We start from the raw sequence: 144,179 nt of genomic DNA on the forward strand, positions 1-144,179 counted from the left end.
TGAGTCACCCAGAAGAGGCTCTTGCCAGTGAAACATTTCAGAATCATTCAACCACATGCTGCTTAAAGCCAGCATTTCTGGGGAAGCTCACAGGTGACCAGCCTCCCAGCCAGAAGTGAAAGAGGAAGACAACAGGAGAGGCTTTTGTCTGAACAGGCAAAAACTATGTGCTGTCTTAAATACCCCGTGAAAGGTCCTGATACCCCAAAACTGGAATAGAGCTGTGGAAGTAAGTCCCAAGACCAAGTTTCCCTTGGACATAAAATAGTTTCCTCTGAAGCATTATTTTAACCCAGTACTTTGGTGCACAAAACTGAAGTGATAATATTAGAGGTACTACCTTTCAAATATTAAATACATTAGTCTGTAAATTCCCAAGAGGCAGATGCCTGCAAAAATGAGTTTTCTCTGTTTCTTAAGGGTTCAGCATAAGGTTTCACAATCACCCACACACAGATTTAATTCACCAGTCACTCTGTTCCTTTTACCTTCATTATCACTGATTACAGCGTTCAATTTTAGAACCAAGTCTGTCAGTTCTGCAGAGCTATTTCTACTTGATTCTGACCAGAGGAGTGCTGAAAGGGAGGAGATAAGGTAATAAATATTGTTATTCTCACTTAAAAGTGCATGCACAACAATCAAGTAAATTTACATTAACGTCACTGAGAACTGTTAATTTCCTAGGCCATTTCTAGAGCTGGTGTAAATTGAAGTTGCTCATTTGAAAGCAACTGAAACTACAGGGTAGGTTGCTCCTTTGAAATGGCAGTGATTTATTCCAGCTGAGAATCTGATATAAACTAGAATCTGAATAAATAAATAAATAAATCAGTTACCGCTAAAAAAGTTAGCTTATATATCACCTGCTCAATAAAATGCATTTGCCTTAAGACAACCACATTTCCAAGTGCTTGTTTACAGAAGTACATGCATGGAGCTAAGAAACATTCATTTCTGACGAATGATGATACACAGAGCTGGCTGCAGCCTTCTGCTTGTACTGTGAATTTCCTCCTCCGCAGTCACTTAGCATAGGAGCAGGTGTCCCCCCCTCCCTTGTCCAGCTCTAGGTCATTCTGCACCACCAGAATTTTATCTCAGGTGCACTGTGGCAATGCTGAAGAAGCCAGCTAAAAGCAAGCGGGATCACACTCACTGTTTACCACACCACAGGGCCTGATTTTTAGACAGGCTGGGCACTAGTTGCCCCAAGTAAACATAGCAGCCTCTTGTGTAACCAGATGTCAGTGTCTCTGAGCTTGTCCCCTTTTATTTTCAATGAAGTGCCTTGTTTTAAATTGTGGGGGAGCACAAAATGCTGCCCACATTTCCTGTTACAGATGCTCTGGTCCTCCCACAGCCACATTTTTCAGGCTCCTGCTTATGAAGAGACAGGCTGAGCAGAGAGGTTGGACTAGATAGTCTCAGAGGTCCTTCCCAATATGAACAATTCGGGGACATAACTCAGTGAGGACACATGTCACCACACAAACACAGCCCATGTACACTTACTCCTTGATCAGTAGACAGATCTGCTGTTGCTGGCATCCCCCCAGGGTCTCAGAAGGAAAATTTCCAACCCTGACCCAGCATTAATTGTGCTTTTCTGGGCAATTGTTGGTCTAGCATCTAATCAGTTATTTCCTCAATCACCTTGCCATGATTTTGTCTACTCATCATCTCCAGCAGCCTTATGTATCTGCTGTTAGTTTGGAAAAACTACATTAAAGGTCAACAGCTTCCTTTAGGGCTGTATCAATTCTTTACAGCTAACCAGTGAGTTTTGGAGGTGTTGCTATCAGGCTTTTGGGTTTTGAGGGAATGCTGAAAAGACTCCTTCACTCAGATCAGCTTCTCAAGTGTCAATCATCATCTGGAAGTTCAAGATTTGTATTTTTTTTCCACACTTCAACACAAATCTGTTCCTTACCATCTTGACCAAATGTGTACAAATGTGTGCAATACAAAACCGCATGCAATGGAAAGCATCACTGAGACAGATTGTGCTAACTACAAATTAAGTCACGGTCCAGTCAGCTGTATAGTGCTAGTGACATATCCCTCTGTTTTCAGGTCAATAACAAAAAACACAAAGACTCCATTATGCGACACAACAGGAAAAAAAAAAATCTGAAAAGAAACAGCATCTCTAAAGGTCACTTATTGCACCCATCAAAAGAACAGAGCCCAGTGGTTTGCCATCCTATTGTACTATCTCACAGAGAGCAAGAGACTAGGAAAAAAAAATAAGATTAAATTAAATTAATTTTTTTGAAAAAGCAATAATGGAAGAAATTGTGTGATAGGACATCACAAAGAGGGACAGTCACATTTTCCAAAACTGACTTTTCTTTTTCTAAAGAAAAAAGGGGTCAAATAAAGTGAATCAATACTTTAGGCCAGAAGTAATTTCTGATTTTTGGAGAACATTTCTGGAATAAGAGACTAATTTCTAATGAATAAACTTGATATTTTAGGGAACAAATATAAATATAGATCTATTTTATCTTATATTCATATAGTTACCATTTTGGGGAGGGGAAAAAATTAGAGGAAATGGTCAGCTTTCTGTCTTGACATGCTACAGCACTGCCATGGTTGAACAGGAAAATGCTACTTTTTCCTAGAAATATTGTAACTCTGTGTGCAATAAAACCCAGCAGGCTAGTGAGCAATAAACAAAAGTATTTGTTATTAACTTGTGTTCTTCCTTTTGTTGAGTCTCATGTTTCTTTGCCAAGAAGAATATTATTTGTTTTCTTCCTTTACCTCCCAAAGGTTTTCAAATCTCTATGAATATTTCTTTATTCCTCAATTACACTTTTATATGTTTATATAAAAAAGCATAATTATATATCTACATAGACATGCTCACACGGATTGAGACATTTTTTATATAAGATACATAATATATTAATAATTTATAACTAATGCATATTAATTACCCAACACTTTTTCTTCTTTCACTTCCAGTGCTATGAATAAGGAAAATCATAGTGATTTACCATTTAAAGCTTTCTTAAGAGGTCTCCAATTTAGAAACACTGTGCGAGTGCCAGAAGTTTTGTATAACAAATGACAAACCCTCCCAAGATTTGTAACCAACAAAGATTTCCTAGCCAGGAAAAGACTGAGTTTCTTAGAAATACATGCCCGAGCCTTGTGTTGGGTCAGCTCTTCATGATAATTTGGAAACCATTTGCCAATTTCAATCAACTTTGTCCTTGGAAGGCACATAAAGGCACATCTCCGTATAGAGTCCTGTAAAATGGGGGGGGGGATTGATCCCAAATGAGAATAATTACTGAAGAAAGGGAAGTGCCACTCGGTACAGACAGTCCAGTGAGCTCAGCTCACCGAGCACTTTTTCTGTTCAACAGTTACCTGTTATCTGCTCTTCTCTTTACCTGTTTATTTTTCTGCTGGTTCTCCTCACTTCTCTTTACAAACAAGGGTTTATACAGGAATTTTAAAGTTTCAGCCTCCAGATAAATGTGCTTTTTTCTCAGCACATAACTTGCATACATTTTTAATTTTACAAAATGCATATATTTGAAAAAATAACAGTGGGCTTTTTCATTGGATTTAGCTGACTTTATTAGCTGTGGGAAGCAGCAGAGTAGCTGCCTCTGGCAACACAGAAAGGAGCAGATGTTGCACCAAGGTAGGGAGGTTATTTTCCTTTTTATATTCGACATCTGCTTTAATCTTCTTTGACCTGTTCAATGATTAAGCTCCAGAGAGACTGTTTGCACTTAAATGTTCCTGAAGACTCCTCTCCCTGGGAAGGATTCTGCACCTATTAGGAAGGATTTGATGATCTACCTATTCAGTAGTAACATCCTGCAGATAATTCTGCCACTTCTTTATTTTAAAAATAGCATGTTCCTCCTCTGTCACCTGATCACTGCTGTGTGTGGAACGAGCAGCCCACTGCACTGAGCATTACCATGTTATTCCATTTTTTAGATCCTTTGCTTATAAATTTAAGTCAGTAAGAAAAGCAGTCATAAATACACAGCATAAAGTGTAAGACTGGAGTATGTGCCTGTTACTATTACACAGCAAGTTTTTCATCTTGAAAATACCAGCATGTGAACACTAATGGAAGACAAGTGACCCTTAGTGACCCCTTTTAGTTGCATCACTAAGTTTCATCTACAATGTCCTTCAAATGCAAATGCTGGGGTTGTGTTTGTAATGAGATGCTGGGTATCTAACTTGCATTAGACACCTGAGTTTCAAATGACAAGAAAGAGTGTTGAAACACAATTTAGCTTGAATATGCATCTGAACCCCAAGAGCATCATCACATGAGGGATTTTGTTCACCTTTGAAAATGTAGTAGACAGCCTTAGAGCTATCGCATGGTCAGAGTGATCATAAGGAAATTAGATCAGAGTAACTGGATTGCTATTAATTATCATACTCTCGCTAAATGTAAAATACATTTTTTCCAGTAAACAAGAGCTCTGAGTGAAAATACTTGGTTATGGAAAGCTGCTCCCTCTAATCAGCCCTTGCCATTACACTGTTGGAGAGGTATGAACACAGACATATATATATCAATGACCTTTCTAGAGGACTGCAAACGGAACTGCAAAAAGAAAATATAGAAGTGGTTACTCTAACACAATTTTATCCTAAAAATTAAGGTCTCAGAGAAAGGCATTTAGATGTATGATAAAAAAGATATATTCATGCAGAAGAAGTTGAGGAATAATTATTGATATATTTCCAGCAGGAAGAAACTAAAAAATCTGAAGACAGACTTCAGCAGCCAGTCAAAATGAGTTATTTCCAGTTACATGTAATCATTCACTACTTTTCAACCTAGGGAACTGGGACTGTCTTCACAAGAGAGTTTAGTAGTTGGACTGCCTCTCTCTAATGGATTTCTATTCTCCTGAGGAAAATACATTTTTATAAAGAGAGAAGTAAAACTTTGATAAATATTGTTCTCTCTCCATACTATTTTTTTTATGCTTCCTCACTTACAAATTTAAAGAAAATGTTGTAAATATAAACAAATATTTTCTAAATACTTGGTGTTCCAGTACTGAAACAGACTTCATGAGGAGGACTGTACCGGTGTGTCATACAGAAGACAGGCAAGATTACTGTTAATCTCAGCTACAGAGTTCAGAACTACAATTATAACCCTTTGAAAATACCACTGGGTAAAAGTTTTCTGGAGAACTTTCGATTTTAGCAGTTTCTAAGAACAGTTTTAGAACCTCTACCAAAGTTTGTTCCCACTGTGTCACAACCCTTAAAAATAACTTGCTTGTGGCTTTAGATCACACTGGTATCTCCCAACACGTCAATTATCTTTAGCACACATAAGAGAAAATTAATTTGAACACTGTCACGAACAAAATCCCCAAGTCCATGACCACTGTCCATACAGACAGCAAGCGTGGAAGCCCGCAAAACCTTTACAACCCACAGTGGCCAAGGGGATTCACACAACTGCCCCACTGACACAAGACTCATCCCTCCACCTCTGCTACGCCCACCTGTGAATCCGGTAGGCAGAATCTCCTCCAGCCCAAGAGACAAACAGGGGCAGCAACCTCCCTCTCAGATGAACAGTTTGAAACAAATGTGCAAAATAGGCAATAATTAAAAAAATAAAAAAATAAATTAAAAAAAAAAAACACACCTTGGTGAGATTTTTGTTTTCTTTGATTGCTTCCAAAAGGACAAGGTAGAGTTTGGCTGTAGAAAAGAAGCCGAAAAGCACAAACAATTTGTTACTGTGAAGGTAAGCTGAAAGCAAAATAAATTCTGTCATATACCATAAACTGGCCAAGTCCTCACCAGCACAAAAGCCTACAGCCTTCACCCTTGTCACAGAGGTGTGTAACAGTCATCTGCCAGCTTTTACTTCTTACAGCCTCGTAGAATAAGGCTTTATTTGCTCACATAGAATGCAAATTTAAAATTGAATTCAAACATTAAGAAAAATAGAGTCCACAGAGATGGGGAAGAAAGAGCATACCTCCAGAAAAGGGTGAGAAACTAAGTGCGCATGCTACAGTTTTAATTGCACAGTAATTATTTCCTTTTCTGTAACAACCAGGTCTGGACTAACAAACATCTGAGATTCTGATTATACTAAAAATACATTATTGATTTACATACATTAAGAGGTGCTCCCTCTTTGCTCATGATCTGGATTTTGAGCATGGCAGGACCAAAATCTAAGGTGTGCCACTCCTATAGTATACAGCTTTCACAGCCCTGTGCCACAGAGCCAAGTTCCCAGCAGCAAGCTCTTGGGGTCAGGCTAATGATGATGACCTCTTTGACTTGGAAACATAAAGCATGATCTCTACCAGATTTAGGTTACAGGCAGAAGCAGGATTTGAAATGCCTAGCTCGGATTTTTATTTTCTGAGGGTATAAATGCCCACCTTTTCTGAACACAGTATCTTATTTCCAATTTTTAAGTCCCTACACAACACACGAACAAATCTCCACTGTCGATATTTTCAGAACTCAATATTCATGTCTTGCTTTAAAATTTCATCTCATTCCCAAGACATCCTGCATAGGAAGGTATTCTATTACTGATTGCTACAGATTTGCAGTTCCTGTCCAGGTACAATTCCTTCCCATGACTGCAGCTGCTTCAGCAAAATACAGGTCCTGGGATGTAATAAAATCCTTTGTTATGCTGTACTGTGTCATTTTTCCTTCATCCACATAACTCTCATATAATCTTAACATTAAGGTCAGGTTATTTTTTCACCAAGCTAATGGGAAAGTAACTCCTTTATTCACATCATTATCATTACTAAAATTTACAAGGGCATGATTTGTACAGAAGAAAGTTTTCAGTACAAAGGCAACCTATGTGTACAAAGAGAACCCAGAAACTTTAACAGAAAGAGAAGAGAAACCTTGAACAAGTCTAACTTTTCATCAAGATACAATATTCTTACATACAATTATCTCCATGTCTTTCAAATAGAAAGGACTTTTTTTTTTTTTTTTTAAATAACACTCTAAATAGAGTAAGACATTAAATTCTTGGTAAATCACATCCTTCTAGCTTGAGCCTTTAATCAGAGTCCTATCACACCTACCAGCCAAAATTATTGCGTATATCATATCTATCTTCTAACTGCTGTCAGTAGCATCAGTGTAAATCCTTCAAAATCTCAGTAATTAATAAGCTGGTAAATTTTCCAAGACACAAATGAAAACTGATGCAGTGCATGAAATCTCTTGCTATACAATTATGTATAGCACAGAGGACATGTCTTAATGTTAACATCTTTAGCCATGCCTAATTTTAGCATCCAAAAACCAAATCTAGATAAAAATCAGATAACTTCAGGATTTTCAGAGTTTGTTACATAGATTTCTTTGAAACTCAAATGCCTTAAGCACAGGGAAAAAACTGTTTAAACCTTTAGGATTAATTATATTAATTGTGTTGATGGTACAGATCTCAAGGAGGTCTTTGAAGATTAAAAAATAAAATCAACTGCAGGTATTTGCATAGACTACTAAAAAAAAGTATAGTTGTGTTATTCTTCTTGTCCTTGGGGCCAAGTTCACCTGGGGCAGTGGTCCACAGGCACAGCAGCCATCTGTACAGCACTGCAGTCACAAATAAACTGGGGAGCACGATGCAACTTTCAAGGGCAAGGCATGGCACATTTCACATAAATAAATCAGGGATATGCACTTCTACTTTGAAGATGTCATTATGTGAGTGAGATGAATAAAATGAGTAATGTCTCATAACTTCAGAGATAATTTACATTTTTATTTTTTTGAGAGACCACTATCAATTTTGAAATGTTTGTTATTTGGTAAGTGAGCTTCCAGTCTGGGCAAAGGAACGTGCACTGCAGAAACCTGGGAAGGACCCAAGAAATGTGGCTGGTTTATTTTACAGTTCATTCTAAGTAGATATTTTTATAATTCATCATTCTAAAAGAATACAGAAAGCTATTATTTATATTGATACCAATAAAAATGTGTAATTCTGGTTAGGATTTAAAGTGTTTATTAAACTTTCCACTGAAGCTTGTTATTTCAAAGGGAAGTTGTGCATGACAACCATATAGACAGTAAAATTCCATTTTCCAGAGTGATGAGATTTTCCAGCCACAGGACTTTTATAGAAGAAGCTACCTGTCTTTGTATATTTAGAATTGTCTCAAGACTACCAGTTCTGTAGCTTGGATAACTGTGGATTTTGACTAAAAGAACCTTGTTTAGATTTTTCTGCCATGCCTTTCCCAGACTACTAGGTATCTACCACCATAACTCACGGAGAATGAGAAGTACAAGCTTGGGACAGGCAGCGCAAAGAGGGAGATGAAATACAGAAGTCTCCTGCTGCAAGTCTGCCTTGCCTGGTAACTAGAGACACTGTTCAAAGCAGGGTTTGTTGGATCCAGTTGCACACTATGCCCATTTACATTGGTTTCCCTCATTAAGATGCGTTAACATTCTGGAAGTCTAAAGAAAATTACTTGGATGTTCCAAATCTAATTTAATATACCGCCTCCACATGAAGCCAGCAGCGTGGGTGTACTGAGACATTGTCAGACTTCCCTTACCCATGCCTGTTTTATTGACACCACAATGTTGTCCTGCAGCTGTAAGTATTTTGTAGGTACCTGCTCTGTAGGCACAACCCTGAGGGAGAATTTTGGTGCACATCCTAATTAAATTGGCCAAGAAAACAGCGGAGAAACAGGAAGCCATCTTTAGTTTCAGATCTTGCTCTAAAAATCAAGCCAAGTTGTGCTGATAAATCAATTTCACTGAATGCAAGATGTTTTAAAAATTAGCCCCAGTGGGTTTACACACACTTTACTCTGGTTTGAGTGGGGACCCTACTCCCCAGGGAATGTGACCCTGTAACGCCTGTAAGAGGGAAGGCAATATGTGAGATGCAGCAGGTAAATATTTTGCTATTTATTTAAATCCAAGCAGATTTGTTTCGAGTAGGCTCCATATCACACAGAGGGTAGAGACTTCTTCTATTATAAAGCCATGTGCCAAAGAAGCTCATCTTACCCTGGTGCCATACTGACCTGATGCTCCTCTGCTCAGCTGCAGACAGGTCTTCTTGGCTCAGCTCTCAAGCTTTAGCTTGGAGCTTCCAGAGCTGCTGAAGTCAACCACATCCACTCACCACAGGTGTCGTGGACATACTCCAGAGTCCTTTTTCCAGTCTACAGGAGCTCCTTCTGTGGGACTCAAAGGGCACCCAGCTGTGGCCATGTACCTGGCTATAAAAACAGGCAGCTCAGTTAAGGTAGCTCTTTTGGTTAAGGTAACAAAATAGATCAACCTGGCAGCATGCTACCAACAGATTTATTTTCTCTGCTACACAAAACAAAGATCTCAAAACACAAAGTATCAGTAAACCGAAGAGCAAATTAATTGCCATACAGGAACATTTAGAAATAATAAAAGTACCAGGAATGCAGTATGATATTTTTTACTATACTCATAATTCACACAGTTGGTATTTAGGGGAACAGAAAAACTCTCCTTTCTTCTTTCTTTCAATACGTTCCTGGAAGGGGATGAAATATTATTCTGCTTTCCAAAATAAAGGAATTTGGTCAAGTACATTTGATACACGAAATGGTCTGATGACTTCTTTAGATTTTTTTTCCAATATTTCAAATACAAGCAATTCACCTAGAAGAGCCATAAAGCCTGATTTTATCCTAGATTAAATCACCTTCCTTGGCTTTGTCTGGGCAATTTGGTGTAAAAACACAACTTAGCCACTATGAATCAGGCATACATAGTACTTATTTAAAAACTATATTAATATTTGGTGTTGTTTAGGGTTGGTTTGTTTTTAATTAACACTGCCCACGGTTTCCCAAGAATTCTGAAAGATTTTCCCCATGAAATGAGTGCTGCAGTTATCACTGGAGGAACAATAGGAACAAATGCACAGATTTCTTGGGGAACTTAAAAGTGATTGATTTCAGGCAACTTGAATCATTAAGATCTTCCAGTACAGCCAGCCCTATAGCTTGTGATTATAGTGATTTTCTATGTATATAATGCTCACCCTGGCGGAGAAGAGAGATGGAAACCAAAACCCACACCTGTATTCAGTACCCTCAACCAGGTATATCACATGAGGATGAAATTTTGTCTGTCTACTCATCATATAAAGTCCTGAAAAATGTTAAGTACAAGAAGTCCATTTGGTATCACTATCACATATTGGCAATTACCCAAATGTCAGAGTGATTTGAAAAAGAAATAACAGAAGAAGCAGCCAACCATGAGGAGTTTTTTTCCTCAGTGACAAAGGACAATGAAAACAACAATAGCCCTAATAACTAGGAAATACAAAGTAATTCAGATAAGAATATCTTATTTTCCAGATCCAAACATTCAATATCAAAGATGCCAAAACTTAAATGATCTACATCATTTCCAGGTAGGCCTCCTGGGGACCATATTCATGTGTTTAAGTAACTTAATTCTCCTCTGGAAGTCTGCTTTATCTGGTGAAAAAAAATGAAGAAATTTTATTGAGAGCAGCAAGTGTGCTACATAAGGAGTTTGGCTGAAACTATACTGATGATATCTTTTTGCACAGATGGTATTTCTACCACAAGGTCTGCTGTGGAAGGTCTGCGTAAGAAAGGTTTGTCTGTAAGCAAAATAAGACAAAAATGCTTTATAGACAGTCTCGTTTATCTTCCAGAGAGCTAAATTCCTCTGAAAGAACATATTTAAGTCCAGACAAAATGAATAACCAACTCCACAAGTGGTTGTAAGTTTCTACAGGTGTTTGTAGGGAAAAAAAAAAAAAAAAAAAAAAGGAAAAAAGAAAGAAAACAACCTGAAGGACAGAGTAGTGATATTTTTCTTACCACAATTTCATCTCACTTGTTTTAAGTAAAAAATAAATTATTTCATTCTGTGAAATTCCCTGTACGTACAGCAATACTGATCACAGATCACATTCATATCTGGATCAGTACTGCTTCATACGAGTGATTAAAAGACTGTTACTAAAATCTCAAGGAGAATAAGACCTGATTAAAAAAAGTAAAAACCAATTCAGTTTAAGAAATACTTAAAAAAAAAAAAATGTTTTACAATCTGTAGCACTAATATTTTTGTTTCTAAAAGTAGGAAACTCAGGCATAGTGGTACACTTAGCACATGTAAAGCCAATACTTTAGCTGCAGAAAACAGGAAAACACATTAGCAAAGCCAGCATTTCAAACAACTAAAAGTACTATTTACTTAACCATTCCCTCCACATTCTAAAGGCAACAAATAGCAATTAGATATCATTTCTGCTAGTGTATGGAACCTGAAAAGGAATTTATGATTTTAAGACTCAGCTGCTGAAGCGCTATAAATCCAGATCCTTCTGAAAACAAGGAGACCAGTAACATAGTGAATACATGAAAGTGAAAAGGAAAAGCAGGGTATGCAGGAAAAACAGACAGGAAAAAAAATCTGATGACATCTAATCACATTACCTTATCATAAATTAATTCCTGGCAAAATGCAATTGCTTAATTCCTGGTATTTCAATCTTATCTATTTCTTTATATATATATATATCTATATCTATACATCTATATATAATATAGATATATATAATTTCTTTATATATATATATATAAATAAACAGAAAATATTGATATAGATATATATATATATATTTCCACAGCCATTAATTAAAACTTATGATTATGTGGTGTTTTGTTGTATGTGGGTGTACTTTATTATTATTATTGTTATTTTTCCCTTTAAGTACAATAGGATGAAAATCATGTTTCTTTTATAGCTTTCTCTGAGCATTCAGTAATGGAGAACAACCCTCTAAAATTAAAATAGATTTATCCTGTGCTGTGAGGTGCAGCGTTAACTCTTATTACTGTCTGGAGTGTGTCTTTAAAAACTTGCTTATCTAAACAGCAAAGTTGTCCAAGGATACCGTTTCAACGATATTTGGTCTATTAAGTGTTGTGTGCATGTCATAAAAGACAAGGCAGTAAATCAACAGTAAATCTTACATGGGCTTGCAGCATTTCAGTATTGCAATCCTTTGCATTTAAAGCTTCCAAATTTGTAACAGCATTCAATGCTGGCTTTATAAAAATCTCATTCTTTAGATAGTTTTATGTCTTTTTTTTTTTTTTTTTTTTTTTAAAGAAAGAAACATAATAAATCAATATAAATATATGCACTTCGTAGTTTTAACCAACAGGTCTTTACACCCATGGTATTGAAGAGAGCTCTGCAACATGTGCAGGCTGTGTCACTTTGCAGCAGTGGGGAGGAACCAGGCAGTGTGGGGGTGTTTTCTCCTGCTGCAGAGCCTCAGCTGTCTTCCAAAGCTGATGCATTACCAGGATCGGTCCCTCTGAGACTGTGAGTGCTCAGTGTTGTCATGGAGCCAGCATTAAAGCTACTCTAAACATGATGTATCTAAAGCCTGGAGAAACCTTTGACTCTACACTGCAGGGAGAGATGAAAGCTCAGTATGCTTTAGGAAAATATTATAGAAAGGAGATTTTATTTAGATCCTAACTAAAGGAAGACATGAGTAGAACATCCACATTGCTGTGCAAGAGGAGGCTGTACTAGGTCTGGCTGGAATGTTAACTTTCCCTGCAGCAGCCCATACAGTGCTGTGCTCTGCACTTGTAGCTAGAACAGCAGTGGTATCACACCAGTGTTGTGTCTGCTGCTGAGCAGTGCTGGCACAGCATCAGGACTCTTCCTAATCCTCCTAGGGGGTGGGCAAAAAGTGAGAAAGGAACATCACCAGGGCAGCTGACCTAAACCAGCCAAAGGGACATTCCATACCTTATGATGTCACACTCAGCAATAAAAGGTGGACACAGGAAGAAGAGGGGAGGGGTGGGCTCTTAATGTGAAAACGTCGGTCCTCCTCCTGAACACCGGCTACGTGCGTTGAGGTCCTGCTTCAAGGATGTGGTCAAGCATTGCTCATTTGTGGGAAGTAGAGAGTAATTTCTTTCCTCTGCACTTCCACATAGCCTTTATTTGTTTTGTTTGTTTGATTTCCTTTTTTTTCCCCTTCCCCCTCCCTTTTCCTTTTCCCTTTTTTTTTCTTTAGATTAATTGTTTAGTTAATAGTAATCTTTCCTTAATAATAATAATTATTATTATTATCGTTATTCCCTTTAATTAAATTATCCTTATCTCAACCCGTGAGTTGTTCTTTGCTTTACTTCTTCCCCTCCTCATAGGGGTAGTGAGAGTTGTCCACGTGTTCTCAGGTACTCCCAGAGAAAGGTAGGGCTCTAGCTGGATCCTGTTTATCTCCTGTTGTGCAGGTGTTGAGAGGATCATAACAACATTGTCTCCATCACTATAGCAAGCTGAAAACAAATTATCCATACTCTGCCCCCTCTTCTGCCCAAACAGCCCAAGAAGATGGCTTTAGGCACAGCTGCTGTACCTACCCCAGGCCTGTTAGATCTTCTGTATCTGACCACAATCACCAGGTTAAACTTTAGATGCCTTTAGGGACAAGTTTAATTGTAACTATTCTACTATACACAGAGACAAACCCTTGGATGATGTTTTCTGACCAAACTGAAAAAAAATGCTCAAAAGATTTTGACCAGATTAGCTTCCTCTAAAAATTAGAACATTTTTATTACATTTAATTTAATACATTTAATAATTTAAAATTAAAACATTTTAATTACATTTAAAGAACTAGTCATGTCAGAATTGACTATGTAATGGTGAAATTTTAAGAGTGATTAGTTTGATGGGTTAGAAAACTTATTTGAATGGAGGAGGGTGATTGTGAAGGCTGTATGATTTTTTTTCAAGATGTTGATATAGGAGGCTGGATAGCTGCCTTTACAGCCAAAATACGGACTTTGGTAAGCCAATATATGGACTTTCATAGAAGCTTTCAAAGTCTCTTCGTGATTCTCAGACAAAATATCATTTCTCTTTTACTCCAGATTCATTTTAGAGGAATGAAGGTTTCTTGTGGGGACAAAGCGTCTCAGAGGAACAAACGAGAGATTTATTCATCAATTGTCCAAGCAAGACTCAAGGCATTTTAAAAATATATATACACCTCTCCTTATCTTCTGCTTTCTGGCTCTTGTAAAAGGAGTCTGCCACTGTTCAGAGAACATGGACTATGCTCCTCTGCTAGCATGATCACAGTGCATTTCGTGGAAGCTCTATTGACTACTAGACTGTGAAGAATTTTGCATTTTAAGTCCCAAGATCGAAGAGAGGAGATCTGAATGCAATGGCTTTTCAGCCTTTCTCTTGCATCTTTGTTTTTTAGCACCAATAAAACAATTAGAAAAAAAAAAAAAGGACTATAACAATGCTGATGATGACCAAGATCGAAGAGCTTCAGGCAGTACACAACAACACAATATCCATTAGGATAAGGTGTAGCTGTCACAGGGTAAGGCAGAAATACTTCTGGCAATGAATGAACAAATCTATAAAGTCTCACCTACTTGAAGATGAACTCAAGCTTTCCTCACATATGAAATACAGTAAGGTGAGAGGATGGGAGAGCTCCCACAGCATGCTAAGGACAGAGGTTTTTTTTTTTTTTTTTTTTTTTTGGGGGGTGGGGGGAGAAAGGGGAGGTTAATATAATGCCAGAGTCATGCAGAAGTAGGGAGGGTTGGAAATGGGTAAAGTTTCCAATCACAGGTCCAGAGACAGCTACTCAACACTCACACAGAAGTGGATGCTTTCTATTTCCATTCCCAGTTCTCATCAGTGAACTCCTAAAGATGCTTGGCCCAGCCATCTCCAACACAGTGAATGCCTACCTAGAAAAGGGAAGATAGCAAAAGAAAATAAGACAGTGAGAAATCAAAAGAAAACAAGAAACCAAAAGAAAGGAAGCAAACAAAAGCAAGAAAGAAAGCAAGAAAGCAAAAGACAAAGACAACAGAAAAAAAAAGAACAGTGAGAATACAGCAGAAAACAAAAACAGAGAGAAGACAAAAGAAAGCAAGAGGACAAAAGAAAACAGAAATAAAGAAAATGAAAGAAAAAATAAAACAAGAAAACAGGAAAAAAGAGAAATAAAAAGCAAGAAAACAAAAGGAAAAAATAAAAAACAAACAAGACGGTAAACAAAAGTAAACAAAACAAAAGACAAAGAAAAGACAAAAGAAAACAAAAGCAAGCAAAAGAAAGCAAGCAAGAGAAAAAGAAAGAAAAAAGAAAGCAAGAAAAGAAAAAAACACCTTAGGTGGGAATTGAAAGTGCATTAAGCAATCAGTACCCAGCCCCTCTGCCCATGCTGCCACTCTGGTTTGACACACTAATGGCTCCTCTGTTGAATTTCACTGAAAAAATCAACTTTTCAAAGGGTTGTTGAAGAAAAGCTATTGCAGGCCACTGCCATTGGGCCTGCATTGGCGGGGGGGGAGGAGAGGGGATAGTCTTCATAAATAGTTTGGATATTTTTGTAGTCTTTTCAGAGGACAACTTCTTGAAGTCTTCCAGACCAGAAATAACCCTCAGGCTATAAGAATATCACTGCTCTTTTGCCAACTGTTTTGGCAGAAATCCATGGACCTTATATCCTAAGACCCTAAATCTGTGCAAAGCTCAGCAAAATATGTGCCAGGGAAAAACACCCTGAGACTCTAGAAATAGGAAGATTCTCCCAGCAAGCTTTTAATGCTCCTTGTTAGGTCTACAGATCTGTTTCAGGGTGATCCTTACATGGAAGAAAAAAAAAAATAAAGATGAAAAGGAAAAAAATTTCCCACTGAAATGAAGAATCTTGTCTCTTTTTCCACACTCATTTGGTTTCCAGTTTCACATTTAAAGGCAATTGAATTGTTTCTTCTAAATATTATAGGGCTTGCTTTATTTATCTAGTCAAATTTATGTTTTCTTCAAAAGGTTGTTCAAACATTAACTGACAAAACTGAAAACTCATGATGTTCTGAGCAATCATTTTTGTTTTCATAGCACTGAAAACTGTGAAGGTTTCACACAACCGAGCTATCACTGCTAGAGCTGGAGTCCAATCATTTCGGTATCAATAATACTTTCATTTTGCAGAAGCAAGACTATCCTTAAAGTTTCAGGGGTATGAAACACCTATATTCTGGTGTTTGGCTCCCACCACCTGGACCCTGCACACTTGAGTTTTCCTCAACCATGACACACTTGTTAGGCACAACTCCTCAAGGAAAATGTGCAGACACAATGTTGAATGGTTCATAACATTAAAGGTTAGACTAGATGATCTTAGAATTTTTTTCCAACCTGAACAATTCTATGATTCTACGATTTAGGAATCCGAGAAGATATATATAAACATATCATATATTGTGAGAAAAATATTCTGACTTAGTATATAGTGCTCAGTGGAGAATTCAACACCACAGAAGGGGACCAGAGAAAAACAGTTTGTAGGGTAAGAGCTGTAAATGAAGCAGTTCATACAAATCTAAATAAAATGTGTTATTCCACCTAAAATGGAAAAATTCTGGGGAAAAGTGTAGAAGACGAAGATACAGAGGGTGCAATCAACTTTTCCACGCTGCCCTCTTCAATGTCATCAAAGTCTGATTGTCAGTCTGACTACATCTCAGGCTGGAAAGGCTAGAGAAGGTTTAAAAAAAAATCCTAATTGCCACACAGTATTGAGTGGAAACTACAAGGGAGTTGCTTTGGGGCAGCAGGCTAGCTTTAAACAGGCTTGGAAGCCTGAGCAAGGCAAACTCCTGTCATTTGCAGAGTCAGGATTTCAGTCTCACCTGCATGTTCTTTACAAGCCATTAAAAAATATCACTGTGATTTTTCTTCCCCACAAGAATAATCCACCTCACTCCCAGCATTAGGTTGGTCCTTAAAAGTTGCAGTAACATCAGCTCTGTACCCTTAGCTTTAACCGTGACATTAGAGCAGAGAGCATTAATGCATGTGAACGTTAGATGGTACATTAGAGAGAACAGCATTTAAAAAAATAAGGCTGTGCCAGTGTTACTCTAAGGATTTTGCTGAAGCCTCCATCTCACTGCAAACTCAGAGGAAAAATAATCTGCAAAGCTGCACACAGATCTCCTATTTGAAATGGCTGCTCAGAAGGAAGCACTGGCCAAAGAAAAGCACAGCCAACAGCATTAAGCCTTTATAAATCCATCCCATTTGAGATGGCACTATTTATTGGTTATTTAAAAGCACAGTACATTCACGAAGCATGTAGCATGGTTCTTTGAAACAAATATTCGGATATTAAATGTCATAATTTTTAACTATTCAGGTGTGAAGAAATGCATTGCATATCTCTTTTCTTAGACATGGCTTTCACAAAGTGTGAACCTATAAAATACGCAAGAAATTCAGAGTTATATTTCTCTATAGCCTTGCTGCTCTGGCACTGCAACCATTTAAAAAGTTGTAGTCTTTTTCTGCACCAAGCCTTAAAGTTCCTAAGAGAATCTTGCACTCTTCCACCAGTGCCTGCATGATTCAGAGACCTGAATTCAGCTGTCCACACTCAGAAAACTATTTAGAAAGAGCAAGTAATAATCAAGAGGAAGAAAAAGATGGAAGGAAGTACTGTGAGCAGTCACTTGATCCCCAGTCACCCTCTTCTGTTAAATATTTTCACAGGAGGAGGAAAAATTGTTTATCAGCTGCAAGAGGAAATCACTGATCACAGCAAGATACAGGTTCCGTCTGCCCTTTCTCTTCAGCCTGCTGGCATTTTCTCCCCCTTGACAGAGAATTCAGAATCCATTTACTCATGGATAATAAATTAATAAAGATTCCTTTGTCCTTATCGGCTTTTCTGAATGATTGCAGAACCTGTAAACTCAGTAGTAACATAAAACTGCAGGAGTTGCAGATTTACCAAGGTATTTTATGGAATTTATTCCGAAACAAAAACCTATCAGCAGTTCCAGGATTTGTGTGAAAATAACTCAGCAAAAGTACCTGAGGAACTGCACATTTGTTGTACAAAATGAACACGGGGCATCTGGAACCAGCACAACTAACAGACCTACACAAATAATTCTGTATAGCAGCTTCCAATATAATTCAGGTCATGCATGGAAATGAAGACACCAAGGGGAAGTCATAACAAAAAACCCAAGTAGGGAGGCCTAAGCAGAAAGCCTCAGAATGACACGCGAGATGGCAACCACAAAGCATACAATGAAGGTAGAAAATAATCTCTGATATTGCTAAATTTTTACATAAAAGACAAATTATTCCTGCTTTTGTCACACCCCAGAGGTAGTTTCTGCTCAACAAATACTTGATTTGAAAGACATGTGGTGTGAAACAAGAACGGGTCACTGAGAAACGAAGGTTTGTGGTGGCCTTTGTGGCTCTTCTCTGGCACCTGTATGCATGGAGTCTGCACCCGAATCAGAGCTCAGTGTCTAGTTCTCTGTTCTTACAGTACCTCGTGCAGGAGGCAGGATCTGGTTTTCACTTGGATTGGGCTTTTTTGTACTCTGACAGAGCTCCATACTGCTGTTCTGCAATGGCAACGCTGAACGTGGGTGTCTGGTTCTCGGGAGGCCTGTAGGAAGTGACTCAGTAAGCACTGATGAAACAGGAGCTCTTCATCCCAGATAGAGGCTGAAAATACTTTAGATTTTATTTTTAAATATTTATTTTTCTGAAATGAGCAGAGCTGGAAAAGACCATCTAAGTAACAAGGAATGGTGACTGAAGTTTCACAACTCAGAAATTTAAGCTAAAAAAAAAAAAAAAAAAAAAAGGATTCTCAAGGAAAAAAGATAATCCAGTGTAGTAAAACTTTCATACAGCATCACCTTATTTATGGGATCTCCTGTCTGAAACATGAAACACATCGAGAAAGTGACTGAGTATACTTCATTCTATCACTTGTATTAATGTCCCTGTCTTTCTGAATGTCATGGGGTTATCCTTTCAGACACACAAGATGCTTCTCACATTTAAATGCAGCACCATACCAGTCCATGTCAGGCCAGGCTCCAAGCCCAGCATGTGCATTATATTCCCTTAATTCTTGGTGTTTCCTTGGGTGGCTTTGATTTAACCTCCGAAGGGTTGCAGAAGGCAATCATAAGGTAGGGACGGGCTGCTTCAGCCTTGCCAGCTCCTAGCAGGAGCAGGTAAGCAGGTGCAGACTCTGGCATGATGGCTGCTGCAAGGATGGGGCCACCCTCCTCACACAGGGGGTTGATTGGGGTTGTGTCTGAAGACAGTAATGAAACAGATTTGGCCTTATTAATAGACTTCTGAGTACTAAAGTTTTCTGAAATTCATCTCTCTGCTTCAGGTTCTGGCAGGGGAGATACCAGCTTGCTTGAAACAGTAAAATATTTACAGCAGCATGTACCTTAAAAAAAAAAATTTGGGCAAAAAATGCTGTTTGTTTCTCACTTTCAAGGCACGTTTAAGGTATTTTTTGTCTGTCAGGGAATACAACAAGCGTCTACTACTCTGAGAGGTCAACAATATATTTTATTTCTACAAAGAATCTGTTATTCCCTCTTTTCTACCTGATTTAAATACACATGCTCATAGATATAACCTATATATATATATATTTATTACTTTCAGACCTTTAGAGATTTTTTCTTATGTGTTACCCTTCCCATTTGGCCAACCTATGTGGCATACCATACAGATCAATGCAAAAAATTCTTCCCTCATTTCTTTTATTATATTTAATATATATAGTAAATATATATATATATATATATATAGAGAGAGAGAGAGAGAGAGAGAGAGAAAAGGAATTTTCCTATTTTCCTCTTGATTTTGTATCCAGATCATCTCCACTTGAAAAGACTATCCTTCTAAAGCTTGTAAGTGTAGACATAAACCCATGGAGCCATCCCTAAGCCTCATCTCACTCAGCCTTTTCTTAGTCAGATCACGTGGGCGACTTGGAGATCTTCTCCAGCAAAACTGATCACAATTAATCAGCACACAGAGCTATGCCAGGATGGATATTTTTACACATATACCATTATTAATATTGCAAGAAGCTTACCAGAAGCTCATATCAGTTACTGGAAGCAGCAAAGATAACATGGCAGTGGAGGTCCTACTTTACTGTTTCACGTATAGAAAGCTTTCTCCAATTCTTATTTGTGATATGGTCCAAACCTATACCTCTCTGGATACCTATATGAAACTGATTTCTCCTTAAAATATTCAGGTAACCTTTTCTATCCTTGAACGTAAAACTTCGTTCTCTAAAGAAGTGATCAGTGTGAGTGGAAGGTTTCCCTGCGAACAGACAGAGCTTGCCCTCCTGTGTGTCTAGCTGCTCTCTGTCACATTTGAAGGATCTCAGCACCTTTGATATGAATCAATTTACTTTAATATAAGCCACTCAGTGGTAGGGCTGCAGGCACACTAGGTCAGGAAAGGAAAAGGCCTTATAAGACCAAACAAGTAACAAGATCAACTTCGAAGTGTAGAAGTGAGATGCACCTGTCGTGGTTCCGCTCGAGTGGGCAGCCGAGCTCCACCACAGCCGCTCTCTCACTCCCCCTCCTCAAAGAGGAATGGGGAGAAAATATGTGAAAGGGGCTCAAGGATTGAGATAAGGACGAGAAAATCACGCAATAATTAGTGTAACGGGCAAACCAGACTCAGCATAAGAAGACAGATAGTAAGATTTATTGCTCATTACTAACAAGCTAGAGAAGTGAGAAACAAAGGAAAGAAACCAAAAGCGCCTCCCCCCCCATCCACCCTCTTCCACCTCCTCCCCCCGAGCGGCGCAGGGAAATGGGGGAATGGGGGTTATGGTCAGTCTACAGCACTTCTCTGCCGCTCCTTCTCGGTCACTCTCGTCCCCTGTGCTGTGGGGTCCCACCCACGGGATGCAGTCCTTGACGAACTGATCCGGCGTGGGCTTCCCACAGGCAGCATCTCTTCCAGAACTGCTCCAGATATGGGTCCGTACCACGGGGTCCATCCCTCAGGAGAAAACTGCTCCAACCTGGCTCCCCTACGGGCAGCAGCTCCTGCCAGGTCACCTGCTCCTGCGTGGTCTCCTCTCCACGGGCTACAGGTCCGGCCCGGAATCTGCTCCGGCAGGGGTCTTCCACAGGCGGCAGCCTCCGTCGGTGCAGGGCCACCTGCTCCACCGTGGTCTCCTCCACGGGCTGCAGCGTGAAACCCTGCTCCACCGTGGTACTCCGTGGGCTGCAGGGGGACATCCTGCTTCACCATGGTCCTCACCACAGGCCGCAGGGGACTTCTGCTCCGGCGCCTGGAGCACCTCTCCCCCTCCTTCTACACTGACCTTGGCACCTGCAAGGCTGTTTCTCACTCCCTTGACTCTCCCGGCTGCTGTGTGTCGCAGCGTTTTTTTCCCTGTCTTAAATATGCTCTCACAGAGGCGCAAAACAACATCGCTTATTGGCTCAGATCTGGAAAACAACGGGGCCCTTCCCAAACATGGGGCGGCTTCTAGATCTTTCTCACAGAAACCACCCCTATGGCCCCCTGCTACCAAACCTTGCCACGTAAACCCACTACAGCACCCCACCATGCTAATCCAGACTTCAACACCAGGGCTAAAGATTTGATGCCCACGGAGGAAAAAGGTTAAGTGCACAGTCAAATAACAGCTCAACTGGAGATGGTAATTTGCAGCTGGAAGAGTGAGGCCAGGGGGGCAGATGCCCTCTCGCCATCTGTTAGCTATCCCACCTGAGCCCAAAGCTCTGTGTCCAGCCACGACACCTAGAAAAAAAAAAAAAAAAGCTCACGAAAGCCAGATTTTCTGGATATGACAACAACAAAACTACAGGCTCAGTAATTGGTTTTTAACAGTGTAGATAAGTAACAGGGTAGGATGCACGCTTACACCAACTATGCAGAACAAGCATCACCAATGACAAAGTCACACAGCTACAAGACACTAGGAAAATTTGTTAAATTTACAGATTTTGTCAACTCTTTTGTCATTGTGGGTGAGACTGCAATAACCAGAGTGAAATTCTTTAATTTATCCTTACATATCTCATCCAACTCACACTAATGAACCTGCTGGCATGAGTAAGAAACAGATTTGTGATGAAAGCTTGTAAGCTTTCTAGACGCCATGGAGACGCAGGCAAGATACCTAAGGGAGTTGTTGAAGCTTAGGAAGCAGCGGAAATTACACAATTTTTAGACTAAAACACCAGGAGGTAACACCAATCAAGATTTTGAAATACAAAATTGGCCTATTCAAATCCATCCCAAAGGACAAAACGATTTCACCTTATACTAGAAAACAAAAATAGCACTCACCAGGTATAAAGGCAATACTGGTATAGAATATCCAGCATGTGGTCTTAGTGGAAAAACACTGAAAATGTTTACACCATGGCCTCTATTCTGCGCCAGCAGTAACTATCAAGAGGGTACATACTTAGCAGGAAAACCTTGCAGGAAGACCGAAACAATTCTATGGAGTTAAATTCAGCAATATCCACGTCCTTTGGAAAACAGACCCCTTTGCTGTGATTTCTCACTGCCAGAGTTTTGTCATCATTTTTGACAGAGCGGAATTTCCATTAATGCTTCATTACGTATGCTTGAACTAAACAAAAATCAAAATACAATATATATATAAATATATATATATAAATATATATATATTGGTAGCTGAATGGGGAAAAGAATGATATTTGTCAGAGAGCAACTCCAGTTCCAACAGCAGAATTGATAAAGGCTGCCTCCCCTCAAACCTCAAATAACTACATGTTCAAAATCTCTTAAATCTAGTCTGCCATCCCATGCACTAACCCTATTTAGTCTCTGTATTGCAGAGTCAATTTTAATGACTCAAATTAAAAAATAACAACAAAAATAATTAAAAAGGAGAAGTGGGATTTTCCATTACTTCTAAATTGCCCTATAGAGAGGGCAAGTCCATTTTTCATCAAGTTTTATTAATTTAAATAAATAAAGGCTAAGAGCAGCTGCCTCTGAAGGGAAAGGATAACTGCTTTTGAACAGCTGTATCTTAAAACATTCTTTTCATGTGGAACATCCCTGGCTAACTCCTAGAAATACCAGAGTGTAAGCAGGGATTTCTTCCCTGTGGCCATCCTCACCAAATCCTCATACAGGCTATAGCTCCCAATGGGCATCATCCCGCTGCCTCAGGACCAGGCAGTCCATCAGCCAGCCGTTACCCATAGAGCACAAACACGAAGGGTCAGGGGCACATAGACACGCAGAGACATATTTAAGACCTTGACCTCCCCTAACCCATTCCCAGCAGGGCATATTATTACTGAGTACAGCCCTGAGTACTGCAGATCATGACAAGGCATAGGCCCTTTGGGTAATAAGATGTGCAATGAGCCTGATAAATAAGCCAAGAGCTCATTAACTTCATTATGGAGTCTGACCTCACAGACACAGACTGACCACTCACGAGCATATTTCTGCAAGTTTTTGCTGTAAATGAATCTGATGAATTTGCAGGCAACTTCAGTAAAGCCCTGAGTGAGCAGTAACCTCAGCAGCTCATCTGATGATCTTATACGTTTGGCTTGTTAGTCCTCTTCAAAGTATGGCTCAAGTTGGAGGAGACTTCAAAATCACCTGGTTCCAACCCCACTGCCATGGGCAGGGATGCCACCCACTAGATCAGTTTACCCAGGGCCCCATCCAACCTGGTCTTGAACACCTCCAGGGATGGGGCATCCACAACTTTTCTGGCAGCCTGTGCCAGTCCAGTGCCTCACCACCCTCTGAGTGAAGAATTTTCTCCTAACCTCTAATCTAAACTCTTCTAGTTTAAAACCATTCCCCCTCATCCTGTCATTATCTGACTGATAATGAAAAAAAAAAGGTGCTCTCCATCTTTTTTATAAACTTTAGATGGTTGTAACCGAAATCTCCTTGAAGTCAAAGCAAAATGAGAATTACAGGCGTTGTCTTCTGTCATTTCATTGTTCTGCCCGTCTTTGAACAAAGGAGCAGGTTTCTTACACTTTACGTTTCTATTCTCACTTTAAAGTTTATCTGGAGATGAGACTAGTTTGGGGTTAGCTGATAGCTTTTAGGGATTCTTCCCTTAGGCAAGTCCCCAGGGTGTTAAACACAAGGTCAGGAGTTGCCAAAACATCACCCAGAGCCCTTCACCACGTCACACTCGTGTACCCACCACAGACTCACATCAGCATTTGTCAGGCAAAGCTTCTCTGCCGAGCAGAAGGTTGCAGGGGAGAAGGTTGGGTAGTTAAGTCATTCCCCTTGGAAATATGACAATAACATTTTAAAAATATATTTTCGAAATTACTTTTTTTTTCCCCTCCTATTTTTAGGAAAGGTTACGCAATTTGTGTTGTGGAGGTTATAGGTGATAATAAAAACCTCTTCTGCGAAATACATCATGCTGTTTGTCTAACAGCCTGGAACAAACTGAACAGAGATCTAAAGGGGAAGGAATTAATCTTGTGCTCATTCATCAGTAAAGAAAAATTATTATAATTAATTGTTATAACACAGCTATTTAACAAGGTACGCTGTTATCTTTTCATGTCCCATAGTGCAACTGAAAATTTCCTATCAGAAATCATTTTGATTGAAGGAACTGAAAGAGGCAATAGAAACCACTTGATTTAATGTCAGGAAGTTACTCTGATGGGAATGTATATTTGAATGAGCCACATTTATTTTGAGAAGTCACATTTACTGCTCATTCACCTTGGAATAAATATTTCCAGAAGTGATACAACTCATGCCAGCAATTATTCTGCTGATAACAGCTGAAACAGAGGTGTGATCAGCAAAATAGGGCTTAGCTGTCTGCTCTGTGACCTTTGGACTCCAGTAATTGTTCCAAAGCATCAATTTTACCACAGTATATACGCAAATGATGATGATGGTTTTAGGATACTAGTATGCATTCTATGTATTTTTAAAGGTTAAATGAGGAAAGACCTCTCCTGGACAACATAGTACTTTTATGAAGCCCCTGTGAACATCATCTACCAGCTTTCTACAATTCAAGGTGACATAAATGCAAAATTGATGATAATTTAGTTAAGAACTGCATTTTAGAATCATAGAATGGTTTGTGTTGGAAGAAACCTTAATGATCATCTAGTTCCAGTCCCCCGCCATGGGCAGGGACACCTCCCACCAGACCAGGCTGCCCAAAGCCCCATCCAGCCTGGCCTTGAGCACCTCCAGGGATGGGGCATCCACAGCTTCTCTGGGCAACACCTGGTCCAGTGCCTCACCACCCTCAGAGTAAAGAACTGCTTTCTCATATCTAATAAAAATATACTCTCTTTTAGTTTAATATCATCCCTCCTTTGTCCCTGACAAAGAGTCCCTCCCCAGCTTTCCTGTAGGCCCTCTTTGGGTACTAGAAGGCTGCCATAAGGTCTCCGTGGAGCCTTCTCTTCTCCAGGCTTAACAACCCCAACTCCCTCAGCCGATCTTCATAAGAGAGGTGCTCCAGCCCTCTGATCATCTCTGTGGCTCTCCTCTGGACCCACTTTAATAGGTCGATGCCCTTGTTGTGCTGGGGGCCTCAGAGCTGAACACAACAATCCAGGTGGGATCTCATTAAAGCAGAGCAGAGAGGGAGAATCACCTCTCTCAGCCTGCTGGCCACGCTGCTTTTGATGTGGCCCAGGATATGGTTGGCTTTCTGGGCTGCAAGCATATATTTCTGACTCTTGTGAAGCTTCTTATCAAGCAAAGCCTCAGGTTCTTCTCATCCTCTCATTCTTCTCATGCCCTCAATCCATTCCCCACTCAACCTGCATTTATGCTTGGGATTGCCTCAGACCAGATGCAGGACCTTGCACTTGGCCTTGTTGAACCTCATGAGGTTTGCACAGGCCCACCTCTCAAGCCTGTCCAGGTCCCTCTGGATGGCATCCCTTCCCTCCAGCACATCAACCTCACCACACAGCCTGGTGTCATCAGCAAACTTGCTGAGGGTGCACTCAACGTCACTGCCTATGTCACCGACGACAACAACAAAGATATTAAACAGTGACTGTCCCAATAGCGGCCCCTGAGGAATATCACTCGTTACTGGTCTCCACCTGGACATTGTGCCATTGACTGCAATTCTTTGAGTGTGACCATCCAGCCAACTCCTTACCCACCAAGTGGCCCATCCATCAAATCCATGTCTTTCCAATTTAGAGACGAGGATATCATAGCGGATAGTGACAAATGCTTTGCACAAGTCCAAGTAAATGATGTCAGTTGCTCCTCCCCTATTCATCAGTGCTATAACCCCACCATAGAAAGTTGACAGATTTAAAAAAGGAAAGGCCTGAATGGACTTTTATCTGCTATTGCTATGTGAGTAGGAAACAGTGAGTTATGGAAGACACCATGTGTCTGGCTGCTTTCACACCTCTCTAACAGTACAGAACGTACACAGCAGAAGCATCCAGCCATACCCTCAGTGATCTCCCAATTTCTTTCAGACCAGAGGACAGGTAGCAGATCTCTGGGGCAGCAGAACAGGAGGAACCAACAAGATATTCCTCCTGTGGAAAGTGCAAGAGTTTTAAACTGTCAAAGACATTTAATATGTAATTGCTTTGTTCTTCAATGTGTACGTGATGCTTTTTTTCTTCCTCCAGCATTTTCAAATGCTCACAGCAACTTATTCTGTAGGTATAACTCAATTGTTCCTCTCTCTTGGTTTTCCAAGCTTGAAATGGATCCTGCTGATCTGAACTATCATTTAAAAGAAACGCCATTGCATATTTTTCCTTTAAAAAGGGTTTGGTTTAGGCTTGTCATGTCACAGCCTGGTCCATAGTTTATCTTTACTGAAAAGCAGGCCTGAATAGGTGTCATCAATCTCTTTGGTAACAAAAACTGATATGAAGAAGTCTCACATGACAGAAAGCATTTATCTCATGGTGGTACCATTTTCCAGCATTTATCTCATGGTGGTACCATTTTCCAGCAGGCTTATTGCATACCAGTTCCTGCAGAAGCACATTTGGTTATTTTTTGTTCACCTCTGGCTTCATGCTCTTCAATTTTTCCCTTCATTTTTCCTTGTGTTGTTCAGGGACTAGAGTGCTACAGTGCTGTAATCTCAAACTCAGGCTTACATTTCCCAAAAGGGCTCTTCTTTAACAACATAGTTGAGAATCAGTATGTTGGCTTTACTGTGACCCCTCCTGTAAAGTTGTTAAGTTTAACTGCATTTTTAAAATTAACATCTAATAGCTAGAGTGGAGTTTATGAGCTGCAGTAAGTACTTCAAAAGCCCCTGTATCTGCAGCTAGAATACTTTCTAGTTCATGATTTTTACAGCAATAAAATCAAATGCACATAGTTTATGATGAGATCTTTTCCCTTGTAGTGATTTCTTTTGTATCATCAAAAGCAGAAAGATTACTCTTTAATACCTAAGATAAATCTCAGCTGTTGTACAGTAAAGCAGGACACAATAACTCCAGAGTTCCCAATTGCTATTCACTTTCAAGCCATCCCTCACCCACTCATCTCCACGTTTGGAACACCTATGGAGCAGTTTAAACCAATTTTAAACTCTGCTGGCAATTTTTTAAGAAATCTTTCTAAGGCTGGCTGAGACGTTTTCAAAAGAAAAACCGTTTACAAGCAAGCTTTCTAGACAGGCAGCCAACATAACAGCCAAACATCAAGCAGAATTGTCTCTTAAAAAGGGGAGAAACAAGGAATAATGAGATATGCTGGCTAGCTATCAGAGATCTGCAGAGCTCTCCAGTCATTTAATTTTGATTAACTAGCCCGGCAGCAGAATAGCAAAATTGCTTTGTATTTCTAATTCCTCTCAGAATGCTAACAGAAAAAATAATAAAAGCCTACTGAAATATTAGCTAATGGCAAGTTTCCTCACAAGATGTCCATGTATATGTAAGAGATGGTCACAAGTATAACTCCCTGTGGCTATGGCACTGCTGAACCCTGGACATTTCATTTAGTGTCTGAAAAGATTTCTTCTGTTCAGTTTCAAAATAAAGATTGAGAAAGCCATTGAGCTGGGCTTCCTTTAACTCAGATTTTTTTTTTTTTAGAATTACCTTTTAAATTATATTTATCTATAAAAATATTATCTTTCCAATGTAATATTTTATGAAAGTTGATCATAATCCAGAACATGCAGAGCTATTATTGGATTATTCAGATATGATATTGTTGCAATATTCATTATTCTCATTTCATTTGTAAAGCGATTAAAGGCACATATTTCATGTAAAATGGCACCTTGTCTTTTCTAAATTACGGCTTCTCTCTCTGCATTGCCACGCAACATTTCCAGGATGAAAATGATCCTCTCTCTGAAGCCGTTTTGCAGAAGCACTCACCTTGGAATTGGCAGGTTTATGTTCACATCCTCTTTGCAGTGGGTGGTACAGTTCCAGAAGAAGAGACATAGAGACTAATCGTGGAGTATTCACGAGTTTTGAAGCTGGCTCATTTCCCTAGGATGCAGATCTGATCTCAGTTCCTTGCTCAAAATCAAGTAGAGTGGAAAAAGATTTTCCTCCAGCCTAAGAAGCACCTTATCCACAGTTTTCAGGGATCTGATAGACACACACAAACAACCTTGTGATCCCAGAAAGTATGTGCTAGAATCACTTTTTATAAGGGGAAGAGAATATTTCCTCTTGCACCAGATAGGGCTCCACAAGCAAGGTCGCCCTGGTTTAACCATCATGTCAGCTTTCACTCAGCTGAGGTCTGCCCGACAGGCGTAGTACAAATGCAATAGCAGTGTCCGAACGTTGGCATCAGCCCCAGCTATTAAAATAACATCCATCAGGCTCCTCTTCGACTTCAACAGTGTTCACTAACAAGGTGTGCGTGAAGACAAATATATATATATATATATACACACACACACACACGCATTGGTGCTGTAAAACAAAGTCACAAACCTTTTCTCAGTTCCATAATGACTCCCTAAATAATTTAGACAGATAACAAAATAATATAGCAAGTAGGGTCCAGTCCTGGCAATTTAACATTCTGAACTTGTTAGAGAGGAGCTGTCATAGAAATTGTGTTACTGATGCCTTTTGACTGCTCCTCCATTTGCAGGGAAGATCCCCTGATGAGGAAAGGAGTCTCTCCCACGTACTGTATTGGGACATGCTAGAAGTGAAGTAGGGCCTGTGGGTGATACCATGGCAATAGTATTTACTAACTAAACTGGATGGTGCATTGCTTGAAATCTGCTGTTCCAAAACTTATCCTAGAAATACGTGAAGTTAAGTAGCATTTGTCATCAAGAAAGGTTTTATAGCTCTCAAGCAGAACATCCAGCTGCAGAACAGCAGCCTACTCACCTCCTGCAGGGAAGGCCCTCATGAAGAGAGCATTAGCCAGGGCTGCGAGAAACGGTCTTACATATCTGATCTAAAAGAAGTCTTTTAATCAGAAGACTTATGTCCCAAGCGATCTCTGGATTACTGGCTTCATCTTCTTCCTAAAGGGGAGGGTTCAGCCCTGAGAAGAATAAAAAAAAACTATTCAATTTTTTAAAAGTAGAGAAACTTTTCATGTAGCAAGAAAAACAGTGAGGTGGAATGGTGCATACTGGTGTGCATGGTGGGGAATAGTTGTAAAGTAAACAGAACATAGTAAGTATTTTAAATTATGGACACTGGAAACAATCTATGATGTGTAATAAAATTTAATATTTATGTAAATAGATTAAGATGATCCCAGTTGTGATTATAAACAGATACCTAGCTTATGAGATTCAGGAGAACAAGATAGTCTTAAACTTAGCCTGAAACTCTACTTAATACAAAATTAATTGTTTACCTCTAAACAAATTATCTTCTAAATCATTAAAGACTATTTTAAAAGCCTTTAAATAGTTTTTAGAGTGTAATTACTGCCGATTTCCAAGGAAAGTCATATTTCCAATACCTGAGCTGTTACAAAAGTATGTCATCCCGATTCATAAAACACCGAAGCTTTTTTGGAAACAACCTGTTTATCATAGCTAAAGTGTGTGCAATTAAGCGGATTGTGCTATTTGACTTTTCTTGTTCCAGAGCTGTCGCAATGTGAAGGGAAAATAGTCATGTTTCTATACAATGCATAGGCATTGCTGCTTCTTCTGGTAACAAAATAATGTTTATTTTGACAGAAGCTGCTGGGAAACTCGTGAATACGCTAATCTCACTGCCTACCCATTTGTCTGCTAAAGGGCTCAGTAAGTCTGACAGCCCCCAGAACATTGAGATGTTCTTAAAGCTCAGCAAAACCCTTTCCCCTCTGTTTATCCTGCTGTATATCTATTCCTCCTCCCCCTGAAGAAGAGATTGGAGGGGTGTGTGTGCATTTTAGGCAAAGGCTTCTTTGGGGATGGGATGTTAAGCAGTCAGCCAGAAAGCTACCCTAAGACAGACTGGTCCCTGCTTCTCTCCACGTAGGTCCTGGGGAACATGGCAGTAACCAAAGCAAGGTCCCCAACTCATGCCAACACCCTGACAGCCTGCTGGGGCACAGACGCATGTGGAGCAGCACAAACACATGAGCAAAGCACAGCCAGACCCTGCAGTGCCAAGGTGCACCCCCCTCAGAGGGATAGATTGCAAAGTACAAAGGACTACGGTACATCTCCAGCCACGGAGCCACAGCCCACCAGGGTGAGAGCCTTCGTTCCTTTTTAAGACATGATGCCGAGGATGCAAAATATCATCAAGGGCTACATGAGGCTGTGGCATGTGTGTATGCATCTCCCAAGAATGAAGGGTGGACCGCAGCCTTTATAAAATTTCTAAATTGCCTGCTGATAATTGTCCAGTCCCATTATTCTCAATTTCTCCACCAGCACTACCCTATCCAATCTCCCCTCCTCTGTGAGCTGGCGCTGCCTCATGAATAAACCACTACAATAAGCCCTTAATATCCTAAAACATCCTGAGCTTCTTGCCTAAATGAGCTGCTCCGGTTTCAGCCATAACAGCTGCGGTTTGCACTACTCAGCCCTTCAGGGTGGTTCAGCTCAGCAAAAGCTGCTCTGAAAATACGGCAAAAGATGTCTTCCTCACAAAGGATGTGAGTAAATGAGCAGAGGGAGAGCTGGCTGCCCTGCCTTGGCGAAGAGTCACACACTCCCAGCACCTCTCTAATAATTTATACAAATCTTAAGCCAGCAGTAACTGGAACTGAAACATTTTGCCTTCCACGTTACACCTCACCCCGCACATTTTTACAGATAGCTGATTTAAAACATCCACTCATTAGTCTGTGGTTGTGATATATGACTACTGAGCGCACAAAGATTCAAGGCTCTGCTGCACAGTGCCAATGATTTCAGTTCCTTTACGGTACCCAGAGGAGAGCTGCTAATCCACAGCCAAGCACTGCAAGGTCTGATTTTCTGATGACCTCCCCTTTTTACTGCCAGGAGACAGCAACAGCACAAACTGTGCAGAACTGGGGCTGGGGAAGGCATCTCACATCGTTCATTTTGCTGCCACACCAAACACGAGAGGTGTCAGGAACAAGAGGCTCTGTAACTCCACTCATAACGTTTTGGTGTAGCATTGCAGTATTTGAGGCATTCACATTGACGTTATGTAGCCTGAAATTATTGCATAATGAATTTTGGGGGGTTTTGAGCTCCACTGGACACTCATATGGCCTGGAAGGTTTCACCCAGAAGAAGAAACAAATAAAAATGCAAGGAAAGAGGCAAAACACTGAGACTGTGTTGTTCCCAGGAGTTACATCACAGAAGTACTAATTACAATAACTTGATGTTGCCCAGACAGTGGCATTCTGTCAAGTTAATGAATATTAGCATAGTGACAAATCATTTTGTTTCTAATTAGGCACTACAGTATTCTCCTTTTCAGTTAAATGATTTTAAAGTATTTCACCATGTTTGGTTGCTCTTGTTGTTTTTTCTTCATTTGAAGCATACAAATACTTTGAGAGAACTTTCCCAAATTTTCAGCTATTTAAAAGCACACACAGTTAATTTTTGTTAACCAGTCCTGCTGTTCACAATCATGCCTAAAGTACACAAATTACATCACTTTTTATACATTTATACATCATCTATAGCACCAGATTGTGCAAAATATTCTTATAAGAGTCAAGGAGGTACTCAGGCTTGAATGCATCGTTTCTGTACTTCCAGAGAGCAAAAGCATGCTGATGAATGAGCAACCTCACAGCTGTAGAAACAAATGGTATTTTCCCCCCCAGTTGCCTCCACTAGCATCCTCACAGATGACTTGGGCACCCTTTCTTCTGAATTACTGAAACACTCTGCCTGTAGAGCCATATGCATATTGATGTTGTGCTGTTACCAGATGCTTACACTACAGAAATTCTAATTACAGGATTGGACTCTGCCTAGATGATGGTAGTCTGTCAAATTAATAACTATTATAACTCAGTCAGTGCTGGCACCACAAAGCCCTGACGTTTTCTTATTTAAATGTTTTTGATTCAGAGCACAAGGAAGCTAATGACTTCCTCACAGAAACAAAAAGGAATATTACATCAGAATATGGACAAATTCATAATACATTCAAGGGCTAATAAAAATCATGCTGCTTCTTTTAGGCATCGTTCAAGCGTTTTCTCTTCCATGTTGTGCCTGCTTCAAGGAGAAGTAACCAAAATAAAATAATTCAAGACAGATGACTGTATGCCTCTCGGGACACAGATCCAAATCCTTAATTACAATCAGTTTGATCAAGATCCATAAGGTGCTGAGTGCTCCCTGTAGCAGGAGTGGAGGACTACTGGAAGACACCCAGGACTTTGCAGGACTAAACTCTGCTGGATGGTTTCCACTCCAAGCAGTGACTGGAGTAGAGTCGTGAAATCCTGGTGGCAGGATTCAGGGCCTCCCACCAACCTGACCTACACCACACCCCTTAGTGCCACATCTACACATCTCTTAAGTATCTCCAGGAATGGGGAGTCCACCACTTCCCTGGACAGCCTATTCCAATTCCTAACCACCTTTTCCATGAAGAAATTCTTCCTAATGTCCAATCTACTAATGTCTATCCACCATGGAGGCAACTCAAGACCTTAAGCTCTGCTGACAGCGAATGATCACAGACCCCTGCTGTCCTTATGAGAAATAAAACTAATACTGTTTAAATCCTAACCTACATGAAGTTCTTCACTTTTGTCTTTATTTTTTAAAGCAAACTTACACAGTTTGTATGAATCCTACCCCCACCTCCAGGAGCAAGGAGAAGATTAGTGGTTTGTTTTTTTTTTTTTTTTAATTTCACCTGATTTTTCCACTGTAGCTGATGAGTGCTTTTCATTAAAGTTATGAATTAATTACCTTGAAGGAAATAGTTGTATCATCACCTGTGTTTAATATTCGCAATTAAGGAAAAGGAAGTAAAAATATCTAATAATGCACACAGGACGGAAGGACTGGTCTTGTATTTAATGACTGTTAGCTCCTAGCTCATTAATTTTTAAGTCCAAATAAACCCCCCTCAGTTTCTGATATGACGATGATGGATCCATGTACCAGAACTCTAAGGACATTTGAACCCGAGTAAAGAGAAGCAGCACCAAGCCTGCAGGCTTGTAACTGCCCCATGCTGACAGCCTGAACTGATGGAGCCTGCTCCTCTGAGACCTGAAACTGGTGCAAGCTTTTAAACTTTCTGCTCCGTTTTTGTGCCTGTTACTTGGAGAAACACTTAGGACAATTATCCCTCTGCTGCTACTGATGCATCATTTGGGTGTGTAATTCCTTATCATGAACATACAGCAGAAGAATACAGTATATCCAGAAGCTTCAGTATCAAAGTCCATGCAATTCTACTGGTCCACTGTTTTATAAATAAATGAGTGCTTAGAACTACTGTAAATATTACAAATATTTACATTTACATATTGTTGACAGCCAGAAGAGACAAATTAAGGTGGGATTTCACACATTAACAGTAACCAGGTGACCTGACAAAACCGAAGAGATTCTTCCCAATATAACAATATTGTATCTTTGCAGAGAATGCCTGCTTATCTGGCATATGTCTAATGTGCTTTATTGCTGCAGCAGCCAGAGCATTTATTTAGAGCTTCACTGAGCTGCAGTACCACAGCCAGAGAAGTCACTGCACCATTCAGCCCTGGTTGCAGAACTGTGCTCTCAGACTTTGGCTTTTATTTAGGCCACTGATGCACCTACCCCAGAAATGCTCCTGGACATCACAGTGATGGAGAAAATAGTGCAAAGGTGGATTACTAAATGCCTTTGTTTTTTCCTAAAACAAGATCATCACCGTTCTTTTGTGGTTTTTGTTGTTGTTTGGTTGGTTTGTTTTGTTCTTTTTTGTTAATCACCTATGAAAGGTAGGTGGAAGATGCCAGTCATCATGCTTTTTAATTCCTGTAATACAAAATTAGACTTCTCTCTACATATTTAAGTTGCAGCATTGTCTTATTCTTGAGGATTCCTTTTTTTATATAAAAAAATAAGCAGTTCAAAAAGGTGTATGCAATATGTGTTTTCCTTCAGTGGCTATGACCTTTAAAAATATTCAAGCTGGTGTTTGATTTAACATTTCAACAGCAAATATATTTTAATGCACAGAGGACTATTCTCAAAGTTCACAAAACTGTTTGCATAGATGAAAGGAACAGCTAAAAGACTGTACTAGGAAATTATATATACATGTATATGCATGTAGATTGCTTCCAGGTATAGAGTAACCTGAAAACAGCAAGGTTGCTCATATACAGCCTGACACTGCACACTTCTGATCACCTTCAGCTCCAAACCAACGTTTATAAGCAGCTCTGTTCAAAGTTCACATACATAACCAGGAAAAGTTTCACTATTTCAGCAGAATTGGATCACATCCTTCCCGCTTGTTAGGCATTTTCCTGCAACCATCTTGCAAAGCAGAAACAGATTTTAGAGGAAGGACAGACCTCTCACAAGGAGAGCATGTGGAGACCCGAGAACACACACTGGAGAGGTTACACCATCACCATCTCTGGCTCCTGACCAGGGATCAAACCACAGTTCACTTGCTTAGCTGACTACACATTGCCAAAATGAAAGTGGGAAATGGCACAAGATGAGATGGTGCCTGGTGATCTATGTACCCACAGCTGAACATCACGATATTAGACTTATTTTCAGTGCTCATGGATCTTTCATAAAACAATCAGTGCCCTACTTTCTTTGTAATTTGTTAACCCCTCTAAAGATCATTTAAGTTACCTAAATTAGTTTCACACGTGGACCCAGTTACTTGTCCTTATGCAATCTAAATTGCATGTTCTGGCTTTTCTCAAGTGTCTGGGCTCACATTTTTCAAAGTTTCAGGATTTTTAAAAATCCTGAAATCAGTAATTCCAGTAGCTACTGAAGTTTGTTTAGACATCACATGCCCCCAAAGGACGGGGTGGGGGTGTGAGAAGGTCACTCATTTCAGCAGAAGCATCTGCTGCTCTTGTGCACATGCCTTATGGATATTTTAGCTTTTTTCACTGTTGCTTAGCAAGCATCTCCCATGTGCTGAACTCTGGCTTGACTCAGTCAGCCAAACCTCAGCACCTGGTGCCACCCAAGATGCCCTGGGGAGTCCTACACCCCAGCACTGGCTGACTTGTATGACTGGTACTCTCTATGGCATCTCAAATTGCTCTAGATACCCCTGTTCAGATAAATAACTCACATCTGTTGTGCTAGAGACCTTCCCCCTCACCTCCCTAGTGCATTTGTAACCATATGCCTCAGCCTTGCCTTGTCTCCTCAGCACCTGAGCCTCAGCTTCTACTCTTACACCAGGGCATTTGGCAAGGCTCTCAGCTAAATGTGGCCATGGAGACAACATGGTGAAAGGGGGCAGCTCTTGGAGGCCAGATCTTCTCTCCCCTGGGGCTGAAGACACAAAGTCCATGCCTATCCCTATGAGCTCAGCATCCCTCACCCCAGAAGGAAAGCAATGACAGCACCAAGCTCTTGCTGGCAGTGCCAAGTCCAGCCACTGGGAAACTAGAGGATGGGGAGGTGTGCCAGTCGAGGCATTTCTCCTCCCTCCCTGTGGGAGGCTCTGAATTTACACACTTGTTTTCTCTAAAATGGCATATTCCTCCTAGCCAGAGCCAGGCAGAATGGGCTTTCTTCTTTGCAGGCAGCAGCATTTTCAAGCCCATAATGTTCAGCAGGCATATAAATAGTCATTGAATATGGACTATGATTTAGAGGATTTTTCTTGCCTTTTTTTTTTGTTGTTGTTAATTTTTCAAGGGGGGGGTTGTATTTAAATTCCCAGAACATTATTGTCTTTTTAGAAATGCACCCAGTTCAAAGTGTTTTTTTCTGTTTCATTTTGTGTCTGTCCCATATTCCTCAGCACACACACCCCAGCCACAACCCCCTACCAATCTGAGGGGCTCTTGCTGCTACAAGCACTCATTTACTGTGCTGGTGGGCAAAACTCACAGCTGAAGCCATCAATTTAATCTTTATAAATAAAATCTGTGCTTGCAAGATGTTCATAAAGTGCAAAATCTTCTTAATGTGGAATTTGTTGGGTTTGTGTGTTGGACTCTGCCAAGCCTGTGGACACTCATTCCCATCACCCCACATCTCCCAGTCAGTTCAAGCTCAGGCAGAGCCCGGGAGCTGCTTGCTAATCTACATGCGATATGCCAACACTGCCCACATCTGTACCTCGAATGTCAGAAGGCTGCTCCTGCCTCTTTGGTGCTGCCAGAGCTGGGATCAGTTCAGAAAGCCTCCTGCAGACCTAGAGCTGATGATCTCCTTGTGGTCTGTCAGCAGCAGCATCCAAATGGAGGCTCTTTCAATTAGAGAAGAAAAAAAAAAGTTATGAAGAGAACAGTCTCTACTAAATAGTCTGTTTGGGGATTTGTTTTTCCCTTTGCCTAAAATAATGCATATACATTATTGAAAGAGCATGAGACCCCTCCTGTTCACCTCTACTTCTGAGAGAAAAAGTTTGTCTTTTTCTCTAGGTCTAGTGTCGTAACACTGCCTTAATCTCTCCAGCTGGGCAACTGCTGTTTTTTATGGATGATGTTTATCTTTTTCTGCTGTTACATTATTTAAACATTCTGTCACAGACAGTGGCACTCAGGCTAAATATTTTAAAAATCAGTGAAACAAAAGCCTTTCAAAATATTACTCGTGGGGGGACATTTTATCAGGACTGTACCGGGTGTCGGTTTTATAGCGGTCAACCTTGCTAATACTCCGTTTGTGCTCAACCTTACTAATACTCCATTTGTGCTTACAGACATTTGCAGATAAGAGTGAGCTTCAGGAAAAATGCTAATAAAATATTGGCAGTTACAGTGCAAACTATTCACTGAAGCAGATTTCTAATCTGCTTTGAAAATATTGTCCGGAAAATTCAGAAGCAACAGCACAGCATGCAAGGGAAACGAGACAGAATCCAACTCATCCTTGGACTGATGCTCCTTGATCCTGCTCTTTAAGACAGCAGACAGCTCAAGACCAGTTTTCACTGAAGGATCCAAAAAAGCTTTCCTTTACTTCTGTATATGAAACACTGTCTTTACTATTTGGGATTTCAACCACTGGTATCTCCCAAGACCTGAAAACCAAAGAACATATGTGCTTTTAAATGCATTCGTGGTTCTTCATAAGAACTGAGTCTATGATCCACTCAGCCGTGTTTTTACTCATTCCAGGAAGAAGATTTCACAGCTAGAAAGGAAAACACCTTTGAGTCTTTGCTTTCATCTTCACAAAAGGGCAGCAAGAGCAAGTGTGCAATTTCTTTCCAACTAAATGCTAACAGATCAAAGAGCAAAAATTGCTAGCTTGAATGCCTGTAGTGTTTTACACTCCAGGAAATCATTTTTGTCTCCCAGCCATACTCTCTGGGCTGTGTGAAGGCTCCATGTTGCTGTCTGTCCATACAGCATTGCTAACAGAAAGATGGCTCCAGGAGGGAAGCTAAAGGTCCGTGCTTACAGATCGCTGAAAATTCTGGAGAAAAACAAACCCAAACTCCCCCCACTGGCAATTTCTTCATGCAAGAGGTGGCTAGGCTGCAGGACTCGGTCACAGGACACCATAAATGTGAAGAGTTGAGCTCAAAAAGGGTGCTGGAAAATTTGTGCAAAACAAATTAAGCCTCAAGATTACTAGAGAAAGATTTTAGTGTAAACAAACAACCCATCCCCCTCAGGTTTCAGAAGCCCCTGAACTTTACTGGATGCCAGCAAAACACTTCAGGGGATTACAAAGCCTATCCTGCCCTCCCACTGCGTCTGCTATGCTGGGGCTGCCCACTCTCCTGTGCCAAACAAACTTCTGGCCTCAGCAAGTACAGACCTGCTCCCTGTGCCATGTACAACCTCCCTGTGCTCCCTGGTACTGCACTGGGAAGGCTACCCCGATATAGAAATAGTGTTATGGGAATAAAATGAGACACTAAGGGAGCCATAAAACCACACTTTATGCCATACCTTCTCCAAGCAGGTGAGCCTTACAATGGATCAAACTTCACTGACAAAAATCTTCGTTTCCCAGAGAACACAAAATGACATCTCTTGCAACATATTTTTCCAAGGTCTACTTCTGCCAGGAGCCCTTAGTTAAATAACACCCCAAATCATTCATAGTACACTCATCTTCCCACACCTACTTCTCCAAAGAAGGGGCTCAAAATATCATCCACAGAGCTATTCAGTGCTTTAGTAGTGAGTTACAAATATTTATTGATTTAGCTTTCCAAGAGGCTCAAGTGTTCAGCCTGTTATCTAGCTTGAAGGTATATATCCCCTTCTTAAGCCTTGCCAGAGAAGTAGAGGATTTCTGCCAAGCTAGTTTATTGTCCTTCTCTTTCCCCCATGGCTATCAATACCACAGAGTCCTGTATGTCTGCCTTCTGCTCAGGAATTGATTTTAGCCTCTAGTCTGCCACAAACATGGTGAGATTGGCTGGTGCCTTTCTGATGGAGATGCTTTTCCTCCGGGTTAATGCTAAGGAAGAAGTGCCCTGTTCACCCTAATCCAACTAAATTTATATAACCAGTATTCTTCCTGCAAACTGCATACTTACTGTTTAAAGTGCCAGAAGCAAGCATTATATAGGGAAGTACAATCCAGCGATGCCACCAGATCATTTCCCATACTATTCACTTACAAGTTTCTGCTGAATTCCTCCTGTGTTTGGTGCCAGAAGGCCCAGTAAGAAGAGACCATGAGAGCAAGCTTCACAAACACCTGCGCTACATGGCAAAAGCCAGACCTGAAGAGATCTCAATGGCACTTTTTCTTTCCCTGTGTAACAACAGGTCCAAGAAGAACAGATGGAACAGAAACAGGAAAACCTCCTTTGAAATGATTACAAACTCCCCAATATGATTTCAACATGCTTACAGTCCAATGCACCCCAGCAGACACTACACAGTGCACACATATAAAGCTATTATCAGTCAGATGGTTTACAACCCCTCAAGTTTTGCCCATATACATTTAACATAATGCTCATCGTCTGTGCCATAGGATTAGGGTTTTTAAATGATTCCAAAGAGCCCATAATTAAATCAGTCCAAGAAATTGCTATCGTTTTAGGTTTCATTCATCATACACGTGATTTTGGTGCTGTTATCCACAAAAAGACCCTGAAGATGCTTTGCTTGCTATTTAAGTAAAAGAACTGTGATCTGATCGTTACTGTATTTATTTCACCTTGCAGAGGTTTAACAACCACTGATGATGGATTATTGAACAGAGAAAGATAAAATCTCTTTAAATCTCCGTATTTTTTTAAATGTCAGTTTTATTAATATGCCTTTTCATCTTTTAAACAATTGGCAGCTGCTCGATCACAAACACACCTTTCATCATTTAAAAAGCCCACAAGTGCTTTTGTGCTGCCTCTTTCCTACCACAGAGATGAAGAGCAGCCCAGCAGGCATTTGTTAAACCTCTCCTTTGAAGTACGGTTGTTCTGATGTCAGGGACGTTTCTTCTAGCCTGACCTTATGAAAGAGATGATTCACTTTTCACTCTCTCTATTGCATGTAATTTAGAGTCCATGTAAAGCAAGGAAATAAGAAATTATGCTTTTGTAAACTTTGAAAAACACAGGGTTGGATTGTTGTCCCGCCTGTGACACCAGCTCCCCGCAGCTGCTCCTTGATCACAGCCCTCTGGGATGCTGGAGCTCAGTCTCCGAGCAGAGAAAAGCCAATGACTGCAGCTGCTCAGAGGGGATCTTACTTTATCGAAGCAGAGGCACTGAACCAGAGCCACAGGAAGGCACGGGCAGCACAAAGCCAACTCGTACACTGGCCCCAGGAATTTACTTTGCTTTAAATGAGAGAAAATTCCCATGCACATTGTGTGTCTGAGGGCAGATGGGCACACACAGTGGTGCCAGGTGAACCTCCTGAAGAAGCCCCACCACCTCCTGTTCCCCTTTGGTGAGCTGTTACTCAAGCAGGTAGGGATGTACTTGGCAAACACTGTCACCACACCTTCAGTGCCAGTTCACAGTCAGCGAGGCTTTATCTGAGGCTCACCCTTGGTCATGGCTCAAGGTGTAAAGCACCAACACACAACCAGCCACTGTTTTCTGCTTACACCATATCCAGAGCTTCTCCTAGGCATTTCTGCCACAAAACCACAAATTGGTTACAGATTCTTAAAGTATTTTGCCTCTACTCTTAATATTATTTTTATTTTTTATTTTTATTTTTTGCTATGCCCTCATTATTACAGCCTTTATTACAACGTCTCCTTTAACTAGTTTTATATCAACAAAATAGTTCTGTTCAATCTACTTCAGCCTCCATGGTTTTTGCTTAACTGTACGTATGAAGAACACGTGCCTTTTTTTTTTTTTTACATAACAGTCCATAGCTAGTGAGTGCAAAATATATCCTCTCAAGTGTTAGGAGTGGAAAAATTATATTGAGGGAACATTAGAGAGCTATGCTTTGGGGAACTGTAGCTTGAAGGTGTGTTTGAAGACAGAAATTAAAATATAGCAAAGGAGTTGTAACCTGTGTTATTGCTTTATATAAGATTTAACTCACATTGGCAAAGTATTGCACAAAGAGTGTAGAAAAATATTTTGCACAATAGTGTTTATGCAGATAACACAGTCCTTTCCATGCAGTTGAAGCTCATGGCAGTGTTCATATGCTAACCTACTTCATTCTAAATTCAGACTGCAAATCATTTATCAAAGTTTGTATGGATTATCTTTAATTTTTCCATTAAACATTTTTTTTTGTTTTCTTTTCTATTTAAAAGGTAGAAGAAGAGGGGAACAGGAAAAATAGATGGAGAAATAACTTGTTTGGCTAAACCAATGCTTCAAAATTTCAGGTGGCTTATTCATCATTCTTAATTTAATCAAGATGGGGATAAAGGAACAAAGCCCTATATTTTATTCTTTCATCCCACTAAACAAAATGCTTGTGAGCTGACCAAGTAAGAGCATGTGACAGCACCCTTTTCTGTCTGTATTTGAAGATGAGTACCAAAGCAGGAGTGATTCAAATCTCTACCACCTAGTATTTCCAGAGCATCTTTGAGATCTAAATGCTTTAGGCTGTTACTAGTTTTTACTTTAACTAATTCCATAGGAAAACCAGGCTTAAAAGGAAAAAAGTTTCATGAAAGAAAATTATGAAGCCTATCGCATTGGAAGGGATTGATGTTCTTACAAATAATTGATCAGCTCTTTTCTTCTTATTTCAGCCAACCTTCACAGAAAAAGAGCCGTAAGCTTTAGGATAACTATAACAAGTGATCTAAAAATATGAATACGCATTTCAAAAGCACTGGAAACCCAACAAATAACAAATCTCTTGAAATAAATATTGCCCTGTAATACAGATCATAGGGGAAAAAAACACTTCAGTGAAGAGCTGTAGGGAGCTTGTATTTATTTTTTTTAATAAAAACCTAGGTTTAAAAAAATAATAATAATGAAAAACAGTCCCTCAGTAACTAGCAGACTTACAGTTCATTATACATGGGGGGGACATGCAAATGAAGCCATCACTAAAGATACATGCATAGGATTCAGTTCTCCTTTTGACCCGGGCTCTTGCATGCAATTACCTGCCTTGTTTCAGATAGCTGTTTCTCAGCTGGTGAAAACCACCTGCTGTTTCCATAGTTGTTAATCTTTCTGTGGGCTAACAGGAGCTCTGCTCCAACAGCTCTTGCAGAAAATCTGAGGATTTAAGATGCTGTAAGACACCCATCTTCTTGGGCAGCCAGAGCCTATTGCCTTTCCAAAGCCTAGTGCAGATATACCCCCAGAAGGATGGGATAAGCCAGGCATGGCAAAGCCTGCAGAACACTGACAAAATCTTATCAACTCGGGTGATAAAATGATACAAATTCTTGAACCAAAAATGCAACTGCGAAGCTGAGATAATATAACCTGCAGAGTCAGTGTAAGGGCCCAAGGTCTCCCCCTTGACAGAGAAGCAGCATTTGGCAGCTGTGCCCTCTTCCATCTTCCCCATTGGGTTTGCCAAGATTCCCAGCAAGACTCAGGAGTTAAGCACTCCGGTCCTTCTGTTCAGGTCTGAATCACAGTCAGCCATAGATAGCACAGGGGAGAAGTTGCTGTTTCTCAGCCTGAAAGGTGAAAATATCTTGCAGAATTGCAATAACTTATATGAAAGATTTCTACTTACGGGTTATCATCAACTTGTAACCAGAAGGGCTGCAAAGCTGATGATTCTTCCCAAATGGGCCCAGCTGACAGCTATTCACAGGGAAAAGTATGCATCAACTAAAAGTTATCAGAATAGGATTTTTTCCCTCCTGATACTGAGATCCCCTCCCAAATCCGCATTTGTCACTGTCCATAAGTTCTGGCAATTCTGTTTATGCTATAGTGTATGTACCTAAAAGAGGTTGTGTAACAAATTACTGTCTTGAATGTAATCACATTTCTTTTGTCTGCTTCCCAGAACAAGAAAACAATATTGCATATACACAAGATATAATTATAAGTCAAAATGCTCAGCATTTAAACCACCAAGGCTCTGCAGCTAGTACAGCACATATGGGATGATGGGCCCTATTTCAGGCAAACAAGCAAGATGCTGTTAGAGTGCAGAGCGAAAAGGGCAACAGCCCCCATTGGGGTTGGGAGAAACTACTGTAATATAAATAATTTGCAAAAGGAGATCTCATTTAACATCCAAACTCAGAAGAGAAATAAAGATAGGCCATTGTGTTTAGGGCTGACATTTCAGATACCATTTAGGTCAAGAGAAGTTTCCTGATCCTCTCCATTTATGGCTGCTCCCCAAGAGTCAAATGCTTCACCCCATCCCCTCCAGTTCTTCTCCTAATTATAAAGCTGTTTTAGTCCAGTCAAGATATATAAGTGATAGATTGTGACTTACGTAATTAGACTTACGTAATTACAGCAGCTCATCAAGCTCAAATTTAACATCAGTTAATTACATAACTGCTACTAACAATAACACAGAAAGTAGCAAAACATAGTTCTGAATAGAAAGTTAAGTCAAATTAAAGAATAAAAAAAGCACTGATGGAATCACAGCCTGCACATAGGCATTTCTATGTACAAACTTCATCTCAAATCCAATAACTTCCGTAGCAATCCACTCAATACCACTTCTATCCAAGTGAATGAAATTTTACAGCAGAAACAATAAAGAACCACATTAAAAATCAAGACAATATTATATTAGCTCTTCTGTGTGCACAGGAGATATCTCCTATCCAGGTGTTAAGTGGATTAACTTCTATTGCCCTGTAAGACAAAATCAGGTTTGCCTGGCTGGATTTAATTTCTGTTCTACTTATTACACTTCAGAGTTCCCATTAACTCCAAAGCATTTAAGCTATTTAGGAACTTAGGTCAAAACAGAAAAATCAGCAAGCCTCAAAACAGTGGTTAGACTAATCACGTTGTGAATGCTACTGTTCAAATACCTCATCTGCCTAATTTCAGTTTGAAACCAGTTCTCTCTCTCCAGAAGGAAGCTGGGAGCACCAGCCTGGACTTCCTTAGACACTTCTCCATTTGCTTTGCTGCAACAGCTTCATTTCATATAGCTGAGATAGGTACAAATCTCTGCCTTCTGTGCCCAAAGCAGGTGCTCAGACTCCTCTGTCCCAGGATTTCATGCTCTGTATAAAGTAAAGAGTAATGCATCAGTACACGTCCACTTTCCAGCATCAGCTCCACTGTCCCCTTGGAGCTGGACATGGGCTAGAGGCTTCCAAAGATGGTGACTACAGTTTCAGACTGGGAACACCAGGTCATTCTCTTGGGGAGTCTCATGTTAGCATCATTAGTTCAACAGTTACTAATTATCTGCTTTTAAGGTAAACCTACTGGAGAATTGGTATGATACTCAGAGTAATTACCAATACCATAATACTTAAGCAATTTTGTTAAGATAAAATCACCAACAACTTGTGATCCGAACATGTTTTTCTAAAAAGACAATTTTATGCAACATTAACAATCAGCCCATTAAACTTTGGAAATATTTCAGTGCAGTTCAGCTCAGGAAAAGGACTGCAAAACCTCTTAATCAGATCTTGCTATGCAACCACATGCATGCAATAAAAATCCTGCATTTCAGGACAACACATTAACATACTGTTAAGTCTTGTGAACACAAGCAGGAGTTAACCTCTTCTTAGCTCCAAAACTAGGAGAAGAGTTCTTCATCTGCTCTGCTAGCAAAATTAGCAACACAAAAAAATAAATCCTACCCTTACATTCAATAACCTTGCAAAGCCTGACAAGTTTTTGTAGGATTATACTAGTCACTTTCATTAAGAGCACGGGTGGTTCTCATTGCAGTAGCAAGTCAAGAACTGAGTTACAGAAGCCTGGGTTTTGTCCTATCAGCCCATGTAGACTGAGCAGAATGGACAACTGAATTGGGGGAGGATGGACAGACAGGACCCAAAATACTGTTGCACAGCACTAATATTTACATGAAAAGGGTCAGCACTGACATCAAGGACCGATAATAAGTAAGGTAGCACCCAAATTATCTCAAATTTAAGGCTTATTTAATGCTACATATCTTCATTTTCCCTTTATTTCTTCAATTTCATATACATCAAATAAATTAAGAGACCACTGTGAAGACAATGATGAAACAAGCATAGCTGTGTGATGTTAACAGAATATAGTAGCAGTTACATCAGAAAAACAGAAACTATTCAAAGGAAAACAGCTTCCCGGGGAAAAAGCAACTCAGAGACAACGGAATTGACTTTTCTCTTCAAGAAGAAAACATTAGCATAGAAATGGAGTATTGCATTTCTAAATTATTCCTATGTCACTTAGGTAAGAAAGAAGTGAAGACTGACATATTTGGCCACATAATTCTTTGGATGCAAGAGAAAAACAAATTCAGGTAACAAAATCAGGGAAGAGTATCGTCATACTGCAGGGTGGTTCATTCTGTGTGGAAAAACAAATCCAAACAGCAGACTCAGTCACAAGATAACTGTGAAGTATCGCATTTACAAGAGCTGTTTTGCTCCTCTACAGAACAATAACAACAAAAATAAATAAATAAAATAAAAGCCACATGTATAAACATCTTAATTAAAGCTTCTTATTTTTTTAATTTAGATACAATACCAGTCTTCCCCAGAAAGCCACAAATCTGACCCAATGACAACAAATAGCATATCAGTTCAGTAATTAAATCTCTAGTTATCCACCAGCTCATTAGTTATGTGCGTGTTACTCAAGCACAAGATTTTTGTTTGTGTGAGAAGGTATTAATGCCATTACAGATAACACCCGTGCAGCCTATGTTTTACAAATGAGTTCCCTCTAACACAGATTGAAGTTCACATCAGAACTTCCTAGCACCTCTAATAGATCTGGTCTGCGGTGCACTTAATTGTGTGGGGTTTTGTTTGCTTTGCATTCTGACTCAAGGAAGAAAACAGACTGTGGTAAAATTAAGTCCCATTAGAGACAGAGGTTACCAGTGTTTCTCCCTAAACAGCTGTGGTTTCTCCCTAAATGACCTAGGGAGGTGCCTGGGGGAAGTTACTGCCATAGGAATGTAAGTAGCTGTAGGAAAATATTTGCAAGAGTAAATGACAATATCCTTGCCATAGCTTCAATGAACCTGGAAGACAGGTTTAGGGCCAGAGGAGTGGGTTTCTGGTCCAATCTTCCAGCAGGAAGAATAAGAGCAAGAAACAGCTGATACTAGGAGAAAGACACTTAATGCTGCAGCCTCTGAGAGCTGGCGACCAGAACCAAGTCAGGCATTTGCTGATCTTTCCTGAACCTTTCCTCCAGTCACGAGACAACTCTGTTTCCACAAATTCGAAGTTTCAAGCCTTTCATGGAAACTGGTTAAGCCCCCAGAAAAATACAGGGGGAAAACTGTTTTCTTTCTTTTCCCTGTTGTAACATCTTTGTGGGCACAAATGGGCAGTAGTCTGACTCCTGCAGCTCAGGAGAGCTTGCTGCAAGGATCTGCCCTTGGAAACCAGATCATGGAATCAGCCTTTAAAAGGGATGAAATCTCAAGTAATTCTTATGGTGTGAGCAACCTAGAGGTACAGCACAGCAGCACCAGTCCCTCACGGGGCCCCTGTGCATGTTGGCCTAATGCTCTGGTGAGCCTGGGGTTACCAGGCCGTGCCACACACTGCTCCTGGCACCTCTTCCAAAAGCTGGGCCCTTCCCATCAAAGCCTTGCTGTTCTGTATAAAACAGGGTCTCACGATGCTGCAGCCCAGAAGGGGGCTGCGCAACCGGTTAACTGGGGAACCTGCTCTCTCCACATGGCATAGCAACTATTTTCGTAACAAATTACATCAGAACACAAATTGGTTTTGGCCTCTTTGGCTTTTTATAAACCCTGTGCTGCTATTTAATCACCACTGTTGCATTTCCAAGCACTGGTTTAATTGTCTTGCTAGACAAGAGCTCCTGATAATACTGTAACCTTTATTTTTCCCTCCTTCACTGCAAAGTTGTGCTGAAAAAAGCACCATCTGCCTCCTACTCTGATCACTCCCTTACTACTTACCAGACGCTCATTTCCATTTTCCACCTCAAAGATGTTGGGAAAATGGCATGTGTTTTTGAAAAAAAAGTAATGTTTACAGCAAGCAAATTCCCAGACATTTAGAGAGGCTCTATGGTGACCCATCTGTAAAAGCCTAAAGCTTTCTATGGCAGTTACTGCATCCAAAATGCCGTAGCAAGGAGGTACCTCAAGTGAAGAGATGAGTTGCTACAGTCTGACAGCAGTTTCCAAAGGCTCAGAATGGTCAGCAAAAACATTTAGTGTTTGACATTTGGTCACCAGTGAGGAACCCCTTTAAATGTAAACCAGAAGTTGTTATACGTAATATTTTATGTATACAAGGAATCAGCTTAATTAAAGATCAATACCAGGAATTCAGCCAGCACAGTGGGGCCCAGGAAGGATATTTTTACTAACACATCCCAACCAGCCCATGCTGCCCCACATACAGGTAGATGATGCCCTCTCTGACCTGACACATGCTTCAGCCTACAGGTAGAAAGCCAGGACACTATTATCAAGTCCTGAGCAAGTCTCAGAAGTATCACTTCATGATGTATGGCTCTATTTCACTCCTGCCCCAGGCGCTTCAGATTGGAAATAGCTTGCCTGCCACTCCATAAAATGAGAAGTTTTATCTGCAATTTCTAACAGCTTCATATAATAGGAAAAATATAATCGAGATAAAAACAGCTCTAAAGGAAGAACAAACAACAATCACCCCTGGAAAAGCTGCATGGAGCTCCTTAGCCATAACTACAGCAGGAGGAAACATCACCTCTCCTGGCTTGCCTGCTGTTTATGCCTCAGGATGGGGAGCAGGTTTTCCTGCGGTCATACTGGAAGAAAGAAAAATGAAGCTGTACATCCAAGTACAGATAGAAGCAAATTGACAGCAATGAGGTATATTCAGAACAGGCTATGCAACCCCCTCTGCTTCTTCGCCAGCCTCCCAGAAAGCCCAAAGGTTAAGTGAAAATAGCAAGCAATTCTTCACCATTTTGGGAGTCTGCATTTGTATCAAGACACAGCATGGAACTGTGATAAGGTGCATTTAGGAGAACAGCAAAACTACTTATACACAGATGCTATAGTAGTGCCTCAGCATATATTCTCAAGGGATTTGGTTTGTTGTGTTTTTCCAAAGGTAAGCAAGATGCAATTTTGCCCATAGAAAGAAAAAAGCCATTGATATAAATTCTTTTTGCTTCTGTGAGACAGATCTAGAAGCCTCCCCATGTTTGGTAAAAGCCCCACTGCTGACCAGAGCCGAGCCAATAAGCAATGTTGTTTTGTGCCTCGGTGAGAGCAGATTTAAGACAGGGAGAAAAAAAAAACACTGTGCCACACAGCAGCTGGGAAAGTCAGAGGAGTGAGGAACAGCCTTGCAGGTGCCAAGGTCAGTGCAGAAGGAGGGGGAGAGGTGCTCCAGGCGCCGGAGCAGAAGTCCCCTGCGGCCTGTGGTGAGGACCATGGTGAAGCAGGATGTCCCCCTGCAGCCCATGGAGTACCACGGTGGAGCAGGTGGCCCTGCACTGATGGAGGCTGCCGCCTGTGGAAGACCCCTGCCGGAGCAGATTCTGGGCCGGACCTGTAGCCCGTGGAGAAGAGACCACACAGGAGCAGGTGACCTGGCAGGAGCTGCTGCCTGTGGGGGAGCCAGGTTGGAGCAGTTTGCTCCTGAGGGATGGACCCTGTGGTATGGAGCCATATTTGAAGCAGTTCTTCAAGACCTGCTGCCTGTAGGAAGCCTACACCAGATCAGTTCACCAAGGACTGCATCCCGTGGGTGGGACCCCACAGCACAGGGGACAAGAGTGACCGAGAAGGAGCGGCAGAGAAGAAGCGCTGTAGACTGACCATAACCCCTATTCCCCCGCAACGCTCAGGGGGAGGAGGTGGAAGAGGATGGATGAGGGGGAAGGTGCTTTTGGTTTCTTTCCTTTGTTTCTCACTTCTCTAGCTTGTTAGTAATAGTAAGATTTATTGCTTATCTCCTTACCCTGAGTCTGTTTTGCCTGTCACGATAATTACTGCACAATCTCCCTGTCCTTATCTCAACCCTTGAGCCCTTTTCCATTGTATTTTCTCCCCTTTCCTCTTTGTGGAGATGGAGTGAGAGAGTGGTTGTGGTAGAGCTTGGCCACCCACCTGAGTAAAACCACCACAAACGCATACTTCAGAATCATTTTCTGACATCTATTTCTCAAGCCATCTTGAAGCAGGAAGCAAAGAGAAATATATTTAAAAAAATCATTTCAAGTATCCTGTTTATTGTTTCTGATGATTTAGAACTACTCCATAGTACAAGCTGGCTTTTTTTTTTTTTTTAACTCAGGTCATAATTTGTTATATCTGAATACAACACTTAAATAGAAGAGTTAAAATTTAAATTACACCCTCTTGACACTGCAGCCTCACAGCCAGCAAGAGACGTGTTCCCATTGCTGTAGAAAAAGCATCTCCATCTTTTCAAAACGTACATTTAGAAACCCAACCAGCTTTACTAGGTTCTATCAAGTAAACTGCCAATTTAAAACACTTTTTGTTTTCTTGTTAGGTTAACAGAGGTTTTAAACAGAAAAAGTGCCTCATCCAAGGTGATGATTGAGCAGTCCTCACTCCTCAGAAACAAAGGGAGAGAGAATACTGATGGCAACTGATGAAGCACTGAAGATAGACCCAGTAAAGAGGACCATAGATAGAAGTTCTACTTAATAATCTCAAACACTCAATGAAGGTGGTGGGGTGTTTTATTTTTTTGTTTTGTTTTGTTTTTGCATAAAGCATTGGGCAGCTGGAAACTGAAGATGCATCTAGAAATGGAGTTCATATACAATTTTAAGGAGACAGTTACTGAGCATCTGCAGTTTAAATAAAAATAGCTGAGGAAAAAATGGTCTTTAATTACATGACCAAAAAGGCATCAAATAAAGGAGAAAATAACAGTCCTGTAACACTTCAGAACATGGAAGAAAGGAGCAGAAAGAAAAGGTAGAATGGCTAATAGCAATAAGAGACCCCAAGAAAGAGGATTATGTAAGCAAAAGGCAAGCCAGAGAAGACCAGAGGTTTGTCCCAGTACAAGAGACGCAGCTATACATGACTAAGGACTTTCTCATGCAATGAACCAGGTGATAGAAAATTCAGATTGTGTTGAGAGCAGGAACACAGGATGGAAAACAGAGGATGAAAAGGATTCTCAATGGTTTAATGGAATAATCCACTATTTATCCTCTACACTGAGTTGCACCAAAAGTCTCATAAAAAATGGCAGCCATACATGTTTAGGAAACAATAAAAAGGAAGATTCCAGCAAACTTCAGAGTTCCTTTCATCTCCAGAAATGGCACATAGACATAGCAGGACTAACAAGTTGTAACAAAGAAGTTAAACCACTTGGTCCCTACAAGGTGAACAAAGCCTTGCCCCAGCTCAGCTTTGACCCAAGCTACTTGGTATCTACTTGGACTAATAAATTCAAGGTAGGGAAAAGGAAGCTTCCATAAAAACAGAATCTAAGGATCTTCTAATGTATTCTTTAGTGGGAGTGCATCCCATTCCAGGTTTCTTAGAAGAAAGCTATTACAATACATATTAAATTAAGGATGATAACACTCGGCAAATTTAATGCCCATAAGTGTGAAAATGGGGAATTGATCTTGACATAAACAGGCTCTTAACATGATCCTGAGTCTTTCTTTTAGAAACAGTATCTTATGGAATTTGAGCTGGAATGTGTAAGGAAAAATAAATAAGATCCAAGACAGAGGATCCAAAAATAGTTCTGTCTTACCAGTAAGAAATATTTTTTTCTAAAACATTTCAATTTTTCTAGGTCTCATCCATCATCTGCTTGACACAATATCAAGATGTAATTAAATTGGGAAATACCGCCAATTCTAAAAAGAATTAGGATATAATACAGAAAAAAAGGGATGGCACTATGAACTGGAATACTAACAGACTCCACAATACTACAAGATGTAGAATTTTATGCACTTCATAATAACAATCTTCTCTATAAAAGGAATTCACCTATTTAAGACATCTAAGATGTATTTCAGTATCTTAATTATTAACTGATTATGATTATGCAAAGCTTTGTGATCACACATCCTACTGCTCCTCAGACTTCCTTACATAGCCTTACTCAGAACAACTATGATCTTTTTTGTAGATTTAAAATATTGAAGAAACCTTTAGAAATGTAAATTACCAAATGTGTTAATCTGTTCCGTAATTTTTCCACCAAGTGTTAAAACAACAGTTTAAAAAAAAGTGGTCTCATACCTATGCATCTGGATAGGACAGAAGCAGCTCAATTCAACTGCACTTGCTGGGGAAGCCAAATACAAAGTGATTCTTTCAGATTAATACTCCCCAAGAAAACCAAGAAAAAAAAAGTTGCAACACTGAAAAGGCTTAAAAGAAAAAAAAAAAAAAACATTTCTTAGAACTATTCTTCTACATGGTATTTATGTCAATTTTTTTTCACCTTTTTAATGACTAATGTTCTTTGCTCTACATTTGTACACATCTACAATCCAACTATTAGCTGTGATCCCCACAGTGGCAGGCTCATTATCTGAAGCTGTATTTTAGCCAACTGAACATGATAGAATAGGCTTGTTTTGCACCACTTTCTTTTCATTTAAATTATCTAAAGAACAATGACCTTCAAGTCTGCAACTTGATTACATTCTCCTACCACAAAAGGATCTGACACCATGGTAGTTCTGGAATTTCTGAATCAATAGGTTATAACTGTCGTTGCCACAATCAGCTACCTGTTGTTTTTTGTTGTTTTTTTTTTTGCCCATTTTATGGCTGAGCCAGATGCATGTGGCCTTATTAAAGTAGCTTATGACTGCATTCAAAAAGATATTTAATTTTTAAGCTTTGTCTCTACATAGAATCCAGACAAGGCATACTAAGAGCCTTGAAAAAAAAATCATATCATGAATATGCACAGAAAGACACCAAGATGACTCATGAAAATGTAATTGTTCTTTGCTGCAGATTTAGTTTTCTTACAGACACAAGTTGTGCACTTCTGGGAAAATCTGTGATATTATCAGACTGAAAAAGAAAAAATATGTTCCTACTGCCAACATTTATATAAAGAGCTTTTAAAAAAGGAGTTGTTTCCTCCAATAAAAAGTAGGTTCTTAAGGCACAGAAATTTTCTTGGGTAAAACCAAACAGAAACAGAAAGAAGACACAGCATAACAGTTAGACATTATTCCTTTTCTGTTATTATGCTCCTTACTGTGGAGTAACCTAGCTTTAAAGTAGCAGTAAGGCCCAGGGGCAGGTCATGAAAAATATTCTTAAATACATTAACTGTTTTTTAGCACATTTTTCATGTTTAGCTGCTCCTTCAGCAGAAATTAAAGCTTTTGGATAGAGATGAGTCAAGAGAACAACTTCAGACCCTTTGTAATTTACTGGGCTAAAACTTGCATGGAAAATTCACTGAAAAAAGAATATTTTCCCAGCAGGTCCGAGTAGTACAAACTGAAAAACTTAATTTGTTCATGCACAAAGATATTTTTACCATTCTGATAAGCTATTAAAGAGGTTCAGTGCAGCAGGGTCCATCTAGGGCCCAGGCAGTCTACCTCCTGCTCAGCCCTTGTTTGGTTCAGTGTGGGAAAGCAGCGCACACTGGCCACGACCAAGACCTGGTTTCTTCTTCATCCAACTGCAGGCTTGTAGGAACCGTAAAAATGTACTAAGCATATCATAAAAGCATTTTCTTAGCTTACTTCCAGAAGGCAGTACTGTTCTTCCTCATGCTTCCTTTCTATCTCTTCTGCTTTGATTTATGACAGGTTTAAATTCCTTTTATGATTGCTGTGTACTGCAAATTCACTCATTTATTTCCACTTAAGATTTCAGACCCGGAGACCAAAAGTTTAGAGAAAGTCATTTAAGCAAATGTATCATGAAAAGCAAAAGAAACCGCAAATGAAGAATATTTAAAGTCTGCTTATAAAGATTTCAGAGATACAGTTACTTTCATTATAGGAAAATTAAACTCCTGGAATCAAAGTGAGAGTGCAAACAAATTTAGGAAAAAAGAGTATTCATAAACAGATGTATTACCCTAATTCAGAGGAAGGTAATTTTAACTCTTTGCTTTAAGAGCAAGGTAGTCACCTGGTCTGTGACAGATGACTTCCAGTAATCTCTAAACCTTCGAGTCACCAGAGCAATAGAAGGAAGCTGCTGGCACACATTTCTCTTCCCAACACCAAGCTCTACCCATGCTGTCATCACAGGGCCCTGAAGTGTTCAATCTGCCACCATGGCATCTGCCCATATTCCACATGCCAGGTTTTGGGAGAATGTGACTGAGCAACCTAAGAGAGCAAACAGGTGAGCAGTAAAAATAGTGCTCAGTATTAAGAGCTACAGCTAATCAGAACTTTTCAGACTATAAACTGACATAGCAGAAAGTTTTATGAATTAGTTGAGATTCAGTGAATGTTTTTGGTCAAGTCCCCCCAATTTCCACATTTAAAAGCTACAGAACAGCTCCACCACAACCGCTCTCTCACTCCCACTCCTCAAATGGAAAGGGGGAGAAAATACAATGGCTAAAGGGAAAGGGGGAGAAAATACAATGGAAAGGGCTCAAGGGTTGAGATTAGGACAGGGAGGTAACTCAGCAATTATCATCACAGGCAAAATGACTTACCATAGGGAGATTAATGTAGTTTATTGCCTATCATTAGCAGACAAGAGCAGTGAGGAAACTAAAAGCAAAGTAAAGCCCTCCGGGGTGGGCTCCTCTCCACGGGCTGCAGCTCCGGCCTGGGGTCTGCTCCTGTGGGGGCTCTCCATAGGCCGCAGCCCCCTCCAGGCCACATCCACCTGCTCCACCAGGGGCTCCTCCATGGGGGGGGCTGCAGCGTGGAGATCTGCTCCATGTGGGACCCACGGGCTGCAGGGGGACAGCCTGCTCCACCAGGCCTCTCCACAGGCCACAGGGGAACTGCTGCTGCCTGCCTGGAGCACCTCCTGCCCTCCTGCTGCACTCACCTGCGGGGCTGCAGCAGAGCTGCTTCTCGCTCCTCTCTCTCCCAGCTGTTGTTGCACAGCAGTCTTCCCCCCCCCATCCTTAAACCTGCTCTCCCCAAGGCCCAACCAGCATCTCTCCCTGGCTCAGCTCTGGCTAGCAGCAGGTAACTTTTGGAGCCAGCTCTGATCTGACATGGGGCAGCTGCTGGGCTCTGCTCAAAGGTCACTTCTCCAGGCCTCTACTACCAAACCCTTGCTGTGTATACTCAGTACAACAGTAGACAAGCATAGTATTTAGATGTTTGTGAACAACCCCACTGAAACCGAAGTTTCCTACCAAACAGTTCTTCTGTACTCTTTAGACAAGAAAACACCAAAGACTTCTGGTTTTGCAGACCTGGATATACCTCCCCCTTAGTGCTCCATCACCCTGGGCCCAACATTACAGCTGTAAGCATAGGACCAACCTTTTACAGCATCTTCAAAGTTAGTCTTCAGCCATACTTACACCAACAAGCAGGGTGACCCAAGAGTCTGATTTGTAAAGCAGTACCAATTGCCTTAAGCCAGTCTTCACTCCGCATGCATTTCAAAGGGCTTTATTTCAAACAAATTCTTACCTGGTGCCGTGGACTGAACTCTTGTCAAGTAACCAAGGTACGTGATGTGCATCCTGCAGCTGAATCAAAGAATTTGTGTACCAACAGTAATGTGTGGTGCAAATCCAAGCATGAAATCAGGGAGGACTGATTTACTTCAAGACCATGCAACTGACCCAAGACACAAATGGCTGTGTCTGTATGCATGCATCCTTACGCTGCCAACAGCTTCCCAGGTCACCAGCATCTCTCATCACTGTGGGAACATTCACCATCAAGGTAAGATCCACCTAGATAACCCTCACTCTTACTCAAATCAATTCATATCCATTCAAGCCTTGTTATCCTATTCTTATGATAACCACAATATCAATGCCTACTTCATACATGCATAAGTAAGCAGTCATGAATTTACATAATCTAATTTTAATCCATGAAATCACAAATTGTCATCCATAAACCCACTCTCTCTCCTTTGCAACAGTGGTCAAACTTTAGTTGCGTACAATGAAAACCCAAAAAGCCAAAGAAGTTTCCCCAGTTTGTTTTTTGCTTGACAAAATATCCTAAGCTTTCTCGGAGACTTGCACCACACATGAAATTAGTCACATTCTCTCATCACTTTCCCTTCTAAAAAGTGAAGCACAAGAATATGCTTGGTGTTGCAAGCGCCTGTAGCCATGCTCACGTGTGTGCAACAAAGCTTTTCATATGCCAAATCCTATATAATACTTAATCCATTGATGCTTACAGGTGATATCAGGTGCTATAAAATACAGAAAAACGTGATAGCCAAGTAACTTGAGTTAATGTAATAAGAATACAATGGATTTTAGAATGACACCAAAACCACGGCATTTACAAGTATCTTTAATAATCAACAGAAACACTCTATTAAGTTCTGAGTTCATGTATTACTGCACTTGTTATTAAAATGAAAAATCATTTGATCTTTGATCTGCAATTTTAACACTGCTATTATTCAACTCCACTAATAACCTTAAGTATCACTTCTCATTAGAGGAGTCTTCTCCCTGCCCTCCCACCTTGCCCCCTTCTTGTGTACCAGTTTTAAAATAGACTCGAAAGAGAGAAGTCTTCCACCCAAAACTGCCCCCATACATTTCTTTTATTTACAGTATTAACATTGTTTTGAGAGTTGGTATGTATTCCAGTACTGATAGTCAACAGTTCTCAGGCACTGCCTACAGAACACCAAGTCAAAGCTTTATTAATTTCTCTGGGGATACACAAGTGGATTTCTCTTTGCTTTTCCTGTTAAGTGACAAGACTGATAACCCACTAAGAAAACAAAACCTTTTTTCTAGGTTGTGACATGGAATGAAAATCCTTTAGTAGCATTCTTTATTATTAGAATAAATACATAAAACAAATGCAATATATTAGCCACATTTTTTTCAGGTACATTCAGAATATAACAGGAAGAGATAATAGGCATATTTGTCAGAACTAGCTGAACAAATTTTTACTAAGCCAAAAAACACTGGAGGAAAGTTGGAAAGCTTATGCACTAGTAGCAGGCAAAGACAATGAGATTTGTTTCCTTGGACAATTAATTTAACAATTAAAAGACGAACATATTTTAGTTAGAAGGAGGAAGTCAATGCACTGATGGAAGTGTTTAGCTCCGTGCAGTGGCCGTTTGAGGTTGTTCTGACTGCAACTGCTTTCCAAGGTATTCCCTGAAATACAAAAGAAAAACAGACTGAGAAACATTCTGGAGAACGGGGAGGTGGATGGTGGTGGGAATTAGAAAGAGAAAGAGGGAAAAGATTTTTACATTTAGAGCTGTTCCTTCAAATAGAGTCTACTATCATTTGACAGTCACTGGAGCTCCTATGACAGTACCCAAGCTTTAGGTATCCAACATCTAATCTTATGAATTGAACATCAGCAAAACTCTCTGGAAAAACAAAGAGCCCTCCTGTAACATTCACGAGTCCTGCTAACTTGTACAGAACACCCATGAAGTCCACAGAATTTTCTTCCTGAATATACTTTTTAAATAATTTGCCACAGTCTCTAATGTGTATCTCCTTCATGTGTTCACACAGACGTTTTACAAGTAATACTTTGTCAGTTTAACCCATAAATTGTCATTTTAACCCATACGCTAGCAAAGTCTTCCTACAGCCGAAGAGGCACTTAGGAAATTTAATTTCACGTTGGAAGAAATAAAAGGTATTAAAAGTCAACACTGCTGTATATGAACGGGTCCTTTGAATTTTTTTCCTACTTGTTCTGAAGTCTATCTACGCAGTTATTTTGTATCTGTCCTCTCAACAATCAAACAAACACCAAAGTTTCTTAGCATTTGCCTTAGCAACAATATCAAAATTCTAAGGAAAACTGCACAATTCTGAGTCTTCTCATCTTTTGCTGTCTCCAATAAAAGCAGCTTAACGCTTCACAGAAGCACAAGGAAGTTAGAAGAGGTCTTTAACAGTAGGTGGGTTGAAATTCATTTTCTATAATAAGCATTAGTAATTGCACTGCTATACCAGTTGAAAGAGAGGTCTCAAAATCTGTGGAATCTAGGCGTTTTTCCATTTGCCAATCACACACTTTGAACCACAGTTTTCCTCACTACACAGCTGTTTCAACCTATACAAGTTAAGCATTAGAAGCAAAGGAATGATGTTCAGAATTGCGTTTAGAAAATAATTAACTCAGGAGTATGCACTTCTGCTTTAAAAAAAATCCTTCTCCAAAAGAAAAAAAAAAATCAGTTCTTATTGCCCATTACAAAAAATTGCTTTTCAGTTTAGTGTCTTGTTGATCTGCAGTTCCCTATGCATAACAATTTCTATTGCAGAATAAAGTTTAGCACCACACCTGTATCACCCAAGAGCATTTCTGTTTTAAAGCTAAAAACAGCTAGAAAAGCAAAATTCCTATAAAATACAATACCAGCTTCACACTCTACAAGCAATAATAGTAACATTTGCATGCTGAGCCACACTTTATGTTTTAGCACCTTACTTCACAGCTTTATCAGGTGTCCCTGCAGAATTGCTGTATTTTAAGGCTAGCACTCAATAGAAATACTTTTGATCGCAATAAATAGGTTATCAACCTCTAAGCAGATGCTCTTGATGGCAAAGAAGGAAACAAACTGCTCTCTTATGGTTTGGCAGGACCGAAAATTATACCACCAAAATACATTTGACAGCCATCCAAAACCACAGCCAGCAAGTATGGAATGGCTTCCAAAATCATCAAATCTCCTTCTGCTTTCTTTCATTCATGCCTACATGCATGTACTAGTTTTATTTCTTCTCACATCCAAGCCTTGAAAGCAACTAATGCTTGCATGTAGATCTGCTCGCAGCACCACAAGCCTGCCAAGTTTTTTATTCTTAAAGCACACGTGAACCACTTTGAACATGAATTTCCAAGGTAATTATTTAGAAGTAGGTATTTAGAAGTAGGAAAATCAATCAAGCTAACAATCCTTAGCAGTACAAATTGCAAGGCTTACACCAGTTCAGAAGCATACTCAATACATAGTAAAATCCAGCCACAGTGCACTGTACTCAGCAAAAATGGCTTTTGAGAAGGCAGAGCAGGAGAATGTTTTATGAGCACTGACATAATCAACCTCCACCTGCTGTTGTTAGAAGTACCAGTTAATCTTCAGTTTATCGTTTCCAAATTATGTTTTATTGCTTAACCTAGGACCTTTCATCACCTCCCACACATCTTCCACTAAAACTCAAGCTTCAGCAGCCCCCTGTTCTCCCTCCGTTAAAATAGATACTGAAATACATGAAGATTTAAGTGTGTGCATGTATATTTTTTTCCCACACATGGGTATTTCATCACATAAGATTAAGCATCACTGTAAGCTTCAGTCTTCACACAAGCTGGGCACAAGTGTCCATCATTATGCTCTTACAGATCAAATGTTTAAGATTTGACTTATCCTGCACTTATCCTCAGTTAAATTCTAAAATATAAAATGCGATTTTAGAGCTACTGTTCACACCACAGAATTAGAGTTACCTTTAAGAATGCAAGCATTTCGAACACTGCACTCGAAGATCACAGAGATGAAAGATGAATAGACCTTGTCAGCAAGGTAACTTCACAAAATATTTAAAGAAGCATCTGACATAGATTAGGGGTGCACACTACAGTGGAAAGTTACAAGGAATTAAAGTGATTTTTGAAATAAGAGATATAGCCATGAATTGGACCACTTCTCCCTATCTTAAACATACTGTTATTCCTTCCTTTCCTTCACAGCTGCAGGAAAAGGCCAACTTTATTATTTTTTTTTTTTAAAGCATCAGTCTTTTGCAAGCACATCAAGTTTCTAAGATGGTTATGCTCAGAAGCAAAAGTATGACAGATGAACACGACAACTACTGGTATAGGTTCGTGCCTGCCTGATCAGCTTGTTCTATAAGCTACGTACATGTAGTCCTACTAACATCTGAGATCACCAGCTTTTGGGACCCATATACCCACGGTCTTGCATTGCTTGAGTCTTACAACTTACTGTATGTTTCCCTTCTAATCAGGTCAAGCAGATCTTTCTTAAAGAACACACATTGAGTGATTTGCTGAAGATACACAAAATTCAAAGAACAAAGCTGTGGAAAAAAGAGTAAAAACACTGCCAAAATACAAATTCAGTCAATAGTTCTTCCCACTGGAGGGCTGCCTTTTGTCTCAGGTAAGCATTGCATTGTAGTATAAAAACACTACACACCAGTCGGAATAGTAAACATTTTCACAATACACACATGATTTTTCTTTTGAATCATTTAAGGAGATAAAGGGAAATTAAATTCTGCACCCTGGTAATCCAGTAGTACTGAACATGTTTACGTATCATGCTTTATTCCTTAACTGTTGTCCAGAAAATGAAGGAAAGTTCCTGCACACTTAATGGTGCTTCAAGTACCTGGGAAGTTCTGCCCTTTTCCACACGAAGCAGACTTACCAGTAAGCACATCACTTTAGTACACTCCCCACGCTGGGGCTGCCGAGTATCTACAGAGTTCGCTTCTCATGTATTGAGGGTGCCTTGCAGCAGTTCCTCTGAACTAACTCTGAATCAGCACTAGAAACCACCCAACAGAACAAGCAGGCAATTCATCCTCCAGCCAGCATTAATAACCAAGATGTAAAATTAATTGAGCAAAAAGGCCCAAGCACCTTGGAGATTTAAATTTGCAAGTGTAGCATTTTGGAACAAGTTCTCTTTTTCAGTTTTCATCATACTGGAGCAGAAAGACCTTTATAAAGCATACAAAGCCAATCTAGACAACCTTGCAGTTACAGATAACTGCATTCAAACATGAAACAATCAATTCAACTTACAAGAGCACAAAATATTACCTCTGCACTGTAGAAGCGTTTCCAAACATGCAAGTTAAGTATATCACTTTGTAGTGACTCAAAAGTCCTCAATAACTCAACTAAAGCTCAGACCAACAAAAACTGAAACTCCACATTTACCCCTCTTTGCAGTGAGGTGTAAGTCATATTCCACATTAATCCTTTAATTCACACCAAGTCCTTATACATTAGTAATTTCCCCTTTTTCAGACCTCATCTTTAAACACAGGTTTTCTAAGGTATCCTAAATGTTTTTTCCAACATCAAAAGGAAAACAGGAGTATACAAGAATTTCTTGAATCTCAAACACTTGTTCTAATTTGTTTCTTAATTCAGTTATGCTCATTTAATTGGTTCTGTTTGCATACAAGAGACACCAACACTCTGGAGCTGAGATATACTTAAACGTTACAGCAATTGCAACAAATGCTGAAAGGTCATTTGGGAAAAGGCACAAGGAACTGAGCCAACTAGTAAACCAGTAAATCCACCAAGTATGGGGTAAGGAGATAACAGGCATAAGAACCAGGCACAAGACCCTACCTGAGAATTTTATACTAATTCTCAGATTCAGCAAAACCATTGTCAACAACAAATAATTTATGATAGGAAACTTTTAAGACACAGACCAGATTTCCAGAGGTCACGTGCCAAAAGGAACAAGCTTTGCAGTTTAAGTAGTATTCCTTCTAAGGTTATATTCCAATTTCCAGTCCAGTTTAGTCTTTAAAGGAACACTAATCAGAAACAAAACCACCAGAAAATTACTTCTTTGGTGCCATCTTTCCCTATTATTCAGCATAGCACTTGAAATTATTTCTTTGAAAAATAAAAAGCAAACTGAGCAGGCTGGTCGATGTTTGCAAAATATTTTCAGAGTTTCTACTGATGTAGAACAAATATCAAAGTGTGTTTTATAAATGGTGCAAATCTCACGAGAGGAGATATAATCATAAACTGCAAGATCCTGGAGAGCACATGCACAATACAAACCACAGTCTCTAACTATACTGAATGAACCTTTACAAAGACACATTTACATCCAAATGAAAAGATGGAGCACTCATGCTAAATATAAAGTATGCCTATAATTAATTGGATTTTTGCTTAATTTGTCTCACTCTACCTGGCAACCATGCTCTTCAAAAATTATTAATCTTTAATCAGAGAATCTTCTCAATAATAGTTAACTACCTGAAAAATTTGAGAAGAAATACCATTGATAATGAAGGCCAAAGAAGATAAATATGTTTTGGATTTAAGTCTACTGTGTTAAGCATTATATGTCTCAGTGCTTGGAGAAACAACAAGAGGCAAACTTCATGGCTGCCAGTTAACTATCACCACATGCTGCACTTGCTACCAGGAGCAAGTAAGGTACAGAAGCTATCTCAGGGGTTGCACTGGCTTTGGGGAACAAAATTTATGCCTAAGAGAAGAATAATGACATGCTGCGCGTTCAGCGCAGGCTCTAGAACAACAGCTTCTAAATATACCATACTGCAAATTCTAGGCAGTTTCAGACTTTTTTTTATTACTGTCTCTCTGCACACCTAGTCATTTTAAAAGATGAGAAGCAAGTAATTTTGTCTGGGATGTGCACTCTGAAAATAGCACATGAATCTGTTGCATATTCAAAGCTTACCTGAATGTGTTGCTTCCTTCAGTACGCCATTTGTTAATTTTATTTCCAATACCATACTTGATTGTGCAGAGTATGAGAACAGAGGATGCTGAACAATGGGAGTTCGGATGTGTCACTGATGCACATTGATGCCTATTCATTGAATCACATTTTATTTGAAAAGCCTTTTCATTTGAAAGAGGTTTCTAGCTCAGAGCCCACGCAGGTAAAAGGTCCCTGGGTAGACCAGGCATCACACCTGAGCCCAGAGATGCAATCCCTCACTAGCAGCAGCTCACTTCTAAGGCATGAGTAGAAAGGTGCAGCACAGTTCAGTGCTTTATTCAATGGGAGCGATTGCCGAAGATGCTACCAGTTCAGCCATTACCTTGACTTAGCCAGAGGAAAAACAAGCTTGCAGCCAGATTCACCATGATTTTAGCACTTGTATGAAAACTGAAGAAAATTTCACCTCTAGGGGTTAAGCTACCACACTTTACTTCAAACTTGCATGAACAAAGAGCACAAGTGGCACATCTCAGCTAACTGACAATAGGCCAGTTCCTCCCTTGTCATAACAAGTACACCCAGGCAACCTCCACTTGTCAGCCCTCCACCCTCCTTTTTACAACAGTAGAGCACTCAGCACACAATCTGTAAAGTTGGAAAAACAAATCATCTAGGTTGGAAGAAACTTTCAGGATCATCAAGTGTTATGCTGTGAGGGACATGGTTCATATGTAGATATGGATATGTAAGTCCTGTCACTTTAGAATTTGATACTTTTTTTTATTCTGCATCATAAAAACATCACTCCAGCAATAGATTTCACAAACCAGTTCCTATTACTAAAATGGTCAAGTTGGGCATTGCCTCTGAACACCATCAAGAACAAAGATGCTCCTCACACACAGAGAAGGCATACATGGAACAGGACAGCAGAAAAACCCACACTGTTATTCCCATTCCAAACTCCCTCATCTGCCAATAACAGGCTTTTATCATCAGCAGTGCCAGGACTACGCACACAGTTAAGTGAAATTAAAGCACAGAACAAGTAATCATTTAAAAATATTTAGCAGTGCTAAAGAAACCTTCACTACCTGCTTCCTCAAATGCATGACCATTTAACATGCAAATGTAACCAGAATATTTCACCTGAATTTACCTCATCAGAAAAACTGACAGCAGTTGCTACCTTTGCCAAGGAAGTTTTGCCATTAAACAGAATGCCTGACAGGCTGATTTCTTCCCCATTTATCCCTGACTTAAAATCCCCTACGGAAAAGCCAGCTGAGCAGCCTGTAATGAACTACTCAAATTACTTAGAAGTTAATTGTCTCCAAGTTGAGGTATTAGCAGCCTAATGATACAGCTGTGTTCTAAGCAAGATGCCACTTCAGCTGCTTCATGACACTCCCACACTCAGGTCCAAGAAGTTTGAGGCTTGGTGCAAGCCTCAATTTTCTTGTCCCTCTCCATTAGGCTCCAGATCTAGGAAGAAGCCCACTGCTGCTGTCATGCATACATCACAAACAGTAAGGCAGGGCTGTATTGAAGAAATTAAATTCAAGGAAAAACAATTGCCTCAAGTGAAATAACTGGAACTCCAAAACATATGGAAGCAAGGTGAAAAACACTAAATAAGTGTTTTTCCCCACCTCTGAAGAGCAAGGTAAGCAAAATTTTGACACTGCTAGTTAATCCATATTACGCCAAAACGAATCTAAACAAGCAGGCACTCCAATTGCACTATGCAGCATTTAAACACTTCAGAACTGAGTTCTCTCCCCTCCCCAAACAAGCTATAAAACTGAAGAGATCCCAATTCATATCAAAAGCCAAACCTATACCAAGACAAATTTATCTTCCTACATCCAAACAATGCGTCATTTCTCTAGCACAAACTAATATAATTGCCAAAGTGTTCTCCTTATAATGGATGAGCCAAGGACAAATCACTCCCAGAGACTCTTTCCAACAAGCATTAAAAAATTCCCTTGAGAGGTGACAATACAAATCTGAAAATGGTTCTAACAAATTTCCTATTGACACCTCTGGAGATCTGAAATGAGATTTAACTGCAATCCCTCATTCTCAAGTCTAAAGGTTCACAAGCTGGGAAAGAAAAATCAAGGGAGGGAAGTATTCACACCATAAAAGAGCCAAGACTAATCCAGAATAGCAGATTTTATATATTCAAAATTAGTACACGAGTTGAAATTGAGAAAAGCCAGGCTAGGCATCCAGAAAAACTTCCATTGTCAATGAGATACATGCTGGAGAAAGACCAAAGATTAATATTTTTATTACCAGATTTTCAAGGCATCAGAACACACAGCAATTAAGACCCTGTAGAAGACAAATTCAGTAACCAGCCCTTCCATGTTGTGATCTCTATATAGCAGTGTAGAATTTATGATACTAGGAATGTTTCAAATATGTCAAAGCAGCATGAAGTTAGGAAAAAATACTGCTAAAAACAGCTACGCACGGTAGAGTGCAATACATTGCACTGCCCCCAGATTAGGTTGCACAACACCACACCTCATCCCCATCTCCACACACTTGGAAATTGAACGTTATTTACCAAAGTCATGCTTACAGGCAGAGAACATTCACTCTGGATTTGTTGTAGTACATGATTTAAATGTTAAAGTGTTTCTCTGTTACAGGAGGCTGCCCATAGTATGAAAGGAAGAAGCAGGACAACGTGAATTTTATAATATGTATGAGTTAGAAAACCAAACACTTCAAAAAATGGAGGAAACTAGCACTTTTATAGAAGATATTTTGCAGGTAAAGGGGTCAGGAGGCTTCTGTCATCCTTGATAGCCTGTCTTCTACAGAAAGTAGGTCACAATGAACCTTACAGAATATTCTTGGGAAAATTCTGTCCCCTTACCACTTTGACACTGTGTTATCATCACTAATCAGCATTTAAAAAAACACAAGAACATCCAATAGAATTAACAGGTAATTCCAACAACCAGTCTTTTAGAATTAAAATGGTTAAGTTCAAAATTAAAATGGATGTATCTATCTTCACATCTGTGTTCTAATGTATGCTGCACTTCACATCTGTGTTCTAATCCTTCCACACAAAACAGGACCTTTATAGGTGAGGCACTTGAGAGGTGGTGTGACCCACCAGCAAGTTCTGTGGCAGAACACTCCAAGACTTGAAGATTTGTGGAGCTTTATTAGGAAACTAGTTGACAAACAATGAAATGAAAAGCCTCACTTCAAATGCTATTCTAGGCAAATGATTAAAGAGAAACTGCTGAGTGGTTTTCAACTTCAACTAACCAGCCAGCCCAAAAGCCTTTGTATGCCGTGGGCTCAAGAAAAACTGCACTTACGTCCCTTAAAATGGAAACAGAAAAATACCAGTGTAAAGAGGCAGAAGAGATCAGAGCAAAGAACAACAGTGCAAGAGAACAGTCAAGCATGCACTTTGCAAAACAACTGTTTCTGAAATATTTGAAATACCAATTTTTATAACCGCATCAGCCAAGACTAGTAAGTTCGTCAGGATACCTATGGACATTCTTATCATTTTCAAGACTTTATAGTTTTGCAAGCCTGAATTGCAGCTCATATTAAGCATTAAGCAGTTCAACTAAGCCCAGAATTTCACTAAACCAAATTACTTATTACTTCGGTCCCATAAGGTCAAGCTACAACATTCAATGGCAGTAAAAACATACTGAGAATGTAGCTAAGATCCTACACATCAGCATCACAGACGAGGATTATTGAGTCTGACTCCATATAGGACCACCCAAAAATCAAACCAGATGTCATGGACTGTTGTCTAAATGCTTCCTGAACTTCAGCAGGCTTGGTGCCTTGACCACTTCCCTGGGGAGCCTGTTCCAGTGCCCAACCACCCTTCTTGGTGAAGAACCTTTTCCTAACTATTCACATCACTATCATTTAACAAGTGTAGTTTCATCATATTGAAGTGTTATTCCCACTCACCACCCTTAATGAAATTGGTTTTCATTTCTCTTTATAGCCCAACATCTGTTGGCAGTATATTAAACAAGCCTCACATACCAGTTGTGAACCATCAGCTTCTGCACAGCCAGCAGCGCATTGTAACGAACTTGTTGGTCCTCGTGATGCATGTGGTTCATTACTAGCTGTTTACCACCAAGTTGTTCAATTACTCTGAAAGACAGAAGAGCAAGTTTTTTCACATTACTTCAGCTTCTGGGTAGCAATGCTATTCAACATTTTCATGTTCAGGGCATTAAAACTTGAAGTAACATACTATTATTTTATTGCAAGTATTTACTTCCTAACATATACATCTTATTTGACATGTTACCAATGCAGATCTCTCATACTACCTACTGAAAATATTTTTTGGAGAATCCACAACATCAGAACAGGAGTTTGCTACCCACTACCATAAATTTTGTAATAAAGCAATCAAGCAGGGAGCCCTTTTCACAGGAAGGGTGAAAACTTTACGCAGCTTGCTAAAGAACTCAATATTGCCTTGAGAAGGTTGGCAGAGTACAGCTCTATCAAGTATTATTTAGGGGAAGGTAGCATCCTCTATTAATTGATGACATCCAGGTGATCCCCTTTGTTTAATAATAAATCTCTAATCCAGTCCAGCGCTGCTTACTGTGCTAGGTATATCAATACTTAAAGATCAAGCCTAATCTTCATGGCAGTTATCAACAAACTGGTACTGCTCACAGGGCTTTTTGCCAATCAAGCAATACTGTATCAACCCACACTTATTCTTGTACAAGATACAGAACTGGCTGCTAACAGTTACAACTGCCAAGAAAAAAAATAGTTTAAGCTGCATCTCTTACCACAGATTTCATACTAGTCAGCCAGACCTTAATATTTATGCCAAATCCCATACAAAAAGTTGATGAAGCCTTGTGTCATGTCATGAATAAATTGCTTCATAAATAAATTGGATGGCAACATACTTAATCCTATAAAAAGTTTAAAAAGGTTTAATCCTAAAAAAGGTTTAGGTAATATCCAGATGATATTACACGCAGCATTCTAGTCTTTCATAATAGTTTGGAGAAAATTTGCAAGGAATGTGTGAACTGATTACTCACTAAGCTGTACAGTGTTGTTTTGTTTTTTAAAAAAATGGTTCTCCTACTTATCACTGAGTAGTTAAATATGATTCTCTGTTAAGAGGCTATCAACAGCATTACTCAACTCAATGCTACCCTGATATTCTAATCTTGCATTAGCTGCCTATTTTTATTTTTTTTGCAAATTAACACATTACTGCTGCATAACACACCATGTTTTTGTAAACTGCAAACAAGTATAAAGACAAAGCGGAGATGAAAAAATCTTATTTCATAACTCAGACAAGAGCCATCCTGGAAACCCCAGGGAATATTATTTCCCAAAAGCATTAAAACACAAGGATGTTTCATACAAAAGGCACGGATTGAGAAAAGTGCAGTTGCTTTAAGCCAAAAAATCCTCACCAAGAATTCTCTAAGTTATTAGTAACAAGATGAATTCATCAAACCTTTACTCCTGACTTTGGGTTTATCACATTTCTATCAAGTTAAATCTAAAACCACTGTACACAAATACAAGACTATGAAATAAAATGAAGACCCTTTTCCTCATTACAAGACTGACTTGAACACTGAATTTCCAGAAAGTTAAAGGAGGTAAAAGGGGCACAAAACTCAAAGCCTTCCTTTTGCAAGGAGCATGCAAGAATCAAATGGAAAGGTCAAATTTGACCTACAATCAAATTGAAGTATTTTAGATGACAGGACAACCCCTGACTTTATGGCTGAGAACATGAAGAGACCAAGAATGGTGTCACTGCCCTTACACAACACTTCCTAATTGTACAAATCACTTCCCAGCTACATGTTTTAGTCTGAAAGGTAAGCAACTAATGAGGAAGGTTCATAGTAAAGCATATTGCTTCAATTGCTTCAAGTTCCAAAGCTGCTTAACACTTTTTTTTTTTTACCTGCTCAAAAACTTTAAGTTCTTTTCCCTCCCCTCAATTTCTAGCCATTTTAAAGTAAAATACAGCTCATTTGGCCAGTTACAATCTTTGTACATCTTCTGCAGACTCTTCCCAATAACAGTGCAGTACAACAAGACAGGGGCAATTCAAACAAGTTTTCTGGATGCTGAAGAGTGATTTTAATATAGCATATTAAAGGGAGAAGGGGAAAAGAGATAATGAGAAGAGATTAGACTATTAAAACAAAATATATTAATTTGAAACATACAGTACATATCTAAAAGCAGACTAAAGTGAAAAATGGAAAGCAACCAACCTGTCTCTGAACCACGAGCTAAGGAAAGGAAAAACTTGAGGTGACAATCTTGGACATTAAAAGAAATTTTGGAGTTGAGGTGATTGTAAACAAGCCATATGCGAACTGTAGAGGAGACTGATGTTTGATCTGTGCTTATTTTAATGACAAACACCAGTTACATACTTTATTTCTGCTGTTATATTCTCAGGAAATGCAGATTACTGACTTATCAGAAGCCTCCAGTGCTTAGTGGCCTTAAGAATCTGCACTATGATGAACAATTTTAAAGGCAAGTTAAAATTATGTAAGCTGACATCATTAGAGAACAGTCATACAAAAAATGTAGCATTTGACTTAAAAGATATTTTCTTTTGTCAGACAAAGAGGAAGGTCGGTGACCTTTTAACTCCTGAGTCTCTGCTGCACATAGCTGGTAAACTCAAGAAGTTTCAGGATTTAATCAACCACTTCAACATTCAAAGGCTTAAAGAGGATCCATTTAGAAGACAGGGATAAACACTTACAAGAAAAATTTACTTAAGATATTTGAATTCCCTCTCCTAAACCATTGAAGAGCATCCATTCTCCCAGTGAGTCACACAATGAAAGTGTGAAATGTCAACCAAGCACGGAAGCAGTAAATAGCTATATACCAGATACCACTGTGCTAAGGAATGGACTTTTCAATGAGAACTGACACACAGTCCTTTGGTATTTTAAGCTTATAGCCCTAGAATTGTTTAACTGGAACTCGTTGGATTCCGATGAAATTCCTTAAAAGAAACAGGTATTTTAGTTTGCCCTTCAGAACACAAACCCAAATAATCCAGGTCTGCAGGTAGAAAACAACTGAAGTATTATAACATGATAAAAGAACATGGGTTAGAATGGTAGTAAGGACACTTGTCATTTCCAGTGTTCACTCCTTTTGAAGGAGGGTACAGTTGTGAATAGGTTTACCAGCCTGGGAGGAAGGTAGTATAGCAGCTGAGCAGAGCTGAGGTCCCACCAGAAGTACATTTTCCCAACCAGAAGCAGAGAAATACAGGTCCTGTTCATCCACTCATTTGACTTCATAGCTTCAGTCCAGCAACTGTACAGCTGTACTAGACCAAGCATTACACTACACTTCAGTATGCATACAAGCTGCTTAAGGATTATGCAGCTATCTAATAAAATTATTTCAGACAAAGGACAGCTTGAAACAGGAATATTCAGTACTAATCCTTCAGCTTTGCCTCCTCGCAGGCAGCAGTATGTTTCCACCTTAGAAGATATACTGCCTCCACTCCAACACCACTTGTCATAAATCTCTTCTGAAAGACACAGGAGCTAATCAGCAAATACACAGCACTTCTCAGTGTAAGTGGAATACTGAACACCTGATTTTTCTTAGTTGACACAGTTAACTTGTTCCAATAATCTAAAAATACCTTCAGTTCAAATTGCTTATACAAAGTCTGCAAGTACTTGAGCAAGTCTTTCTAGCATATGGCATCAAGTTGCAGTCTGGTGTTCATGATCCTGCTAATGTCAAGATAGTCTATACAAGAAACGTTCATGCCGTTTCCAACAAGCCCAGAAAACCACACCATCCTCCCTGTCAAACCCTATGCAGAAACCAAAACCTGACAGCTTCATTGCTAGAGAAATTAAGTCACACATCACCTTGGTGACTGATGAGCATGATTTCTGCAAAACTGAAAGGCCCCTTTCTGTTTCAGCAGTCTCTCTTCATTACAGATGCAATTATTCAGCAAGTAATTTCTTAGCTCAGAGTTAAGCAAAGCAAACACAGTAGTGTCTGTATATTTTGACTAGAATTCAGGTTACAATAAATTAACATTTTCAATTAAAATTTATACTTATATAGCCACAAGATGACACAGTAAAAATAACGTGAAAACTGAGTCTGTGCTAACGCCACGGAAGTTACAATGCCAATTGTTTGTGACAAAAATCTTCCTGATGGTTTTAAGTCACAAAATAGACTTAATCCTTGCGGAAATAACCCATCACTATTCTAAGTCCAATATCTATAGTCTAATAGTTACTAAGGGCAAAAGCAACATGGTAATTAAATAGCTGTTCTAATTTCTTCCCATGCACATCTGCTGCTTTAAAGCAATCTTGAGTAAGTTTTTCAGACTAGACATAGGAAAACACAAACTAGGTCTTTGACTTCATATATTCTATCATCCCTTAACAGTGGAGGAAACTCATCTGTAGCACCTTCCCAATGAATAACCTTAGTCATCACCTGCAATCCCTATGTAGCATATTTTAGTATAAATTAGAAAAAACAGGTAAAGTATATAGTAGCCAAGTGTTAAGCATATTGGCCTTTTTCTTACCGTTTCCCACGGGGATAGTGTCGTACATACTCTCCCACATCATGAGCAGCCACAGCCAGTACTTGTGGATCATCAGAAACCTCCAGAAGTTTTGTCAGGATTCTAGGAAACAAACAAGTCCCAGTTTTTGGTTTTATTTTTTGTGGCTTTTGTTGTGTTGTTTTTTTTTCCTCCCCTCAAACTGATAAACTGAAATAATAAAGCTGGCAAACAAAAACAACACTACAAGTCACGCAAACTGTAAAGCAGAACTTTTTTCAAATACGTCATTGCATTTAAAACAATAGAGATCTGGCTTTCATTAACAGATAAAAAGTATTTACTAAATTCCAAACAAGTCCAGCATCACTCGCTTAAGAAGTCAGTCATAGTCAAAGGCAGAAAGAACAGTGAGTTCAACAGTAAGTTGAAGTATATTAGAGTTAGAAAAAGAGTAAGATGGTAGATAAAGGAAAATAAAGCGACGGGGCTTGAAGCGAAAAGAGAATTGTTTGTCAAATGCCTTACAACATAAGAGAAATTCTTAGATACAAGAATCTCTCCACATTTTTGTTTTTGCTGTTGTGTTGTGGTTTTTTTTTTTTTGAAGGAACTATTGTAGATCACTGTCTTCGTGTTAGTACAAGCACGATACATCTAGCTAAACTGTCCCAAAATCTGGAGAGAAGAACAGAGCAAAGTATTTCCTGTAGTAACTGCAATACTAAATCTCAACATTATATTCATGTTGCAGTTGGCAGCAGCTATTTTATTTTTTTTGTCTGCAATACTAAATATTTAAGAACATGCCCTCAAAGTGACTTATCAGACTGGGCTTGATGAAGTCTCAGTGCAGACTGAAATGCACCTAAATTTCAGAATCAGTACATTCACTGTCTTCCAATATCATGCATATTTCACTTGACCTCCTGCCTGCTGTTAGGTCTTGCACTCATTAGTGAACACCAAACAGAAAGATCGCCACATACTATCAGTTAATGACAACAAAATTAGACAACTAACAGCTCCCACAGAAGTTTAAAACCCAGACACCTTTTGAGTACATGCTTCCAGAAGTCAGCAAATAAGTCCTTGACCCCCCATAAGAACAATAAACTTCAGCTTCACTTCATCTAATAAACTTACAAACTCTGTCCCAAGGAAAAATAAACTGGATATATCTCAGTAACTTTGATTTTCCATGAAATAGTACCACTACTTTCAACCCCTAACTACTCAAGAGAAAAGTTCGTTGCTCATATCAATGACAAGACACAACAAAGATTAACATAATTAAAAGTGTTTTTAACATGTCTATTAGTATAGCTGTTTTTCAAGTGCAGGCATTAGAAGATTCAACTGTACACATCTGCAGCTAAGTTAAGCTAGAGATATTCCCTCTATCACCAATAGATTTTGACCAGTAGAAGCAAATAATTCAGCTTTTGAAAAAGAAAATAAAAAATAAAGAAGTACTAAGTAAGGACCATCCATTCTAACAACAGAAAGATGCTCTGACTTGTATCTCATTCTACATGTTCGCACAAATAAAGCATTAAATACGGGCTCGGTTCAATATTTACAATATTGAAGAATGATACGATTCAATACTTGAAAACCTACTTGAGTAGTTCATAGTTCTTCTCATTTAATCTCACAGCGTTCTCCCGCCAAAACTTCTCAGACTTGTGCACAGGACTCCACTCCAGCCTTCCCGACTTGAGCTCGGAACTGTACTCATCGAAGGAGCTGCAGAACAGAAGACCTGAATGAAATACTGGCTGTTTTCCACAAATGGAGTCTGAACCATACACCAAAGCCTGTGCCTAGCAAGACAGTTGGAGAACAATTTGTTATAACGCATTTAACACAGTTGGAAGACCACTATCAACAGTGCATGAGAACTGCTCCCTGTCTCAGAGTTCAGGTGAAAAATACAAAAAGGCATGAAAAGAGAAAAATGTCTTCAAAACAATCCCTCCATCCAGTACAAAACAGGAATCCTGAAGAAAAAACACATTACACTACGCTTTTGGGAATTTGTCAGCTGTTTTGCTTGGTTTCTATTTTAACTTCCCTAATCAAGGATCCTGGTCCTTATCTTTCATAGAATCAAACTTTTGATAGCAACTACAACACAGTTCAATTTACACACAAAACAAGAATTAGGTAAGCACTAGCAAAAACTTGAGTTAACCTGGACAGCAAGATGTATGCTAATTAGTTTTTAGCTTAGATTAGAACTCCTATAAACCCCTTCTGAAGTTGTTTTCATGTAATTATCAGTTAAGAAGATTATAGAAAATAAATTTTCACTTCTGGTTATATTCAGCCAACATATACTCATTTTGAATAGGAAACTTTTATAGATGGAGAATGTACGGAGATTCTTGTTATCAGCTACCATTTAAGTGTCATAATTCCATATATTAAACAGATTTAAAGAAAAAAGGTTTTTACCAACATTCATATAATTACACTTTTTGAGAAGTTCATACTTAAACCATACCTAAGGTCTTGTACGCTCTCACCAAGCTTGTCCAGTAGAAACTTGATATCTTCACTTATGTCTTCGTCATCGTATTTCTGCTGATCCAAATTCTCTAGCTGCTTTAAGACTTTACACTGAATCATGGCAAGAGCATACTCTTGGCGAGTTTCTCTCTCAGTTGATTTCTCCAGCAAATTCTAGAAAAAAAAAGATTTTTTGTTTTTAAGGACAGACTGTTTTGACCGACTAGTACCATTGAGAAATTCTTATTGGAACAATTTATTTTAATAAGTGACCATTAGGCAGAATTGAGCAATTCCTGAAATAATGTCTCCCAAGAAGTACGATTTTACCAAACAATAGCTGCTTTACACCTACATTTAGCGGTGTCACCTAGGGCAGACATTGCTACACAGGAGTATTCACGTGTGTCACTCTAGCAGACCAAGAGGAATTTTAAACAAAAAAATTGGGCTCTAGCTTGCAAGAGCAAAGTAATGCAACCATGCAAGATGAAAAGCACAAATACCACTGCATTCAAGTTTGGGTTACTCAGACTCTTTTCCTCCTAGATGGTATGCTACCTTAAACATAAGAAAGTATTAATTCACCTTTTTTTTTTTTTCGTTTTCCATGATAAATATGGCTGACTAGAAAGACTATTCAAAGAAAAAGGGCACACTTAAATGCCCCAAATCCCAGAACCTCTGCCATGAACAATTGATTTTATCTGGAATTACCGTTTTAGGTTTGGGTGTAACATCGGTACAGAGCATGAAAGCCTTTTTTTTAAAAAAAGTCTTCTTTCTATCTAAAAAGATAGCATCTGGATTAGATCAGCTTCTTTTGAAATTGGGAACATTCTGACTAGGTATTTTTATTCAAAGAGATGCTTACTGGTAAGACTGGAATTAGAAGCACAGAATGTAATAGCCAAGTTCCAGTGTCATTTATTCATTACATTTCTACTCAATCAGCTTCAAATTACGTTGTTCAGAGCTAGCCACCTACATTTTCCATGAGATAAATTCCACGTAAAAGATGCTGTCCTTAGCAAACAGAATGTGTGTCCATATAAATAAGCCTTAACACATACCAGAAATAAGCTATGCAATCACACAGAAGGAATTAGACTGTATCACTCGTTATATCACAGAACCCCTATACTTAAGTTATTAGTAAGGTAGAACACTGCAAAGAACTACTAAAATTTGCCTATTGAAAGTAAGTCATATTACTGCTTTTAAAGTTAATTGTATGTGGCCATTAATGTGTGGAAAAAGATGCATTTCTATTTCAGCAAGAGAAGGTAATTTACACAAAGTAATGCAAAATTACCTACTTAGAGTTGTAAGTGCTAACAAAAGAACAAATCATGGATCTTGAACTTAAATTTTGTCTTTTAAGGAGCAGGTATATAAAGTTTCCAAAGAGATATATAGACAGCTACTCCAAATACTATTACATAACTCACACCAAAGAGCAGTATTCAAGCTTTTTATAGTGAAAGGATGTATTAGGAAAATACAAACATATGACTAAGTAGAATGGATCACTGAGCTATTCACTGATAAGTTTCACAGTAGAAAATGAGTCACAGCTACGAGAGGGGCATAAAATGCAATGAAATCAAAGAAATACAGAAAACAAGGAAAAAATTTTAATAGGTAAACAGAGAAACTAAATGATATAACGTAGACAGTTGCTTTACAGATAAAAATATAATTATGTACTTCATATAACTAACTTACCAAAGAGGTAAACCAGAACAAATTAGAAGTCAGACAGTAAAGAAAATGTACTCAAGTCATTAAGCCTCATGCCAAGCCTTTGGCAGGACAGCAGGCATGATTTGGAGAATTCTCAAGCCTACTTCTTTATACAGATCACACCCACGACCCCCAAAACTAATACTGCAACCTCTCACACAGAAAAAGCTCTATTTTGCCTCCACTACCTGTTTTAACTTTGCTTCAGAATTCACAGCTCAGAGGTCTAATTCCTAATCTATATTTCCTGGCTGCCAGTTTAAAACCTCATTCTCATGCTACCACTTATCTTCAGTGTTGGGAAAAAGAAAACAGCCAATTTTCCCTGAAGCCTGTAACAGAACCATCTTATTCTTTCTCAGCCTTTATTTATTAAAAAGGCTTCTCCTGATTTTTAGCTTGTCTTGCAAAACATACTAACCCTAAGAACTAGAAGTTTTTTCTCCTGTTTATAACTTCAAGAATTGGAAGAAGTTGAAAATGAACTGCTGAGCTTTTTTTTTTTTTTTGGTAGTTGTCTTGCTGTAGCTCCCTGCCTAATCCTAGCGTCAAGGCCCTAAAGCACTCTAGAACATCTAAAGAGATGAATACAGTAAGAATAGTCCAACTGGATACCTCACATCACTGACCTCCTTAGATTATAAGAACACGATTTTTATCTGCCTTATCCAGTTTTTCAAAGCAACAGATGCTTTTGGTTAGAGAGACCATTTAAATCACAGATTGAGCATCTTCACACAGGTGGTTACAGCTGATCAGCAAGTCAGTAAGCAACAACTACCCTCTCCTCATCCAAATTTGTCTTCAACAAATCCTTATCCACCTTGACAGAGTAACCAAGACAAGATTTTTGGACTAGGAGACAAAATTCAAGTCAAAGAGATACCTGATTAAAATATATAAAAGAATTTTAATTAATTTTAATTGCTTCATAAGGCAGAAAAGTATCAGATATTAATAAACTCCAGTCTTTTTGACTAGGATCAGCAGAAAAAAGTATCTTGAACTCAAGTAGCATGCACTAAGAAAATTTTTATCAACCTCATTTTAAGAGACTGAACAACAGACATTACTACCCGCAGCAGCATGTCTATTACTCGTGGCAAAACTCAGCTCACACAAAAAAGGACAATTAAGCTTTCATTCCAGGATACCTAATACCTAACTGAAACATGTGTGCATCAGCAGCATCTAACATCTGCTCACCTGAGAGAAGACTGCAGTCAAAAGACACTTACCCGAAATGCTGCAAGGATGATTCTAGTCACTTTCTCTTTGACTGACTCCTGAAGAATATCCGACAGCACTGGAACAATATTATACCGGCGGAGATATTCACACATTTGAGGGCTAAACGCCAACAGCCACACGCAGAAAATCATCTGATACTGGAGCTGGAAGCCACATTTGTTGCTCAAGACTCCCATGATACTGAAAAATTAACAGAAGTGTAATTTGATTTTAAATTAACTGCATACGTTGTATTGTTCTGCACAGAAACATGAAAATAAATGTCTGACAGGAACTTATTGGAAAGAGCTGCTGAGATGAGTATGCAACCCACTTCACAGCATCCTGCACCAGTATTTATCATTGCATGAGCAGCTTGTTCAGAAAGCCATCTTTAAAAAATATGTTTATTTCCTCCTCAGCTATAAAGAAGCTTTTCCAATTTGAACTACGGTGGTAGTGTATCCACCTTCAAGTTTACTGAGATTCTTTTTCCTGTGCGAAGTTTAGAGCATTATATGTCATTCCAGGAGAAACGGAGCTGCTTTTTCAGTTTAGAAAGAAGAGTAAAAAGGCAGAACAAAACCTACAAGGATTGAATTTATTCCTGTAATTGTATTTCTCCATCTAACATCTGAATTGAGCTGAAGTAATCATTAGTTAACGTGTAAGTTCTCAGAAAAAAAGGTTATAGGTGTAACAGGACAAATATAGAGTATAACCGGAGAAGAAATGGTATCACGAGACCTCTGAGGAAAAGAATTATACAGAAGCTTTGTTCAGCTCAACTTTTGAAAACTTAAAAAGCAGTTTACAAATGCATTCTAAATAAACGCTAACCCAATTAAAAATTACTTTCAAAACTTCTCAAAAGTGAAACAAGGTTGAAATGTAGACTTACTGTAACACTTCAATAGTTTATTGTATCAGCTTCCTTAGTGAAAAATTTTGTTTCAGTAGCATCATCTTGACTCATCTATTGACCTTTCATTTTAAAATCAGAATAGTTCAGTTGAAAGGGACCTACAAAAATCATTTAGTTCATCTGCCTGACCTCTTCAGACATAACCAAAAGTTAAAGCATATCATTAAGGGCAGTAACCAAATGCCTCTTGAACACTGACAAACACAGGGCATCAACCTCCTCACCAGGAAGCCTGTTCCAGTGTTTGACCACCCTCATGATAAAGCCATTTTTTCCTAGCATCCAGTCTGACCCTCCCCTGGTGCAGCTCTGTGCCATTCCCAATCATCCTGTCTTCAGTTCCCAGGGAGCAGAGGCCAGCACCTCCCTCTGCTTCCCCTGCTCAAGAAGCTGCAGGGAGCAGTGGGGTGACCTCTAGTCCTCCTTTTCTCTGGACAGGACAATCCAAGCATCCCCAGCCTCTCCACACAGGACGTGCCCTTTACCATCCCTTTTACCAGCTTTGTTGCTCACCTCTGGATGCTTCAAGTACCTGAACATCCCTTTATATTCTGGAGCCCAGAACTGCACAGAATATTCAAGGTGAGGCCACATCAACACTAAACATAGTGGGAGAACAGCTTTTTTGACCAGATTGCCATTCTGTACTTAATGCATCCCAAAATTATTCTTGTCTTCTTGGCTGCCAAAGCATGCTGCTGGCTCACGTTGAGCCTGTTGTTGACCAGTACCCCAGGTCCCCCTCCACAGGGCTGCTCCCCAGCCACATTTCCCATCCTGCAGCTGTGTCAGGCATCACAGGTGCAGAACCCAGCTTTTAACCCTTGCCAAATTTCTTACCACCAATGACTGCCCAAAATAATTTTACAGAACACTTTGACTTTTCTCCAGCTCAGAGTACAGTGCCATTTTTTCTTAAAATGAAAACTGTATAGCCACTGTCCCCAACAGACATACATGATAGAAAAGTTATTTACAATTTTTAAAGATGAGCGATACCATCCTAGCCTCATGCAAAGATACTTGTGCAGTGAATTTGAACTAAGATCTATTTGAAGCCATATGTAAAATAAATTAAAAGACAGGATCTTAGCTCTAGAACCTGTTTCTTAGTTTCACTAACATACTGAAATTAAATAATTCAAAACTAAAAGACAATGATAATTAGCAGAAATTTATTTCTTCAGTTTTTGTTGTAACAAGTAAAAAAAAAATCAAAGTATCTTCAGCTGAAGGCAGACAGAAGGTCTGCCTTCAGATATTTATGGCCCTTCAGATATTTATGTATACTCCATGAAGAGTAAAGCAGCATTAAGGCCTCACATCGGTACCCACATCTGCAGTTTTATTTGTCTGGCTGTATGAATTTTTTAAAACAAATACGTTTTGTACTCCAACAGAGAAGCTGTCTTTTGCAAGAGAATTCTATTCCGAAAGAAGTCATTGGGGAAAATGTTATTGTAAGGTCAAGTATATCCAAATAAAGTTTAAAAAAAAAAAAGCTCACCAGTTTACCCCATCTGCTTCTACCCACGCAAAGCGATATTCGTTGACCCTTAGCATCAGCTGTAGGCATCCAGCAACGCACTGCACGTACTGGGAGCTCTGGGTGGAAAGAAGAACACATCACTTTTAACAAGAGTTAGGTGGCAAAGGCTAAAGCTCAGTTTTCCAGGCTAGGCTCTACTGGCATACTTCAGTACACATTTCTTCAGCAATGCTTGTGAGTTAAAAAAAAGGCTCACCCATATAATACTTTCCAAGCCTCTATTTAAATTTAAAAAAAAAGGACAAGAAAAGGAAAGGCGGGAAGCAAAGTACAAACAGAAGCATTTTGAATAGGAAAGAAGTGTTATGCAAGCAATGCCATTTTACCATGCCAGCAGTAGATTATGGATAGCTCATTTGAACGTGCCTTCTTTTAGCACATATGAAGGCTACCTTCTGTTTGATTATAGTGCCAGAGCCATTTGATCAACTGAATCAATTACTACTCTGTAGAGCATAGCAGAAAAATAAATCAGCCAACTTTTACAGAGCCTGGTTAAGTGTGCTGGAGGCCTTTGTAGTCAAAGGAACTGAGCTCGGTTTCTTCCCATTTCCATTCTCAACTCAGAGCAGCAGCGATGCCATTACAGCTTTATGTTTTCCTATACATGTGCCACAGAGGACCACGCTCACCATAACGAGATGTGTATTTACACAAAAAAGATAACATTAGGAAGATGAGTACACAAAACCATCCTCAAACTTTAGCCCTGCATTTTAATTTTTTCTGTATTCATTGAAGTCTTAGCACATAACACTGTGCCAAGAAAAGAAAAATGAGTAAAATTTTCACATCAGAAAAATGCTGTGAGATGCATCGCTGAATTCCATTTTCATCCAGATTCCTTTACGAACTGTCACAGACTTAATCATTAAACAGCTTTCTAACTCTAAATGTACGTATTTTTCATGTAGTAACAAGATCAGCTGAAATTCAAAAATGCTTTTTTGGTCATTAAAAAGAAAGATCTCAAGGTATTACAGAAGTGGCATTTTATTCTCCCTTCGTGCTCAGATTCTGGTATTATCTGCACTAACACTCAGACACCCTGCAGATAAAATATTTTTTCCTATAAGCCTTTTTCTTTATTAAGTGTCTTGGAAGTCTCATGGTAGATCAGTCATATAACTCAAGGTCAAACCTTTCAAACATCCACTGGAGGAAATAAATTAGGCCAGCCCATATGAAAATAAGATAAAAGAAACAGAACAATATCTGGTGAGGGTCACAGAATGAATTCATCCTTATTTTTAAGACCTTTTTGTAAAAAGTGAGTCCAAACACCTAGACCCAAATCAAACAACATGTATTTCACTGGGTAGCTATTTGCTCTCATACTTTCATGCAAATTAAATAAACACAAACACTTCTGCCACAATGTATTAACTTATCTGCATCACCAACCTGTGTACTACTGAACTTCTTAAGGCATTCTCTTACAACCCTATTACAACTGAAATTTCTGAAGTCCCAGACATCATTTCCAATCTAAAATGTTACAATTGCATCACCAATTTACTCTGATATAAGTTAGTTAGGACCTGGTTGGAAACCCAACCCAAGCAAGATCTGAAATCAGAAACAAAATCAACACCAAACTTGCCCAACTTAGTTATCCTGGAACGTATTTGTACCATCAGTTCTGCTGCTTTGGGACCCTGCAGTGGTACATCCATGCAGTGCTACAGCACAATGAACACACATTTCTAACCAAACAGCTCTGTAACAAGTGGTATGGCGTGCAATAGAACTATTTACTGTCATATGGCCATATAACAGAGCCTAACACAACCTAACAGTATGGGACATTGAACTACACACAAACTACTGAAATACTTCAGCTACCACTCTCAGGTTATAATTTCCCCCCTACCTATGGCCATACATAGCAGTCTTTCATCTTTACTATTTTAAATCCCGGTCAGGTGGTAATTTAAGAGGCTTTTCTCTACAGGAAGCTAATGCTTTAAAGCTATGACTGCTTTTAAAAAGGAAACAAATTCCAGGCTCATATTTAAGTCTTCTGAAAGACTACAAACACTTTCAGGTTACAAGAGGAACAAAACCCACACAATCCCGCTCTACATTCAAACGGCAAAATAAACTGCCTCGCTGCGCCACAACAAAGATGAAAATCAAGTGTTATCATCACTTGCATTTGCTATACTGCCTAAATTCATCTTGGAGCCTAATACCCATTATAGCCACAAGAAATGTAATGTAAATGAATACTGATGAGAAAAGAACAATCCGCTTTCCCCTGAATTCAGGCTATTCAAATATGAACAGTTTATAGCTTCAAAAGCACTCCTGCAATTTCATGCTACAGAAGTTTCCAGGGCAATGTTTGCTTTAACAGCTGATGTGCTGTAAATTCTGCACATTACAAGACCCAGAAACTTCATACCTTGTCTCATATTAGTCAGACAGTTTGGTGCTAAACAGTATCGTTCAAATATTAAATGAATTTGCCCACTATTCCTTCAAGTTTTATCAATAAGGATACCAGATACATCTACAGTTTTCACAACCCAATCCAACTTTGGAAATACATACTTCTACTGCCAGCATTTTCTGTGAAACTGGTGATTTTAAAAATACTTTTGTTTCTTGGCGCCATCACCTGGCACTCTGTTGTTGTACAGTTCCATTTGAAGCATTTTCTTTATTATGGATATCAGAACACCTCTGCACCTTAATCCAAGGAGTGGTTATCACCTGCCTTATACAGCAGATTGACAAGCTCGAAAGAAACACTCACATCACTTGTGGAGACTGCTCCTGCTTCCACAGAACCACGTAACTTCTAGGAAAAAAAAAGCGTAAAATCAGAGCTGTCCTTCACACATACAGAAAGGCTGTTCCCAACACCGCTTCAATTTTCCCATCACTCTAGTCATATGATGTTAAGAATTTATTAGATATTTTTTCTGGTTAATATATTATGATAATATATTGTATTTCTTTCAAACACACCATCATGTCTAGAGGAATATGCTTATCATGGCATGCCACAATTTCATTTTTTTTTTTCCTTTTTAGCTTAAGCATAAATTTAAGACTTTTATCCACCATTATCTTTGGATTCAAAAGCTCTTCTCTTGAATCTTTCTGTAAGAAATTCTAAGATTCTTTCAGAGAAAAACAGAATTCTTAATAAAACTACAATTAGGAAACCTATGCAAAAATACACTGTTACTAAACATACTGAATTATGTTTCTCTGTAATCTACTTCTGTTTTGGCACCACCTTAGAGAATGATGAATCACTAGGTTTTGATAAGGACTGAGGTGAAGAAACAGGTAAACCTCAAAACAGGAGGCAAAGGAGGAAGATTCATATCTGAAGGACATGCCAGCAGGAAGCAGGAGGTAATGCCATACAAGTTCTGTCCAAATAAATCAGGATTTATTTAGTTTCAAGGGGCAACTACAAAAAGACTTATAGTATAGTAAACTGGAAAAAAGTTTCCACATTCAATTCCTGTTGCCATGGGATTTTTCCTTCCTAGAAACAAGCTAGGAGAAGCAAAACAATGAAGTGAGACAGAAAACCCTCATGGTTCCTCACTGCCCAGTATACAACGTACAGTAACCAACAGAAAAATCAAGTCTTATTTTTTAATTTTAATTCAAACTTTTAAATGTAGAGTCCTTGTAAAGCTTAAACAGAAGTAGCTTTTTACCTGTGAACTTAGCTGAGTTTTAATCCAGTTGAAATAGTAATTCAAGTCACTGCCCTCCATAAGTTCTCTACCCCAAGCAGCCAGTTTGGCAATAATTCTTGCAGCCTGAAAGAGAATGGAATTAACAGATTTTCACATCCAACAGAAGAATTTAAGAATGAAGTTGAGACATAAAAATGGTGCCAGACTAAGAGTTTTCATTAAGTCTACAGCATAAGACTACACAACAAATCAGAGGAGTGCATTTCTATGCCAGCCTTCTCAAATTATTTTTAAAGTAACTATGTGCTACAGCCTGTAGCATATACGCAGAAATATCTGAGCTAACTAATACATAAAGAAACACTCTAAAAAAATTACTGAAGCAGATGTTAGTTTGCCTCCATACAAATCCATGATGCAGCGGGAAGACTATTGCAAACACCTTGCCACTGTACTGCAGTGGACTTAATTTTCTTCATAGCAGCCCACATGGTGCCCTGTTTTAGGCTGGTGACCAAAACAGTGCTGCTAAAACACCAGTGTTTTAGGCGTTGCTGAACAGTGCTTGCACAACACCAAGGCTGCCTCTGTTTCTCACTTGGCATTCCCAGCAAGTAGGCTGGGCAAAGGGGCAAGAGACACAGCGAGGACAGCTGACCTGAACTCAAACAGCTATGTTCTGAGTTAAGTGTTCAAGGCCAGGCTGGATGGGGCTTTCAGCAACCTGGTCTAGTGGAAAGTGTCCCTGCCTGTGGCAGGGGGTTGGAACTGGGTGATCTTTAAGGTCCCTTCCAACCCAAACCATTCTATGATTCTATATAACATCACACTCAGTAAGAAAGCTGGTAGGGAAGTTTCCAAAGTAGCTCAGTGACTGGCTGAACATCAGTCTGCTGGTGGTGAGGGACTGCTTTTCCATCATTTGTTGTTCTGTTTTTTGGGGCCTTTTTGCCCCATTTCTGTTTGTTGTCACCCCACCACCACCACCCCCAAGCCTCCTTCACTTACTTAACTGCCTACTCTCAAATCATGAGTTTTCTCACTTTCACCATTCCAATGCTCTCCCATCCCACTGTGGGGGACCGGACAAGCAACGGGGCGGGGCCTTTTTTTCAGCCATCCAGGGCAAACCCACTACAACAGCAGCTGCTGTTTCCTCCCTAGTATGCTTACAAACCATTTTAAGAAGACTTCAAGCAGCATTATAATAATTTGACAAAGTAATGTTCAGCAAGATTTGTCACAGGATTAGAACTTAAATTCTAATGTTCACATAGGATGAGGAGCATAGACTGGTAGCTGTTACAGAATTTACTTCTCTAGTTACGCCTTACTGTGCCTAATTCTAAAATCCTTTCTTTTCTGAATCCTTAAAATCTACTCTAGTCTCCCCGAAAATCCAAACATCAGCAAACAATACAGCTTTTCCTTCTGAAGAGTGGTTAAATCCAGCTTATATTAAGAATGACTCCAACTAGAAAACTTTGAAGTCCAGGAAGTAGATTATGTTTCAAACTCCAAAAGGAAAATAAAGCCAGCATTTGTCTTCATCTTCAGAGATGGATTCATTTGAAGCTTACCATATGCACAGTGAAAAGATCTTGTCGATTCAACATCGGCAGGAAGTAGGACCATGCAGTGTTTTTACCACGTTTTGCATAATCAAAGAAGATACAAACACGCTGATGATTTTCCTGTAAAAAATAAGGAAAGGGCAGATCATAGACTTGTAAGAGCATTCAACAAGAGACAGGTACTTTTGCTCATCATTATATGTTAATACACTTTATCAGAGCGTATCCAGGATTGTAATAGTGCCTGGAAATTTTTCAGTTCGACAGTTACTTGCAGATACAGTCCTTTTCAGCACAATATTGAAGTTGGAGATCTGAGGAAACTGGAATTAAGCTTTGAAACCCTAATTGCATCTCAGTGTTCCAACGCCTGTTACAGTAAAAATTGATATATCCTTCTGATCAACCACAACGAGAGACTAGTTAAGTGATGCCATTTGTCATTATGCTTGAATAAAATCCTGGAAGTCTTTCACATACTGTCACTTCCACACTACTCCCCTTTGTTGAGCCTGGCTGTGTATTCTATGAACAAAACCACAAGCACAACCTAGCCCTGCCTCTCAACTCCCCTCAATGGGAAGCAAGCTCTTCCAAAGCTGCAGCTAGTTCACCTTGGGCAGCCTGAGACGACAGAACCGCCACAAGTCTGTTCTGCAGGGCTGCTACACTGAACCCCAGGATATCACAAGCGCCTGAACTCGAGCACTATGCACAGCTACTTCTAGCATTTAATGCAATAACCAGTGCGCAAAGCAGCTTTAACCTTAAAGCAGAGCAGAAAAGAAGCCACACAAACCTGAAGAAGAAAGAGCAGCTCTAAGAGCCTGAAATATATTCTTAGAGAAAATAAAGTACATGAAGTCGTGTTTTTCCTCAGTACTTCCACACATTACCTAGCCTGGTGGATAGTAAGCTTTTATTATAAAGAGATATCTTCCCTTTGAAGTCAAGCTACTTCAAACAAACACACAATTTCTATCAAGGAAGACAAAATTGTTCAAGACACTGTAATTAGGAAACTTGCACAATAACAGTATCTCAGCCTCCACTATTGCACGAATTTTTCAAATCCCACTAACTGAAGAGCTTTCCACCACACATACAGCACACGATTAACAACATCTGGATGAAAAAATCAGCTGGGCAAGTCCACTTATTCGACTACCTTCCATTAAACATGAAATCTGAACATATCCAAGATCCAAATACTGGCATTTTACCAAGTATCAGAGTTGCAGCCAACCCTTTCTTTACAGTTTCAAAGTTACTGCACCAACTGGGCTGCAAATTTCTGCTCTGCCTACTTTCTGGGGAGGATCAGATGTCGCTAATTATCTGATCCTCATAACTCTTCCAGAAATTCACCATTCAAGCATTTAATACTCTGAGACATATGAAAAAGGTCAAAAACTCAATTTCTGTTGTTCAAACTATGGAATGAAAAACAAAAAAAGACTTAAGATCTCAGGAACACCATGTCTTCACAGAGAGCCTCAGATCTGCGATAACTAGTTTAAAGAAAAATGACAGCTTGATCAAATCAAGTCACTGTTAGCATCTATACTTGTGCTACACAAAGTCTAGCTAAAAACAGCAAAAATAAGGTCAATGAATACAGTTTGCAGCATAGCTGCAAAGGAGACAGGTCTGGAAGCAGGAAAGCTGAAATAACTTCAACATGCTGTCAATCAGAAAATCAGTCTGGTGTTTGCTGTTAAGGTGAAGCACAGTGACAGGAGAAAGGACTGGAGAACAGCTGATGGCCCTGAAATACGTAGTGCTGCACCTTTCTAGGCAGCTGACTAGATCAATAAAGAGGAAATCCTAAACATCCAGATCAACAGTTGATTATTTATCCTTTTTCAGAAATGCCAGATGTTAAATGAAGCTCACTTGGGTGGTACTGCTCCCTCCACTAACTACTCTGCAGGTTCTTAAAGATTTCACAATTAACAGACTGTGAAGTGCGATGGGGTCACTAATTCAGAGAAATTGTTCCAAGCATTTAGCACATGATTAGAGAAATTAATGTTTTCTTGGGGATCCAGGACGCAAACACTCTCCATCTTCATAAACAGAATGGTGATGTTCTCAGAAGGCAATTTCCACATCAGCCTCCGAAAGAAATCTTCCTTAGAACGACAACCAAACCCCTAAGTAGAACTGCTGGAACGATCCTAGACAGCCAGCTGGGCTTCTAGCACACTCAAAGCACAGTTGACATGATTTTTACAACCTCACAAAAAAGTATTGAAAGAAAATAGACACAGATTGTCATTATCACAGAGAAAAGCTGGATATTATTAATTATTATAGCTTCTAGAAGTTTCAGCTATCAAAGATAACTTTCAATTATTGTTCCTTCATCTCATGAACATACAGCAGGGATCCTTGTTCAAAACAATTTCACTGAGAGAATCAGTGGCACCACGAACAACTTGTTGCTTAAAATCTTGGATGTACTGAATTAAGTCCGCTAAGGCAAAAAAAAGGAGACATCATTTCCACTATTGTGGATTCTTCCATGCTTGCCAGTTGCAGAGCCCTGCACTAAATTCACCCACAGAATTAGTGGCCAATAAATATCCTGCTCTCCAACAAGAATCTTGCACCTTGGAAGTGCGCAACAGAAGGTCCATAAGGTATCGTCAGCATTTTTACTATCTGAAAAAGATCAAAACAAAGTAGAAGCCCTGTTTCAGCTTTGTCTAGCAGAAGCATGAAGGGCTAGGTAGCTCTGGGGGGATGTGATGCAGATACCTGCACACAAAACCTCTTTGCCAGCAGCAAGATATCTCTGAATAATGAAGTGTCACAGAGCATTGCAAGACAGCACAGCCTTTCAGAAACTGAAGCAGAATTTCTGAAATGAAAAAGACATCCCAATTCAAACAAAAGCAAATATACATAGAGAAACTTGCACTGACACCTCTTTTCTGCTCTATCACCATAAAGCCTGAACAACTTTAAATCATTTAACTTTAAGAAGTTCACACTGCTGTAACATGGTAAGGCCCTGAATTCAGAAACATCAGTTCATGACCATAAAGTCAAGAAAGCATCTGCATCTAGTTGAACATGACAGAATCAAGTAAATGGTTATTTCCAGCTACTTTCTGTAACCAGCTAGAACTAACGCAGCTGTTTGAGTGGGCCAGAGCGAGCCTTTACCTATGGGGTAAAGCACAGCACAGGAGAGGATATCACCTATTGCATGCTGTAGCTACAGGGGATGTACTAATGTCAAGGCCCATAAGCACAAGACCCACTAGCATTCACTAGACTTGAACTTGACCAAGTAAACATACCAACATTCCTTTAAAGACTTAAAAATAAGAGAGGTTATTGACCTACTTGCAGCATATCATCAACCATAGTCAGAATGTACTGAACCGTCTGCTCCTTCGAGATGTGAGTCATCAAGTTTATAAATGTTTTAGCACACTAGAAAATAAAAGACATTAAAATTAATATTAACAATTGTGTTCATTCCTTTTGATAATACAAAACAGAACCTCATTAATTCACAGTTAAGTCTTACACATTAAGCATCCCAACATTTTATTCAATTGCAATAAGAGATGAATACATTTGGCATTACACGACAAAGAAAAGTTTTCTGTCATTGATTATTACCCTTTACAAGTTGTTTTATGGCTTTCAAATGAGATAAATACTCCCCAGCAAAACTCAGCAAGCTGCTTTCTTGAAAGACTGATTAGGAAAATCTCCATCCTATATTTAGCAAAAAGTAATTTTTTATACAAGCTTTATACTTCTTCCACAACATCTTAACTGTATCATCAATATTAAAATAAAGTTGGTATGAAAATTTCCTTCCATTCTCCCTCCCTGAAAAGGTATCATTAAAAAGAAAGGAAAATTACTTGGTTGCCTTCAGTTTGCAACAGCTCTTGTTTCTCTTCTGGATTTCTTTTCTGTTCAAATCTTTGAATAAATTCACAGTCTTCACCTGAAATCATCTGCCCTCTGAAAAGCAAAGTGTGAAACCATTAGCAACACACAAACAATAAATTATTAAAAACCTTACTTTCTTCAACCTGGTATCTCAGCACAATCATTTTCACCAGTCCTATATCCCACAGCAGAACATAAAGAGCTCCTTTCTGCAGATAGTCTCACGTGAAGAGTTTAAAACTAGTAACAGAACAATCGCTCTGAATCCTTCCCTGTGCAGTGCTTCTGTTCAACAGCATTCTCTAAATCATTCTTAAGCTTCCAGAGGCTGAACACGATGGTCAGTAATTGAAAGAACTGAAATACACACAACTAGCACTTTATGCCATAATTACTCATAATAGTCTAATCCAACCTGAAATAAGTGGTGAAAAATAGAATTATTTTAAGTTTGCCATAAGCATTGAAGGGAATTTTCAGAAGTATACAGAGGTTGATTTCTAATACATTTTTAGCTTTCATAAATTAACATTTCAGCTTTTCCTGATAATTTACAAGCTGATATGCCCCTGAGCTCATCCAAACACATACCAAGAAGACCTGAGACAGTAAACTGCTGTGGGACAATTACAAGCTAACAGATATCCATTTGGTCTTTTCCTTAACTAAAACAAATAGCAACATTCAAGGGGTTACTGCCACCATCAGAGCTATTTCAGAAAGCCGTTGACTCAGCTGAGGAGCTGGCAGAATATCCTTGGGGTTTGTTTATTTTTGTTACAGTGCAAAACTTACCATCACACCACACAATGAACAAATCAAAGTAGTGTAAGTCAGGTAGTCTTAGGATAAGAAAACTAATTTTAAATCAGGTAGTCCTGAAAATCCAAGACTAATAGGTGCCCAGCTTTACTAATTAATATCAGGAATGCTGCAGGAACGAAGAAAACTGTGCACAGCATCAAAATCAAATCACAGAGGATGAAAATATTAGACATTGCCCTGTTTAAGTGTTTCCAAGATTCACCTCCTCTTAATATTTCCACTGAGTCAACTGCCTCCTCCACTTTTCAAAGCTATGTAGCATGATTCTTTTAAACCATCTTTTCCATGTCCTGGGTCAGTTTCTGGATGTTCTGTGAATAAAGGTTCCATTAAAATCCTTGTAAACCCAAATAAAAGTGCAAGTTTCCTGTAATTGTCTCACCCAAACTCATGAACTACAGAAACATAAGATGTACAACATGTTCTCATTTCTATTCTTCCTTAAACAGTTATATCTCAGGATAGCCTTATTAGAGGCATCTTTTTTCACACTTACTTTTCAAGCAAAAACATAAGCAATCCGTACATTGTGTGCCATTCTTGAATTCTAGCTGTCTGTTTTTTTAAGAAATATCTTCATATGTGCTGAGAAAAGGCTATTAAGACTGACTACACAGAAGATTCATGCAATCCGTGGTAGTCTTTGACAGTAGTTTCTACTAAAATGGAATTATAGAGAAAAAATAATTAGCCAACTGTGACCATGCTGCTACCACATGCCTTTTAAATTGAGTAGTCTTCTTTCTCACCTATTAAAAACAAGGTTTGAGTAGTTGATGAAAAAAGAGGACAATTCATTTGCTAACAATATTGGCCATAATGATGCATGACTAGCAGCCACTCTTTTTTCAGTCAATGCTGACCAAGTCAGGAACACCTGGATGACAGCAATAAACACGTGTTTATAAGAATACTGCCACTTCGGAAGCACTTCAAAGACGACTTAAGGTGAACCCTTAATTTTCAGCTTTAATGGTAGAGAAAAGCCTCAACCCGAGAAGTGCAATGCTTGTTTACAGGCAGGCTATTAGAAAACATTTGCTGATTTTCAAGGAAAAGTGGGATTTCCCAACCCCTTTAAGCAAACAAGGTAACCAAAGCTTCCCTCTATCCCTATTCTTAACAACCATTCAATTTCATTGCTTTTATTTTCTAGGACATGTCTACACAGTCTTTTGTCAATACATAACATTCTGACTGAACTTCAGCTGTCTGGATATAACAGGGTTACAGAACCCTTGGTCCGAACCTGATTATCAAAGCTCTGTGTTTGAAACAAAGTCCTGCCTTTGAGGGCACTAGCTACAGGACTGTAAACTGATTTTTAAAAGCATGAATGTGAGATCACCACTTTTTAAACCTCTTGGTCTCTCACAATGATTCAGAAACTTGTGATTTATTTTTGCTATTATACATTTTCTCCAACTGCTGTTCCTCCTTTTCTTTGTCTGAATGACTTAATTAAAATTATGGACTTCCCTCCCCTTAAAAAAAACACTAAGTACCATCTGCTACAAGTGTGAAGTTCGCATTTAGGGCTACCTACCACGATGTCAAGGCATGATTTCTTTTAAGCAATTACCTATAGTACTTTACAAAAAAAAAGTTAAAACCTACAAGTTAGGAAACTTCTCTAAGACAAGATTTGCTTTTTTAAGTCTGAGGTAACACTTGAACTGCTTTAGAAAGTTCCCACCCCCAGGAAACTAAAACAGGTATTTTAAAATCAGAATTTGCAACCATTTGTGAATTACTTGAAGACACATGGGAAGCCAAATACAAGTCAGCCACCAGACACCTCACCTGATTAAACAGGGAGTACTGTCAAATGCTGTATACCTAGAAAACCTGCAGTGCAGTAAGATGTAATCTCTGAAACAAGTTCACTTCTCCAAAAAATCACTTACTACCTTTAGAAAACAAAAAGGAAGTTTCCTTCCTTTGGGATAAGGTACCCTACAAAGGCATTCTGACACCTTGAGGCAAATGCTGACAGCAACCCCACAGAACAAAACAGCAGCATATCCTATTTTCCACTGACAGCAAGCACCAACATCTCTAAATTACTAGGAGTTTCAAGATCCAAAGGCAGGAAAGTCTGTACAGAATAAATGGCCTCAATGATATTTAGTTTCCAAAAGAAAACAAGATCCCCTGCAGTTTTAAGGTTTGCTAGTTTTTTCTCCCCCAGAAACATCTGTTCTGTGTTGAATTCTAGCTGTAAGTTTCACTATCAAAGAAACAAAGTTTCCACAGCCTAATTTTGGAATGGTGAACACTGGAAAATGCAGGTGGCATGTCCAGTTGTCGCACCTAAATATTTCATTTTTTTATGCCAATAACATACATAGAAAATATCAAAGTCATCAGTTGAGTTAGTTTGACGTTTAGTTTACAGTTACAACCTTCAGAGATGAAATAAACAATATGCCAGTTAATCTTTAGCTTGAGTTAACTCTACAGAAGTCAGGCTGCTGCAGCCTGACCACCTGCTCATAAGCTATTTTATTTTTCCACTGAGGAACAGGGAGAGCAGAAAGGAACTTCAGAAGTCCTTCCTCTGTGACCCAGACCTCCTACAGTGCTGTGAATGGTGCAGTCTTCAAACCGTCTTTATACAACCGTCACAGCCAGATTAAAAAGAAATAAATAAATCAGGATTTCTTGGGAAGTTTTCTTTTTTTTAAACTCTAAGTACAGAAACGCTACCTAATCCTTAAGGAACACAAATTATGTCATGCCTGAGTTGGTGTGTTAATTTAAGAAAGCCAGACAAAATTCCTTCCTCTAATGTAAAGATGTCTGAAGACTTCAGTAAGTCTCCATCAGTGGAGCTTTACGTGGAAGTTCACCTCACAAACTGCACAGACTGCCAGAACAGCAGCACAGAAGAGAACAAAGAAGTGTCCTTCAAAATCATCAGTACACCAGCTGCCTTCTACTCTATAGGACAGAACAAACCACTCTGACCTGCCCCAAACAGGTCACCAGAAGCCAGCAGTTTCCAGTCAGTAGTACAGCATGCCTCATTCTAGAAATGCCAGCCAATATAGCTGCACTAGCTGACTTTTCAATAAATCCCTTAAAGCACTAGCCTCAAAGACATTATCATGACCAAATTTGGCTGTTGTAGAAAGGACACATTCAAAAAACAGAAATAATCTTTTCCTCTTTAGAAATCCCAGAAGTTCTGCTTATATTTTCCAGTAAGTAACGATAAGCAAGCTCATCAGCCAAGGAGGCACAGTTCACAATGTTCTGCAATCCCTCTGGCACCACTCGAGTTCATCCTTGGAGCCACCTTAGTCAGACAGCCTGTTATCAGTAAATACAAAACACAGGGATTATGTTTATTTCAGAGCAATAATAAACAGGACACGCTGTCATTGACATATAGAGGGCACCCAGAACTGAGCAGTCACACAGTATGGTGACAATCATTAGTCAGATGCACTACAATAGCCTCCAAAACCTGACTAATCCAAAGAGAGGAAATAACTGACACATTCTTCTTTCACAGACTGCGTATCAGAACAAAGTCAGATCCGAAGATCTGAATAAGTACCATCAAGTCTGCCTACTTGTCAGAAGTTATATGGGAAGTTGGTGACGAAAACAAAGCTGCCCAATCCTCATCGATCACCAGAGAGAGAACCCCAAGAATGAAGGTGAGTTATAAATGGTAGACCACATGAAACACATTCAAGTAATTAATACTACATTATATATTCAAAATATAGTCTTCTGCCGAACATATATAGTCTTCGTCCTCTAAATAAGTAAAATATAGTCTTCATCCACTACAATAGCAACAGCTCACCCTTACCAGCCCAGTAGCTGGAACCACTAAAGACTCAGAGAAGACTTCTGCATACTCAACAGATCAGCAGTGAACAGCTGTACTTCCACCATCCAGTTACTGCCAAATAGAACAGCACTGAAACAGCCACACAGGCTTCCCCAGAACACATTTTCTATCAGGTGGATAACAATGCATACAGTAACAGCAAAAGCCACATAGAGACGTGTCAACAAATGCTTGGTAGCTGCCACTCTCAAGTTACCACACCAACCTTGCTCTTTTGCACTGCCACTGTAATGCCATCACACTACTAACTGAACCAGGAATCACCTGAAAAATAACCCAGAAAAAGGATGTTTCTTCAACAAATCAGTTCTTTAATCCAGTTTACCATGAAGAGGGGGAAAAATAATTACAACTGAACAAATGAAATAGGTAGGACTGAGCTCCATAGCACAGTGCTCTGTAGTAGGTTGTCATTCATGAGCTTCTGCTGTGAACGCATTTCTCAGCTTCCCTGTGTACAGTTTTGCAATCTTTTTTATTTTACTGTCTAGCAAATATTTACATATACATCACAGCCATCTGGAAAAACAATCACCTTTTGTGAAGTGGTGCAATGATAAACACAAAGCACTATCAGCATGGTATGTACCTCTTTAATCATCTAGGTATCTACCACTGCAATTACAGAGCAACTAACACTGAAATAATTTGCTGCCACGGGGGGACATTCGAGAAACAATGCCAGTTCACACTTTGCTGCTATTCTTCATAGGTACTGGTCAGGAGTGCAGGGATCCAAGTGTTCCACATTTTACTTCAGATTACAGAGTGAAGAACACTAGCAAAGGTCTGTCATTTTCCTTTTTCCCTACCTCATACACAAATTTATTTTCCTCAGCTTGTCCCTATACCCTCTTTAGACGATATTTCTCCCACCAGTTCCAGTGCTATTACTTCTAAAGCAAATTTTGCTCTTACCTAACATCACAGCTCTCCCCAGACCGAAGTATCAGCTACATTAATAAAATTAATAAAAAGCATTTACCTGCTTCAGCTGCTGTCCAGGACAATTTGTCCTTTATTTAAGGCACGGTTTGTTTTCCCAGACCAGTTTTGCTAGCACAACTTGTGTTTACACAAAAGACACTTTACCAGTAGAGAAACTCTACCTACACCTAAGACAACTCTTACTGTAAATCAGATTTATTTCAGTACCTGTCTGATTAAGCTAAAATTGAGAAAGGTTTTTCACTGGTAAAGAGAAAAACAGACTCTTTAACCATGCAGTGACACAAAGTTACATTTGTTATTACTGTTTTCAGTTCACATAAGTAGAGTTCCTTCTTGTAATAAGAAAAAATTCCCCAACTACTTGCATTTAATATAAACTTTTTCCAACCCTTCACATGACACCGAGACAGATTGTTCCACATTATAACAATATTCCAGTGCAACCCAAAAGCCCAAGAAGCCTAAAAAGAAAACAAAAAAGATTTGTGGCAATATTTTACTTACTGGAGATAAGACTGCCAATTTACTTTGTTTGCCCGAACTTCAGCAGCTTTGGCAGCAATGATATTCGTTGGGACAGCAGCATCTACAGCACCTCGGATATCCATCTTCACTGATATTTAAAATGCACCTGGAAATACAAGTCAGATTTGAAACCTTTTGTTAAAGTACTAAGAGCAGAATATTTGCCAATAATTTAGAAAAAAAATAAGACTTCTTTTCAGTAGTCCCATTTGCAAAAACTATTTTAGTACTTTCTGAGAAATTAAAGTTTTATAAAGCATCTAAAGTGTGAGTTCCCTACAGCAGACAAGGGCATGCTATACTTGCACACTAAACTCTAAGCAATCATAAGTTTCCTAAAATAGGAGATATAAACCTTTATTAAATAACTTTCCATCTTATCAGTTCTCAATTAATTAAGTTAAATTGTTTCAGTGGACGCTACACTTCTAGAATGTTCAAGGAGCCCTACAGACAGTAGAAACTATTTTCCTTTCAAATCAGGACTGATGATACGACTCCAAATCCCGTGCACACATGCAGCTGCCTCCTAACCATACCTCAGGACTGATTTAGTTATTTGTCTATTAACGTAGAGGATAAATAAAAGAAGCCTACAAACACACGAACTACAGTTTCAGAAAGAAAGAAATCCAGCAGTTACACAGAATAAGAGCCATGCTACACAGACCAGGAGAGTGACCTTCACCACTTCTGCTTTCTCCTTCCCTCATGATTTAATCCCCAGCTGACTGATGCCCCAACAAGGCTCTGCTGGCAGGGCCGGCCGCAGCAGCGGTTCCCGACGCCCTGAACCGGCTGCAGCCTCCTGGCCCGGCCTGCTTCTGGCCCCTCCTGCCTTCCCTTTACAACAGGGACCCGGAGCAAACCGGTACCCGCTGCCCCACCCCCAACAGACACAGCCACCCTGCGTTACTGACCAAAAACACGATTTAACCAAAACAGAAATAATAAACGAAGGAAAAAAAGAAACAAAAACACAGAAAACGACCTCCCCTTGAGCCCCCACCGCCGGCAGACACCCACCCCGCGCCCCGAAGCTCCCCCCCCCAGCTCCCTCACCCGTCGGGAGGGCGGCCGGGGGCCGAGGCCCGTGAAGGCGGCGGGAGGCCGGGCAACCCCGTCCCGCCCCGCCCCGCCCCGCTCCCCGCCGGCCGCAGCTCCCCCGCGCCGCTGCCGCCGCCACCGCCGCTGCCGCTCGACTGGCGCCGCCGTCACGTGACGCCGCCCTCACGTGAGTCGCGACGGCGGCCGCCGAGGCCCAAGCCGCGCAGAAGGCGGGGCGCCCCCGGGAGGGCTGGGGGCGGGGCCTGAGGGGCTGAGGTGGCGCCTTTAGGGGATGCCCTGGTGGGGGGAGCCATGAGTGTAACTGAGAGTCATTAGGGTTGGAAAAACCCTCCAAAATCACCTGCTCCAGCCACCCCCTACCACCAGTGCCACCCACAAACCATGTTCCCAAGCACCACGTCCAGCCCCTCCCTGAACACCCCCAGGGACGGTGCCTCCACCACCTCCCTGGGCAACCCGTCCCAGTGCCTGACTGCTCCTTCTGACAGAAATGTCTCCTCATTCCCACCCTGACCGTCCCCTGGCACAACTTGAGGCCATTCCCTCTAGTCCTATCACTAGTTACCTGTGAGAAGAGGCCATCCCCCAGCTCCCCACACCTTCCTTTCAGGGGATGTGCAATGCCCCCTTGGGCTTGCAGTGATCAGTAGGAGTCATCTCCTTGACCCAACATCCATCCCACTCACCGAATATGTAGTCACTGCAGCCGTTTCTTTTCCTTTTTTTTATTTTAATACCCATCATTTTCTCACTTTCTAACCCTGACACTGCAATAGGGCAAGGTTAGAGAGAGCAGAGAGACAGAATTAGGCCTTACTTCAACCAGTTCCTGTTTTATGAGTATTTGTCACTTCTGCCTCGTGGCATTCTGCATTTCCTTCTTCTCCACTGCCTTTTTATGCTGTGTTTAATTCTGCTCTTCTTTCTGGTTCCGGCATCAGGCACCCGGAATGAACATAGAATCATAGAATCATAGAATATCCTGAGTTGGAAGGGACCCTTAAGGATCATCAAGTCCAACTCTTGACACCGCACAGGTCTACCCAAGTTCAGACCATGTGACTAAGTGCACAGTCCAATCTCTTCTTAAATTCAGTCGGGCTCGGTGCAGTGACCACTTCCCTGGGGAGCCTGTTCCAGTGTGCAACCACTCTCTCTGTGAAGAACCCCCTCCTGATGTCAAGCCTAAACTTCCCCTGCCTCAGCTTAACTCCGTTCCCGTGGGTCTTGTCGCTGGTGTTAATGGAGAAAAGGTCTCCTGCCTCTCGACACCCCCTTACGAGGAAGTTGTAGACTGCGATGAGGTCTCCCCTCAGCCTCCTCTTCTCCAGGCTGAACAGGCCCAGTGCCCTCAGCCGTTCCTCGTACGTCTTCCCCTCCAGGCCTTTCACCATCTTCGTAGCCCTCCTCTGGACACTCTCCAACAGTTTCATGTCCTTTTTATACTGTGGTGCCCAGAACTGCACACAGTACTCGAGGTGAGGCCGCACCAGCGCAGAGTAGAGCGGGACAATCACCTCCCTCGACCTACTAGCGATGCCGTGCTTGATGCACCCCAGGACACGGTTGGCCCTCCTGGCTGCCAGGGCACACTGCCGGCTCATATTCAACTTGCTGTCTACCACGACCCCCAGATCCCTCTCTTCTAGGCTGCTCTCCAGCGTCTCATCGCCCAGTCTGTACGTGCAGCCAGGGTTTCCCCGTCCCAGGTGCAGGACCCGGCACTTGCTCTTATTGAACTTCATGCGGTTGGTGATCGCCCAGCTCTCCAGCCTATCCAGATCCCTCTGCAAGGCCTTTCCACCCTCATTCGAGTCCACAACTCCTCCAAGTTTGGTGTCATCAGCAAACTTGCTCAAAATACCTTCTATTCCTACATCCAGATCGTTTATAAAAATATTGAAAAGTACCGGCCCTAAAATGGAGCCTTGAGGGACCCCACTAGTGACCGCCCGCCAGCCTGACGCAGCACCATTCACCATAACCCTTTGGGCCCTACCCGTTAGCCAATTGCTCACCCATCGTATGATGTTTTTATTTAGCTGTATGGTGGACATTTTGTCCAGTAGGATCCTATGGGAAACCGTGTCAAAAGCCTTGCTGAAGTCCAAAAAAATCACATCAGCTCACCTTTTCCACAGTCATTTCAAGTCCCATTACCAGTGATGATAAATATGGCTCTGCTCATTTTATAAACAAAAAAGCCAACACACAAAGGATTTACAAGACAATCTGAACAAGCCTTGAGGCTTTTAAAACGGGACTTGCAGAATGAAGGCATCGAAAAACTATACGGTGACCCTACACACTACCATTCAGCCCTCAACTAACCTGGAGGCACTTCAGGCTTTCCTTCCTTGAAAATTCCTCAGTCATCCAAAATAATATTTCTGTTCAAACCCCAGATTTCCCAGCACCTCCTGAGCACACTTCTGGCTTAACCTATATACAGTAACCAAGTACTCTGGTTGAACTGGAGTACAAGTATACATAGGACTGATTCTTAGTTCTAGTCCCTAATAACAATATTGTTTTGTAATATACAGTGTTCACGTAAGAAAAATAAAATTATTTCAATTTGGTGCCCAATGTGATCTCTTATTTGGACAGTACATTAGGTCGTCATTGGTCCTTTTCAGAGCAGACAATTTTTCTATTAATTGCACCATCTACAAGAATCTAGCACCATCCAATCAGTCTGGCTAAAAGAAAAGAATTTGCTATTTGCAGTCAAAGTTTTGATATTACAGCAACAGGGTCATTTTCCTACAGAAAAGCACTTTGAAAGGATATGATTTGTCATGTTGATTTTGTCATAAATGGCAGATTCTAGCTTTATAGCTTTTCTCTAACCTTGGAGAAAGGTGTAATGGCTGAATGTATCTACTGAATTATCAGAAAGAGAAATGCAAAGAGAGGAGAATTGTAATAGTAATTAATCACATTAATGTTGTAACAGGTGTTCCAGGGGACATTTACAGAAATAACAAACAGTCCCATCGTATGTTATGCAGATGAGTCATCCTCAGAGGAAGACTACACACAGCTGGATCATGAGAGTATTTTCCTGTTCCCTTTTTATTTCTTGTAATAAGGACTATGTGTCATTGTCTCTCATATACTCTGCAAATTACAGCAGTGTTTTGCACACTTGCCATTTAACCTTTAGGTATTTACTACATCAATTGGCTGTCTCTTGCATGCCTACACAACTTTTTAGCACATATAGAAGTAGCTTAGGAGGCTTATCCAATTGAAACATAAGAGTGAATACATTTCTTTAATCCATAAAATATTCTTGACAAATAATAAGAAAAAATTACAAAAATTGTAAAGAAGGACATTTATAAAGTGGTACCTGTACACTAGAAAAGGACAGAGAACAGCCTCACCTTTAAAGTGTTTCATTCCTAAAACAAGCACCTCATTTTACCTTAGGATGATTCATCCAGGGCTTCAGACCATGTCTTCTGAGTGCTCACGCTTCCATTTTTCCAAGGCTTAAAACTCATCCTTGCAGGGCAAAGTGGAAAGGAACAGCAGATACACTGCTTGACAAGGGAGGGATGAGAGCCATAAGCATGGGCTTCTTTCAGCATGATAGGATAAATAGAAGCAATTATTTTAACGTTTTAAATAATATCCAGATAATATGCTTTATATTTTCATTTATTTATTTATTTATAATTTTAAATGTGTTATAGGGATACATTTCAGCTACAGATTAGTCAAAGACCAAGTCACTTTGTACTTTCAAATGGACTTCTACAATTCTGGTTTGTCCCTATTTATATCTCACAGTTTTCCCACTCAATCCATCTCTCCCAGCAGATTTTGTGTTTGCCTCACATTAAGATGCCATTGTCACAGGCATCAGGGAGGATCTTGGGGATAGGGGATTTTAATTTGTTGGTTATTTTCTTTTCTCTCTTTTTTTTTAATTGTTATTATCTCACTTTCTTATTACCTCATTTTCTTTTCTCTCCTGTCTAAAAGAGGAGGGTTGTCACAGAAGAATCTTCCCTTTCACATGCACAGAAGCTATTTTTCAGTGTGAGGTGCTTCACTGAGCCTTTCTCCTGAGTAATTGCAGAAAGATTGGCTCACACATTTGTTTGTTTTACTGCTTCAGCTGTCTTGGTCTCCTCCTCTTATTTTATCTCACTTTAGTGTCTGTGTCATTATGGGAGATCATTATTCTGTGAACACTTTTTAAACAAGAGTAAACCCTGCTTCCTGAAATCAATGCAGAATGCTCTGGCTTCAATGTCACAGCACTTGGATCATTTCTATTTTTAATTAATCAGATCCTGGCCTAAGGGATCCGGTAAAGCTAATACACCACAATTTAGCAAATTTCTTACCAGGCAGCCTTCTGTTTGTTCCACTACCTCTTTGAAATTATTTTTTGCATTCTCATTTAGGGTGCCACACATATCTTATCCTCAGTAAGAACTACATTTTCCAAAGAAAAATAAACTACAATTGTGTTGTAATGAATACATCTTCAATCTCCCCCCTCCCCCTAGTAGAATGGAATAATGCTAAATTGCCCAAAAATTGAAAGTGAGGTACTGGGCAGAAACAGGAACAGAAAGGCCAGAGCAAAACTATTTTCAGTCCTGAGAAATAAATGCAGCTGTAGTTAAAATAGACGGCTACGTTATTTTAGAGAGTGGGGAGAGAGTGGGGAGATGTGTCTCTCAGTCTCATGAACATGCAATTCTGTGTTGAAAGCTTGAGGATCTCAGACTCTTCAGCCCCTCTTTACAGACTACAGCATCTCTCCTCAGTCTCCACTGCAGTCTCATTTGCTTCATGCTGGTGGCACTTGTCTGCACAAGCGGTTGGCTCCTGAAAGTGTAGAAGGAGCACACTTCTCTGGGAATTTGCTGCAGCACCAGGTGAAATGAAGCCCACCTCTGGGGTAAAAGGATAATAATTTAATAAAAATAAAATTAAAAAAATAGATCTTCTAACTTCATCCCCTCTCACAAAAAAAAAAAAGGCTAGGTCAGATCAGTAGCTTGTTGGAGGAAGAAGGAAATGCTGAGCTGCCCAGTACTGTTGATGATAAGTCTGGCCAGAGGACAGAAATGAAGGTGGTTACCTAAACCTCAGCAGTAACTCTGCCAAAGTCGGGCTTATTACCAGGGCTTATACAACAGCTTTCTTACCGTGCAGTGATTTCTGGTGCAATTCAGCTTGTTAAGCCAAATGTTGGGAACAGTGTTCTCTCGTTGTTCTGTATTTTTCTCCTCAGCACTTACTGGATTTTTCTGAAGAAAGGCAGAAGCGTGAATGAGCCACTTGTCACAAGAGGCACTATAAGGGCAGGTGGCGTTATACCCACCTTATAGATCTAGTGCTGAATTGTCAAAACTTTTGACTCTTGGCAGAAAGAAAAAAAAAAAAAGAAGAAAAATAAAGTTTCTTTAGACATTTTTCAACTTGAAAAGGATGTAAGCTTTCAAAATAGATGGAATATCCCATCCTACACTTTCAAAATAGAAACTCTTTGGGTTCATCATTTATAGTAAATTATCATTTCGAATAGTTTCAGCTAATTTTAATAACAACACTAATATAAAATATAAAATTATTGACACTGGACGTATTTTCAAATGGTGAACAAACTAAAAAGACTGATGATTTTCAGTGCACACTAACATGTATGATTTTTACTTTCTTCTCTCTCCAGGAAAATATATTTTTTTTAAGGATCCTGAATATTTTGCCACAGAAGAAACACTATAACTTGCTCAACTCTCATTAAAGCAGATTTGTAAGCAGTGTTGCAATTAATATTTGAATGATAAGTTCACCATAGCTCAATATTCCTCTTACTTTTTCTATGTTTCTCCCATCTGTATTTCAAATACTGAGCGAATGTTGACAAACAGGAGTCAGTCCTCTACAAGGCTAAGAGAAATAAACTATTAATAATCTACCTGGAGTCTGAGCCTTTATATTTAGTTTGTCTCTATCCGCAGACGTGGCTGCTGCTAATGTGGTGTTTTCCTCCGGGCTGGAAGGATTACCACTAGGCCATCTGTTCAGTCGCTTAGAAAAAAACGTGATTGACAAGTGCCACTGACCTAAGGCAGACGTCTCCATTTGGTGCTGTCTGCAGAGTATAACTATGCAGTGGGTTGCAACTTGCTTTCTTATAGAAAGTGCTTCATGGTTGATACTGCCTATTTCTCTTATATATATTCCACCACTATACACCCTTCTTCCTCCTTTTCAACTAGCTAAAACCTACAAAGCAGTAAATCTAATCTTTAAGCTGGCATGATGCTCAGGGGATGAGGCACCACAGACATCTGAGGGCAGATAATCCTGTTTGTCTCCAGAACGGTGGAGACCACAGGAGGCTCTGGCAAGCTGCAAGAGTCCCTGACATTTGCCCATCGGCATAAGGACGAGTGACCTCTATGTTGTTGTCATTCAGCCCAATGTCTGGGATTTGGTTTTGTTTCATTGTTAAATAAAACCGGTGCTTTTACAAGAAAGGTCACTTCAAGATTGGATTCAGGAAGAGCCTTTTATTTCCAGATGTGGAGGCAATTTTTGCTGTACTTCAGGACTCACAGCTACCGTGCAGACAACTCTCAAGAAAAGGACACCCTGCAAAGTGAAAATGAAGAGGATATTAAAACAGTACAGCAGCTTTTCAAGGTAAGGCCTTTCTCAAGGTTACATCCAGGGGAGGGCAACAAAGGTGGTAAAAGGGCCGGGAGGCAAGTCCTATGAGGAGAGCCTGAGGACACTTGGGTTAATTTGGAGAGAAGGAGGCTGAGAGGAGACCTCACTGCTCCCTGAAGCTCCCTGAGGAGGGGAAGCAGAGGGAGGTGCCATCCTCTGCTGCCTGGGAACTGATGATAAGACACATAGGAATGGCACGAAGTTATGCCAGGGAAGGGTCAGACTGGACATGAGGAAAAATGGCTTTATCGTTGTCGTGGTTCCGCTCGAGTGGGCAGCTGAGCTCCACCACAGCTGCTCTCTCACTCCCCCTCCTCAAAGAGGAACGGGGAGAAAATACGATGGAAAGGCCTCAAAGGTTGAGATAAGAACAAGAAGATCATGCAGTAATTATTGTAACGGGCAAAACAGACTCGGCATAGGGAGATAGTAAGATTTATTGCTTATTACTAACAAGCTAGAGAAGTGAGAAACAAAGGAAAGAAACCAAAAGCACCTTCCCCCCCATCCACCCTCTTCCACCTCCTCCCCCCGAGCAGCGCAGGGGAACGGGGGAATGGGGTTTATGGTCAGTCTACAGCGCTTCTTCTCTGCCGCTCCTTCTCGGTCACTCTCGTCCCCTGTGCTGTGGGGTCCCACCCATGGGATGCAGTCCTTGATGAACTGATCCGGCGTGGGCTTTCCACAGGCAGCAGCTCTTTCAGAACTGCTCCAGATATGGATCCATACCACAGGGTCCATCCCTCAGGAGAAAACTGCTCCAACCTGGCTCCCCCACGGGCAGCAGCTCCTGTCAGACCCCCAGCTCCTGCGTGGGCTCCTCTCCACGGGCTACAGGTCCGGCCCGGAATCTGCTCCGGCAGGGGTCTTCCACAGGTGGCAGCCTCCATCGGTGCAGGGCCACCTGCTCCACCGTGGTCTCCTCCACGGGCTGCAGCGTGGAGCCCTGCTCCACCGTGGTACTCCATGGGATGCAGGGGGACATCCTGCTTCACCATGGTCCTCACCACAGGCTGCAGGGGACTTCTCCGGCGCCTGGAGCACCTCTTCCCCTCCTTATACATGGACCTTGGTGCTGTTCCTCACTCCTCTCACTCTCCCAGCTGCTGTGTGGCGCAGCGTTTTTTTCCCTGTCTTAAATATGCTCTCACAGAGGCACAAAACAACATCGCTTATTGGCTCGGCTCGGGTCAGCAGTGGGGCCCTTCCCAAACATGGGGCAGCTTCTAGATCCTTCTCACAGAAACCCCCCCTATGGCCCCCTGCTACCAAAACCTTGCCACGTAAACCCACTACAGTAGCCCATGTATGGGGCCTTTTTGGGCTGTTTGTGCTAGAAGAAGCTACTGATTCTGCACAGCTCCTGTCTTTGATATAAGTTCATTTGTTTGCAAAGCATGTGAGTATGTACGCTTCTGTTTCCTAGAACACAAGAGAGAAAAATGAGGTCTCCTCCCTCGCAGTTTTCATGCGATCCTTCCAGGGACAAGGAGATGCTGAAAGGAAGCAGGGAGAAGGAGAGGAGGGAACACTTACTGATCTCACCTGGGGAAAGCTTCATCAGTAAGATAGCAAACTATGACCACTCATAACCTGGTGCAACACTGTCAGCCCCCCGGATGATAGCTTAAAACTCAAGGCAGACAGTGCTTTTCCATACTGTGCATCATTTTGTATGTGTGATAAAGCCTTGCCAGCCAAGTTTGTCCAGATGGGCATTGCTCCTTTGAAGAAATCATTAAGACATGGCAATTTGTGGGAATCCAGGCTAGAATGTGCTCTCACATGGAGCGTTGGTGCAGGGCAGAAAGCTGAAAAAAATCATTCTCCGTGCTTGTAACTAAAGGGAGGGAGGAAGCTTTGGAAAAGATTGTATAATCAGAAGTTGCTACTTCATGGAACTCGAATATAAGGCACTTAAAACACTGTGAGAACAAGGAGTGTTGTGGTCTTGCACCCAATACTGTAGTGTTGATATATAAAATACTTCCCTGACATATCCGAGTTCTCCTTTCAGCTGACTTTTGAGGGAGGATTTTGGAACAAATGTTCTGTCTGATGTTATATGCCTGTAATTTCCAGGCTAGCTTATGGCAGGTTTATAAACACTTGTGGTTTTGTTTTTTTTTTTTTTGCGTTCCCTTTAGAGAGTTCTGCAAATGTTTGATAAATCCAGATGACTGGTGCAGGTTTTAGGGAATATGTAATTTGGCATGTGGAAGGTGCTGGTCACTACCTCTGTTCATAGAGGGGATGGCAGATTTCCTAAATGCAGCTAGCTAAAATGATGTCTGACAGGCTGTTCTGGGCTGTGTGAAAGGGTCGCTCATCTCCTTGGGTTCCTGTAAATCGCTGGAGTTCCAGATCAGGGTAAAATTTTCAAAGTTGACGAAAGTACCTTAATGCTGCTGACTTCTTAATTTTAAAAGCGATTTAGGTAGGGGCTTACACTGTTGAAAACTATAACTGCCTTTGCAATGCTTTTCTAGTTGGTCTTCCCTGAAATAATATAAAGCTATTTACTGAGGAAACATTAAAAAGCTAACTTTGTCTATTTCTGCTTGCAACCTCATTGAAATGTTATCTATGAGGAGTAAAATTTGGAAGTGACTTACTGAACTGAGAAGATTGTCAGGGATAGTAATGGGTAAATGTTTTGACCTTCATTGTATAAATGATTACGTTCAAAACAAGTGTTTTTTTCCTCCATGCTTTGTCTTAGGAAAGAAACAATGAAGCCTGAGTTATTTTTCCTTCTCCAGAATCCATGTCAGGAAGGGGAATTTCCTCAAGCAGCTCCATCACAACAGATGAGGGTTTTCCATTAAATATTATTGCCCAGGCTGCAACCAGACCTCATTGCTTGTGCCCTTATTGACTAGGGTGGCCCTCAAAGATTAAGTGAAACCTGGAAAGATTTACCCCACTTCTTCCCCTCCTTTGCAACAGAGGGCTCCGTCTGGGCAGCAGGAGGGAGATGTGATCTATGAAACCACGGCAGTTTTATTTCCAGGTTTATGTCGTTTGTTGTCTCCAGTGGCTGGGGGTCACACTTTCCATCAGGATGTCTCCGAAGTGCCCCGATGGCCCCACAAGGACGGTGCTTTGTGCCTGAGAGCGCAGGTGCCAAGTATGAGCCAGGCAAGCTGGTGCTCTATACAGACAGCCACCGCAGGAGCTTGCAGCGACACAAGGACTGAGCTGCAAGGAAGCAAGTGTGTCTTGTAAGCAAGCTCCTTTCACTGGAGTAATGAGCAGTGCTGCTGCTCCTCTGACAGGGACAGAAAGAAATTCAGTCTAAGCACTGTAGAGTCCCTGTCAGAGTGTTTTGTGATCAAAGAAGGAACAGATTGCTGAAAGATGGAGCAAACTGGTTTCCAGACCCACGCCTGCAGACTCTGGTCTCAGATTAGGACAGTTAATCTCCTTTTAAATTCTCTTGGTGCCAGCACCTGAAGAAGCGGAGGCTGGTGCACTCGCTCCTTCTGCAAAAGGCAGAGCCCCCCGAGGTTTCCCCAAGAAGGGCAGGAAAAAGCAGCCGATGAGGTTGTGAATCAGAAACTTTATTTGAGGTGGGTTTGAGAAACGTGGGGTGAGGTGGGGTGGCACAGAGGCGTGCTGAGCTCTCTTCATCCATAGCTGCGGGGCCCGTTGGTGTGCTTGTAGGACCATGGCTGGGTAGGAACGGGATCCTTGTGTGCTTCCTCCTCCTTTAGTGGCTGTGGTTGTAGGACGCTGCCCCAGCCTTCAGGTCAGTGGCAGAGGAGGGTCTGTCAGTGGCAGACGTTGTTGTGCTCGGGGCTCTGTGATGGGGTGAAAAAGGAAAATGATCAAAAAGAGCAGCCCCAGCCTGTTGCCAGGGTCAGCCCCTGTGTCCCTGGGAGAGGCTCTGTGAGCCTGACAGCAAGGCTGTCCATCCCAGGTCTCCCTCATGGGCAAGACTCAGCCGTGTTGGGCCAGGCCTTCCCGCAGGCAGTGAGACCATGGTGGGGAAAGGGCTGGGGTGATCTTATCTGTCCTGGAGAGCGGGGCGAGTTCTCCATTGGAGTGCTGGAACAGAGAGGCCAGGAGTGTGCCATGGCTTCATTCCCTCACTGTCAGTGTGTCCAGCTGTAATAGAGGAGGTGACAAACAGAGCAGCCACCCCTGGCAACACTGGAAGCCATCCCTTGCTCCCTGTGCGAGGCTCTCCCAGCCTCACAACAGTGCCGTCCATCCCACATCTCTGTGACAGCCAGGAGATGTCAATCATAGCCCAACCACATTGGGTTGGGGGGCACTTATCTGTCCTGTAGAGCGTTGGCAGCTCTCCCTTCCAGCTCAGTTCTTGAGGGCAGAGAGGCCAGGATTGTGCCGTGGTTTGCTCCCATCACTGTGTGTGTCTGGCTTTAATAAGAGAAGGAACAACGGAGCAGCATCCCGCTGTGACCACGGGCAGCCCCTGCCTCTGTGCCCGAGGGCCTCTAGTGACTCACCAAGGCTGTCTGTGTCTTGTCGTCCTGATGCAGCGGTTTACTCCCGTCCTGGCCTGATTCTGTCACCTTCCTGCTTTCTGTGGACTGTGGTGGGGGTGGGTTGGGGTGATCTTACCTGTCCTTGAGAGCGCTGGCAGCTCTTCCTTCCAGCTGAGTGGTCGAGGGCAGTGAGGCCAGGTTGTGCCGTGGTCTGGTCCCATCTCTGTGTGTGTTTCCAGCTGTAAGAGAGAAAGCCAAAGGGCAGCAGCTTTCCCCTGTGGCCAGGAGCAGCCCCTGCCTCCCAGCCTAAGGCTCTCCCAGCCTCACAACAGTGCCGTCCATCCAGTTTCTCCCTGTGGGCCAAGAATTATCCACGTTTTACCAACTCCACAGGCGCTGAAACCATGGTGGGGAATAGGTTGGGGGTAGCTTATCTGTTCTGTAGAGCATTGACGCATTTTCCAGCTGAGGTCTGAAGGGGAGAGAGGCCAGGAGTGTGCCATGGTCTGGTCCCAAGCTGTGTGTGTCTGGCTTTAATAAGATACGGAACAACAGAGCAGCGTCCCCCTGTGACCAGGGCAGCACCTGCCTCTGTGCCCGAGGGTTTTGAGCATCTCACCACGTCCGTCTGTCTCCTGTCGTCCTGATGGAGCTGTCACTGGTGTCCTGGCCTGAGCGTGTCACTGTCCTGCTTGCTGTGGACTGTGGTGGGGTGTGGGTTGGGGTGATCTTACCTGTCCTGTAGGGTGTGGAGAATTGTCTGGCACAGTGCTGGAAAGGAGCGGCCAGGAGCGTGCCATGGTTTAGTTGGGTCAGTGTCCTGCAGGGCGCTGAGAGCCATTTTTAGGTGAGGGCCTGAAGAGAGAGGCGAGAGAAGCTGAGTTCCTCTGGTGGAGTTTGTGTCCAGAGCTGAGGCTGAAGCAGGAGCAGGCAGCTGAGCAGCCTCCCCGTCAGCACGGGCAGCCATGGCAGGGCTGCGTGGCCGCTGGGGCCAACGTTCTGGGTTCTGGGGCCGTCCCCAGCCCTTTGTGACATGGGGCACCCCCTGCCTGATGTGACATGGGCACTGCACCGGGGGGTGGCAGCAGGTGATGTGAAGTCCAGGAGTTTCAGTGCATGAGGCATTTCTGGATGCGCCTCCTACAAGAGTCGGGAGCGTGACTGTGCAAAAGGAGCACCGTCCCCTGGGCTTTTGTTTTGAATCAGTTTGTTTCTGGCAGTCGGGTTTGTAAGCAGGAGGTGGCCAAGCTGACTAGGAAGAAGCTGGCCTCAAGTGAGCTGTGCTGGCCAGCCATGGCAAGGCTGGTATGTGTGAGAAATGTGCAGGAAAGCTATGAGAGGCACTTAATCTCCTGAAAAAAGAAAAGAAAGCATGGTTCTCTTTGATTTCCAGCAGTGGGGCAACCCCACAGCAGCTCCACCTTGGGTCCAGCCCTCAGGTGTTATCCAAAGGCCTGGCTTTTGGGCCTGAGGTGTTTGTAGCAGCCTACGCTCTTCCCGGACAGTGACAACACTTTTATTTGGCTTTAAAAAAAGGGGCAGCTTCTGAGTATGGGGAGGGTTTGGCATGTGTTTTTTTCCTGTAAAAAATTCAAAGGGAATTTTCTTTGTTTAGAAAGAAGGAAGTTGACTCTCTTGATTGAAGAGTGGCAAATAATAGCATACAGAGGAAAAACAAGATGAGAATATATCACAACGAGTAACTGAGAAGCATATATTCATATCCAATTTTACTACTTGTATACACATTTTCATGTGAACTTCTGAGTTCTTGTTCCAGTTCTTGTATGTTCCAGAAGTTGGTGTGCTGTTCGTCACAGAACTGAGCGATGTTAAGGCATAAGCTGCCTCTAACAGGCTGTTGGCTGGTCTCGGCTCCAGTTCGCTGAGAGTGGAGCACATACTCAAGTATTTTGCTGAGCTGCAGTGTTATGATTTAGACGTGCAACAGCTATTCTGATATTTCCAGTAAGAAGGGTCCAAGAATATCTGGTCAGCCTGAATAACCCCGAGCAATTACCAGCTGTTGCATTTGTTTGTGGAATCGCTTCACACCATTCATTAAGCATCTTCTGATGTCGTGCATGAGATTTGCTGCGCTTTAGGTTTTGTCCTCACAATTTGGGCTGTATTTTGTCCTCTGGCTCCCCTGGAAACATTGTCAGCTGATGGGCACCCAAGCAGGAACTGCCTGAGAAGACAAATTCCCTTTGTCATAACACTGTACAGTGCAATTTCTTGGTAAAAGAGAACAGCATTTGTCCTACCAGCTCCCTGGCAGTAGCAGTTTACTTCTCCACCTTGAAGTATCTGATTTTGTCCTCTTACACCTATTTTATACCAGTGTAGTTTATAAGAGCCTTAGCAGACTTGTGATTTAGGCACAAACACAGCAGTGTGGTTAAACTCACCTTGATTTTAATCAGAACGAAGCCTGTACTTAAAGCTAATTTTGTACTTAGATATGCAACTGAAGATTACTTCTTCATTGATTTATGCAAGGGGAAAATTGAGCCCACAAATATGTATGGAATAAGGCAGGTATCTGTTTTTGAGATTCTATTTCTAGTTTCCTCCTCTTTTTCCCATTTTTCTGTACTAAAATACTATCTTTTTTGGATTTCCAAAGACTTGATGATGATGTTTTCTGTAGCTAAACTGGTGTCTCCAGACTTATGCCAACAAATTTAATCCATGTGCTTTGCTTCTTTCCTTAGCAGTCTCACTAGACCTACGGTAGCTGTTAAAGCCGTTCTGCTGCTAAAACTTCTGTTTAGCTTTGCCTTTTTTTCAATATCTCTTTTGGAAAGATTGATGTTGGGTTTCTTCAGGACTCATAATTAGAGATGATGGGGTGGTTACCTCTGTCACAGAGCCTCTGCAGGATGCCCCAGGTGTGTGCAGCCACCTCTGCTCTGTAGATGGGGTAAGAAGGGGAGCCCAAAGCCTTTCATGGCTCGCTGGTGTAGGAGCATTTTACCTGCTTTATTTCTTTGCCACAGCTCCAGTGTTTTCCAATGTGATCAGGAGATCTGCTGACGGGTGTCAATGTAAATGGTACTTTCAGCCCACTGCTGCTAGGATAGCTGTCCCAGCATCCCCTTGCTGCTAGCAGAAGAGGCCCTCTTGCTGGCAGTTGTAGTAGAGCAGCCGAGACTTGAACAAAGCCCAGGAATCACAGAATCACAGAATTTCTAGGTTGGAAGAGACCTCTAGAACATCAAGTCCAACCTTTGACCAAACACTAACAAGTCCTCCACTAAACCATATCACTAAGCTCTACATCTAAATGTCTTTTAAAGACCTCCAGTGATGCCACCACTTCCCTTGGCAGCCTGTTCCAATGCCTAACACCCCTTTCAGTAAAGAAGTTCTTCCTAACATCCAACCTAAAACTCCCCTGATGCATCTTAAGCCCATTCCCCCTCGTCCTGTCACCAGGCACGTGGGAGAACAGACCAACCCCCACATCACTACAGCCTCCTTTAAGGTACCTGTAGAGAGCAATAAGGTCGCCCTGAGCCTCCTTTTCTCCAGGCTGAACAAGCCCAGCTCCATCAGCCACTCCTCATAAGACTTGTTCTCCAGACCCCCCACCAGCTTCATCGCCCTTCTCTGGACAACAGTTTTTCAGTTCCTTTCCAGGGCTGGTGCTTTGCTGAGGATTTTGCTTTGTGGCTTCTCCATGCTGGTAATAAAGCCTTACTGCAGGAGGTGGGGAGTCCTTCGCTGAGCCAGGTCAGCCTGCAGTCCCTCACAATCAATACCTGTGTAGAAAATAAAGATAACCTTGCCCAGCAGTCACTGGATTATGGTAATCAGGACACTTCATTCACCTCTTCTCTTGAAGCATATAAAAAACACGCTGCATTTCCTGTTGAGCAGTGATAGCGGGTGGCAAATATTAACCCAGAAGGTGTAACTCCATAACAGGCCCTCTGGCACAGCACACAGTCAGTCACACTGAGCTCCCTTGTAATTCTACCCCAAGTCTCAGTGCTTTGTACCATGCCCTTGAGCTATATGATCATATCCTTTCAAAGAGCTCCTAAAATATGAGCAGAATACGCATCGACAGCCTAACGCCCTGTGCCAGTGGCACACACTTCACCAGGTCCAGAGTGAGCAGAGGCAGCTCGGTCTGCTCCCTGCCCAAGGTCAGCGTATCGCTTATTGGCTTGGCTCTGGTCAGCAGTGGGGCCCTTACCAGACATGGGGCAGCTTCTAGATCCTTCTCACAGAAACCACCCCTATGGCCCCCTGCTACCAAAACCTTGCCACGTAAACCCACTGCAATCGTGAGGGTGGTCAAACACTGGGCAGGCTTCCTGGAGAGGTGGTTGATGCCCCGTGCCTGTCAGTGTTCAAGAGGCATTTGGTTACTGCCCTCAGTGATACTCTTCAGCTTTTGGTTAGGCCTGCAGTGGTTGGGCAGTTTGGCTTGATGATCTTTGTAGGTCCCTTCCTGCTGAACTATTCTAATTCTAAGACAAAATCCAGGGTTACCACATGCCCCGAAGGAGGGGGGAAATACTCCATCTGGAAAGAAGGCAAACTAAAGTGTTAATGTGATATATAACAGCCGTAGACTATCTGTCACCAAGACCTCAGTATTCAGGTAGCTTTCCTCTCTTCTCGAGCCTCATTCTCCACCCACTGTTCCGCTGTGTGTTGCAAGCAGAAGGACAAAGGAGCTGGTGTTCCACCTTCCCTTTAGGAGTCTGCTTTCAAACAACAAAGTAAACATCCATCTAGCTCATAAATATGATTCCTACTTTGTGGAACTGAACTGTGGTCAAAGGGTGAGGGAAAACATGTTTCTTCATGGTATTTAGATGCTGAAGAGATCTACATTTTCACTGATGCTTCCTCAGATGATTTTTATTGGTAGTGAACAAAAGAAGATATCCCAAATAAGTCAAACACAGTCTAATGCTAAAACCTATTAGGGTTTAGCAGAAAATCTTTTAGGGTGTTACAGAAAATCTTCTCTAGCAAATCTGTAGAGCTGAAACATTTTCCTTAATTAAAACAAACTGTCATCTATCCTCTAGATTTCATCAAAAGCCCGAAAGCTGTGTGAGGGCTGAACCAAAATAATTTGTGGTGAGCAGCATGCTCCTGTGCAGCTCAGTGGAGCAAGAGAGACAGGCGTAAGACGCTATCTTATTAAAACTTTGATGCAAAAATAGTACAGCCTTGTGTTTGCTAGGGAAGAAGATGTAATAGCAAACTCGGACACTCTTGGAATAACAAAGCTGGGGGGAGGGGGGTCAGACTAACAGCACCAGAGTGGAGAGAAACTAATCAAAGAAACTAATCTCTTTGGTAAAAGGCAAGAAGGGGGAAGAAGCCATTCCCTATTCCTTAACAATCCTAGAGCCATTCAAGTTAAAACAAGAAATGGCTTAAAACAAATGGTTAAAACAAGAAATGGCTTCTCCATCCCATCTTCTTCCCCAGTGCATGTTTGTTTCCCGGTCGCCATTTCGTTTGAATTACACACAGGAATACACTCATCAGAAATCCTAAATGACTTTCAGAGGTTTTGCTGAGAGGAAATATTCAGCCTGCTTTGCCACTCTTAGGACCCTGTTCTTAATAATCAACAAAGTACTTCTCTTTCAAAATTTCATGTCATTCTGCCTAGTTATCTGTCCATTTAGCCTTCTTGGCCTTCTTGAAAGCAATAGGAGTTCTGTCACAGGCTCAATGGCTTCTGAATTTAACCCTCCTTAGTCACAGCTCCTGGAACCCATACACTGAGTTCTCCTCAGCTCGGGTAGTAGGTTGTACACCACGTCTCTTGCCTGAAACTGTGTTTTGTTGATGTGTCTCTGAGAACATGGCGGACAGGACTGAGTTAGGGACATAACAGAGCGTGACCTATTATTTCACTGCTCTGTAAAGGAGTTTTTCTCCAGAGAGACCTAAATGATGCTGCAAGGTTCAGGGTCTCTCACTGTACACAGTTATTTAAACAGCACTGCCAGCTTCCTGGCTTCCACTGGCTATCTGTCCCATTTACTTTGATTTGTGCTTATATTTCTAAATGCTGCAGCTCCACTGGTGTGGCTCTGACCTCTGGTAGCTTGGACGCCCCAGGGGGTGCTCTGTAACCACTTCATGAGCTCAGCTGTGGTGAAATTCCTATCATGTGGAAGCTCTTGAATAAGGCTGCATGCTCTGGGGGAACATGGCTCCACAACTTCATAAATCATATCAGCAAATGGTTCAATATGCAACATGAGTAATGTTACTAGCAGATAACAACTGTCCAAAAGGGCTGTGTTAGAAATTACAAAACTTACCCATCTAGAAATGTGTGCAGCCCTAAGGCTGAGGAAATGTAACTGGCAAGCCTTGCTTCATCTCGGAAAGCAATTGTTTTATTTTTTACTGATAGGGGGCCAAGGCACAGAGGGTTGACATGATTTCCCAGGTCTCAGGAAATAAGCTTGAAGTTTGTGAAGTTCAAGACCAGTTTGTCACTTACAGTCCTAGAACAGACAAGATCATATTAGAACTTTTTTTCTTGGTGACACTGAAGCCTTCAGAAAGTTCAGATTCTTTCTGGTATAGTGTTTCTATATGTGACATTGATCACTATGGACAAACGATATCACTAGACCCATACATTTGCTTGACTGACAGGGACTTTGATCAGACTGATTGCACAGTCCTCATTAATTCTGGTGTTCCCATCAGCCTTAGAGGAGGTTTTGAATTTGATGCTTCTGAATCTGAGCCAGGGCTGCTTCGGAGAGCAACTTGCATACTAATCCAACACGCCAAGTAGTAAAAATCATTGAAATATTAAATAAATTGTTTTTTGTTTTGTTTTGTTTTGTTTTAATATTTTAACAGAACACTTGAATTAGATTTTTTTATTCTTGAACACGCTTTCAAAAAGAAACTGAAGAGAAATGTTTTTGGAAAATGGTAGACAGAGTTTAAAGGCCTTTTAAATTATCTTCATGACATTTAAATCAACCCAGTGAGTTGTTTATTTCTCAACTCCATTTGCATTGCTGAAAACGCCTTTCCCTCTGACATGTTTACAGCTTGTTTTGTAAAAGTGTTAAAAAGCAAAAGTGAATAAACTTTTTTTACCAGTCTCAATGCAACTATGCAGAAACTGATTTAACCCAAAGCTAACAGGGACACATTCTCGTGTACTCACAGTGTACTTTTTGCCAGTAACAACTCCCAAGAAACATTACACTGAGGAGGAAGATAGTGAGAAGGTGCAAATAGGTCACTTAATATTTTCCTACTGACATTTGTCTAAAGTCCTGTTACACAGAGCTCAGTGTCATCACTTCCTCAGAAGAGAATAAGCCTATTTGCAAAGATGCCACATTTTATTTCATGCCCAGATTACATCTAGGTAGGACCCATTTCACTCATGTCATGTAATTATGACTTTTTAAGCATACTGGCCACAGATTCAATTGGTTTTACTGAATAATACACCTACGGACAATATATGACTGGGGGAGTGCAGATAGGATGACAGTGTCAGGTCCCTGAGGGCACTAATAAGCCTTAATGGCCCTGACCAGCCTCACCTCGGGCTTCCACCCACATGCATAGGACCAGCAGTGCTATTTAAGCTCAACCCCAAGGGCTTATGTCTTGCTTGAGCTGTGTAGGAGGAGTGTTGGCCTCCAGCCAAGCTCCAGTCACGTTCAGTGTGGTAATGAAGCCACCTGGTTGAGACCATAAGCCCTGGGCTGACTTCCTGGCTTGCCCTTGGCTATCCCTGGTCCATATGTCCTTGCCTGGTGATGGCTGGTGATGGTGGGACCTGATCTTAACCCTGATGTGGAGAATAACTTCTGTCCTGCCATGATATTGAGATATTGCCTTATGGTCGGTGCTCGTGGTTGGGCCTGGCCACCGTCTCCATGCCTCTCCTGTTTGCCTTGCTGAGGTACTGTGGCAGGTGAGGCACTTGTCCTGCTGGCTGTGGGATCCCTGTGGCTCCTAGCTGAACTTTCCTAGGGAGCAGCCCTGCTGTTCTTGCTGCTCCCTGACAAGCAACATCCTTTCCAGCTTCTGCTAAAATTGTCTTACCTGTAAGTGCTTTCTTTGCACTGTTCCCAAGGTGTGGAGCAGAGAAGTGAAGAAAAGCAGAGTGTGAAATGAGGTGTGTAGCAGAGAGAAAATTTTAAGCTTCCTTAAATGTCAACCTGTAGGCTGAGACCATCAACCTCAGGCTGAGGCCTGAGCACCCAGATGCGACCTCAGTTACACCATCACTGCCTTTCTGCTTCCCAAGTCCCACCTGCCTGAGTTGTGTGCAATTCCAGGCAGAACCTGAAATGGCCACAAGCACACTGGAGGAGCAACCATAGGGAAGTACAGCATCCTTTTTCCTTCGCGTCACTGATCTCAGCTCTGCAGAAATCCTTTGGGTTTGTGGATGTCAAACATTATTCCATGAACTTCACAACATGGAAATCGCTCGTGCCCATGCATAGTTCATCTAGATTAGTCAGCAATTGCTGTGAATCATGATTTGTTTGATGAAATATGGATCCATTTACAAACAACTCCAGAAAGGTCAGAAATCATAAAAGACATTATTTGTGAAGGACAGCATGCCAGTTGTGGGATTACACTGTTCTGCAAAGCACTCTAGTGTCTTCAGGTGATAATTGCTGTTCGTTATTAATTACTGTTAGCAGTCCTGCTGAGGTCAGATATTTTTGTTATCTTTCATAAGAATAGGGAGATTTCTGATATTAGTAAGTATACTCACCCTCTTCAGTCAATGTAATCTCTCCCAAGTAGATCTCCATGGCAGTAGTGTTTATTTGGTGAATTCAATTTTTCACACTTAGTCACAGTAGCATTTGTATGTCTTAAAGCTTGTGATTGTGTCACAGGATGTTAGAAGCAAGCCAAACTAATGTATACCAAGAACACATTCTTGCTGTTCTTTTGAACAGGTGTCATGCCTAGTTAAACAGGCGGAAACATAGTTTAATAGTCACATTTTATTTAATTCTTCTGTTTGAGATGGGCAGGGGATGCTAACTGTAGGCTGTGGATTGAATCACTTGGCAGCTAGCACTCTTCATCTTTGCCAAAACATTTTTTCTTACATAGCAGCCCTTACATTTGAGATATGTTTGATGCTCTGTTTTATTAATGGGCAACATTGCTTCAACCAAAGCCAGACTTCTGGGAGAGAAATAGGAGTATTACAGGGTATTGACATCAACAAATTATGAGTGTCTAGTCTTACTGAAAACTTCTCTGAGGATACAGTATATTTGTAGGTAGGAAAAAGGGTGCCTATTTTGCTGAATAGTTAGAGATTAGAATAAGACAGAGAAGTAAAATAAAGTATCATTGGTTTTAAAGTTAAACAAAAAAGATTCTCCAGATAGTACAAACCAGAGAACATTATTTCTCTGTAGTTTTCTGTGCTGTTTAATTTTATTTTCCTGACATGTATCCTATATAAGAAGGATTTATTTTGTTCCTGATGTGTTTTTACTAGTTAAGAAAGTGCTACTTTTAGAGTATCACACTTGCACACTTTTAGAGTATCAATCTTTTTGAGTGCTGCAGTGTCCCACTAAATATTGGGGTTCATCTCTTAAGCAGATCTATTAGCAGGATTAAGGCCCATCAGACCCCATCCTACACAGGGTCAGGTGGAAACTGGTAGTGGTTTCTTGTTTGCGTGAGAATTCCTCCAAAGGAAAACCTGTTGCATTAATTGCCACCTGCAGAGCTCAGGAAGCACTCTGGCAGTATTTCAGGGTTACTCATAGCCCAGCCTATAGCACATATTAGGGTCAGGACATTTATGCTGTGAGAAAGACTGTAGTAGTCGTTTAGGGGTGAGAGTCCTGCCTCTCAAGATATTAATCTGAAGAGGGATGTCTTCTAGCTTAACTATAGTATATGTAACTGTGGTAAAGACATTTTGTTTTTGAAGGATTTCCTTTAATCAGAGACAATTTCCTTTACTCTGCAGGTGAGGTGAAGCTCCTACAGTTTTCTGTATTGTGTGAGGGAAGTAAAACAAATAGCTTGAAATTAAAAGGTACAGGACTGAAATCCTGCTGCATGTAGGTGCATTGGTGTCCACTAGAGCCCAAGTTCCAAGTTAGGGACCAGCTACCTGTGTAATGTGTGAACAAAACTGAATACACAGTAAGAAAAAAAAAGCCACTCTTCTGGAGAGGCGGCCATCAGCAGAAACACCAAATGACATGGGGATGTGCCCGTCTTTTCATTTGTGAATCAAGGACTCAGACACTCTCCTGAAATTAGGCCTCAAAGAGGGCAAAGTAGTGCTTTCTCATTTGATAGCCCAGCACTTACTGCTGTCACCCAAATTATGGGAAGTCCAGATTTAAAATCTTCCTCTGAAGTGACTTGAAACCCGTGGAGGTTTTACTCATGTGGGCAGCTGAGCTCCACCTCAGCCACTCTCTCACTCCTCCTACTCAAAGGGACGGGGGAGAAAATACAATGCAAAAGGCTCAAGGATTAAGATAGGGACAGGGAAATCGCTCAACAATTATCGTCACAGGCAAAACAGACTAAGGGTAGGGAGATAGTAAGATTTATTGCCTATTACTAACAAGCTGGAGAAGTGAGAAACAAAGGAAAGAAAACAAAAAAGCCTTCCTCCCACACACCCTCTTCCACCTCCTCCCCTTGAGCGGCGCAGGGGAATGGGCAATGGGAGCTGCGGTCAGTCCCTGACACTTCATCTCTGCCGCTCCTTCACGGTCCCTCTCTGCCCCTGCTCCCTGTGGGGTCCTTCCCACGGGATGCCATCCTTCCCCAACTGAGCCTGCAGGGGCTGTCCACAGGCAGCAGCTCTTCAAGCACTGCTCCCACATGGCTTGGTTTGTCTGTCATGAGCAAACTGCTCCAAAACGGGTCCTCCACAGGCTGTAGCTCTGGCCCGGGGCCTGCTCCTGCAGGGGCTCTCCATGGGCCGCAGCCTCCTCCAGGCCACATCCACCTGCTCCACCGGGGGCTCCTCCACCCACGGGGGGCTGCAGCATGGAGATCTGCTCCATGTGGGACCCATGGGCTGCAGGGGGACAGCCTGCTCCACCAGGGGCCTCTCCACAGGCCGCAGGGGAACTGCTGCTGCCTGCCTGGAGCACCTCCTGCCCTCCTGCTGCACTCACCTGGGGAGCTGCAGGGTTGCTTCTCACTCCTTGCTCTCTCAGCTACTGCTATGCAGCAGTTTTTTCCCTTTCTTAAATCTGCTCTCACAGAGTTGCAAACAGCATTGCTGATGACTGGGGTATGGCCAGCAGCGGAGCTCTTATCTAACATGGGGCAGCTTCTGGATTCTTCTCGCAGAAGCCACCTCTATGAACCCACTGCTACCAAAACTTTGCCATGTAAACTCACTACAAAACCACACACTCTGGAAGAGTAACCTAACTGCTTACTGCAGTGTATCTGTGAGAAGGATAGCAGGTGTCCCTTCCTTTCTTATTGTTGAAGTTATTCTTTGCTGAATCATAATTAAATATTCCTTGTAGGATAGAGTGGGTGGTGATGCTTTACTGTGTTTAAGGCATTTACCAAGCAAAGATCTGAGATTCACTGAGAAATACTTCCATTTTGCTTTTCATTTTTATCAGGGATTCAGTGAGGCCCAGAATGAAATCCATAGGGGATTCCCTTGCAGCCAGATTGGAAAATTGTCCCCCTTGCCCTCCACCTGTTAGCCAAGTCCAGGCACTTCTGGAAGCAGAGGCGGTGTAGAAAGCCTCCAGCAGCTAGACCACCAGTCTGGGAGATCAGCCCATAAAAATTCACAATGAAAGAAGGATCTGGACCTGTATCACCAATAAATACATTAACAGCATGGAGGCCTGTGACAGTGACTAAGGAGATATCAGTGATGCATATACAGTGATGCATATACAGTGCCAAATCAGTCCCATCGCTTCCTTTGAAATATGCAATACAAATGCTTGTTCTTGTGTTTGGGAGTTCCCTCTGCCCCCATGGGGCAGCTCCCTGTTCGGTGTGTTTGGGTTTTTTGGATAGCGTGTTTGGATACCCAGCTCCGTCCATGTAGGAGAAGGGAGAAGGCCCTGCTGCCAAACTCAGGCCTGTGAGTCCTGCTGGGTGCTGCAAAGGGTATGCCCTGAAATACCAGCATATGAGACTCATTTCACCACCTGCTTACTATCCCTGTGTGACCATGCAGATCTCTTTCCTGTTTGGTTTGGCGTTTCCTTCTCCCTATGTCTTCTCCGAATGCCCTTGGCATACCAATATGCTCCAGGCAGCTCAAACCATTACATGTAACTCCCTTGAAAAATAATAATATGCTTTAATTTTTAGCATCATATGTGAATGTAAGAACCGATGAATGTGGCTTATGGATAAATTATTCTATTAGGCAGAAAACATTGTTTGTTAACTACTGGGAGAGTGGTTGAGCAGTGGCACAGGTTGCCCAGGGAGGTGCTGAAGCCTCCATCCCAGAGGTATTCAGACCCTGCTTGGTACTGTCCTGGGAAGCCTGCTCTGGGTGACATGGGCTGGACTAGATGATCTCCAGAGGCCCCTTCCAACTTCAGCTATTCTGTGAAACAAAGAGCTCATCACAAGGTCCTTTTTAAACTGTTCCATAATTGCTAAGTCTAAATGGCATAATAATAGCTTTTTACTTTATAAAAGATTTTTCTTTTGCATCCATAAACAGCATTCTGGGAATAGATATTTGTATTGTTCCGTGTTGTCTGTGAGCCAATAATAGCTGTGCAGACAAAAATCAGAGGGCATTCTTTTGTAAAAGTTGTCAAAATAATAATGTACTACACAGTAATGGGAGGAAAACTTGCATATTAATGATGTGTGAATTTTCTAGGCCTCTGAGATAATTTGTACTAATTAGCAATCATGTGTTTTTCCAATTTAGTGATTTACATATTTTACCTTTGAAATAACTCTAAAACTTCTTTTTAGCTGTGCATCTTTGAAACGGAAAATGCAGAAGCCTGGGCTGATTAGGATATTACTGTCAGAGAAAGTAATGACTACAAAAAAAAACAAGGAAAATTGTTTTTTTGTAGCAGTTCCAGATTTTTTTTCAGCAAAGCAATCCCAGATCAGCCTGAATTACAAAGTTTGTTTTTATTAATGTAAGATGACCTTCTTTAAGTGGAACAAAATGTCAGGATGGCTAATAAATTACCTGCTCAACCTAAATCTAAATGAACTAATTCAAGGTATGGCTATGGGTAACTTAGGACTTAAAAATATGCTAATTTAGGATTTCCTTCCATGAGCAAGATTTGATGGTTTAGATAAAGGATCCTGAGATAAAGCAGCAACCCTTTCTCTCTGGAAGACCATATGGGTATCTTCTTTAAAAGGCAGTTATCTTGGGTGTCTGTGAGATGGGAGGGATTACCATTTATTCCATGATACATCTCTCACACCCAGACTGATGAAAGAAAATTATTTCCAATAATAATAATAATAATAATAATAATAATAATAATAATAATAATAATAATAATAAATAAAATGAAGTAGCTTTGTGCATCACTGATCCCAGAATGATAAGATGTAATACAGTTAAGGTTGCTCTGATTTATGCCGTCTAGAGGACATCATGTGATGGAGATCATATGAGCACCATGTGTTCCTATCACACCTGGTTTTATTTCCACTACACCCTATGCCCATGGTGCCAATGGTGCAGAATAAGAAAGAGGAATTGTTGTGGGTTGCTTTGTTTTGTTTTTCAGTTCAAATTTGTGAGAGATTTCTGAGTGGCAGAGGAGTCCCTAAGTGCCAGAACAAACTGTGCCTGGGTTACAGGCATCAGCCAGTCCACTTTAATTAGCAAATCCTTCCAGTGACCAGGAGAATCACCTGGGGTGCAGTATTGTCAAAGGCACTTCTGGGTATGAGCTTGAAAGCATCTTCTGACCCTTGCTGCTATGATCAACTACCCCTGAGCCCTTCCTGGCACAGGTTTACTTCACTTGCTTGTTAAAACCTCACTAACACAGACAGCACAGTCTAGGCAGCCTGCTCCCGCGCTTCACACTGCTATCATTAAAAACCCATTTTTCACCTAAATATGCCTGCCTGCAATTTAAATCCATTATTCATTGTATTACATGTAGCGAGCATGGAGAGGAATTTATTACTTCCCCTTCCCTGCCTGCATACAACGCACACTGCCTGGCATGTGTTTCTCATGAGTGAAGCAAAAAAACAGAAAATTCATGAATCACAAACGTTTTTTCACAGCAGTTTCTTTACACAAATAAATAAATAAATAAATAAATAAATAAATAAATAAATAAATAAAAAATAAAAATATCAGAGACTCCAGGGGAAGAGAAATGTTTCTTTCAATCCATTTAAAGCTTACCCAGTCCTACATTTAGCTGATGCTTTCCCCGCAATAACAGGAGAGCTTTTTAACTCACATTTAGTTACATGTCTTTATAAATCATCTTTACCCAGTTAAAAGAAAGATGCAAAAAGAGACGATAAAATCCTGCCACAGAGACCCTGCTCTCAAAGCCCAGCTCCAGGTTGCTAGGTGAGAGCGGGGTGCATCCTGCTCAGAGCAGGACAAAGTCCCCCGGGTATGCAGGGGGGAGACCTTCACACTTCTCCCAGAGTCCACACAGGGAACAAAAACGCTGTGTTGATGTGCAATATGAGGGACTCTCTGTTTCATCATAAGCATAAAAACATCTCTGAGGCAGGCTGAGTGTTATTTTTCTACCAGCCACGACCAAAAGATGTGCTGAATGGTAATGCTTGTGAAGTGGAAGGGATCTGTGAGCATGTGAAGTGGTGAAGCCTGGCTCCCAGGACATCTGCACCTGCCTACTGACCGATTACAATGTCTGAGAAGCCAGTGCCTCTCCCACAGCCCACCTTCGCGCTGGGCACTGTTTCTAATGAGACTTTGGGGAACTTGGAGTTCTCTGACTTGGAGACCTGCAGGATTCAGTACATGAGAAGATGGTTCTTACTGGTTCTTACAGCTTAAGCGTTTCCATTGGGGTTTATCAGGATAATGAGCAAAAACAAGGAATCAGACTGTGAGATAAAATAACGAAGGGTCTGGAGGGCAAGACACACGAAGAGTGGCTGATGTCCCTTGGTTTGTTCAGCCCAGAGGCTGAGGGGAGGCCTCATGGCGGCCTGCAGCTCCCTCACAGGGGAGCGGAGGGGCAGGCGCTGAGCTCTGCTCTCTGGGGACAGCAACAGGACCTGAGGGAACAGCATGGAGCTGGGACAGGGGAGGGTCAGGCTGAGGGTTAGGGAAAGGTTCTGCACACAGAGGGTGCTCGGGCACTGGGACAGGCTCCCAGGGAAGCAGTCATGGCACTGAGCCTGTTGGAACTCAAGAAGTGTTTGGACAACGCTCTCAGATGCATGATCTGAGTTTTGGGTGGTCCTGTGTGGAGCCAGGAGTTGGCCTTGATGATTTTTCTAGGTCCCTTCCAACTCAGGTTATTCTATGATTCTATGATTCTAACGTATTTGTTCTTGAATCGTGTTCTGAATAACAATCAACATTTATTTTAAGTGGTAGAAGGATTATAATATTTTAAAATATTGTTTTGTTTTGTTTTGTTTTCATCACAATAATTGATTTTGATAAAAACATGATCTTTGAATTTTATTGCCAAACTCACTGGTTTAAACACCAGCATTCTCCTGTGGTGGATGTCTCTGGGGAAAGGAATCTCTTTTTAGGGCCTCCTTACCAATCCTGGAGTTGGGAATCCCAAATAAGCTTTGGCACCCGCGCTCTTTGTAGCTTTTGGTATTTGGAACTTGTATTCAGCGTCACACAAGTGCTCAGACGTTGCTAAACAAGAGTTTTAAGGGGTGTTTCTCAGTTTACCACATCTTCTGGATGGTTTGCCATGAAATTGCAGGCTAGCTCTCTGTCAAAGACTGATGCACTTAGTCACAGCCTTAAATGCCAAGGACATTTCTTCAAAATGGAATTTCTTAATGTTCACTGAAATATTTTATTCCAAAAGATAGCTGCTGTTCTTATGACAGACCCCATATGACAGACCTTCCTCACTGCACTCTCTACTGTGTGGACACAGGCCCTGTGCAGATGAATGAATGTGCTTCATTTAAGTACAAGAAAAGCATCTGCTTGAATGATTTACCTGATCAAGAGTTGCATGCTTAGCCTACAAAATTGCTTCAGACTCATAAAAATCTGTGCTCTCTCGAGTATCTTACTGTGTTGTAAGCAGACACACGTTACACAGAAAGAAAAGCCAACCTGCAGCCATTGCAAATCACCAGGAGAAATAAGTTAAAGGTGTTACAGATCAGAGAAAAAGTACAGGCTGTTGCAGACAGAACACTTTCAGGTCCGCTTTGTCATCTCTGTGTTTGGGCAGGTGGTAGGTTTGAAATGAACGGCAGAAAGGAGGTTGGGAGGGACGTTTTGTCCCACGAGGAGGATATGGTCTCTAGGAACAGCAGGGTAACAGAGAAACTGCCATGAGTCTGGTCTGCTAATGAGCTGGTTTGAGCGACAATGCATAAAGGGGGGGATGTAAAAATGGGTTTGTACCAGTTTCTACCCATCTGGACTTCTGTACTCCCTCTTTAAGACACTTCTGGAATCTGCAGCAAAGTACATTGGGTTTTCAATGACAGAGAAACGTGACAGACAACCCTGGTGTGGCCAGGGAAGAAGGACCAGACTGCAGTGCAGGTTTCTCTCGGCATCAGATGGAAGAAATGTGGTTTCACAGGATGAAGAAAAAATCAAATACTTTCCCCAAAAGCTCAGAGCAGGTCCTTTGCATCTACAGCCTGTAACTCACTACCTGTGGTATCAAAGGAGACCTGGGAACTGTTACCATTTGTAAGTCAGCTCCTAAGCCTAAAGCAAGCATGACATTTAGCCAGCAATTTGTGCTGTCTGCAGTCATGGTCTGTGTAATCCAGGCATGCACACCTACTGCGAGATCGCACAGGGCACCTCTGAAAAAGATTAGTAAGAGATTCTGCAGGGAAGCCCCCAGCCTTTCTTCTTGCTTCCATAGGAGTATAAACACGACAGGGATAATCTGGCCTCTCCAAATTAGTACGCGTTAACTACCATTGATAATCTAGTACACTGGGGAAAATATCACCTGGAGCATTCCCAGTTCCCGAATGTGCTGACAGCTGCTCCTCACCATCATTCTTATCAGGTCTGCTCCTCTTCCTCACATCATTGTGGGATTACAGTGTCATTACATTACACTGTACTTATAAAAGGAATTACAGTGTGTTTCAGCCATGGTGCCTTTTCGTGCTCTCAGCCACATCCTGTAAGTGGATTTCTCCCATCAGCCTTTTAACATGGCTGCATAATTCCTCCAGATTTTCTGAGGTCCAAAATCTGATCAAAAGTCAGTGGCACAAGTCCCGATGGCTTCCTCAGGAATCTTGTCAAGCTGCAACATTACCGTGCAGCTACTTTGTGCAGCCAGGTTCCCAAACTTATGTTGAACTATCCCCAAAAGTCAAGCTGTTTAGGGACATTGGTTCCAACTCACTCCATTGATCTTCCTTAATGAGTCAGCTCTGGAAGAAGACAAACTACTTCTGTAGCTTGATAGACCTTGAAGTTGCAGTCGTGTCAGTTTGGGGTTTTTCTTTAATTTAACTATAGTTATTTACCAGGTCCTCTGTAGTAAGGAGTCTGCATAACAATTAGATTAACAATTAGATTAACAATTCATAACGATTCTGTATGCCACAGAATATCAGGGGTATTTCTGCACGTCATGGTTGATATGCATCTCTTGAGTGATGTCGATACTGTGAAGATCGTTTTTGCTTTGCTTGTAAATGAAAAGAGGAAGATATTTTTGTCTCCAGATCTAGTTCTGTTGATTTCCATTATAGGCAGAGAGGGGCACCCCTAACAGGAACAGAGCTTTGGCACGTAACGTTATCAGTCCTCAATTGATGAGGTTCTCCATTCAAACTGTGGGTGCACAGTGACACCTTCTGGAGGCCTGTAATGAGAGGTACTTGAGCAGCTTCCTTCATTTCTAAACACAAATTTTACATGTAGAATCTAATCCCTTTCTGGTCAACATTTGGCACAAGTTCTGTAATGTCATCGGGACATATAGTAGCAGAACATTGTCCTGATGGGAGAATTTTCTTCAAAAATCAACCCAAAAGTGTAGGGTTTTTTAATGATCACAAATAATTCAAACGTTTACACAAGAAACAAACAAACAAAAAAATAGAGGATAGAATTAGTGATGTATGTTAACTGTGTGATAAAAAAAATGGTATTACATTCTTAACTATTTATTGATACAGATAAGGAAAGAGGGTCAGACAAAATATAGAGGGACAGCAATTTGCGAACAGGAAATGAAATGACTGGCGTAGATTCTTGCTGCAATCTTGCTTCAGCAAAGATTTCATTTTAATGTGTGTTATATTGCAGTTTCTAATTAGACACTCTTTGCCCAGGCTGCTGACTTCCTGGGTAGTCTGCCTGCCAATCTGCCAGGATCTCTGAGTCACAGAGGATTTTAAGCCCGTGAGTTGTGCCACAGACCTCAGTCCGAGGGCTCGCAAACCCCACAGTGCCTGTGTGCATCAGCTGGACGGGGGCCAGAACTGGGAAGCGGAGCATCGCTGAGCTGACTGTGATGCTCCAATGCCCGGCATTCGGTCCCATTACTGGAAAACAACTCTTTATTTCTAATATTTTATTCCAGCTCAAAGATTACTTCTCCTTAAGCTTCCTGTTGCTTAGAAGCAACAAGGATGTGATATGTAGGAGTTGAAGAGGAACAGGGCTGTGTTTGGAGACAGCAGAGGCTGATTTCCAGCCTTCCCGAGACAACACAGCAGGTGCTAACTGATATGGATACTTGGAGACCCACTGAACCCAAATAGGTTTGTGATTCACACCAACTGTGGGCTGACTCTTTGGTTTCCAAAGAGAGTTCCCCTGATGTATCTGGAGAAATCTGTTTCACCACTATCTAAAATGACACAGTCACTACAGCTTCAGAAGTAAACTGCATAGAGAGCCACGTCTTCCCACAGTGGTCTGCACTTTTGGCAAAAGAGTAGCACTATGTAAAAGTAATCATTGTGTAGCAGAAAGAAATAAAGGCTGACAGTTCTGGCAGGACATCCATCTAGGCCCAGCCAACCCTGGGAAAATACATTGCCCTAGAAAAGTACCTTATGGAGCTGTCATCATTAGCAAAGTGCTAAGCAGAGCCATCAATAGCAGGCAGTTCTGGATGCAGCGAGACCTAAGCCAAGTCCAACCATTACAATGGCTTTTCAAGCATGAGTTAATGCAATTGCCTAACCTAATGCAATCCCAGGTTTTAGCACAAGACCTCGAGGAAAATTAATCCTCCGGCAAAGAGAAACCCTATGATTTACATATCTCCTACTGAACGTTACACTCTGACAGTGTAAATGAAATAGCCTTGGGAGAAACTTCACCCCAGTGTGAGTTTCACACGTGGACTTACACCATATCAGTTCTGCTGGAGAATTAATGCATTACTGTTAACGTTTATAACACATCAAGTACTAACATGCAGTGCCTGCACATAAGATGGTTCCTTTAAGGACTGCTCCGTGCAGCTCTATAGTTTGTTATACGTTTGAAGACCCTGGTTTATTTTTGCCTCTAGTCAGCCTTGAACCTAAGTCTTCTGTTTCAAGTTATCTACTAACAGATCCATTAAGAAAAGCTGCTTACACCTGTCAGTGACTAATGTTGAAAGAATGCAAATATTAAAAAGTTAAAGAACGAATATCACTAGGAATACATTCACTACAAAATATGTTTACTTCAAATGATCTTTTTAAATTACATATATATATATTTACATTTTTGTTTTCATTAAGGAACAAAATAAAGCAAATATTAGAACATCGCTGATATTTAAAAAATAAATAAATAAATAAATAATAAGTGGAGAGTTCAACTAAAGTCCCTGGAAAGTCATTTTACTTCTGAAAATATCTCCTCTCCCCAAAAAGCCTATCGGTTCTCAAAGTGATTTGCAGCAAGAGCACTTTCGTGTTGATGAAAACAGACAAAAATGGCTCCTCGCTTGCTGTTTGAATCGCTCTCTAATTCACTACGAATTGGCTCTATTCAACAGTTCAGAAACTCCCTATTTCACAATCTAAGTGAGCAGGAAGCAGTAAAATAGATTAGCACTCATAAAGCCACCAGGCTACCTGCTCCTTCACGTAAAAATGTGCAAATCCTCTCCTTGGGCAAGGAGCAGAAGCTGAAGTTTGAGGCCCAGCAATCTGTCCTAACACCTTAAAGCAAAGCAAGACCAAAAATAAAAATAAAAAAGCTTTTGACATTATGTCACCCATTGAAGTGTGATTGCCAGAATGCTGAAAGATAATAATGTCATTAAAAAATAGATGTGTTCTATTTTGCCTTTATTGTAACCCATTTTTAACATTTTCAATGGAAACAAATTTCTTTAAAAAGTTACTGTTTAGGTTTGTGGTAACTGAGGTTTCTTCATTCCCACGAATACTCAGAGAAGTCTAATATATATATATATAACTTAATGCCTTACATAGTAGCTAATATCAATATTGAAATCAAATTGTGATTTGCTATTTACCTTGCATATTACAAAAAGAGGTGCCACGATGTGGGATTAGGAGGTACTTTCATTAAACCCACAGTTCGTGTGTCAACCAAGAATTGTCCATAGGATATTTTTTGTAACAAAAGCAAGGCCCAGCTGGGGCAAGGATGGGGCAAGACCATGCCTCCCAAAGGGTCGCGCTGTGCCAGCACTTGCTGAAACGCTCCTGATAGTGCTTTGAAAGCCACCTGAGACCAGAGCCTAGAGCGGTGACCGCCCTTCGCAGCCGAATGGCTCAGAGCTGGGTTCAGACACCAGTGGTGTAGCAGGTGATTTGCTCTGGATCCCAGGACACAGGAGGAACCACCAGGGCACAGCTGCTGGGTCTCTGTTCCCTTTTCCCCGCCAAGGAGCGAGGCAGGATCTTGCAATCCCAACCAGCAGGCCTGGCTCTGCTGGGGACGGTGCCATCGCCGTGGGAAGGAAGGGCTGGCTTCACACCGGGCAGGCGATGCCAGGAGAAGGGCTGTGGGCCAGGAACGGGGAAGATATTCTGGGACGGGCTGAAACGGAGCCCAGCGTCGGGAAAGGCAGAAACCGCTGCCAGGGAACAGGGCAAAGCCTGAGCCTGAGACGGCTCCGCCGGGCTGGGGGGAGCGCGGCCTGCAGGACCCTGGAGAGCGGCCGGGACCGGCTGCGGCTGGCGGGGACCTCCCGGTCTTGTTTATTTATTTTGTTTATTTTACTTTATTATTTAATTTTATTTCCCCTTCCTTTTCCCTCTCCATTTCCTTTCCCTTCCCTTTTCCATTTCCCTTTCCCTTTCCCTTTCCTTTCCTTTTCCTTTCCCTTTCCTTTCCCCTTCCCTTCTTTCCCTTTCCTTTCCTCTTCTTTTCCTTTTTTTTCCCCTTTTTTCCCCTTTTTTCTCTTCTCTTCTCTTCTCTTCTCTTCTCTTCTCTTCTCTTCTCTTCTCTTCTCTTCTCTTCTCTTCTCTTCTCTTCTCTTCTCTTCTCTTCTCTTCTCTTCTCTTCTCTTCTCTTCTCTTCTCTTCTCTTCTCTTCTCTTCTCTTCTCTTCTCTTCTCTTCTCTTCTCTTCTCTTCTTTCACCTTCCCTTCCCTTCCCTTCCCTTCCCTTCCCTTCCCTTCCCTTCCCTTCCCTTCCCTTCCCTTCCCTTCCCTTCCCTTCCCTTCCCTTCCCTTCCCTTTTCCTTTCCCTTCCCTTTTCCCTCTCCCTTCCTTTTACCTTTTCCTTTCCTTTCCCTTCTTTTTCCCTTTCCCTTTCTATTTCCTTTCTTTTCCCTTTCTCTTTCCCTTTCCTCTCCCTTTCCTTTCCCTTTCCTTTTTCCTTTCCCCTTTCCCTTTCCCTTTCTTCCCCTTCCCCTTCCCCTTCCCCTTCCCCTTCCCTTTATTTTCATTTCATCCTCCCGGGGTGTCCCCGTTCTCCCTCCACCCCTCAGACCCGCACCACGCCAGAGGGGCTCCCTTAGACACCAGGCTGCACATGACACCCACCTACCCCCCAAAACCCCCCCAAACCCCACACTATCCCCTCTCCCCCCCTCCCCACATCCCCCAACCCCTCCCCACCCCTTCCCCTTCCCCCTGAGCATGGGGGCGGGGAGGGGAGGATGGGGGGGGGGGGCGTGTGGCGGGCGGGGAGCCGCAGCCCTGCGGTGCCTTAAAACACGGCGGCGGCGCCGGGGCCGCTTTTTGGAAACGGCGGCGGTGGGGAGGGGAGGGGAGGGGTGGGTGGGTGGGGGAAGCTCCGAGCCCCGGGGCCGGCCCCATGGTGGCTCCCCCCGCGCCCCCTCCCCGCGCTGGGCGCCGCTGAAGCCCCAGCGGGACCCGCCCCGGCCGCATGCGCGGGGCCGCGGAGCCGCCGCCGCCGGCAGCGGGCGCGGAGCCCGGAGCCGCCGCCGCTGCCACCGCCAGCACCGGAGGGGAAGCGGCCAAGGCCGCCCCGCGGGGCCCCGCCGGCAGCGACCCCGTGAGTAGCGAGCGGGGCGCGGAGCCCCCCGACCCCCCCCACACACACCCCGACCCCTCCCCGGCCGCCCCCCGCCATGAGGCGCTGCCCCCGGCCCCGCGCAGCGACCCCTGGCGGCTGGGGGCGGCACTGCACGGCCGGGGGGAGGAGGAGGAGGAGGAGGAGGAGGAGGAGGAGGAGGAGGGGGAGGAAGGAGAGAGGGGAGGGGGGGTTGGTGTGGGTGCTGCTGGTACCCTCCCTGGGGGTGTTAGGCTGGATGGGGTGCTCAGGGATGGGGTTCAGGGGAGGGAAAGGGGTAGGGGGTGGTTGGATGTGGTGGTGCTGGAGGGGTTTTCCAGCCCTAAGGGGGCTGTGGAAATATGTATGTGGAAATATCCCTGTGTCTGGCAGCAGGGCTGGTTGGCAGCCTGGTGGTTATCTTGCTGTAACGACCCCGCTGTTGTCTTTTGGGGTGCACGGGGCACGGCCCTGGTTGTGTCCCGGCTAGCTGGGAGCACGCTGAGACCAACTGGGTGGTGGTGGCACCGTGGTGACAGACCGCTTCCAGGACCATAGGGTGGTTACTTCGGATCTCCGGGAATTTCTGCTCTGCCCACATGGGTCAGAGCCCATTTGGATACCTTCCCTTTGGGGCTCCAGCAGGCTGACATGAAGGGACCATGCTCACTGTTACCCCCAGCCTATCCTCCTGAAAAAGCAGCTTATGTTTTTCGTCTTGGGGTGAAATGCTGAACCTGGACAGCTCAGGGCATTGAGGCTCCTCTCTGCCTCTCCTGGCTCCCAGGTGGCAGCTGATGAACCATCAGCCAGGCCGGTGCCAGTACCCAGCCACTTCTGCAAAGTGACCCCGTCATTTTCCCACCGAGCTGTCCCAAGGAGGCAGCAGGCGTGGGGAATATTGCAGAGACCTCCTAGCACTCAGAGCAACAGGATATTAGCTAGAGGTTCCCTTAACTCTCAGCGAGCAGGCATGTTTCGGATGCTTTCAGAGCCAGCTGATGCCAAGAAGTCTATGGGTTGTTGTGGCTGAAGGGTGCTGAGCCGGTCCTGACCTTACCTCAGCCTTAAATGGGGTTGGTAACACCTCCCAGGCTCCATCATCCATGGGGCTGGCAGTGGGCAGGGGCACGGTGAAGGCACCTGCCCGCCCGGCGCGGCCAGATTCCAGCGTAGTACAACCCGAAGTGAATCGCGACAACCAGGATCAATAGGGACCGGCTTGTGAATCACTATTTAATGCACTCCGGCGTGAGTCATCCTGACTGAAAGCAGCTTTCAGCCCAGGACAATGTCAGTCAGCTCCTACCAGGTTGGGAATGAGTCAGATCTCAGCCCGAGTACAACGCGGCGTGAGTCACCGGCTGCTCCATGTGACTCCAGAACCCAGCGCGAGCTGCCGGAGCCGCTGCGTGCTCTGAGTCACTTCGTAGTACAGGGAAATGGGCTTTCTGGAGACCATTCATAATGAAGCACGATGCAACCAAGCGCTCGGTTGGAGACGCTCTGCTCGCTCCCATCAATCTGCTCTGCGCGCCGGCTCCACTGCGCGCATAGTAAGGAGGTTTGTAAGATGCTAGGGCTGAATGAACTCCGTGTGTGCGTGCTTGGTTTACAGCGAGCTGCATAAAAATAACCAGAAGCAGAGGCTTCCTCTGACTTTAAAGGCAGCCCAGGCAGGGCTGAAGCGGCGCTACAACTGCTGGCACTGGAGCTACCCCCTGGTCCTCTGAGGCTGTCTCCGGCAGCCACAAAAGACGAGGCAAGGGATGCCGAGAGTTGGTGCCCTACAGAGGATATGGGCTTGGTGCTGACTTAATTCCTGTTTACAAAGACTTGGGTTGTGAAGGGACAGAGTTGTGTACGTACTTGCTTGCATGCTGCTCGACAGTCTCAGCACCCACGTAAATGGCTAGACCGGAGTGACAGGTTGCTTTTGTTGCTTTTTCTGGCTAAAAGGCTTAAAATTCTCTCATGTCCTTTGCATATCACAGGAGAAAAAGTGACAGAGAATGACCCTGCTGGCTGCATTTTGGAGTAACTTTTTCAGTAAAGTCTTAACATGTTGAAGTCCAAATCAAAGCCATACTTTGCTCTGCAATAGCACCAGCAGGGAAACAGAAACAGGGCAACACTCTTAAACACACCCCCTCCACCCCGTAACTGTTTCTCAGCAAGAAAGCCAGACTTTACTCAGAAAGAGGTTCTAGTGCAGGTGGTGTTTTGCAGGGAGCAGGCTGATCTTGCAGCCAAACGAGCAGCACCAAATACTGAAGAAGGAGCAGAGCACATGTAAGCCCTCAGTAGAAAAAGATGTAAGCTACAAGTGGCACGATCTAGGCGCCGTTACCTGTTCCTGTGTGGGAGTGATACATTTTCAGCTATTCCTTTTGAAATGTAAAGCAAGGCGTTCATCTGGAGAGATGAACTGAGCTCCTCAGAGCTGCTGCTCCTCTGGAAAAAAAATAAATGAAATAGAACAGGTAAAGGCCCTTGGTTTCTGGGCATCTTATCTAAAAGCAGCCCAGAGCTGGTGTTTACACTCAAGGAAGGGTATTGCCTTCTCTTGTCTCTCATCCATGCACTGAAGCCTTTGACAGACTTGGGTGCAACCCATCTGAAGCTGCATTACGTGGCGTGGCTCCCGGTATCCACTCTATGAACACCCGTCTTGCCTTCTTAAACACTTAAATCCTCCCATTTCTATTACAAGAGATCAAATCTCCAGCGATATCAGATCTCCACAGAGCTCTTACTATTAAGTGGGCAGTCCGATAACTATGCATAAAGTGTGTGCATACGTGTGGGTGAGTTCATTGACACAAATGACAGCTCTTTATTTAAAATAGCACGCTGCTCAGTGCAGAAAGCACGTGTCAGATTTGTCAATGAAGAGGAAGAGGCATGAGTGTCAGCCTTCCTGTTCATATTTCAGTTGACAACATTGCCAGTGAAAGCATGTTGTGGCCCCAGCTATTTCTGAATTAATAAAATGCAGCTTCAGACTTACCTGCAAGCCTCGTCTGACATCAGTGGACAAGGACAATTTCTTTCTTCTAACTCTGGCTGTCATTACTGGCCTGAAGAAAGAGCAGCAATTGCAATATTTATGTAGCCTCACCTAAGGCTCACTGAAACCCGTGAGTGTTCTTCGTGGTTTCGGTGGAGTTTGGATGAAGCCCAAAGTGTCTACTGAAAAAAGGCTGGACTACAGCCATCCAAACCGGGCACTCCCACTGGCTGCCAGCTATTTTCACAGCACGGGGCTTCACACGCTGTGTACTCACTGCAAAGTCTTCAGGCTGTGGCTGTGCAAATCAGGCCCTGGCACAAGCTAGGGCTTGCACACCTGCTTACCTGTAGCGTGTGTAGGGAGGGAAGGTGTTTTATGTTTAACAGAATCTTTGCTCTTCGCTGAGCTAAGAAAACTTATTGTGCTTCAGCATAAAGCGAGGATAAAAGTGTAAACATTGTCTACCATCTTTTTGGGGGGAGTGGTATTGTGATTTATTTTTTTTTAATCTGACCTTTGCAATTTATATTTTAAATATTCCTCCTTTGGGAAGGCTGTTTTCTGGGTAGACCACCTTTCTACCCAGAGGTGAGCAAATGCTAGAAATGTTACAAGTTGAATACCATTAGTATGGTGAGGTGCTTTTAACCGGGGCAGTAATTTTTCATTCCTGACCTTCATGCTTTGCTGTGTTCATAATGTTACATACAGAAATGCCTCCTAACCCGAATATCAGATAGGCATCCCATGGAGTGGAAAACGTATGACAGTCGTACTTATATCCAGTACTTCAGTGTTGCTCTTAAGGCATATGGGATTGCTTCTCCACTGTTGTCAAAAGTACTTTTTCAAATACTTGCTGAAGTCCTTGGGAGACTTTGCTGTTGTATTTTTGTTTTCTGAATTACTCATTAGCATTCAGTAATAATGTGTGTGCTTTTTTTTTTTTTCATTTTTATGAATCATAGATGCTGTCTAGCTAGATAAGGAGCAAGATTATGGGCCATTATTTTTCTCTATTTTTAGCTCACTGCTTTTTAGGGATATTTTTCTAATGGATTAAGTTTGCTGTTATTAAATAGAGAAGGATTTTGCTCTCCCTGGGAGATCTAGAAACTCCATATCTAGTCATATCTGTGTGCATGTTACATTACGCTGACTTACAGCAGTGAACTGACCAGAGACAAGCTGATCTTCTCAACAACTACTGCCCTTCTCAATTAAACCCTTGACTAATTGGCACTTCACCATGGGGGGAATCAGACAGTTGTGTGGATTTCTCCAGGCAGATCTTGCTGTCTGCCTGAATCTGGTCCTTCCAGAGATGCCAAGGCTGCAAGACTGGTCAAACCCCACATAGGTTGCAAGTAGTCAGGGGAAACTTGTCCCTCACGTGGAAGCAGTCAGAAGAAACTTCCTGCAGATGCAGAAATGATTATCTCTGAAACAGTCCTACATGACTTAGGCAGTTAGGACATGCTGTGTGTGTAGCTTAAGGTAATCACTAGGGGTGGATCGGGGATGTGCCAGAGTGGTCCCAAGGAGCACAGGGCAGTTGGATGCAAGAACTGTGCATGGCTGAGGGAGTCTTACCTGATCTAGCTGGCAATGCTACAAGGACCTCAGAAGAGTGTTGCCAGCAGGCCAAGGGAGGTGATCCTCCCCCTCTACTCAGCCCTGGTGAGGCCTCGCCTGGAGTACTGTGTCCAGGTCTGGGCTCCCCAGTACAAGAGAGACATGGAGATACTGGAGTGAGTTCAGAGGAGGTCTATGAAGATGATGAGAGGCCTGGAGCACCTGTCGTACAAGGACAGGCTGAGAGAGCTGGGCCTGTTTAGCCTGGGAAAGAGGAGACTGAGGGGAGACCTCATCAACGTGTATAAATATCTGAGGGGAGGGTGTTGAAAGGATGGAGCCCGTCTCTTTTCAGTTGTGCCCAGCAACAGGATGAGAGGCAAGGGGCACAAACTGAAGCACAGGAGGTTTGGGCTGAATATGAGGGGGCACTTCTTTACCGTGAGGGTGACAGAGCACTGGGACAGGTTGCCCAGAGAGGTTGTGGAGTCTCCTTCTGTGGAGATATTCAAAACCAGGCTGGATACCATCCTGCACAACGTGCTCCAGGTGATCCTGCTCGGCACGGGGGTTGGACTAGATGATCTTCAGAGGTCCCTTTCAACCCAAAGGCCTATTCTGTGACCTTTGCAACAGAAACTCCTCTTGTCGCCTGGACAAGAGCCAGCAGAATAGCACCTTTTATTCCTTCACTATCCCTATGAGCCAGTCTGTTTGTTTTTTTCTATGAAGTTATGGCCTTCATCAAGCAGATATAGATGTCTTTGACAGCACCATAGGCAAACTAATAGAATTAGACGGAGATGCATTTCGTGTTATATCCAGCAGTTGGCTAAAACTGTATCCAGACTGGAGTTAAATAATGCTGGAGACAGTAGAGGTTAAAGTCCTTTGGTTAAAGGTATCTCATCTCATTCCATAAAAAAAAATCTGGAGTATTTTTCCTTTCTTTTGAAAGATTCCTTTCAAAACACGTACAAGACAGCAGTCCACCTCCAGTTTTTAAGTCTTTCTCCCCTGCCTTTTATTCTCAAACCCATTTTTAACAAGGCACATTTCTGCTCCAGGTGGTGGGGGACAGAGAAGGCAGATGCTGATTCTCAAGTGCGAACAGCACCCAGCACAGAGGATTCTCATGCAGTTTGCTCTTGTTCATAACACCTTCCCCGAGGCCTGAAAATCTAAGATAAAGGACGCCCACAGCACAGGAAGTCTGGAGCAGTGAAATTTCCATTTTGGTATGAGGACATTACCTATAGGAAGAAAAACAATTCCTGATTGTCTTATTTCTCCCTTACAAACCAGACTTTAGAGCGTGGATCTCTCATGTGGTACAGCAACTTAGTAAGGGCATTTAAGGTAATGGGGAATTAAAAAAGAACATGAAACCAGGCAGTAGCTGAGGTTTTTGAAACCCAGGCATATTCTGGAATATATCTCTCACAAACTAGGTTGATGAATTTCTCCATAAACTCTCCTCCTGGACTTTTCTTTTCCTACCTTGAAGACGTGATACGGTCTTGCCTGAAACTTAAAAAGGCAAAGCACTAGAGCTCCGTGTGATTATCCAAGTGACTTTCGAAATCAACAGGCCAGTAACTTGGACTTGAACCTGTGAGATGCTGACCTTCATGAAGATTACAAAATTTCTCTGAGGATAAACCTATCCACTGGTCCTTTCCCATTTCAGTGCCATAGTGGCAGAACAACAGTCTGCTGTCTGATTTGAGTAACCTGAAGGCACCAGATGCAGGAGGATGTCCGTACACCTTGCTTTCCTCAGGAATGCACCCTCTTGTTCCACAGCCAAGTAACAGCTCTGGGGAAGCCCTCACCTTTGAACACACTTATATTTATACATACTTCATCAGTCTGGGCTTCTCAAGCTCCAAAGTCTTCTAGCTGATTGCTGCACTTAATGTTTTCCCTGGCCAGCTCTGTACATGTGTTTCTCTTCAAAATCATGCTACTGGTTCAAGAAAACAGAGATCATTATTCCAGCTTAAAACAAAATACGAAAGCAAAGCATTATAACCAGGTTGTGAGGACGAATTTAAACCATCTCTTATGCTACCTATGAAAAGCAGCAGCTGGCAGGGGAGCAGTGCACAGGTACCTCTCACCCTGCTTCCTCACTCCACCACCTGTGAGTCTGTAATCACAGCTGGAAATGGGAAGGAAAAAGATTTAGCTAAACATAAGCATCAACATATGTCATTCCCTTTAACAACTTTAGAAGTAAGCTATTAGCTCAAAATGCCAATGATGATTGAAATGTTGTCATTAATCACCTACAATGTTGGTCTGGAACATAAAGTCCTCTTGCAGCATGAGCCATCACACTTTCGTTTTGATTTCAGACAGTTCAGGCCCTTCAGCTGAATACTATGAGATAAACTTGAGGAGATAACAAGTCACTGATACTAGCTACTATAGCAGTAGGATCCACAGGTCAGTAATTCTTCCAATTAATAATGTTTACTGCAAGTCTCTTCACTGATGCAAAGAACACAGACTAGATTTTTTTTAAGTGGTTTTACACCTACTGCAAGACCCAGTCAGACTATCTGATATCCCAAAATTAGCAACCATAACATTTAATGAACAGAGAACTGTTTACTGGGAGGTCTAAAAAAGCCTCTCCTTTTTGCCATTAGCATTTAAAATCTACTGAAGACAAAAGTAATGGCCATCATTCCCATAGATATGCAAGGTAGTCAAGCAATTGTTTAAATTGCTGCTTTACATTACAATTGATGTTAGCAACAAGTGGTTTTGTAAATTCCTACCAATACTAGTCACTGGAGTTGTTGGGAAAGCCACTGCCCATTCAAGCATATGGCACAATTCAAAACAGTAATTCTGGTGACTGACTGGGAGGGCTCATTACATAGCTGTGGTAGCTGTAGGAAAAAAGAAGGAAAGAGTGATGGTGAAATTCTGGATCCAGTAGAGTCAGCAGAAGAAGTACTACGGACATGAGTCTTTTCTTTTTGGGTCCTATCGGTAGCTCACTGCATGACTTCAGAAAAGTTGTAACGTCTCTATAACTTTTTTCCGCTACACCTTCCAAGATCATTATACTTTTATGTGTACAAATCCACACCCAGGTGGTTTCAATGCTTTTTAAAGTACTTTTCTTTGAGTGCCTAGATGAATTGCATAATCTCAGCCTTTGTGCCTTTGCCTCTGTTCCCGCTACGGAGTGGTTCAGTGGGAAATAGGGAGCTCTTGGTAAACTCTTATATCACCACACATAGCTGTAAAATTGTAGCATTTTTGTTACTTTTTTTTTTTTTATAATCATCTTTTAAAAAAAATAAAAAGGCAAAGAAATTCAGAAAACAAGTACATATCCTGACTAGACGCATGGCACTGACATAGCTTGGAGCACAGTCTGTTTCTTACAGCATGTTCAGGTTCATGTTTGGCAGTACACGGTCTCAGCACGATCACAACTGGAATATACATTTGCAACAAACTGTGGTGCAAACATGATTATTTTTTTTTTTTAATCTTTTTTATCTTTACTATGTGGCCAAAGGGTGTTGGGTTCCAGTGGGTGATTATAGATAACAATATGTTTGACGATATTTTGGCTTAGAACCAAAGCTACATTAAAAAAAATAAATAAAAAAAAAAAACAACCAGGACAGTGGTGCTGGATGGGTCACTTACTCATTGCCTGTCCTGTGACCTGGGCCAGCCTGATGTATTTTTTGTCTCTCAGGTCTTAACTCTATTTGCCAAAGGAGTTTCTTCAACTTTGTAATAAAAAAAAGTTGTCTACTTTGCTACTCTATAAAATCTAGCCTAGATTTTATTTACTCCAGGCTAACCCATTATTTATCTCTGAAAGGAATAGGGAGCAATAACAACCTTTTCCTGATCAGAAGATCAACACGCTTCTTGCTTTGCTTTTCTAGATTAACAACCCTAACTTCTACAATTTCTCCATGTAAGTCTTGCTTTCTAAACATCTTGCATACCCTACTCACTCTGTCTTTCTTGGCATGTGATGCTCACAAGGAGTAAGTTTACACAGAGGAATAAATTACTTCCTGTATCTGAACACTATTCCTGCTAATACACCTCAGAAAGTCACATCCTGTTTAGTTTGTGATCCACCCCAAACCTCTATCGTATGTGCAGTATGGCTGTCAACAAGCCTGTATTTCCTGTGGTAGAAAATCATTGAAAAACTCCGTAATAAAAGCTTGGGCTGTCTTTAAGCCAACAGTCCTCTTATATATGTTACGCTAACCCAGCTGTGCTATCACAAAAACATGCTTTATCTGCTACAAGTATCTTTCAAAACAAGTCTTCACCACATAAGTGACCAAAAACTACTTGCCTATTCAATGAGAAAGTTGGTCTACATCTGCCAAATAAAAACGAAAACGCGTAACTCAATCTGAAAAAAACGTGTTGAATTTGTTTTGCTCAATCCTTCCCTTTCTGTAAGTTGTGTGAGAAGTCATGCAGTGCTGAACATTCAAAAAAATGTGTAGTGCCAGAAAACTTCCAAGTTAGGGCAATGATTCGGAAGTAAACCAAAGAACACAACACGACTGGGCTGTACAGCTACTTCATCAAAGATGTCAAAGGATAATTCTGAAGAAGAACCTGAGATGGCAACAGTGGATCCAGAAGGAGTTTTGTTTAATTAAGTCGTAGTGGGATGAAGTGGGGAGGAAGAGTGTATTCCTCCTATTTCCACCATCTTTTACCTTTCTGCTTGGAAAAAAGCAAACGGGAGCCAGCTTGTCCTCTCAGACCACTGTCAGTTCAATTGTAAAATGGATTAGAGAGATTAATTTATGAATTATCCACATAAAACATCTCAAGAGAAAGAGTGACTGGATTAGGCTATATAGACAGCATATATTTAATTCCAAATTATGCTTTTCTAATAATTAATAATTGTTTAATGTCCAAGAAAGCCTGAAATGCTGTTAGATATAGTATCATCCCAACAATGCTTTATAGTTCTTTACTTTCTAACTGACATACAAAAATGAATTATTTTTTAAAAAGGATAGCTATCTGGAAATGAATTAATACCTATTATTTCAATATTATAAAACTCTGAAGGAAAGAAATCTGAATTTACAGATGTCCTCTGCATTTCACATTTATGTTTCCACATTTTGAAATGAAAAAGTGTCTCGTGTTTTTTGGAAGCTATGTCCTTTTTCTGATTTTCTGTTTCTGGTCATTTAGGAATTGCTTGTGAGAATAGGCCTGCGGAGTTTACCAAATTGGTTATCATTTCTATCTGCATCGTACTTATGTTTTATTTCTCCTGCAAAACTGGAGCATCTTCTACTCAGCATGTCATACGTTTTTCCCTTGGGAGAGTGGGTGGTTCTCATAAAAACAAAATAAAAACTATTAAGCTCTGTAATAGAAAAACAAATTCAGCAGAAAAAAAAAATCCAGCAGAATTCAGTGCTGCACTCTGCTAAAATAAATCCACTTACTTCTGGCACTTCTGAAGCCTGTGACAATGTCCCTGTATCCTCCCCTCAAGTTACAACACTACTTCCTAAACTTTACTGAACATTTTAGAGAGGAAGGCAACTTTTAACTGTCTGGTGTTCAGCTCATCAGATTGTGTTTCAAGTGTGATATTAAATTATCAACACACAACTAACATCTGTAGCAACTGATTTTAGTTCCCCTACAATCATCACAGCCTCAAAAGGTTCAGCAACCTGAAAAAACCTACCTGCAAAGGGAGTGCTTGCTACAGAAGGGTGGCTAGCTACGTATCCGAGAATCAACCTTGCAAGTCAAAAACCTCAGGAAATCCCTTACAACCACTAGGCTTTTATGCCAGTGCCCTGAGAGCTGTGGCTCTCCAAGAACAGACACACCTCACTTCACCAGCCTCCTCCTTGGCTCCCCATTCTCATTTGTATTCCCATTTGTGTGCAGAACGCATAGGCCCCTTGCCTTCCATTGCAGCACTTCAATGAAACGCGTGAATTTTCCACAGGACTCAACACCTAGGAGATTTGATAGCAAATAAAAGGAAGCATTTAGCTTCTTGGTTCTTTTGAAGCTGTGGCTTTCAATAGTTCTTGGTAAGGCTTTGGTAACAAAAGCAAAATAAATTAAAATAAAAATAAAATAAAAATACGTGTCTTATTTTTCCCCTTCTCTTTTTGTCTTGCAGCCCATGGGATCGGAGCGGATGGAGATGCGCAAGCGGCAGATGTCCACGACCCAGGAGACCCCGGGCGCTGCACAGGCTCAGCACAGCACGGGCAATCGAGGGTCCAACGCCTGCTGCTTTTGTTGGTGCTGCTGCTGCAGCTGCTCATGGTACTACGCGCTCTTATTCAAGCCTCTGGGGAACGGAGTAGCAGGGGAGGGAGGTAACAGGCAGCGTGTAGGACAGCATAAGCTAAACAAAACACCTGGGAAATTCTGCAGGGCTGGGACCGTGCGCTAGTACTAGACACAGCCTTCTGCTGTAGTGCATTTTTTCCCACTGAAATAATGGATATTTATGTAAAAATTCTGTAGAGTATCATCAGAAGAGATCAGAGTAAGAAAGCATTTTAAAAGATATTTTAGTTCTTGCCTTAGCCTTCCTCTAGGCTTTGCAGGTGCACACCTATACACATGGAAGTGACCCCCTTTTAATGAAGCTCAGCTAACACATTTGACTGAAGTTTTAAGAGAACACCACAACAATGTAGCAGTAAAAAGAGTATTTTTTCCTATGGGTATTAAGGGCTCTGTAAAGTACTCTTACATGCCTCCTTTTAGAAATCTTCCTCATCCTCACTCTGTATACTTCTGCTGGAGAGCATCCAACTCTGATTTGATTTCTACCTATATAGCTATTCACTCCTAGACAAAATTGCTACTCTATTTATCAGGATTTCATACCTAAATAGATACCTTCCTCTAAAGCATTTCTACACAACTCCAGTTATGCAGAAAGGGAGCTATATAGCTAGTATGCCTTTAACACACAGAAATTATATTCTCAGTGCCATTTTATACAGTACCAAAAGCAGCACTTATTATTGAAATCAGATCTATTTTTATTAAACAAAAAATAAAAAGGAGCAAAAAAAATCATGTATTATGTACATAGTTATGGTGATGTCCAAAAGCCTGGTTATATCACAGCTCTCCACTTTAAAATGCTTACTCTGCTAATGCTACGGTACCAAATGGCTTGCATCTCAGCCCGTGGCTCCAAAAAGTACTCCCTTTCTGTTGTCCAACTTAGGACACAAGTTCAGAGCTTGCAACATCTGAACAGCTGAAGGAATAGGACAAGCTTAACCAATCCCTATGTAACTGCATATGTGAGGATATATCTTGCTTTTTTAACGTTTTTTGGAAACAGAATGAAAAATCTAACACACACACTTTTTTTCTTTTTTTTAATTTCCTGGTATCTGTTTTTTTCTGCTGCTTGTTCTTAGCCTTCTCCTTGAACTGGCAGTTCTTACCTGGTGTATCACATTCTAAACGAATACTTCACAGCTTATACTAGTTATAAGAATCATCTGACCACGTTTTTGAATAATACCAGTGATCCTCAGTCAGCGCCAGTTTTTAAACCATCTTTCACTTGTTTCTCAGCACCTTACGCCTTGAAGTTTTACTCTGCCGTTACACCTGTTGCCACCACTGTGTACTTCTCAGCCTTGAGCTTCACCCGGGCTCTCAGTAAAAACTGAAAGCAATACCAGAATATGTAATAGTTTTGGATTTAGGATTGGGACTTAGGAGCAGCATAGACTGTATTAAAGGGAGTTAGGAGTAGGTGTAAGAATTCATTAGTCAGGAAACTAATAACCAAGTGTCCGTTCCAACAGATCTGTTGTCATTAATTAGCAGCGTCAACCCATGGCACCTACAATTCATATGAATTTAACCCTTGGGATTAGAGACTTTAAACACTGCATGCATTATTAAATAAGGATGAGGCAGAACACAATTCCAAAGAACTCCCACTGCAAGATGTTGAACAGCAAAATTAATCAAGGAAGCACAGCAAGAGAGGAAAAGGAATCACTTGATTCCTTAAAGTAATGATTTGTTCACTTTCTCTCATATCAGCTCCTCCAGATCCAGCTGATTCCATTCAAAATTCAAGTAAAGCTTGCTGTACTCAGTTCTGTTTCTGTTTGGGCCCATTATTAATTAATGGCTGAGACCAGAATTTGCACTGAAATAAAGACAAGTCTTAAACATCTATAGGAGTTCAGCCAAAACACTGACAGCAAGCTGAATGCTTCTTATAAACGCACTATCCACCACATAAGCACTTCAGAGCAAGTAAACCTGGCACTGAGGTGAAGGGAAGAAGTCATAAAACAACCTGCCTGGCCAGACAGGGAATCTGTTCACCATTACTTCCCCCCTACACACCCACATCAGCAGTTAGAAGTAAATGCTTTAGAGAAGAACATGAGCAGTAAGGGCAGAGCAGGCTCATCATTCCTCTGCTATTGGTACTCAGCTTATCAGAAGTTATACAGACCCAACTCTGCCTGAATGCAAACAGTAAATATCTTGTAGGGTCAAAAAGCTTCGTTTTTTGCAAGATGTCAAGTACTCTGGTTCTGATTCTACAAAGCTTTTCAGCAGGTGCATTGAGGTAAACTAAGGTAGCGTTTAGAGAGAGGTAATTACTGTGCCTGGTCAGGATTGGAGTTTGTTACCTCGCAGGGTGGTACCTATGTTAAAGCCTCGCTATACAAATACCGGTGTCATCTGAACAACTGTCCAGTGCCATCTCAAGTGGCTCAGGTTGGAGCTGCATGTTACACATACAAACATCTTTCCATAAAAGAAAAAAAAAAATCTGTCAAATCAGAGTACATAAAAATTGCATTCCATCTTTTAAATTGTTGCTAAACTGCTTTTTTAATGTCTTACCTGATATTCTTGAGAATGCTCATTATCTGTGCATCCCACTATTCAAACAATTCAAAGAAAGCAATTTACTCAGAGTGTGTTAAATTACCCAAATTTCACGATGCTTAAAATTCCTATTTGCATTTCAGAATCATCTGGGAAGCCAATACAAGCTCCAAAACAGAGCAGCTTGTTTTAGCTTTAAAATAATTTGTGATTTCTTTTAGAACAATTGTTTTCTAGTAGCAAGAAATGCAAAACAAACCGTAATTAAGCTATTTTTATTTCCTATTCATAAAGCCTTTCCTCAAAATAGCTCAAGTGCTTTGAGCAGAAAAATTATGAATAGGAACAAAAATAACAGTCTGCATGAGTCATGCAGCTGAGTTGCAGAACATCCAATATTCAGCATACTCCTAATAGTAGACTTAGAAAGAAGAAATGGTGAAACAAGTCTCTCAGCCAGATTCTCACAGCCTGTGCTCGCACTACAGTTAAAACTCAAGCCCGCAGTTCATCACTCTTCCAAAACCTGAGAAGATGCAGCATTGCGTGTTTAGTCTCTTTGCTATGTTTACCTGTACGTTTCTGGGAAGTCAGCCAGCCTGCAGGGGTACTTTGTGAGAGAAGCCGTGTTCTCTTAAGGAAACTTAATTTCATCTTTCTACCCTTCTGCGCATTATCCTATGAAGACTGAAATCCTTTCCATTGGATCTGATGGCTCCTTCAGATTAAGAACTCTGACAAGCCCGTAAATTCTTGTGTACGTGTGTGAGGAATGCATAATATACCACTTTTCATATTCAAAAGGCCAACACTACTGGTACTTAGTAAAAGTCTGAATCCCATAGTCCCAAAGAGAACAGAGCACTAACATTCTTTAACTACTTGTTTTCTTTTCTGAAAAAGCAAAATCAAATAGTTCGTTGGTTTGAATGTATGGTTCAGATCACAGAATCACAGAATTTCTAGGTTGGAAGAGACCTCAAGATCATCGAGTCCAACCTCTGACCTAACGCTAAGAGTCCCCACTAAACCATATCCCTAAGCTCTACAAGATGTTGCAGAAGAATGTGTTTGCAGTAGGCAACATGCTTGTTCTCAAATTTCACAACAGGAAAGTTTTCCTACCTCTTCAATGCATGCCTTGGCAAACAGAAATAACACCTCTCTCCCCTATTGTCAAGCCTCCAGCCACTCTTCTCAGACCTTAAAATGTTACAATTCTCCATCCTCCATAATTATGGAGATTATGGACTACCACTGGAGAGAGCAAGAGAAGGAGTAAGCAGTAAATAGTAAGGCTGCAAATAGGACAGCGCCATGAGCTTAAAAGGAAGAATGGAAATAAGAATCAGCTGGTTTAACAAAAAGCCTTGCTAGGGGTAAATGAGATTCTTAGGGATTAAGACATCAAAACTGTCACAACATTTACATTAAAGTAAAATACAAATGAAGGAATGGAGTTTGTTATTTTCCTAGAATTTGTAACAACTGTACTGCTTTATTTCAGCTGAAGGATTTGTTTCATATAAGGTACTGGCTGTAATTCACTGGGACTTTCCTTCTTGACAAACTCCAAGCAATTTTACAGATTATATGAACGTATGTGTGCGCACCTGTATTTCTCATTAAACTATGGTAATCTGGAGTACAGTCCCCATGTGCTAAAAGGAAACATGCATATGCTGAAATTCAGTATCAAAAAAACTCTAAAAGGTTGTTTTTTTTTTTGTTTTTTTTTTAACAACTAACTACTTACTTATATTGACCTTTGAGAAAAGCAGCTGGAGTTGACGCCTACCCTTCCAAGGGTCATTAAAAATTCTCAGTGGTCACTAGTGACTGCAGCACGTTTTTTTTTCTTTTAATGCTACAAACAAGCTAATACTCATTTCCAGTCAAACATAGTCAAAACGATATTTAGCAGTGAGCTGCTGTTTTTCTACAGGCCTCAAATTCGTATGTATATACTAGCATTTACTGCATGCTGCAGTTCATAACTACACAACATGGCTGTGTCTACATGTGATCTCTGAAGGATGCTTGCTCTTTCAACAAGGCATACAGAAGGATCTACCTTGCTTAGAACTTCAGCTCCAGCTCCTGAATTCAGGCTTTCTTGAGTGACGCAGTGTCACCACTCTAAACCAGAATCTTGGCACTCATCATGCCCTATGGATATAAAAAATAGCCAGGGTGCAAAAAGAAAAACAAACAAGCTTGAAGTTTAGCTTGCATAAAACCACTGCACCAAGTGTAACTCATGTGAGAACACTGCATCAAGCACAC

At 41.3% G+C, this 144,179-nt stretch overlaps 2 protein-coding genes and 2 long non-coding RNA genes across 5 annotated transcripts in view; 1 reads left to right on the top strand and 3 right to left on the bottom strand.

The window, feature by feature from the left end:
• Positions 1 to 4,597, bottom strand: part of LOC137851079 (uncharacterized) — an 11,007-nt gene extending 6,410 nt beyond the window's left edge. Inside the window, exons 1-3 of the long non-coding RNA XR_011092989.1 lie at positions 4,453 to 4,597; positions 1,778 to 1,876; positions 489 to 578 (exon numbers count right to left, since the gene is read on the bottom strand). This is a non-coding gene — a long non-coding RNA (uncharacterized lncRNA). The remainder of the gene's footprint in view (positions 1 to 488; positions 579 to 1,777; positions 1,877 to 4,452) is intronic.
• Positions 4,598 to 13,637: 9,040 nt separating this feature from the next.
• Positions 13,638 to 37,564, bottom strand: LOC137851812 (uncharacterized). Its single transcript, XR_011093492.1, has 3 exons — positions 36,665 to 37,564; positions 28,332 to 29,475; positions 13,638 to 14,825 (listed from the first exon to the last, which is right to left on the bottom strand). It is a non-coding gene; the product is annotated as an uncharacterized lncRNA (long non-coding RNA).
• Positions 37,565 to 55,859: 18,295 nt separating this feature from the next.
• ATP6V1H (ATPase H+ transporting V1 subunit H) lies at positions 55,860 to 94,790 on the bottom strand. Of its 2 annotated transcripts, XM_068671860.1 has the most exons (14): positions 94,629 to 94,790; positions 93,546 to 93,672; positions 87,367 to 87,469; positions 86,834 to 86,923; positions 83,483 to 83,596; positions 81,921 to 82,025; positions 80,996 to 81,040; positions 78,193 to 78,290; positions 75,769 to 75,961; positions 72,780 to 72,958; positions 71,894 to 72,019; positions 70,292 to 70,393; positions 65,710 to 65,823; positions 55,860 to 56,356 (listed from the first exon to the last, which is right to left on the bottom strand). In XM_068671860.1, the coding sequence occupies exons 2-14, from the start codon at positions 93,647 to 93,649 to the stop codon at positions 56,296 to 56,298; spliced, it is 1,434 nt and encodes a 477-aa protein (XP_068527961.1). In that variant the 5' UTR covers positions 93,650 to 93,672; positions 94,629 to 94,790; the 3' UTR covers positions 55,860 to 56,295. The 2 variants fall into 2 exon arrangements, with proteins under 2 accessions (XP_068527961.1, XP_068527962.1); XM_068671861.1 differs by lacking the exons at positions 93,546 to 93,672; positions 94,629 to 94,790 and adding an exon at positions 92,296 to 92,342.
• A 33,348-nt stretch (positions 94,791 to 128,138) lies between these two features.
• The window catches only part of RGS20 (regulator of G protein signaling 20), a 20,055-nt gene continuing 4,014 nt past the window's right edge, over positions 128,139 to 144,179 (top strand). Inside the window, exons 1-2 of the mRNA XM_068671863.1 lie at positions 128,139 to 128,410; positions 139,177 to 139,325. Of these exons, the coding sequence (XP_068527964.1) occupies positions 128,282 to 128,410; positions 139,177 to 139,325 (278 nt within the window). The 5' untranslated portion in view covers positions 128,139 to 128,281. The remainder of the gene's footprint in view (positions 128,411 to 139,176; positions 139,326 to 144,179) is intronic.

This window comes from Anas acuta, chromosome 2 (assembly GCF_963932015.1).
Source record: "Anas acuta chromosome 2, bAnaAcu1.1, whole genome shotgun sequence".
Classification (NCBI taxonomy): Eukaryota; Metazoa; Chordata; class Aves; order Anseriformes; family Anatidae; genus Anas; species Anas acuta.

Excerpts from the sequence above, each read along its gene's own strand:
- ATP6V1H (XM_068671860.1), bottom strand. The coding sequence starts at position 93,649 with ATGGATATCCGAGGTGCTGTAGATGCTGCTGTCCCAACGAATATCATT. Across the intron at positions 83,597-86,833 it reads TGGTTGATGATATGCTGCAA|GAAAATCATCAGCGTGTTTG; the intron begins GTAGGTCAATAA and ends TATTTTTTACAG. Across the intron at positions 56,357-65,709 it reads AAGCTGATGGTTCACAACTG|GGAATACCTTGGAAAGCAGT; the intron begins GTATGTGAGGCT and ends TTTGTATTTCAG.